The sequence below is a fragment of the Eschscholzia californica genome, unplaced genomic scaffold (genome assembly GCF_041429995.1).
Source record: "Eschscholzia californica isolate CP2 unplaced genomic scaffold, dmEscCali1.0.p SCAF_1, whole genome shotgun sequence".
In the NCBI taxonomy this organism is placed as follows: domain Eukaryota; kingdom Viridiplantae; phylum Streptophyta; class Magnoliopsida; order Ranunculales; family Papaveraceae; genus Eschscholzia; species Eschscholzia californica.
Window position 1 is genome coordinate 72,065,615 of NW_028238198.1, and position 138,659 is coordinate 72,204,273.

Genomic DNA, 138,659 nt, shown 5'->3' on the forward strand with positions numbered 1-138,659 from the left:
CATAAGCCATTGCCCGATACTCCTCTTCCGTACTACTCCGAGAGACCGTCGGTTGCTTTTTCGATGTCCAACAAATTAGATGCTTCCCAAGGTAAATACAACTACCAGTCACCGATCTCCGAGTATCTGGATCACCCGCCCAATCGGCGTCTGAGTATGCGGTTAAACTTATATCTAAATTTTCGATTGATGAAGTAGAATCATTAGAATAAAATAAGCCCCTGCCAAGAGTTCCTTTCAAATAACGTAAAATTCTCTTAACAACCCCAAAATGAACATCAGTCGGAGACTGCATGAACTGACATACTTGATTTACTGAATAAGTAATATCAGGTCTCGTTAATGATAAATATTGCAGGCCTCCGACAAGTGAACGATACAAAGTTACATCAGTAAAAGGAGTTCCATCAATCTTTGAAAGCTTCTTACCACATGGAGAAGGAGTTGTAACAGGCTTGGACAATAGCAAATCAACTTTATTCAACAAATCAATAGTATACCTTGTCTGAGTCACATGAAGGCCAGACTGATTTCTTTTGAGTTCCATACCTAGAAAATTACGAATGTCTCCCAGATTACTCATAGAGAATTGTGAATTTAAGTTCTCTATGATTGAATTTAAAAGCATTGAATCAGAACCTGTGATAAGAATATCATCTACATAAAGCAATAATATGATAATGGACGATGAAGTGCGGTATGTAAATAATGATGTATCTGATTTGGAACTAATGAATCCCAATTCTTGAAGATAAGAAGTAAACCTCGTGAACCATGCACGAGGCGCTTGTTTGAGACCATAAATAGCCTTGTGCAAACGACAAACATAATCAGGATAGGCTTTATTAATGAAACCGATTGGTTGTTCCATATAGACCTCGGTATCTAAATAGCCGTGAAGGAAAGCATTTTTTACGTCAAGTTGTTTGATCTGCCAACCTTTAGTAATAGCCACACTCAAAATTAATCTTATTGTGACTGGTTTTACTACCGGAGAAAATGTCTCGTCATAATCAAGACCATATTGCTGTGCATATCCCTTTGCTACAAGACGGGCCTTAAATCGATCAACACATCCATCACTCTTGGTTTTGACGCGATATACCCATTTACACCCGACAAGATTCATACTTGTATGTCTTGGTACCAACGACCACGTTTTATTTCGTAATAAGGCATTAAATTCATCCGTCATTGCAACACACCAGTTCTAATCTTTAATCGCTTCACTGAAACAACTTGGTTCCTTAGGTAAGCAAGGTACCGTAGATAAAAGAGCATATGAAATATTGTATTTGGAAGCTAATAATGAGGGTATTACCTTTGGCTTTACAATACCTAGCTTTGATCGAGTGACCATTGAATGAGTCGGCTGAATCGACATTGAAGAAGATGGATCAGTCACAACCGTTTCAAGAGAAGAATTAATCTCATCCGGGACAGCAGCCTCGTGATCTGTTAAAGGAGAGTGAGGGACTTCATTGTTGTTGGGTAATTGTGCTTCACTATTATGGAGTGATGAGGAAGTTGGGTTCTCTGGTGGAATGAAGTTTGGTGGCACAGAAGTATGTGGAAATGAATTTGAATTCGTGGGTTAGGAGGGAATGGGTTCAGGGATTTCTAAGAAAACCCAACTAGGCGCTTCATTGATTTTTATTTCATTTGACACATTTTGAACTGGTGTTAACGCATATGGAAATAAATACTCATCAAATAGGACATCCCTCGATACGTAAACTCGATTGATTTTCGGATCAAAACATCGATACCCCTTATGGTTATCACTGTACCCAATGAAGACACATGGTTGAGACTTATACTCCAACTTATTTTGCCTATACGGGGTTAAAAGAGGATAACATCGGCAACCAAATACCCGTAAAAAATCATAATTTGGTATTTTATGAAAAAGAGATAGAAATGGTGATTTGTTTTTCAAAATTGGACTCGGTAAACGGTTTATTAGATAAACGACAGTTTTAAATGCATCAGCCCAAAAATATTTAGGAAGGTGGCTTTGATGAAGTAATGCTAAACCTGTTTCGACCACATGACGGATTTTTCTCTCAGCCATCCCATTTTGTTGGGGAGTATGGGGACATGAAAATTGATGCAAAATTCCGTTGTGCGAAAGATAATCACGAAATGAAGTTGAGGAGAATTCTCCCCCTCCATCGCTTTGAAATATTTGAATCTTCCGTTGAAACTGGTTCTCAACAAAACATTTGAAAATTTTGAAACAATCAAAAGCATCTGATTTATTTTTCAAAAGATATAACCAGGTATATCGAGTGCATTCATCGACTAAAATTAAGAAATACCGAAAACCAAGAGAAGACATAACTGGCGAGGGACCCCACATATCTGAATGAATGACAGAAAGAGGACTTAAAGAGTGAGATTTTTAGGGTAAGTATGGTAGACGATGATGCTTAGATAAAATACAACTTTCGCACATATTGAAGTCAGACAAATTGTTTGAAGAGGAAGACACTTTATTTGACAAAATTTTATTAATGCTACGAACATGAGGATGACCAAGGCGCATGTGCCAAATGGTATCCTTTATTTTGGTTCCTAGATAACAAGAGTTCAAGGTCCTAACTGAAGTACGAAAATCACGAAGCGCCTTTCCCGAACATTGATATAAGCCTCCCTTTTTAAGGCCGTGAAGGACCAGCTTCCCCGTTTGTCGATCCTGCACGAAAAATTGAGATCGATCAAATATAACCAAGCAATCAAGATCTTTAGTAAGTTGGGAGACAGAGAGTAGATTCTTGGCAAGAGATGGAACATAAAGGACATTTTGTAATGTAAGCGAAGACGAATTAGTTTCTAGTTTTACTTTACCAACATTCTGAACAGGGAGAAGCTCACCATTACCAATAGACACATGTTCATTACCATAGTAAAGCCCACGTGTAACCATAGATGATGCATCGTTGGTCATATGATTAGATGCTCCCGAATCTGCGTAGTAGTTTGGATCAAGTGCAACATCATTTGATTGAAAGGCCGCAAGAGAGTGTGGAACATCATTCGGTTGATAATTCTGATCTTCTCGATGATAGCAATAATATGCAGTATGTCCTACTCGACCACAAATATGACAAACAACCTGATTACCTTGATGTTGTAGTGGATTTCCAAGAATAGAGTTTTGAGTATTCGAAGATCGATTCGCTGATTTGTTGGAAGCAGCCCATTGTTGTTGTTGGTGGCCATAAGATCGACCTCTACCTCGACCTCCACGACTTACCCCTCTTGGTGGGAAAGACCCACGATGATTCTGGTTTCTAAAGTTTGGAGGTTTTGGTTGACTTGGTTGTGGGTTTTGGGCAATGAGGGCTGTGGAAGAAGAAGATTGATTCAGTTGAATCATTTTCATTTCTTGAGTATATAGTAAAGGTTGAAGTTGAGTAAAAGATGGGAGATTTTCTCTAGTTTCAATGGCAGTCACAAATGCAGAATAATCTTGTCCCAATCCTCTTAAGGTGTGAAGAACTAATTCTATGTCAGGAACAGGAGCATGAGAAGCAGAAATAGCTTTTGATTTCTTTGATTTTTCCAATGTATTCTGCCATGGTTAGTTGATTCTTTTGAATAGTTTGAAGATGTAAGATCAGTTGTGATTTTCTAGCAGTGTTTTGTGCAGAAAAAGTGTCTTGGAGATAGGTGAAGAGTTCTTTGGAGGTTTGAAAATCTGGGGTTTGGCAAAGGATTGAAGGAGATAGAGTTGTATTCAACCAACTAATGATAGTTTGGTCTATTCGAGTCCACTGGAGATAGTTTGGGTTTGGAATTTCAGTGTTAGTTTCAGGATCATGAATCAAAGAAGGAGGAGGGGTGGTGGTGGATTCAACATGGCTAAAGAGGTCTTGTGATTTCATAATAGGTATTACCTGCTTCTTCCATGTTAAAAAATTGGTGTTGTCAAGCTTGATTGAAACGAGGGGAACTAGGTTAGTCAAGGATGGATAGTGGGAAGTTGGGTTGGTGTCAGGTGGGACTCATGGGGATGCTTTGTCAGAGCGTAGCACTCATGGATATGGTTAGCCGGCAATCATGAAATTGAGTACATTTTTTTTTTTGAACTAATGAAATTGAGAATATGCCTGAGATGGTATTATATATATTTATATTTATTATTATCAACACAATTTAATTATTTTTCCTCATCTAAAATTTGAACCAGTAAAAGGCAATTCTTTTCTGATATCAGGCATATCAAAACTCTTTCTAGTCTGCTGCAAGGATTCTGCTTTCTGACAATAATATAAAACAAGTGCTATTTAGATTTCCTTGATTACTTTTCTAACATCAGATGCAAAAGAAAAAACAAACAGCACCTAAGTGTCTATGTCAATGTCGAAGTATCCCGATCTTCAAAAGCACTGTCTTTGTCCTGATTTATGCTTTAAGACAAATTTGTTAATGGTAATAAAATTGATCTATGCACATGTTATTGATCACATATACTTTTTAGGGAGAAATTCAACCTTTCAAATCATTTCTACCTAGATATTCTACGCCTTTCATAGCATCAAATAGTACAGAACTTCTCTGGTATGCAATCCGGCGTGCGTCTTCTCATATCATCGTACTATTAAGCTATTCGTCATTTGGTAAGTTGTTACCTTGACTAGTTAAACTTTATTCGCCTAACACCTAATTGCACTTACTGAATTCTAACTGATTCACTTACATTCACTGAAAATTTTAATAGTGAAGTATGCACCTCAATGGGTGTGGTTAAGGGAGGAGCTTACCCGAGTTGACAGAGAGAAAACACCTTGTTCTCATGCATGTACCAATCTACAACAGGAATGAAACCCATTTCATGGAGGGAGAAAGCATGCCTATGCGTGTTGCCTTTGAGAGTTGATTTCGTCTTTGCTGGTCATTGAGAGAAAAAAATAAGAGAATAAGGGAGAGATGGTGAGAGACAGTGGGAGAGAGATAGAGAGAAGATGAAGATTAAGGGACAATGTTCGATCAACCCAATTTTTGGATTAAAAATAAAATATATCCATGAGTCAATATTTATTTACTAAATTTTTTTTATTCCCCAAAGCCGCGACCTTGATGAATGAAAGTATGAAACTAAAAAACCATAAAAAAAAAATTATTTCCAAAAATTTGTATTAGACTAATTTGAAACCAAAGAAAAATAGATTAAAAAGTGTAGAAAAATGTATCTAGATTCATGCTCCACTGGTTGTTCATCAGTATATACACACCACTAAGACTACTTGACACTCATTAAATAATTAAAGATTACTTGCTTCTTATGGGTCTTGTCTTCTTTCTAAAAAGTAAGCAATCGTATTCAAATGTCTATGTGGATGTCCAATCAGCGTGTAGGAGCATTAACTTTCACAACCTTTTGTTGATGAATGGAAGTATGAAACTAATAAATTAAAATCTCTCAAAAAATTAGTCCCCAAGAATTTGTATTAAACTAATTTGAAACCCAAAAAAGAGATTAAAAAGTGTAGAAAAAAGTATCTAGATTCATGATCGACTGGTTGTTTCGTCAGTATATACGCACTCCATTAAGAGTGCTCGACACTAATTAAATAGTGAAAGTTTACTCACTTCTTGGTCACTGTCTTCTTTCTAAAAACTAAGCAATCAATACGAATATAATATATTAAAAAAAAAAAAAAATACGAATATAATATACCTCATTTTCCTATCTTTAAGTTTTACCAAACCCTAACGATCCTAATAGCATAATAAGTCCACTATTAATACAAAATAGGCTAAAAGTCCATAAAAATACAAATTTTGAAATGTACTAAACAAATCATTTTCGCATATACCATTTTTTGTATGGCTTATTTCCTAAATAGCCCCAAACTTTATGACCGATTTCCTGCCTAGCCCCCTACTTTATCAAAAATACTTCCATTCATCAACAATGGGCCCATTTTTTAGATTCCGTTATAACACCGTTAACTAGTCACCACTTCTCTCTCATCCAACTCATCGCCACTCACTGCCACCTCATCTTCTCGCCACCTCATCATCTTCACCGACGAAGGTCGCCGGCCGACCAATTTGCCACCCGACGACCTTCAAACATTAAAAAATAAATGAAAAATTTTATCTCTCCCCTCTCTCTTTGAAAAAAAATTAATTTCCTCTCTCTCTAAACTCCGGCGAAGGGGGTTTCCCTTCGTCGGAGGTCGGGCAGACCTTGAAGGTCTGCCGGAACAGATCTTGGTTTGCTCGACCTCTGGTGAGGGGAAACCCCCTTTGCCGGAGTTTAGAGAGAGAGAGAAGAAATTAAAAAAAAATTAGAGAGAGATAATTTTTTTTTTTAATGTTTGAAGGTCGCCGGCCGGCAAATTGGCCGGCGACCTTCGCCAGTGAAGATGATGAGGTGGCAGAGAGTGGCGATGAGTTGGATGAGAGAGAAGTGATGAATAGTTAACGGTGTTATAACGGAATCTACAAAAAGGGACCATCAGGGTATTTTTGATAAAGTAGGGGGCTACACAGGAAACCGGTCATAAAGTTTGAGCTATTTGGGAATAACCCTTTTTGTATTTCCCAAAAAGACCATTTTTGCATGACATCATGACCTTATTGCATTAAACAAAATGTAAATGACCCTATACATTTTATTGTTGAACTGCACGCGTTTTAGTTTGTTTTGCGTACAAAACAAATCTATTCCTACACATATCAATACTTTCACTGACAATCAACACATCAGCGATATATTTGTGTATTCGTACCAGACAAAAACAAATATTCAAAAAAATGAACTCTTTACCTATTTTATATTAAGTTTGTACCTTAAACCCAGTTTCTTTTTTATTTTGGACATTGGGGTATTACTTTCTTCTACTTGAGATTCATTTGCTACTCACTAAATTAATGACACATTTATAAATTTAAGTAGTTTACAAAAATTAAATGAAGAAAGTAATACCAGGTGTGAATGAAATTTAACCCACATTAAGAACAAATAATCAATACGATAAGATCAACTAATCAATACCAATAGTAAGTAAAGAAGACGAAGTAGAGAAGTCAGAGTTACACAAACCCTCATTGAGGGTTTGAGGTTAAGAAAAATTTCATAAGATGGATGAAAATGGTAGATAAAACTTAAAGCACAATTTATTATTCAGTACTTCAATAGTTAGTAAAATTCATAACTTATGCTTCTTCCAAATCTACAATAAAATCCATGAATAAAATTGGATTTTTTGGTAAAAAGAAACAAAGAAGATCTTCATCAAACTGGCACAACCAGAACTCAAAACTCAAAACTCAAAACAATGTTAAATAATGAGGTTGACATGAAAGAATGATAATCAAAAGGTATTCTTTATTGATTAGAGAAGGTATAGATATAGACTTTACATGAAGAGAAATTAACATAATTAGAAATACAAGAATAGGAAATATAACTACAAAGATAGAAATATACTAATCCTAATTACAAAGAATATCTAAGTATTTTGAAAGATTGTAGCGCCAATATCTTCTTTCCAATGTTACGTCATTACCTCCCCGCAAGTTGGAGCTGGGGAAGAAATCTGAGTCAAGCCTAACTTGGAAGTCAACCGATGGAATTGGTCAGAACCAAGAGGCTTTGTGAAAATATCAGCTACCTGATCTGCAGAGCGAACATGAGATATCTGGATAAGACCACTTTCAAGTTTCTCAAGAACAAAGTGACAATCGAGTTCGATGTGTTTTGTTCGTTCGTGAAAAACTGGATTAGCAGCGATATGCATAGCTGCCTTATTGTCACAGAATACCTGAAAAGGTTCTGGAATGGAAATCTGAAGGTCCTGGAATAGGTATTTCAACCATTGGAGTTCGGCAGTAAGGAAAGCAAGAGCACGATATTCTGCCTCAGCAGATGATCGGGAGACTGTCGGTTGTTTCTTAGATTTCCAAGACAACGGACTCGCACCAAGCATTGTGAAGTAGCCGGTGGTGGAACGACGTGTAATGGGGCAGCTAGCCCAATCAGAGTCGGCAAAACCCGAAAGTGTTAGATAAATAGAAGACAAAAGGAAAATCCCATGATCGAGGGTGCCCTTCAAGTATCTTAGCACTCGAGTCGCAGCATCCATATGTGTTGAACGGGGATGTTACATAAATTGAGTTAAATAATTCACTGAAAAGGCGATATCAGGCCTCGTTACAGTGACATAGAGAAGTCGACCAATGAGACGCCGAAAAGAAATGGGATCGTCTAAAGGTGTACCATCTGTAGGTAATAATTTCAAGTGTTGTTCCATAGGAAATAAACTCGGTTTAGCTCCGAGAAGTCCAGAATCACGGATAATGTCCAAAGTGTATTTCCGTTGACAGAGGAAAATACCCTTAGGAGACCTAGATACTTTTAGGTCTAAAAAATATTGAAGTCGTCCGAGATTTTTAAGAGAAAATCGTTTCTCGAGACGTTGTCGAAGGAAGTCAATTTCCTTGTTGTCATTGCCTGTAATGATGATGTCATCTACGTAGACAAGAATATAGATAGTAGCCGGACCATTAAAATAACTGAAAAGAGAATGGTCTGACGAAGATTGAGAAAAACCCTCAACTTTTAAACCGGATGAAAATTTAGCAAACCATTGTCTAGAGGCTTGTTTCAAACCATATAATGATTTGTTCAAGCGACAAACTCTAGTGTCACCTTTGCTACTAAAACCTGGAGGAATGGTCATATAGACTTTTTCTTCCATGTCTCCTTGGAGGAAAGCATTATTGACGTCTAATTGATGCAATGACCATCCTTGGATAGAGGCAAGGGATAAAAGGACTCGAACAGTTACCAATTTGGCAACTGGAGCAAATGTATCATGATAGTCGACACCTTCAACCTGGGTATATCCTTTGGCGACGAGGCGTGCCTTATAACGTTCGATAGATCCATCCGAACGATATTTAATTTTGTAAACCCACTTACAACTAATGGGTTTCTTGCCAGGTGGCAAAGAAGTCAGAGACCAAGTATTATTATTTTCGAGAGCTGAAATCTCTTTAGTCATCGCCTCACGCCATTCTGGAGAAGCAGAAGCGATTTTGTAAGATTTTGGTTCTTCTGTGGTGATGACGGAAGTTAGAAAAACCTTATGAGAATTACTAAAACGGCCGAAACTGATATAGTCAACCAGTGGATAAGGAGTGCGCGAAGATGTCGTTTCTGAACTAGAAAGAATATAGTCAGCCAAATAAGCAGGCGGATTCCTAACACGAATGGGTCGTGTAGGATTATCAGATTCCTCGGCGGGAGAGTCGAGTGATGAAGTGCCACCGGTGGTAAAAGGCCGAGGAGAAGCGGAAGCAGAAAAGTCTGGAGAATATGCACTATCAGAAGAAGCTATAGGCACCTCTACAGGAGATGATGAAGGTATATCCTTGCTGGGATCAAAGGGAGTCAGGGGCCTACCTGAAATAGGAGGCGTCGGCTCAATAAAAGGCAAACGAGGGGAATCAACCGAAGGCGAGGGAGAAGACTCGACTAAAGGTGGAGGTGGAAAATTATTGTGTTGCAACGGAGTCTGAAAAGTGTCGGGAGAAGGCACATGGTCATCCAAAATATTCAAAGGAGTAAAAATGTGTGAGTCGGATGAAACGTCAGTAACCGATTCAAAAGGAAATTTGTTTTCAAAAAAAGTTACATTTCGAGAATCATAGAGAGTTTTAGTCTCTAGGTCATAAATGGTGTAACCCTTTTTTCCATAAGGGTACCCGATAAAAATTCCTGGTTTAGCTCGCATATCAAATTTAGTAGTAGCTTTAAAATTATGAGCAAAGCACAGACACCCGAAGACACGGAGGGTCGAGTAGTCTGGTGGAGTATCATATAAAACCTCATAAGGTGACTTAAGTGATAAAATTGGAGTTGGCATCTGATTAATTAAGTAAGTTGCCGTTTTTAAACATTCACCCCAAAAATTGAGGGGGAGATTAGCTTGAAATCGCAAGGCACGAGCGACATCCAGCAAATGTCTATGTTTGCGTTCGACGACCCCATTTTGTTGTGGAGTATGAACGCAACTGCGTTGGTGGATAATACCATTCGACTAAAACCAAGACTATAAGTCCTTAGTGAGAAATTCAGTTCCATTGTTAGAACGAAAAGTCTGAATAGGGCAGGTAGAGTTGGTTGCCGAATCAGAAGAAACAGACTTAATAGTCTTTTGATACTGTTTAATTGTGAAATTGAAGAAATATTCTAAATATTTCTTAGTCTCAGACTTGGACTGCATAAGAAATGTCCAAGTATATCTGGAATAGTCATCAACTAAGGTGAAAAAATATCGTTTATTTGTGAGCGAAGGAACAGAAAACGGTCCCCAAATGTCAGCATGAACTAACTGGAAAGGAAAAGTACTAACTGTTGTACTTTTCTGAAAAGGCAATTTAGATTGCTTAGCCATAGGGCAAATTGTACAGTCATGCGTGTAGTCGAAGTGAATAAAATGAAATCGTTGAGATAAGTGTTTGAGGCGATTCAAACTTGGATGTCCTAGTCGGCGGTGCCAAATGTCAAGCGTCTTATGTAGAGTAACTGCTTTAGAGTTACGACGTAAAATATAGAGGTCGTCAATCTCATCAGCCTGTTCAATGAGGCGGGTTGTCAAAACTTCCGTAAAGACGCAGTGGGAAGGTGAGAAAGTCGCAAGACAATTTAAAGATTTACATAACTGTCGTACAGAAATCAAATTAAACTTGAAACTTGGAATATGATAAACATTTTCTATATGTAAAGAGTCAGAAAAAACTACTTTACCGATATGTTTAACGGGAAGGGTGCTTCCATCAGGAATTTGAACGTAAAGTGATGGAGGAGCAAGTTCGTACGAACTAAAACACTGTAATGAAAAACAGACGTGGTTTGAAGCTCCACTGTCGATAATCCACGAAGTAGGGTGGATGGAAAAAATAGTTCCCGAGAAAAGTGTCGTAGCCGTAGGGCTAGGGTCACCAGTATCTATACCGGGAAAAATCGTTCTCGATGAAGGAGAAAGAATATAAATTATGGGTCGAGAAAAATTAGTTGAAAAACTCGAGAGAATAATTTTTAAAAAATTTATGATGAAATTGTAATGTACCGTAGTGGATGTCACGGTATTTGTGAAAAAGAAGTTGTGGTTGTCAAAACCAGAAAAATAAAAATGAGAGAAAAATAGTGACACCAAAAGTGATGTTGTAGTTTTGTTCGTTAGAAAATGCATTGTTGAAAACATATTGAAGGAGAAAGTACCAAAAATAGGTTGTAGAAGTGACAACTCAAGTAATGTTTTCGTTATGTTCGACAAGAATATCTTTGTCGAAAAAATGTCAAATATTGACATAATGTGCAACAACAAAAATAATGTCGTTACGTTTGAAGTTGACAAGAAAATCATTGTCACATATGATAAAGTCAGAAGTATAGTTCTGAAGTAAAGAGAAGTCATATAGACTAATAATGTCCGATCGAAAAGAAGAAAACAAAGTGATAGAGTTGTTCGCAACAGTAATACTACTGTTGGGAAAATAGTGACAGAAGTGAGTGTCACAAACGAAGTAACAAAGGCAACAGAAACTTGTGAGTAAAAGAGACTGTCACGAAAGTTTAAAATCTGGCTTCAAACCAGAAATGTCAACCGAATTAGGGTTGTATCAGAATCAAAAATGATGACTCAATCAGACCTGCAACGGTATATTGGGTATTGGAATGACCCTAAACTATGAAGTGCAGGGAAAAAATCCGGTGGATTTTGGTCCAAAAATTGATTGCTCAGAGCAAAAGAAACCGGTGATGGTTCTTGTACTTCTAGAGAGAGAAGGATTCTTTAGATCGATCTAATGTGAATTAAAACAGAAGGAAGGGTGTTGGGTCTCCTAAAGGTTCGATTGTGGCTCGTACCGACAAGGAGTAAATGATTCCGGCGAGAAAGAAACCCTAATGGTTCGATCGTCGGAGAAGAAGGATGAGAGTAGTCGGGAACCAAAGATAGAAATATGGTTCCGGTCAGGGCGATTTAAGCTATCCCGGTATTGTAGTAAATCAGGTTGGTTCGGGAACCAAAAATTAGAATCCAGTTCCAGGTTTATCAAGTTTTGGTTATCCGGTATGGGAAAGGACCGGGTTTGGGGTCAGGAACCAAATTTGGAATTTGGTTCCGGTTGTGCACGGTTTTGGTTAATTCAGTACTAGAATTGGACCAGAACAGGACAAATTGATTTCTAACCTAAATTAGGTTAAAAAAAAATTTGAAAAAGAATCACAAATAATTTCGAAAATTTTGGCAAAAATCAGAAAATGTAAATGAGTAAGAAAGTGTTACTGACCTTTGAAGATGGATGATTTATGTATAACACGAAGATGAGAATCCTAGCTTTTGAAAGTGAGATGATCGATATATAAAAAAAAATTAATCCTTAAGTAAATTGATAATCACACGATAATACTGACAGAGAAGAAATCCTTATGCTCGTGATACCATGTTAAATAATGAGTCTGACATGAAAGAATGATAATCAAAAGGTATTCTTTATTGATTAGAGAAGGTATAGATATAGACTTTACATGAAGAGACAATAACATAATTAGAAATACAAGAATAGGAAATATAATTACAAAGATAGAAATATACTAATCCTAATTACAAGGAGTATCTAAGTATTTTGGAAGATTGTAGCGCCAATATCTTCTTTCCAATGTTACGTCATTAAACAACTTCATACTATGATTTCATGATTTGATTCAATGAAAACTAGATTTTACATAAAACAAAGTTATTAAGCTAAGGTTGAATTTTGATTACTGAAATCTAAGACATAAGAAATCCACTTGTGTTATTAGGGTTTCCTTCATTTTCTTCCTCTCCTTCTTTCTTTTCTTCTGAAACGTGTCTCTTCTTCAAAACAACCAATTTCCTCAAAAATATCCTGTTGAAAACCCTCAATTTTTGGAGAAAAATATTGTGTGGAAATTATGAAATTCACCCTAGCTAGGTAAAAAAATTAGATAATCCAGACCCGATCTTGTCTCTAAGTAGGTCCGCCCCGGGTATTAGTAATACATTTGTGTGTTTGTACGAGGCAAAAATAAATACGAAAAACTACTCTAGATTATATAGGATTCTTTAAGTCAGTGTTTTTCCCACCAAGTTACAACTCACCTAGCCTCCAAAAGTTAAAACCTAAAAATTACTCAAAGTTATGAAATTTCTCAAATTCTCTTTTCCTTTGTTGAAAGCTAATTTATAAACCCCACCAAAGGTGAGTGGGTTACTGGGTTAATACAACATAAAAATTGAATTCATCTTTCTTGATTTCCCTAATCTCTTATCTCTAATCTCTTATACTCATCAACTATTGTACCCGAGATATTTGCTTATTTAAGGATTTATGTCGTTTAGGTAGTTAAATATCCGAACCGGAACCGACCAGTTGACACCCCTTAAATACCATAAATGAACATACACTGAACTTTTCCTTGGCGATTTGAGGAACATAACTTGTAAAAACTCAGAAGGGTATTTTCGCAATTAAAGCATTGAATTCAAATGTTTGAATTTAGTGGTTGAACCTTCTATCCCTAATTAGGACGAACCTAATATGGTAATGTAAGTTTCGCTGGTCGACTATGATGAACGCTTGAGATGATGCAGTGTAGATATTGACTTCGATGAAACAACGTGTTGCGACCGTTACGAAGATAGCATTTCATGATTGTGTATCTTCTGACATTAGAATGTCCTCTTGAGATATGTCTAATTGTCAAATTCATCGATATTTGAATTTGAACCAACAAAAATCAAATTTTTTATATTTTAAAATAACTAATTACTTTTTTATAAAAATAAATATACCAACCACACAAGTAAATAAAACAAATTTAAAATTTTATATTGGAGACACAAAAGAAATTAAAGACTTCTATTTTCGACGCATAAGAATTTGTGTCGATTGGAACTTGACACATAGAGCAATAGATTTTTTTGAATCTTGCCTTGAAAGATGCACTAAACTTTGTGGCATATTATTTTTTGTTGTATGTGGCATATTATTGCCTTATTGGTCCTTCGAGGTATTGCCTTATTGGTTCTTCTAGGTGTGAACAGATGTTTGGGGATGTCAAACACAACCCTTACTAGCAAGTAGCAACTATAATGGTCAATTCAAATACAGCTCCAAAGAGAAGTCCCAAAAAATTGATAACCACAAGTATGGTTACTTGGTTAGTTGAAGCTCTAGGCACAACCACAAGCTGAAAGGCCCCACAAACAACTACAAATGAATCATACACCATAAGAATTCCATGATATACAGAAACATTATCTCTAATTAATTGAGTCATTTCCTCTTGATTTTTAAATACCAACAACTTTCATCTTTTCAATCTTCTCTTATCAGACCTATAATATTCAATCTTCCTTCTTCTACTTTTATATGATTTTCATTTCACTTTTGATCTCTCTATAATGGGTTAATATCTGATTTCAAAATTTGGGTATATCTTGAAATTTCTTTCTCTTTAAGCATAAAATTTAGGGTTTTAGGCTTAAAATCATAAATTAAAAACTAGGGTTTTGCAGTTTAGGGTTTTATTAAATAAAAAAAAAGAAGAAGATGAAAATTCAGTGTGATGTGTGTGAGAAAGCTCCAGCTATTATGATATGTTGTGCTGATGAAGCAGCTTTATGTGCTAAATGTGATATTGAAGTTCATCAAGCAAACAAGCTTGCTAGCAAGCATCAAAGGCTTCTATTTGATTCTCTCTCTAATAAGCTCCCTAAATGTGATATCTGCCAAGTAAGCCCTTTCTCCTTTTCCCTTTCTTCCTTTTTTTTTTGGTATATTGTTTTATTTTATTTCTCCTGTTCTTAATTTATATTTTAATGAAAATTTTATTGATTAAAAATGAAATTTATTTGTCATGTTTATGTAGTTCAATTATTAGTTATTTGAACTTAAAATAAGGAAAGCATAAAATTTAAGACTATCTAAGCCAATCCAAAGTCTTAAATTAGCATTAGTAATACTTAATAGTTTGAAATTCTAATAAAACAAGTTTTGAACGGTTAAGTTTGTAGTCGTCCAACTCAAAACCAACTGGAGAGCATCTAGACATTATATATGCTTGGTTGCTAGATACCCCTTCTCTCATGTGGGACTATTCTCACACGAACCAGTAAGACCGCTAAGTGAAGTTATATTAGGCCACAGTTATTGATTTAGAGGGTGTTTTCCCCTGCATATGAACCTGCATCATCTGAATCTCACTCGTCGATATCTGATTTCGTCCGAGGATAAAATAGTAATTAAACTGAGTCATAGAAAATCTCTCTCAATTCATACCTAAAGTATGTCTAACTCAGTTGGATCCAAAATACTTGGGAGTTAGACGTTTTTTTCGAGTCAGAATTGAAGAAGGAAAACTAAGTGTTCGAAATATGACCCAGAGTCGCCCGAACTCAGATTTTTTTTGTTTGGTGGATAATATCTTAATAGGTATCAACTCGAGTATTTTGTTAGATTTGAACTATGTTCTGTTTCTTTTATGTTTGGTTTATAGGACAAAACAGCATTCATATTTTGTGTTGAGGACAGAGCTCTCTTCTGTAGAGATTGTGATGAAGCTGTCCATTCAGTCGGTAGTATCTCTAGCAAACATCAACGACTTTTGGCCACGGGTATTCGTGTTGCTTTGAGCTCTAATTGCACTAAAGAAACTGAGAAGATCTGCCCTGACGTACCAAATAACCAGAACTTGGAACCAGTTGCTATCAAAACGCCCGCACCACAAACTTCTTCTACCTTTGCAAACTCTCCATCATGGGCTGTTGATGATTTGCTACAGTTTTCGGATTTTGAATCTGGTGACAAGGTATGAAACTTTCAATGTCAACTTATTTTTATCATGAATAAGTTTAAACCTTCTACTAACACACAAATACGGACACACACAAGCACGTGCACACACACACGCACATGCACATATACGACTGCAAGTATTAGCTAGTTTGGCCTGGTTATCTTTTCTTGTGAACAGTTTAACCCGGATTCCATTCTCATTAGTATTTAGTCATGTTACGAACTGTTCTTCATTTGAATAGCCTTTACGAATACAAGTAGTAGCTAGTTTGTACTCGTAATGTCATGAAACCGACATTTAGTAAGACTCTCATTGTCAACAATCTGTCTTTTAAAATATGAACGGACGTTTGTCCATGAGAGTCGACGAGAGTTGTAATCCACTACCACTCCCATTAGTATCAAATTATTGATCTTCTGGAAAAAAAGACGCAACCTACCAAACACTATTGCACAAGTTTAAGGGCCAAGATGTTCATTCCAAATTGAAAGTAGTGGTGGTTGGGTAATGGATGAGGTTGCTAATCTGGCCATCTCATCTTAATAAGTTACCGACATTATTAGAAGAAAGATAATGCTTAAGCAGAAAAAATTTCGATTTAGGACTGGTTGGGGTTGCGTTGAGCCGTTGAGGTAACTTTTTGACTTATTAATCACTGTATAATTAAGTTACTTATTGCGTCCCATTGTCTTCAGAGGAAACCGATTGACTTAAGTTTCTTTTGTTTGTTTCGTTAACCAAATATTGCAGAAAAAATGTTTGGATTTCGGAGAACTTGATTGGTTTACAGACATCGGTATTTTCAACGACGGAGGACTACCTCAAGCTGCAGCAGAAGTGCCTCAACTTCCCATATCTTCATCACAACCATACAACATCAATTCTGCTACATATAGCAATGGGTTCATCAAATCCAATTACAACATGCCCAACAAGAAACCAAGAATCGAAATATCGGATGATGAAGATAACTTGTTCACTGTCCCTGATCTTGGTTAGGTTCTTATTTAAACTCATTATTACATACATAAACCAGTACTAAAAATTCTGTGTATGTGTGTTAATAAGATATAAGCTTTGTATTTGAATAAATCTCAATGACTTTTCGTTTTATTGTTTTAATGTGTAGTTAAGAGAATCTCTAGTGCAACAATCAATCTTAGACATTTTCAAGATCATGTAGTATTTTTTAGAGGTTAAGGACCATTCTTCAGTTTGGATCTATATGATGACATAAAGATAATTAGAATAGAGATCTCCAAGACGACACGTTCTGAACGATGTGATTGTAGTTGAATTCGCGATTTCAAATTGAATTGGAATATTAATTGGCTTCAACTATAAAAGTTGATCGAGACGGAGGAATCCAAAACTTCAAAAGGATTGAAGTGGGGGGACCGTGTTCCAGTCCGACTGGTTTCACCTCCTCATTTTCTAACTCCACCGGGCTATTCAAAGTCTGAGACGGCTAAACCCACTTTGTCCACTAAGTTAAACAAGCAACTCATGGACAATGAAGAAAATAGACTTAACCGACCATATGCCCCGAGCATAACATGGATCAGTCCAACTGATAGATTTGTTTAATCTGAAGCCCAAGAAGTTTCGCTGCCAAATCTTTGGACCTTTTTTCTCAAACGTGAATCACCGGTGTTCTCAACGGAGACTAATGTTAAACTCTATATCAAACCTTAAGAGGTCAGACCGTTAGAAGAAGTAAAGCAACGGGAGGTTGGCACATCTTGTTGGATGTGCAGAAACCACGAATCGCTAACATGTTGTACAAGTTATTTGTACCAGGAGTTTGAATTCTTATTTTAGTTTCTCATTAAAATATGAGACCTTTTCATTTTTCTTTTATCATAGTTTAATGGACGGAACAAAAAAGCAAATGAAGAATATTTTTTTTTTTTGTTGAGACCAAATGAATTCTTCCTACCTCAACAAAAAAAAAAAAAATGAATTCTTCCTAGGATAGAGCAAGTTAAAAAAATTGGATTGAACTTCCAAAAGTTAGAGGGATAAATGTTTTAAGGTCCTATACACATACTTCTGCACAGTCTATAAAATGCCCAATTTGAAGGTAGAGGACAAAAATACCTCTGAGGGCGCAACAAATACAAATTTGGATGCGATCGGCATAAATACTCTTGAGTGTTCATAATTATATGTTAGCGTGAATGATCAAGTCAATAGGGTAATCGTGGTATTCCTCATTCCAGAACTAGAAAAAAGAAAATTATGCAAAAAGAAAAAGTAGAAATGGAGAAAAGATCACTTAAATGTGCCCCTTCATTTTACTCGTGACCCTTTATCTCTCTTCGCTCCTAGATTGGGCAGTCCGAGGTGACTGAGATTTGGTCTAATCAGTTTTGGATTTGAACAAATAGATTATGCGCATTCCGAGGATCACAGAAATAGGGGAAGGTTGGGCAGCAGAAAGATGGGTTGCCTTTACCCAACGAGAAATTTCTTCATATTTGAATTACCAACATTCCTGCACAAGTGAGGTGTAAGTGAGTTGGAGAGAGAGAGGAGTGAGTTGGAGAGAAAGAGGGGTGAGTTGGAGAGAGAGAGGTGAGGTGGAGAGAGATGTGAGGTGTAAGTGAGGTGGAATTTCTTTTTTGTGAAATAATTTTATTTTTAAAAAATATATATAATGAGGGTACTTATGACATTTATACAAAAATAGGGGGTCATATTTGAATTTATGAAAAATAGGGGGCCATAAAGGAAGCTGATCACAAAGTAGGGGGCCAAATAGGAATTAACTCTTTGACTTAATTTATGCTAATCCATTAATCAGGGCCTCCTTCATCATCAGGATTCAGGAAAACCAAACCCATCTCTCTCTCTCTCTCTCTCTTGAAAAGTAAGAGGAAAACGACTCACCTGGGTTTCTCCAGTTTCGTATCTGAGTTCTGAGAGGTAAATTCTACTTATATTCATTCTACTCACAACTTCCCTTCTCACCACATTGTCCTTTTCTCTCCTAATTCAATACCTTTCTAGGGTTTTAGTTACTTATTGATGCTTTAAGGGGAGCGGAATATCCGTGGATTCTTCACCACCCCTAAGAAAGAAGAAGCATTTAAGTACTTGGTGTTGTCTCAGATTAGCCTCTGGCGGGTAAATGGAGGTTGCAGAATTAGATGAAGCTCTGAAGATCATTGATTCTTGCGTTTCTCAAATTAAATGGCGATTGAAAGCCGCATCAAGGCGTCGTCTTCATATAGGTAGTCACTCTTATTATTTTTCTTTTTGGCCCTAGATTTCTTATCAGTTTAATTAGCTTAAATTTAATTTCCATGAATTATTTGGTTCTTGTTTTGAAAGATTTCAATATCTGGGAGTGTTTCACATTGAAGGAATTTGATATTGTTTTGTCGAGTTTGTTATATTTATATCATGTTAACACTTCTAGCTAAACCACATGGGAATTCCAAGAACATACTTTAATTTGTTTATTTTCAAACTAAATTTCCTTGTTGTTTTACTTTGTTATTATTTCGTAAGGTTTAAAGTAGAGTCGAATGCTATGAAGTTTTGTTCTCCCCTTAGATTGTTTCCTTCTTGATGGATTGTAAAATCTGGGCGGGTGACACTTTAAACCTCTTAACCACAGTGAGCCGGTTGTGTTTGACACCATGGACTGGTGGTGAGTCCATCTGACATCGCGATCGTAAACTGTTTTTGATAGAGTAATAGTAATATGCTTACTTTTTTAATGTGGAAAAATGTGATAGGGATTTCACTCGATACGCCAGTAAGCTCAGAGAATATGCTCGCGTAGTGTTTCACACTGGCTTGTGGCGTGGCGGGTGTGTCACTCCACGGTCGTGCGGGGCCGACAAGGGCCATTGTGAAACTGCATGCTTACGGAAGAGTGTTTTTCTGTGCTAGTCTCTTGTGATTTTTGGCCGACAAGGGCCATTGTGAACCTTTTAAACTGTCACCAACATGGTGAGGACATCCAGAGGATAAGATAATAACCTGATTTTCCATACACTTATCCATGAATTTATTTCCCACCTACTTAAAAATTTATGTATCAGAATATTTGAAATTTGAATCTATGTCAACATATCTTTTATCTCTGGTTTGTGGTTTTGGACAGATATCCTTGGGTTGTGCACCGGTTTACGACCTGTAGTAATGGTGGACTATGGTGGAAAAATGCCAGAACTGCAAGAAAACCTATGCTCCATCCTACAACTTAGTCAAAAGGTTCAAATTTTGAAAATAACTGTGTTTAGTCATTTGGAAATAGAGAACATAACTAGATCTGCATGAAGTCATTTGACAAATAAGAGTTTGAGTACCCTTTTTATTCACATTATATTTTTTTCACATCTTACCTTATTCTTGAATAGAAAATTTTGGTTTACCACTTATATGAATTGTTGAGGATAACCCTTGCACTCATGCTTATTTTTACTGCAGGATTCAGCTGCTTTAAAGCCTTTAAGAGTAATGATAATCGAGGATATGATTTATTTGATACATGTCAAAGGTCTCGCTGAGTATGTTAAGTCGAGCCTAAATTCAGAAGTTCAACTACAGTTTGTGGATCTTGAAGAGGATCCTCCAAAGGTACCTTCTGATAAAATAATTTTATATTTACGAAGTCTAATAGTTTTCCCGGAACATAAACTAATGTATTTGGTCCATGGTTCCCTTTTCATTTTCTGCAGATTATAGTACACTCAGAGGAAAATTTGAAGGCTGTAGAACTTGTATCTGTTCAACGATTCTTCTCCACGGTGTTTCCTGGTGATGGAATGGGCGAGGTACTCTTACCTTCCGCAAGTAGAGATCATGTTGCAAATGATAATTCTCCAGTTGACGAGATCATCACTTCTCAATCTTCTTCTGATGTTATTGACCTCAGTAGCTGCATGCAAGATTGCCAAGTTACCATCCCAACCCTAAATGGGTAATTCCTGCCTTGACATGGCGATCAAACTTTCTCAATCACTTTACTATGTCATGTAAGCTGCTACACCAACATCCCTGTCTGACATTGGTATGAGGCGCCGGATTGACCAGTTGAAATGGCCACATATATGTATATATATATCATAGATACGGATAAAATTACTATACATGAGTATCCATGTTATTGTTGCGTATATGATTACAGCTAATAGTAGCACCGTAATTGATGGTTCCTGTCAATTACATTCTAGTTGCTTAGGATATCATATCATGCTAAATCTAAGCTAAAACAAGTTGTGATGCTAATGGTTTTGGTTTCTAGCCTTCCCAAATTTATAATACGTGGCCACGGGAACTAGGACAATGGTCGGCAGATAAAGTGGTCTGTTTTGGCGGAGCTACTACATTTGATCAGCTAGATATTATTCACTCCTAAGTATCATAGTTGGTGTAAATAGATATTGACCACCTTCTTCTTTCTAAGTTGAGATGGGACTTGAGACGTATTATTAAGAAAATAAAATGTGGCATTAAAACACACCACATATAAAGCTTCCTCGATGATAAAATGGAAAGTGCTAGTTTCCCGAGGTTTGATTCCAAATGGTTGTGGATTGATAAGTAGGTAGTTACCAACCGTTGTGGGCGGAGAATGGGCCCGTAAATTGCTTTTATAAGAACTCTAATTATAATATCAGTTAAATAAACATGCGTATTTTGTTCTATTATGTTATTATATTAAGAAATATAAGTGTGTACTCTACTTGTGTGCAGATGGCTTCTCGGATATCCAGTAGTTTACTTGTTCGGTAAGGATCATATATCAGATGCTATTTACAACCTATCGACCAAATATCTTAATCTCTTCCAGGTTTTAATCCGCAGGTTTGTTGCTTACTTACATAAACATAATTGTCAAAGTAACTCGTGCTTTCATTAAATGCCGGTACTAAGAGCATTTGAATTCAAACTTGTGCAGGAATGTTGGTACTTCGAGTAAGGGAGGTCAACAAGAGGAACTAATGAGGTGCCCTCTCCTTTTAGCTTGCCGTTTTCACTCTTCGTCTTCATTTTCTTTTCTTCTGGATATAAAATTGTTGATAGTTTGTATTAGGATTTCAGACATGACTACCTTTATAACGAAAATATCAGTCGGTTATCAGTAACGAACTCCATAATAGTCCCTTTCTAACCACTCCACTTTTAACTACAGTAATAGTAACATTAACAATAAAGACAATTAAGAGAACTGTCTCTTACCGTCATAAATGTTTCTGTCCTCTAAAAACTTTTTTTAATAATTCTAGTATCTCGTTTCAACGAATAAATTGTTATTATTGGCCATTTTTCTTCTCATAGCACCTGATTTGTAGTCTTGGAATCTGACCTCTCTCTCCATTTGGACATTTGAACAGTTTTTCAGTGCCATATAGTCTGAGCATGGGAGGGGAGAAGGAACCTTGGGCAGAGTCATTCCTAGTTACCATGTTGGCAAAGTTGGAATCATGCAAGCAAATTTGGGCATCTTTGCAAATGGAGGTTAGTGAATGCTACCCGCAAGCTATTGCCTTGTAGAAGTTGAAGTTCTTGGTAGCTTCGCGACATGTTTTGATTAACTCGATAAATCTTGTCGAAAAGTAGATTATTTTAATGTAAAACTGCATAATTTGTTCAGGGAAACAAGTTCGAAAACCATAGTGATTGTGCGATAATATAAACGTGTTGGCAGAAGCTTCAAAGGAGATTTACTTCAATTAGACATAGTTAAATAATTCACTCTGACCATGTTCTTTTTTTAGTGAACAAATTTACAATTTGAAAAAATATTTCCCTAGAAATTCTGGAAATCCTGGAGTTCAATTCATACATCTTGGATACTTCATAAAGATGAATATGTTCATAACTGTCATAAATTTTTTTCTAAAAAATCCTCGTACACCCTAGGAGGCCATATAGGCTATAGTTGTATCCTGAAGGCCATTATTTATAACCTAGTAACTTAAAATCAATAAATGATGGAATTCTACACTTACGAATTTCGACCACGTGACCTTTGGGTTTTCAGAGTGGATGCACTACGCTAGTGCAAAACCCCATATGCTATTGTACGCAACTACGCAAGTGATCTTATTTGATATCGCTAGGGTTGAGGAGAAAACCCCATATGCTATTGTATGCAAGTGATCTTTGATATCGCTAGGGTTGAGGAGAAAGTTTTGAGACTCGAACATGTCATGGACTCCCGTACTCGTTAGAGTTCATACACCTGAAACCCGAGGGCAAATCCAACCCGACCGATCCAACGAGGGAGTAAACCCATAGTTACTATGACCCGGCCCTGATTCTCACCCCTAGTTACAGCAATGTTGATAAATAAATGGCAACATGGAGAAACCGTAGTAAACAGAGAAATGGGTTCCTACACAATAGCCGTTAGAGGGACTTACTTCCCGCCAAATTCAAATTATAGTTCGAACTCAAGTAACAAAAGCTTCCATGAAGGAAACCATATCATTTATCTGATACAAAGATGTAAAAAGCTTAACCAAGTCTACCAAATTCGTGCTAAAATAATCAGAAATGGTTTCGAAGAAGACTCATTTGTACTCTTCAACCTACTCGTCTCTGCTCCAACTTCAACTCCATAGATTATGCCTCCATGATCTTCAAACAAATTGAAAACCCATATATTTATCTATACACAGCTCTCATTGATGGTCATATTTCTTCCTGTTCTTACGAAAATGGGATTCAACGTTATGTTCAAACGGTGGATGAATCAATCAAAACTGATGCTTATGTGATTGCATGTGTTAAAAGCATGATATAGAAGAATCGGTGAAAGTCAGGCCAAAAATAGTGGATGGATGAATCAATCGGAACAAGTTCGAAAACAAGTAAACTACTGGATATACGAGAAGCCATCTGAACATAAGTAGAGTACACACTTAATATTTTGAGAAAACTTAATCTTGGAAAACTTGGAGCTAAGCTTACTAAACTTACTAAAGATCAGGCTTTTACATTAGTGTTCCTGTTGAGAGACCATATAAGCCTGCTAATTACAGGTACTAGAGAGAGAGAAAGCAGTCTGCTTTGGGTAAGTTCGAAGAATCGGTGAAAGTCAGGCCAAAAATGAAAGATATCGGAATCAAGAAAGAGCCTGGTTGTAGTTCAATTGAAGTCAAGAACAAGATTCATGAGTTCTTATTGGGAGATATCAGACACCCAGAGAGGGAGAAAATTTATGATAAATTAGAGGATTTGGATCGAAGATTATGTTGCTGAAACTGAGCTTGTTTTACATGATACAGAAGAAAGGGAGAAGGAATGGGCTTTATCAATTCATAGTGAGAAACTAGCTATTTGTTATGGATTAATCTCAACTGAACCTGGAACCACAATAAGAGTTGCTAAAAATCTTAGGGTTTGCAATGATCGTCACTCCATGACCAAACAAACTGCAAAGATAACAAAAAGGAAAATTGTTGTGAGAGATGGAAATTGGTTTCATCATCTTGAGAAGGGTTCTGTTCTTGTGGGGATTTTAGGTAAACCCTAAAATGTTTGCCAATCCTTATCATTTTTGTTTCTCTTATACAAACCCTCCTTTTGCTTTGTTAAGTGACCGTTATAACAAATGTTTCTCAAACAGTTAACGACTAACATGATAAATTAATCACTTGGTAAAACAAAATCGCTTCATCTCGCCATTAATGATTAATGGAAGCTTGAGGTAGAGCTCCCTGTCACACGATATGATATTTCGCCATCAGAGTCAAGTTCAATATGATCTGGTAAATCGAGTTCACTTTCAGAGAACTCATCATCAGAACGATCTTCAGTTTGATTTTGCTCTTCATCTGTGGAGCCTCCTAACTCTGTATCTGAAGAATTCATTGAAAAACTATCAGTATTCGAACCCAAGCCTTTTCTACGTACCATTTCAGAGTTTCCAAGCAAGGCAACAGATTTCTTTGTGCTGATAGAGGAAGAAGAATCAGAATCCCGAGAAATCGGGTCACCATAAAGTGCAACATGTCTGTAATAGAGTTCTAATTCCTTTTCTGCTATGGCGATGAATCGCCTCACAGATTCAAGTGATTGTTCATACTTTGATTTTTCCAGTGCCCGTTTCTTCGACAAAGTATCCACCGGAGACATGACTTGAGGCTGAATATAATTCTTTCCTCTGTAAAAAACTATTGTGTCATCTCCGATTACATGAATTGGGGTTCCACCACTCAATCTTGCTATCTCTTCTGCATATTCATGAACTTGACCGGGTTTACAAGGCTTGCAGATAACTTTAACAGTTTCGTGTTTCTTCCAGTGTAGATGCATATTAAGAATAACACCACCAAAGACACCTCTTCTTCCTACTGGTACATAGTTCGATCCTTTCTGAGCCATCTTTTTCATGTAAAACCGTTCCTCGCCGGTTAGGTCTTCTGGTTCAGCCACTGGACCTTGAACTTTAGCAACTTCATACCTCTTGAGTCTTTCAATTAGCAAACTTTCCTTTATTTTGGCCTGCCAGTGAGGAAATAATGAACTTTAGAAACTTCATACCTCTGGTCGTGAGATTTTGTTTTTTCGAACCCTACACTTTTTGCTTCCAAATTCATCAACAAGAGTCCAGGAAACAAATACAAGGAAACAAATACACAAAATTTATGCAATTTTGTAACTTCAAATTATGGGATATCAGAATTTCTTATACCTAATAGTCAAATTCGTGAGACCTAATTTCAAATATGAAACATCTAAAAATTTTGTACCAGTTTGAGGCTATTTTGCACTCACCTTTTCAAGCTTGTCCTTGATTCTAGCTTCTGCATTGGGGAACTTTTGCTTTTTCTTTTTCCCCTTAACGCCAAGGCATCTTGGGTCTCTCTTATTAGCTGATTTCCTCTTTACTTTCTCTCTCTTCTTCTGCATCTTAAACCTTTTCTTATTCTTAAATTTCTCCTTCTTTGGAGGTTCAATTTCGTGAGTTTCAAATTTAGGCTTTCCTTGAGAAATAACAAGGTTGACAGTACCATGACTTAGATTCCTGATAACCCATGAAGGTTTCCATGGATTTAAAGGAGGAAAGGCTTGAGACAGAAAATAACTTGACTGGGAGTGACGTGAAATTGTCCTGGTTAGCAGAAGAATAATCGAAGTTACAAATCAAAACATGGGTTTAAATTAATAGAAAACTTAATTAGAAATGATAGCTAAGAAAATGGTTTGGAACAAAAGATGCTTAAGATTACTACCTGAAAGCATGAGCCTGTAAAGAGGAGAGATACAGAGTGCAGGTGAAAGAGGAAGCTCTTCGGAGGTTTCGAATGAGATGAGTCGCCATTCATTCTAAGGTACTAGATAGAACTACCTTTAAAACATAGAAAATTTATCTGGCAAGGTTTGTCTCGTCACTTTACACACAAATTTCGTTTATCCTTATACTGCATTTACACACTTAACAGACGAATGAGATCCAAATAACCTGTTTCGTGAGGCAATTTTTGGCGAAAATCTGATCTGCTCCGATAGCAATCTTTATTCCCTCTCTTTGCTTTCACCTTTTCAGGGAGTTTATTCTGCTGCCAGTTTCACAATTTTCTTCGTTCTTCTCGCTCAGTGTGAAATATTCCTAATCCACGTTTGGGAAATATCATGGGTTAAGATAATGTTTAGGATACTACCTACCAGGCAAGGAGGGTGATAGTGAGCAAGAAAAACATGACCTTGACTAACAAAAATAAGTCTTTCAGGCATTTTCTCAAACACATAGAATGCAAATCAAATATATACAGTATAAACACATGGGTAAATGATCATGTGAAAACAATGCCCTAATCTAAGAGGCAAGAAGAGATTTAGGGTTATATTGTATTTGTAAATCCTAGCGTTCATGAACCCAAAGGATTTGTAAATCAAATTTGTAGCTTGAGTTATTTATAAAGATAAAATTGACCCATTATTAGTTTATCACAAGTCTATGATTATAAATATTCAAATCCTAACAGATTGATAACAACATTTAAATCATATATATTATTAGTTGTCTCAAACTCTCAACCTAAACTTATGAATTGGAAAAACCCTACCTCAATGAGAGAGAGAGAGGAGCTTGATGAAGACTGAGAAGTGAGAGAACTGAGAACACGAGAGAAAAATAGACAACGTCGAGTTTGTGAAATTTTGAGAAATGTTCCGGGGGAGATTTGGGTTGATTTCACCGTTGGGTTTGGGGCGTAAATATCTTAAGCAGATTTGGTCTTTGATCCAAAATCTTTTTAATTTTTCAATGAGCATCTGGTTTAATTGTTTAAGCACCCAACCTGGTTGGGATTTTGGCCCAGAAACCTGGAACCATCGTCCGAGTCGAAGGGTCTGTGACCGTCCCATGCCCGAATCGGTCTGTACCCGCCCGGTTGAAAGAGCAGCGGACGGACGCGGGCACAGGTAAGCCTTACCCGGTTATCCGACCGAGTCCGCCCGCATATACAGTCCGCCCGACCGAACCCTTCTGTTTATCCTACCCGTTATACCTGCCCTCCTATACGATTGATTTTAAGCCTTTAGATCTGTATGGTTAGCTACAACAGTTATTAAGAGTAAAATATATAATCTTAGAAATCGCTTTTCTTAATCTTGTCTTCGCCTCTCTACTTCTTTAGTCTCTCCCCTCCAAAATCTTAATATCTCATCAGGAACCCTAGAATCCACAATAATCGTTTGTAACTCATAAGAAGAAGAATATAACCGGTCGTAATCCAGGAGAAATCTCAATGATTATCTTTTAATTTTGTATTCATTTACTTTTTGGAATTGTAAAGTGGGAGTTTAGAAGTTGTATTTAGCTACTAAACATATTTAATTTCGAATAAAAATTTCTTAATTTGTTTATTAGTGACCGGCACCCAACTGACCGATACCTGGTTTGCCCGACTATCAAAGCGGTCACGAACGGACACTTTGTTGGAGAAAATCCCGAAACGTCTGTCCGTTTTGTCTGGATGTCCGAGGGGACACTTAGGACATGTGCCCGTTCCGCCCGCACAGATTGAGTTAGTGTCTGTTTCCGGCCCGTTCAGACCGATTCCCACCCTTACCGACCACCACCTTTTTTCCTTCCCCTCTCATTATCACAAATTCACAACTATCCGCTCACACCTCCACCCCTTCTTACCACCACCACAGCAAGCACCACGTTCCTTCTAATTCTCTCTCATCGTCTCTTGTGCAAAATTTGTGTGCCAAAGAAGTGTTAGGATCAATGTTCATTACCCAAGTCAATCTGAGTTCTCACCAACTAAATACAATTCGATCGAGTGTGGATACTCGATAGGAGCCTTCTAATTATTTATTAATTTTCTTTAGTTTCATCCTTCTCTTCCGTTGCCCACGTGGTTTGGGGTCGATTCCGCAATAACAATGTGATAGTGTGATGGTAAACTTGTTTTGATTTTGATATAAAATCTGTTGATCTTTTATTTATGTTATTTTCTCGTGTAATCATTTTTATTTACTTTGTTTGTACGATTTTAAAAATCCTTACATGACAGATATATTTCGAATATATTAATAGATACAACATAAATTGAAAATACAGGAATACAATTTTAATTTTCTTTAAGTTAGTGATGAAGTTTTTTTTTTTTTTTTTTTTTGTTGAAAGGTGATGAAGTTGATTAATGGAAGAAAGAAAAAGATGATATTGAATTAAAAATTAAGATGTATAGTAAGGTGTTTTTGTCTTGATTAACACGTGTGATTGGCATACCCAACAATTGACGGGTTTTGTGGGGTTGTTAACCTAACATGTGAGATTGGCACACCCAAGAGTTAACTAAAAATTGACGGGTTTTGTGGGGGTGTTAACCAAAACTTAAAAACAAACGGAGGTGTAACCCTATTTTTGAGATAAAAGTGGGTCAATGTCAAAATCTATGTCAAAGTCTTAGAGCATCCTCAGTGGTTAGCACCAAATTAGTCACCAAAAAGGAATCTTCACCAAATTATTTGGTGTTTTCAAATTCTTGAACCCAAAGGCAAACACCAAAACTCCCACCAAATCACTATTCATCACACTAGATTTCATTTTTATCATTTTTAATACTCATTTTTTTAAATAAAATAAAAGGGTTATTTCCCTAATGGCCCCCTACTTTGTGACCAGCTTCCCGCCTGGCCCCCTACTTTACGAGAAATACCCATATGGACCCCTTCCGTTATAACACCGTCACTCTCTCTCCTCCATCATGTTTTCTCTCTCTGCCAACTCACGCCACATCATTTGTTACGCCACCTCATCACCTTCTCCGGCAGAGGCCGCCGGCCGGCCAAATTTCCGGCCGGCGACCTTCAAACTAATTTTTTTTTTTTTTTTCTCTCTTCCCCTCTCTCTCTAAAATTACTCGGTCTGTTCTTCAAGAACAGACCACTCCGGCGAAGGTCTCCCTTCGCCGGAGTAATTTTAGAGAGAGATAGAGGAAGAGAGAAAAAAAAAATATATTTTTAGTTTGAAGGTCGCCGGCCGAAAATTTGGCTGGCCGGCGACCTCTGCCGGAGAAGGTGATGAGGTGGCGTAACAAATGATGTGGCGTGAGTTGGCGGAGAGAGAAAACATGATGGAGGAGAGAGAGTGACGGTGTTATAACGGAAGGGGGCCATATGGGTATTTCTCGTAAAGTAGGGGGCCAGGCGGGAAGCTGGTCACAAAGTAGGGGGCCATTAGGGAAATAACCCAAAATAAAATGACAAATAATTTATTAAAATAGTAATTCGAATTATAAGATTTAAATTACAAATTAAGATCATTACGACATTTTATTGTGTTTCGGGGACTAAACATAAATATTTTATGGGACCAAGTACAAACATTAAAATAAATAAGGGGACTAAATGGGAAAGAATAATTCAAACGAGGATGATTTATATATTAAAACCCATGGGACCCACCATCTCACCATTTTGGTGAGGGGGGGGGGGACAATAACCGGCCAGATATTGTTCACAATCCTGGAGATTAATGATGATCACCATAACGCCATATATGGCGTTATGGAAGGCCATTGGGGATGCTCTTAAAAAGAGTAATGGCGTGTTGCTGGTTTTTAGTTTAGTTAAAGCATATAAGAGGTTGTTTGCTCAAATGCATTCACTTGTTTTTCTATTTTAAAATTTAATATGTAACTGATAATTCAACTACTAAAATATAAATGTCCGAAAATGAGATATTTGGTATAGTTGGACATTCTCTTGTGTTAGGTGGCTAAGAGCGTCTACAATGCAACACTCAATCTTAAAAACTCTGAGTGCTACATGAGAATTTTAGAGTTTTTGCTTGAAAACTCTCTCCAATGCAACACTCTATTTGGATCTCTAAGATGACGTGTCGAAGGTGGAATAGAGATATCTCTACTTGTCCAACTCATCAATATAACTCATCAATATTTGAATTATAGCCAATATAAATCGATTTTTCCATATAACTAATTAATTCTTTACAAAGATAACTACGACACATAACTAAATAAGAAAAGTTTAGAGTTTTGCATTGAAGACACAAAAAAGTTGAAGATCTCTATTTCCGCCACGTAAGAGCATCTCCAATGCATAACTCAAGAAAAACTCTAAAAATCTTATGTGTCAAGTGTGAAAAATGGATCTCTAAGTGGTCTCTTTCCTATTTGGCTATTTAGAGACACTCTATTAGAAAATCTTCTCCAATGCAACACTTAAGAGAAACTCTACAAACCTTTATTTTAGTATAAAATTTATTGATTTGCTTATGTGGCACTTAGAGATCCTCAAGAAGACACTCTTAAGGATCTGTAAAATAACTACCACCACCTCATTTTAGAGGTCCAAGTTAAGCGTTGCATTGGAGACGGATTTTGAAGAGAACCTCTAAAAAATCTTATGTGACATTCTGAGATTTAAAGTTTGAGTGTTGCATTGGAGATGCTCTAAGGAACTTGACACATATGAGAGATAGAGATGTTTTTGAGTTTTGCACTGGAGATGCTCTAACAAAGAGTGTTTCTCAGACCAACAAAGAGTGTTTCTCAGACCGTAAAATATGAGGGAGTGGACTGGGGAGTTGTACCAAGGAGTCCCCTGTCAAGTTCCAATAGATGTTTTATGTGCAATAAAAGAAACTTTATTTATTGGAACTCACGAAGTTTCATTTTAACAAACACTCCAAAGAAAACATAAAATAAACAAAGACAGTACTAAAGTGAAGCAACACCATCTCCCTTGCCCTAGAAAGACAGTAGTAGGGATGGATGTCTAGCTTGTTATCTAGTAGTGCGTCCCACCAGTACCAGTACCAGTTGGTGGGTGCAAGGCAGCAACAGCAGGACCAGTACTACCAACAGGACGGGTGGTTCCGTGTTGTTTGGATGCTGCGTTTTGGTTGTGTTCCATCTGTTTCTTCATCTCAGCTTCTTGAATCCTTTCTTCTTTCTTTTGGGTCGCCATTTCTTTCTCCAATGGATCACGTGTTGTCATTCTCTCTCCTTTCTCTTGCAATGTTGCTTTCGTTTTCTCCATTCCTGCTTTTGCTGAAGCAGCTACGTTCTTACCTGTCTGCATCTCTCTCTCTCTCTTACTTTTCTAATTCCTCTCCTAATTAAGGTTTTCCTTTGCTTTGCTTTGATTGTTGTTAGAAATGATCAAATATGATGATTTTGATGATGATGATAAACAAGGGTTTTAAGCTCCTTTATATAGTAGAATAGATATTGGTTATGTGTGTCTGTGACATGCCATGCAACGACACGTGTCCATTTAAAGACACGTGTTTAAATATTAGATTGATCATTCATTGATGGATCTGTCTGTCTTTGGGAAATGTATATAGACATGGATATAGTATTATCTTGCTGTACATGGAGGTTCGGAAACGAACCACACGAGTTCCGTTGGTTGGTAAAGAGTCATTTACATGATCTTGCATTTGACATGCTATACAATGAAAACAAAAATGATGCTAAATTTGGCCAATATCTATTAGTTAGGTGACTTGGACGGATCAGATGTATTGAAAGAAAGTCAAACACTATCTAAACACTATCTATTAGAGAGAAAATCGTAATGAATTGATCAAATCAAGTTTGCAAAATGCATTATTTTTAAGAACGAAAGATATCTCCTATAAAATCTCCCAATAATGAATACAACAACATTGAAAAGTCATCTTCCATTCGAGAGAGATAAATCATAACCTAATTTTTAATTTATAAAATGGTCCTCAGTTGACTATGATCAATGAGTCAAGAAAATATCGAAAGTTCGTCAGTCAATGAGCGTCACGTCAACATGCACGTTGAACTCGAAGAATGTCTGCCACTCAAGTTCTGAATGGGGGAGGTACGATCGTCGTAGGCGCCTTAAGCCTTGTCGTGACTCAAATACAACTAGGTTTGTCTTGTAGATGGAGCCTACAACTTCTTACGAGCATCGGCGGCAGCAATAGCAAAAAACTCGGTGGGAGAAATCCTAGGAACTAGGGTTACCAGTTTCGCCCCTAAATCAGCTCTCGACAGTGAGTAAACAAGGACCCGTGTTCAAGCATGGCAAAGAAGACCATTGTAGAAAAAAAAGGAAAATAAAAGGCGAACTTCATTTCAAAATGGATAATATATAAACTGTGGCCTGTTAGCGAAAGAGAAACCTAGCTACGATATAATTTTTCACCAACAACAAGAACTTCTTGAACGTTGGGAGTCATTATCTGGTGAACTTCATAAAGTTCATCATTCAACTTTTCAACGTTTCTTTGAGTTCTTCTGAATGAGTGTATCTGTCCAACAAACGGCAAAAAGTAAGAGAGGCGACATAACCAGCCAGAAAAATAACAAGAACCAATAACAAAACAAATTGATACAATGTCAAGGTAAAAGCAAAGAGCAAAAACTAAGCAAATTTAATGAAGGCATAAGGTCTGACAGCTGTTTCAATTTCATTCCCATTGACTCTTTCAAATTCATTTTTGAGGTTCTTGAGATATTGAAAGGCGAGTTTCTTTGGATAAAAACGGTCGCACATCGTTAACTAACAAACACGACCTTCAGTAATGTAGCTGTACCACTCGTCGAGGTAAGAACAAACAAGAATAGTACGACGCATGAGTAATAAATTGCATAGGACACAATCGACCATTAAGATAATAAGTTATAACAAAAAGTAGAACTCCCCATTGGGAGATTAAAACAACATTTTAATTTGTTATTGGGCTCTTTCTATAGTTAGGATGAAGCAACAAGACATCACATCCCAAAAGATACTGGAAGACATAAGAACCAGTTTCAATAGACATTCTTGAAGCTTCATTGTGGCCAGGGCCGTGCCTGAGAATTCAGAGGTCCTGTGCGAAATTTGAATGTGGGCCCTTCGTGCCATAAAGATTATGAAAAAAAAACAAAATGTAAGCTAATTTATCATCGGTAGATGAAACCATAAATGAACCCAATAATATTTTGCAAAAAGTAGTCATAGCTAGGAATAAAAATCATTCTAAAAATTATTTTTATTGAAAATCTAGTCTAAGAATTCACAATCACCAGTAAGCAAAAAGATTTATTTATTCTATCTTAAGAATTTGAATATAAGTTTATAACTATAAATGACATTGAAATTTAACGTGTGGATCTTAATGTAATATCATATTAAATATGTAGTTTGTCATTTATCAAACAGACGAGGGGCGGAACAAAGACTTTAAACAACAAAATATTTAAGAAAAAGTGTAATGGACAAAAAATAAATATTGATTTAACATTTATACTAATAAGCTCATAGAGGAGATAAAACCATCAGAAATTCCAAAATCGGAGAATAATGTCAACACTTAGGTAGTTGAAAGTGTTAGGATAAACTCCAAAACCTTAGAGATCACATTCGCAAAAGAGATAAAATTCATAGTTATTGAATTTGAGTCATTAAAGGTGTAAATACAAATAATTTTTTCCTACTTTAGGTTCTATGTTGTTGTGGTTTTAGTGCGCCAAACACAATATCTAGGGGTGTCTATAGATCACGCTGGAGGAGTCGAACCAGCGTCACCCGCAAGGCGTTCCTGGCTGCTTACCAACTCAGCTACTGGCTTGGTTTGTAATAAAAACTGGGTCTCTGCTTTATATAATAGTTTAGGGCCTTATGAAAAGTAGGCCCCTTGTGTTTTGGGGGCCCAGTGCGGGCGCCCTGCCCGCACTCCCCCAAACATGGCCCTGATTGTGGCCTTTCGACCAGGGGCGGACCCACGTTGGGACCGTGGGGTCACGTGACTAGAAGAGAAAAGAATCTTCAAAATCTAAAAGAAAACATATACTGAATTCTACTAACACCAATCTCTTTCTTACTTTTCTTTCAGGTGATTTCTAGGGTTTGATCTATTTTTTTTATTTTTTTTTGTTGAAGATGGGTTTGATCTATAATGACTGGAAAGAGAAGACAGGGAGGAGAATGGAGTGAGGAATTAGGAAAGAATTAAAATTGAGGGAAATGGTCGTGTGAAGAAACGTTTTAACAAAAATAACGGTGTTTCTGTAACGTTTTCTATCCTATTAAATTCGTTCCCGGGAAAATGTTCTAAATAACGTTCTTATACTATTATATAACTGTACAAGATATTAACGTTAAATATTGAGTTATTTGAGTCGTTAAAAGATCCAAATTCCATTATTTTCCATTTTTACCCTTTACAGATATCCCTAATTTTCTCTCTCTCTCCTAAACCCTAAAAACATTTTGGCTGTCGATTGATCTTTATCTGATTTGAGGAAAGAAAAAGAAGAAATACCCAATATTGATTCAGATGTTTCCAGAATGGAGGTTTAATGACAGTGTAAGTTTCGAAATCCTTCTATTTCTTTCATTATTTTAAGTATAGAGTTGTGAAGATTATAAATGTTCTTGAGGTGAATAGATTATTAATGACAGTTTCTGTTTTAGTACAAAGATTAAATTGATTGCAAGCTAATGGAGTAATTTCATTTGAATTAATCAGAATTGGTAAATTTGATAGAAAAGGGAGTTGATTTCAACAAATATGAAAGGGAACTGCAATCTGCAATTCAAGTACAGAATTTCTCACAAATAAGGTTTAATCAAAGCTTCTACTCTTAGTTTGGGTGATACAAGATTTTCTTTGATTCATATTCAACTCTTCAAGTAGTTATTTGTCACACTATTGTGATTAGACTAGAGTCTAGAAAAAATTCAGGTGCTTGGAATTATTTGTGCAGTAAACCACTTTGATAAGATCTTGATGGGGGAACTATTCAACCGTGCCAATTTGTTTTTAGAGCCTAGGGGATATTAGGGTCACCATAGAAGCATCAAGTTTGGGTTTACGAACTACGGTTTGAACTTTCTGTGGAATTCCTTGATTTGTCAATCAATCCAATAGTCTTAGAAGTCGGAGAAAGGAGAATATTGTGAAAAAGTAAGAAGGAAGGAAGAGTCCGTAAGTGGGCCTTTGGTCCAGTGATATGCTTTTGTGTCTTAGTCCCTGGGCTCGTGGGTTCGTGTCTTGGCGAAAGTAGATTATTCCCAGGATTTATCACATGTAATTTATAGACACTAAATAGAGTTTGTATGTCGTGCATAACATATGTAATAGTAGTTTAATGGCTTTTAGGGTAGTATATCAACATTTCATGTTGCCTCGACCTCGAGCATGTTCCATCCTTGTGATGTATCCAAGTCATTTGATGTAATGTAAGATGCACTCAGTAATGTCAAGAAAGAGAAAGACGGGAGAGGTTACATCTGAAGAAATAAAGTAGACATTGGAAAAATCGATATTAACTTTGTCTGTTCCAAAGAAAATTTTTGGCAAAGTGTGACCACATTACAACCTGACTGGCTGACTGTTTAGAAATTTTTCGACAAAATATGACGGCAGCTGTTAGGTGGAGGGGAAGAGAGGAGAGAAAGACTAGAAACGTAACTGCTTTAGGAATTTGTTTACTTTTTCTTCATTTGTTTATTTTATTTGTTTGTATTCTGTCTAATTTTCATTCAAGCCAGTGTATCACCAATCTACGAACAATTCTCTGAAGATAATGTTGAACGTGCAAACATCGTCTATTTTCATAGAGAACAAAGATAAATGCGTGCATCTTTATCCTTCTTGTGAGCATGAAGGATAAAGATGGGATTTCTCCATAGGTCTCAAGACTTGTCCGCGATGGCTCCCTATTCTCTTATCTTGGGGTATTGTGCATCATAAAATTGTGGAGTTAGTGATGCGAGATATTTTCTTGACATGCTTTCAGTTGTATGCTTTAGCATGATAGTATCGGTTACATAGTATCGCTGAAATTTGCTGCAATTGAAACTGCTGAGGTTAGCAAGGAAAACTGAAACCCTTCAGATTACCTCTTAAACTGCTACATAAAACGAAACCCTGATCATTAGTCAATGTTCCCCTCTACTCTATCTTACCTATTTTCTTGTAGTAGTAGTATTATTAAATTTGTCAGTAGTTCATTTGTTATACAAATATGACAAATATTAGGAAGCTTAATCTGGTTTTTTTGATGCTTAGTTCACAGGTAACAGTTAATTTCTTTCTTGGCTTGCAGTTGCAGAAATGTCCTCAGGTCCAAGTCGAGAACCTATACCATCTGTTGGAGTTTCAGATGATGCATTTTCAGACAGTTTAGCTCTTCTGGAGGATAAAACAAGCAACGATGAGGAACCACAATTACCAGAGATTTCTGGAGACAGGGAGGTTACATCAAATAACATGGATATAAACCTCGAACCTTATGTAGGTAAGGAGTTCAAATCTGAACAGGAAGCAAGGGCTTTTTATAATGGTTACGCCAGACATATGGGCTTTAGTATTCGGAAGGGTCCACTTTATCGTTCTTCACGTGACAGAGCTGTTACTTCTCGGATATTTGTATGTTCTAAAGAGGGTTTTAGACGCGAAACATCAGATGTAAATGAAAAGGGTAATGTCAAACGGCGTATGGCAGTCACAAGGGTGGGTTGCAAAGCACAATTGTGGGTGAAAAAGCAAGATTCTGGTGTGTGGGTGGTGAAACAATTCCAACAAGAGCATAACCATGAATTAACTCCGATGAAGCCACATCTTCTTCGATCTCATAAAAATATGCTAGATAACGTGAAAGAATACGTAGAGACTTTAAAAGGTGTAGGAGTAGACACAAGTAAGATCCAGAGTTTATTTGTAGAAGAAGCTCGGGCAATAAGCAAAATTGATAGCGGAGAGAAAGATACAGAAAGTGTAAGTATTCTTCATCATTATCTTGTGCATGGTGTGTTTGGTAACTTTTGTTAGTTGTTCTAAATGGTAACTTATGTGCATTGCACTTAGTCTCAACTGCTTAGGAAAACCTTCTAGACTTTCGTTACAATGTAGCACCTTGTCTTAAGAATTCATTAGGGCTTTGGGTTGACTCTGCGCCTAGGCTGGTCAAAGTTAAGAAGCAGTAGGAGGTCTAGGGCTTGGTGAGCCTGTATGGTGCCTAAATTGGGAATGATGTGACTGCTACTGAGACGAGTGTTACATCAATTGAACGTTTTCTTTCTTGGTTGGTTGTTAGAATCAAGCACATTTACCTTCTCTGTCAAACATAACATATACTCTTGTGTACATACCTCTATATACAGTTTTACTCATTCCACTGAAGCGACCTTCTCTCTATTTCTTTGTGCAGGAAGACAAAAAGAAGATTCATGAGCTAACAGTAGAGCTACATCGTGAAAGACGAAGATCAGCAGCATACCGAGAACAGCTTCATATGGTTTTAAAAGATATGGAGGACCATGCGAACTACTTATCTCAGCAAGTCGAGGACATAGTTGAAAACATGAAAGATATTGAATCTAGAGGCAGCAGAGAACATTCCTAGTTGTGTATCAGTTCTTTTACTAGGTGAAACAATTCATTTTGTAATGCATATACACTACTTGACCCCTTTGAATATATGCCGAAAAGTGTAAAGAAACTGGAATTCATACATGCTCAAAGTCTTCTCTTTATGAAAGAAATGGGGTGTCCAATATTGACTATTGAGATCTAAAGAAAGTGACGGAATAACGACATCTTTTTTCCTTTTGTAAGTAAACTTCATTTGTCATGTCGGATACTTACTTTTTTGTAATTAAACGTTGCGGTACAGATGGAATATTCACAACACATTGATGTTACTTATCAAAGTAGTATGGACCATGGTAAGATATGGTGTAAATATTTGTACTTGTGTCTAAAGCTCCACATTACTCCATATCTTACCATGAAGTTTCCCCTTTAATGTTTTTTTTAGTCAATTCTTTGCCCATCTCCACTTTTTGTTTAATTCTCTCTTAAATCCCACTTTCTATAAATTGAAACGCCTTTGGCAATCTCTTCATGTTCATGTGTCATCGGTTTGTGATGATCAAAATAAAAAGTGAAAATGTTGAATCGATGATGGAATTTCTTCGGTTATAAATGTTTGAGGCGTGACTGAGTGAGGGCAAGCACCACGTACATTAGTGCACATATTTTAGAGCATAATAGTCTCTCGTATTGTGAACCAATCTTGTAGTTGTGGATGACAAAGTTTAGTGTTTCATATAAGACATTAGACACTCTTTCCTAGTCACAACATATTCTAAACTACGAAATTACCAGTGTCAAAACAAACTTTCTCAATAGTAACGTGTACATCTTATCAATTGATTTCCATACTTAACAAAGTATATAGACCGTCAAATTTTCATTTCCTCTAATTGTTAGGTTATCTCCAAATTTATTTCTAGAGTACATGCACTCCTTTCAAAAAAAAAGAAAAACAAGAGAGAGTACATGCATTCCTAAATGATAAGACCCTTTTCAACAAAAAAGAAAAAAATGGTAAGACCCTAATAAGTTCAATCATGTTATAGGATGGTGCGGACCAGCCTTCCGGACTGCTAGTAATACTGTCCGCTTTGGCACACTTGGGTCTCACGGATTTAAAAGACCTCCCTAGATAAGGGTGCTTAATCTCTTAAGAGGAGGACCACACTGATGTCTGAATATTGTATAGATAAGGGGAGCTTCCAATATCCCAACAAGAAATTTCTTCATTTGGTATTGAAAATTCCCATTGTGAAACTTCAAATCCCAACCCAACTCATCAAACCCTCGTTTAAGCCCTCCAGCCTCCATCTTTCACATTCATCATCACTGACCACCAACTTGTTAGCCAACTCATCTCTCTCTTTCTCTCTCTTACTAGAAAAGAAGAGGAAAACCGAAAAAGACTTTGAGTTTCTCCAATTTCGTCTCTGAGAAGTGAAATCAAGTAAGTTCTATTTTCTCTCTCTCCTCAAAATTTCCTTCTCCATATATACATAGACACATATATCAACTTGATTGAAAATTCGAGATTAATCTTTTTTTCAGTATTCAAAATTTTCTTTTATGCTTTGAGATATAGTAGCTGATTTTGGGTTAGTCTTTGTTTTGTTGGATTTGGATTCATACCTCCAAATTTGGGGAATTTGAATGTTAGAATTGAAACCCATTCTCAACTTGTATGGTACATTCCAAGTGTTTGATAAAATGCCTAGTCGAAATAATTTCATTTGTTGTTGAAAAAGAGTGAAATATTATACTGGAGATCTAATGAGAATTAGCACTAATTCTTGTTTGACAGTGGATTTAAAAACCAGTCTTGATGATGCATTTGGAGCATTGGAATGTTCAGTAGATGGAGGAGACTTCATGGGTTGTGAGGATGATTCAGTTCTTGAGCCATACGAAGGTATGGAATTTGAGTCTGAAGATGCAGCTAAAGCATTTTATGACGATTATGCAAGGCGGGTGGGATTTATAATGCGTGTCATGTCATGCCGTCGCTCGGAGGTTGATGGGAGAATTCTTTCTCGCAGACTTGGATGCAATAAAGAAGGACAGTGTGTAAGTATTAGAGGGAAACCTGGTGTGGTTAGGAAGCAGCGAGCAAGCACACGCGAAGGTTGTAAGGCGATGATTCTGGTAAAGTTAGACAAGTCGGGGAAATGGGTTGTTACGAGATTTTTGAAGGATCATAACCATCCCCTAGAGGTTTCTGCCCGTGAATGCCGTCATACAATGGTGAGTTCTTTTCATTTACTAAATTAAAAACTTTCCAGTTATTCATTACCTTTAACCAGTCTTCCTTTATATATTGTTCTGGGTCACCGAATTTCGAATTGTCTGTACCATCTAATTATAGATTTATACGAAACAATAAAGCCTTATTGTCCTAGAATGCACGTGAAGTCACCTAAATATGGACATCTACATGAGTTTCGGTATCCAGCACCTTTAAATCCTGCTATCCGACACCAAATCACCTAGATGAGTTTAGGTATGACATGGACACAAGGTTTCGCTATCCGGCACTCTGTACACCAGTATGAAGTATCGGACAAGGCAACCTACTAACCCGATATTTTATTGACAACGAATACTATATAACAAATTAGCTAGGTATTTTGTCATGTCATAAGTTGCAATTATAAATCTCATCCGTCAAGTATCTATCATTAAGTTTTCACCACTGGATTTACTTCCACTGATTTAACAACTTCTCAAGATAACTCCCCACTTATTTGGTTAACCAACTTCTAAAAATAATTACACCTCTATTTTCTCTTTAAATCTCTTTATATTAGGTGTTTTCTGCGTGAGAGAAAGCAAGAGAGAGAGAATAAAGTCTCTATTTCGGGTTCAAATCTTCTTCTTCTCTATTTTCTCCATTCTGTCTCTACTCTATCTTTCTAAAACAGAAGTAAGTTTTTCTTTGATGTTCATAGACATCTATTTTATTGTAATATTACAGGGTAAGATTTTGTAATTTCTACTGGTCATGTTAATTCTGGAGCAATTTTATAGTGCGATCTTTTTCAATGAATGTACATGCTGATGTGAGGCAAGTTTGGGAGAATTTGACTGGGGATTGTCTTTGTTGTACGATGGTATTGTGTGTTCATTTACGTAATGTGATCAAGAAATAATGCCGTGCCGGAGGTATGGGCGATACCCTAGTTATACGCAGACATGACCCTATACAAGACTACATGTACTGTACAATATTCAAATGCTAAATCTCATCTGATTACTGAACAGAACAAGATTATCCAACTAGAATCCAAGTGTAGATGAATATATCAATTTCAGGATATCAGGATATGTAGAAAACAAAATGATATAGTCTAATATCAACAAATAAACGAAAATTAGTACATATACTTCCCACTGAATTTATTTAGGTTCTTTCATAAACTTGTGCTTTTAGTTGAATTAAATCCTTTTTGAAAGGTAAAATTTTCAGAGTAAGGGTTACATCGCTTATCCGAAAGAAAACCAGGTTGGTCAGAGTTGGACGACTATGATGAACTTGGAGTCAATTAAGAGCCATGATCTCTGTTTCCAGATATCCCTTTTTTTGGTCACTGAACTAGTGAACTGTTTTAGTTTATACACAAAGTATTCTTCCAACTTTATTGGAACCAATGGAATGTTGGTGTCAATTTATAATTATTGTCATCCTTTTATCCTGGTTGCCGTTATTGACATTCTGCGTAAAAATAATATCATTTTCCATTCTTAGAATGAGTTCATTTTCTATTTGTTTATGCTTCTAGGATGAGAAGGACAAGAAAATACAAGAACTAACAGCAGAGCTTCGGCGCAAGGAACGCCTATGTGCAGCATATCGAGAACAGCTACGTGCATTTATGAAAGACGTTGAGGAACACAATGAACAATTATCAACGAAAGTTCAGATCATAGTTAACAATATGAGAGAAGTTGAATCAGAAGATCAAGAACCTTCATAACACAATGAGCCGCACTCGTCAATAGTGTATATCTGATCTTTCTTCTTCAATGTGTCTAATCAATTCAAGTAGGTATAAAGTTTCGTTTTTTTTATTTAGATGCTCCTGACGAAAAATATTATAGGATTGTGAAATGGAGCGTAACAGAATTTTCTTCAAATAGGTACACCGAAAAGAAGAATATAATACAGTTTTTTATTATCAGCATGAAATCCCTCAACAGAGACATTATCAATCAGAAGAAGTGATTTCCGTTCAAGTTTTCGCTAAGAATTTCACATACAGATTATGGATAGTTTGAGTAGTATAGATCTATATTAGGGGAAGAATGTATTTGGCAACTAGACTAAGCAAAACAGACAAGTTACAATTAAATGAAGTTACTTGTTCTCAAATATGTGTTCTACGATGATATTCTTCTTTTTATTTGGTATTTGGACCTAATCGCACCATATCATCGTTGCAAATTCTCATGTGTGACCAAATTATCTTTATTGATGTGAAATTGTAGTTACTTCTTGCTCCTTTCTTTCGTCCCCTCGCCATTTTCAAATTCTTCATCGTCAAACTTTTTGTCTTCTCGGATTTTTTTTAGTTCTCATTATCTTCTAAGCAAACAAAAATGTATATAATTATCTTGTTATCTATATTTTGTTTTGGAAAATCTAAATGCATTTCCTATGGTAATTTTACTCTCACTTATATCATTTCTAACTTTACCAACCTCAATTCTTCCAATTGAAACTTGATCTCTAAAATGTCTGAGTGTCAATTGAATTTTTGGAGTTTTTGTTTGTTGTTGAAAGTCCTTCTCCAACTTAAGTCTCAGTTTAAACCTCAATGATGGTACATGGGCGTAGTTATTTTAGAAATCATCAAGAGAACATTATTCTGAAATTTATTCTTCATAACGTCTTTAAAATAAAAAAAAATTCTATCAAATTGTCAAGCGAGCAATGGACCAATTTCTTTCACACACTACCACGGAAGACGTATCGATATTAAATTTGTGTTTACAATGACTATTTTTTGTGTCCTTCGTACGCAATTACACATTGATATTGTGATACATTTACTTGTTTGAGGGGTATGACTACTTGCTTGATTCTGATGATAATATGATACACATTTATTACGATCCGGTGCTATTTATATTAGATATCCTCAAATGAACATTAATTTAGAATTGTCATAATCATCACATTTTGTATTTAGTTAAAAACATATTTTCTTATTAACATCTGAAAAGGTAATTTTTCTCCTTGAAATTCTCAAGCTAATTAGAGTTATTTTTATGGACTTCTATTGAAGACGTACCAAAATTTTTAAAAATGCATAAAAAAATAACGATATGAAGTGCAAAATTTATTTACACTCCCGGCACCTAAATTCAAAAGAAACTAAAAACACAGACTGTAACTTTCCAAATCTCTCACATCAGCCCCTCCCACACACCACCACCCTCAAGATCATTTTGCATAGATGAACTATCACCACCATCATTTAGTTTTCTCCAATCTCTCATTGATAAAAAATTGTTAATTAAGTTAATTGAATGATTTGATTCACAATTTAATGAAATTAAGAAAGTTTGAAGTTGTGAAAACACCCCAAAGTGTAAGATAGTATTCAACTGTACACTATTATAAGACTCTAGCTATTGAAGATGAGGAGTACACAAATAAAATGAAGCATGATAGTTTTAGGATGATTGCTACTCTTTCTATTTATATATTATGCAGGACATAGTGGACGCCTTAAGATTATTTGCATAAAGCAACGATCTAACCGTTAAAGAAAAGTTAGAAGGCTCATCCTTAAAATCAAGGTGATTCTTAGAGGTCTCTAAGCTATCTAGTAGTATTAGTTAACAACACAAAAATATGCAAGTCTCATGAAACTGGTATGAACCACCAACCATTCGAAACACCTCTTCGTCTTCCCTTTACTTGTAATTTATGCGTGATCATGCAGACATTTCCTAACGAAAAGTGTGAGTTGATCAGAATTGGACGACTATGATGAACTTGGAGTCAGTTAAGAGCCATGATCTCTAATTTCTAATTTCAGGTATCTCTTACTTTGGTCACTGACCGGTTTTAGTTATATATGAATACTTCAGACTATTCTTCCAATTTTTTTTTGAGAAATCGTCTATGATATACATTTATCATTACAAGACATTAATACATCATGAAGATGTGAAAAGAACGATAACTGCCTAAATTAAACCGATAATGAGAGGCCTAAAGCCCAACTAAACATGCCCTAAAGTTCAACAAATTTAATACATTTTTTATACCTTAATAACCCAAGTTCAATAAACCATGCCACACCATGGAATCCACCTCCTTGGAAATCAAACTAGGGACCTTCGCCTTCGGGGTTTTGGAGTTTATGTCAACACTATGGATCACGTGGCTACCAAATGTTGACATACTTCCGGCTTTATTGGAGCCAATGGAATGTGGGTGTCAATTTATAATTATTGTAATTCATCCTTTTATCTTGGTTGCCTATTCTGACATTTCGCATATACATAATAGTATCATGATATCATCATCATTTTTCATCCTCAGAATGATTTGTTTTCTATTTGTTTATGCTTCTAGAATGAGAAAGAGAAGAATATACAAGAACTAACAGCAGAGCTTCGACGCAAGAAACACCTGTGTGCAGCATATCGAGAACAGATACGTGCATTTATGAAAGACTTAGAAGAAAACAATGAACAATTGTCAGCAAAAGCTTTGATCATCATAGTTAACAATATGAGAGAAGTCGAATAAAAGATCAAGAATCTTCACAACACAATTAGATCCACAAGTAAATAGTGTAAATCTGATTTACTTCTTCTATGTACGTGTCTAATCAATTCAAGTCGGTACCAATTTTCGTGTTTTTTTTGCCATTATAACTATATGTAACTGACGAAAAATATTATAGGACTGTGAAATGGAGCTTAACAGAGTTTTCTTAAAAAAAAAGACATTATCAATCCGAAGAGGTGATAAGAGTTTCACATACCGGTTACGGATGGTTTGAGTAGTGTAGATCTATATTAGTGGAAGAATCTATTTGGCAACTCTTTCGTAATGTTGTCTTTCAATTAATAAGCGCCTTCTATCGACCAAAAGTTTTCAAACGGATAGCCCAAACTCTTCATAATTTTCAAACCCGCCACAGGTTCATTTTCCCACCATCTTCAAATCTTTAATCATCGTCAATTTTTTTTTCATATTTGAATCTTGTTTAATCATTATCTTCTGGTTCCACCTAAAAATGATATATGATTCTCTTGTTTTAGTCCATAAGAATTTCCAAATGATATATGATTCTCTTGTTTTAGTCCATAAGAATTTCCAAATGCGTTTCTTATGGTAATTTGATCATCATCTGTGTTCATTTTTAATTTTTTTAACTTCAATTCTTTCAGTAGAAACTCAATCTCTAAAACTTAGAATGTCAAATTTGATTTTTAGAATTTTTCTTATGATAGAAACTAGAGAGAAGAAGAATTTCATTAATTCTCAAAATAAAAAACTAACTAATAACATTCAACTCATTGAGCTTATACACCTTTTACAATTCGGTTAGATGAGAGAGAAAGTTAACCAATTCTGTTATAACAACCATAACTAACAAAGTTAGTTAAGACTTTTGATAGTTATGGTTCTTATTCTTATTCTTACTAAAGGCACCACCAAGATAAGTATTCTTGTACTTATGTTTGACACTCAAGTTACACCTCCTTCCTTTCATCTTTAGTTCTTCATACACCTAGGTTACACTCTAGTGTATTCACTGTCATGCCCCCTCAAGTTGATGGGTCGAGAAGAACCATCAACTTGCTTCGTAGAGAGAGAGATACAAATCCTTTGAGAGACCCTTAGTGAGCAAGTCAGCTGGTTGTTCTAAAGAGGGAATGTGTCGAATATCAAGCTGTCTATAAGCCACCAAATCTCTCACAAAGTGATACTCTACTTCAATATGTTTAGTTCTCGCATGACATATTGGATTGACAACAATATTCTTAGCACCTAAATTATCACAATACACAACCATGGAAGAAGTAATCTTCTGATTTAACTCAAGAAGAAGATAAGAAACCCAGAGCAATTCAACAGCAATGATGGACAATGCTTTGTATTCAGCTTCAGTGGAAGACTTAGCCACTGTTGGTTGCTTCTTAGAGCACCATGAAACAAGGGATTGACTAAGCACAACAGAAAACCCACTGGTTGATCTTCTGGAATCAGGACAGCCTGTCCAATCTGAGTCAGAATAACCCCTGAGCTTTGAAACATCACCTGGTGTTATAGTAATCCCACAATATATGGTCCCTTTAACATACCTTAGAATTCTTTATTAATTGAACATGAGAAGACCTAGGTTCCAGCATGAATTGAGCAGCATAGTTCACAACATAAGCAAGATAAGGTCTTGTCATTGTAAGATATTGAAGACCCCCAATTATGCTTCTATAAAAAGAAGGATAAGAGACAACTGCTCCATCAGACTTAGAGAGTCTATTACCACCAGATACAGGAGTGCTGCTTGGTTTTGAATCCAATAGATTAGCTTTCTCAAGTAAACCAAGAGCATATTTCTTTTGGGTAAGAAAAAGAGCAAATGATTCAGCTGTAGACACTTCAATACCCAAGAAAAAAATGAAGGGGACCCAATACTTTCACAGCAAACTCTTTACTTAAAGTAGAGACAAGAGTGGTCATGAGAGAATCACAACTTCCTGTTAATATGATATCATCTACATAAAGAAGTAGCACCAACATAGCAGACTTAGTTTGTTGAACAAACATGGAATGATCATGAGCACTTCTTTTGAAGCCAAGTGTGATTAAGAAAGACCCAAATATCTAAAACCAAGCCTAGGAGCCTATTTCAACCCATATAGACTGTTGTGTAGATGACAAACATAAGATGTATGAGCCTTATCAATGAAACCTTGAGGTTGAGTCATATAAACATTCTCTTGAAAAACTCCATGCAAGAAAGCATTAGAGACATCTAACTGTTGAATCTTCCACTTATTTGAAACAACCACATTTAGCACAGTCCTAATTGTAGCAACCTTTACCACTGGACTAAAGGTATCAGAGTAATCTAAACCATCTTTTTTATGATAACCCTTTGCAACTAATCTGGCTTTGTACCTTTCCACAGAGCCATCATATCTATATTTCACTTTAAACACCCACTTGCAACCTAAGAGATTCATAGCAGGATCAGATGGAACAAGTGACCAAGTCCCATTTCTCATCAAGGCTTGAAACTCCTCTTTCATAGCATTCACCCACTTGGGATTGGAAGCAGCTTCCTTAAAAGTAGTTGGTTCCTTATGATGGAGAAGTAAAGTGAGGAATGACTGAGATAAAGGATGTCTAATAGAGAAGTGAGATGTAATCATTCTATGACTTGGTTCAAGAGCAGAAACCTCATTGACTGAGGTGCTATGCTGTGGTGAATGCTCAATGATGGAGTCATCAGAGACAATTGGAGCTAGAGAAACCACATGCAATTGTAGTGTAATGGGTAGAATTTAAGAAGTTGGAGCAGATAGGCTAGAATCAGCAAAAGGGAATGTTGTTTCTTCAAAAATGACATTCCTTGAGATATAAACTTTGTGAGATTCTAAGTCTAAACACTTATAGCCCTTGTGAAAAGAACTATAACCAATAAAAGCACATTTACTAGACTTGGGACTTAGTTTATCTTGCCTAACAACACCCAAATGAGGATAACACAAGCAGCCAAAGGTCTTTAGAAGAGAATAATCAGGTGTTTTATGAAATAATACCTCATATGGTGACTTGCTTTGAAGAAGTCTGGTTGGAATTCTGTTAATATTAAATACAGCTGCAGCAAAAGCTTCAAACCAATAGGATTTGGGTGAACTTGACTGGAATAGAAGTGAATTGCCCATCTCAGTAATTTGTCTATTTCTCCTCCCAGCTCTTCCATTATGCTAAGGGGTATAAGGACATGAGCTCCTGAACAAGATGCCACATTGATCCAAGTACTGTTTAGATAGTTCTAGAGCACCATCACTCTGAAAATACTTAATGGAGGTTGAAAATAGGTTCTCATTTGTGGTTTTAAACAACTTGAAGTATTTCAAGCTATCAGACTTGAACTTCAGAGGATAGATCCACAGGAACCTACTAAAATCATCTAAAAACAAGATGAAGTATTTATCACCTGTGATGCTCTCTTGAGGAGAATGACCCCAAATGTCACAGTGTATTAAATACATAGGAGATTCAGTATAGCTTTCAAAGGTAGGAAAAGGTAAAACCTTACTCTTAGCTATTGAACAAGAATGGCATAACCTCTTAGGTGGTTTGTCTTGTACAGAAATTAGCTTATTTCTTGAAAGAAGATGAATAATGGTGTCAGGAGTATGACCTAATTGAGTGTGCCAGATGGAAAATGGAGCAGCTAATGAGACTACATAACTTTGATGAGAATCATCATCTTGGACTCCAAATACTATAGGATATAAGTGATTCCTCACTGTGCCTTCATTCAATATGTCATCAGACCATAAGTCTCTTATTTGATAACCCCAAGGTGTAAACTTCATTGAACATTGATTGTCATGTGTGAATTTTGATATAGAGAGTAAATTTCTCAAGTTTGGGAACATATAACACATTAAACATATCAAAATTGTAAGAAGAAGTATGAAGTTGAGCATTACATGTTGCTTCAATAGGAATGGACAAACCACTTCCAACCGTTACAGAGTCTGAGCCCTTATACTCCAGCTGATCCCTAAGAGCAGATTTCATGTTGGTCATATGGATAGTAGCCCCAGTATCAGCTAGCCAGACCTTCTCAATTATAGTATTATGAACCTCATTTATCCTTTGATGGTAAAATGACTACCATATTTGCTTCTTCAAAAGCAAAATCTTCTGAATTGTAGTCATAACCAGACTCATACAATTCCTCCTCAATGGGAGAACCATTTTCCATTTTATCATTTTTACATTCTTCTGTACTTTCATAGAGATGAATTCCTGCAAAGTTTCCTTTATTAGGCTTGAACTGTTGAGGAAATCTCCTATGTTGAGAATTATTCTCATTTTTACTTTGTGGATTCTTGAGAGAATCATCAGGAGCATACCTATAACGACACTTAGGTGCAAAGTGACCCCATCTCTTACATATTCCACATGGAATTGTGGAAAAATCAAACTCAGAAGCTGATTCACTGAAAATCTGATAGTTTGAAGAAGAACCTTTATAGGATTGAGAAGATGAACGACCTTGATCAATTTGAGGAGAGTTTCTGTATGATTGATATGATTGAGATGATCGATTTGGATTAAACGACCTAAAACTAGGTTTAGGAGGTAAATTCTTCACATAATAAGCTGAACTCTCATCCACTTGATGTTGAGTTTTCATCCATTGCTCATGATGGATTATACGAGTTCTTAATTCAGCAAATGATATAGCTGTTTCTCGATTTTGAATAGCAATAACAAAAGGTCGATATTCTTTACCTAAACCTTTTAGAACCATGCGACTCAACTCCTTATCAGACAATCTTTCATTAACAGCAACTAATGAATCAGAAAGAACTTTGATCTTTCGAAGATAACCAGTAGCAGATGACTCACCTCTTTTGATATTCTGAATTTGCTCACGAAGAGAAGCAATCTTAGCCTCATATTCTTCAACATAGTTTAGTTCAAGAAACCTCCAAATTTCTCTTGAAGTCTGAAGACCAAGAACATCAGAAGAAATTGAATGTGTAAATGTTGCCTTCATACATGATTTAACAAAGTTATCTGTCTTTCTCCATTGAAGATAAAGAGGATTAGGAACTTCTATATTGTTTTCGATGATGGATTTGACTGGAACCACAACAGAACCATCTACAAATCCATATAGATCAATACTAATCAATATAGCTTCAAATTGATCCTTCCAAATTAGGAAATTAGATCCATCAAGTTTCTCAAAAACAAAACTAGCTATATTAGATATAAAAGAATTTGGTTGAGAGAAATTTGGAGAAGAAACTGAGTGTGATGAAGGAGAAGCCATTATGGATTAATGAAGAAGATTTCTAGTGAGAGAAAGTGATTTTCGATGAAGATTTAAAGAAAGAAAAAAAAAATCACAAGGCTCTTATACCATGATAAAAACTAGAGAGAAGAAGAATTTCATTAATTCTCAAAATCAAAAACTAACTAATAACATTCAACTCATTGAGCTTATAAAGCTTTTACATTTCGGTTAGATGAGAGAGATAGTTAACTAATTCTGTTATAACAACCATAACTAACAAAGTTAGTTAAGACTTTTGTTAGTTATGGTTGTTATTCTTATTCTTACTAAAGGCACCACTAATATAAGTATTCTTATACTTATGTTTGACACTCAAGTTTGGCCTCCTTCTTCCTTTCATCTTTAGTTCTTCATACACCTAGGTTACACTCTAGTGTATTCACTGTCATCTTAGAAAATGTTTCTTCATAACAACTTAAAAGATGTTGCAACAAAAAAAAGTCTTCATGATTTCTTTTATGAATTCTACAATGACTATTTTACGAGTCTTAACCCCTACCTCAAAAAAACATCGTACTCCAAGACTTTCAAGAAAAGAAATGAAATGGGAATAGTGACATTCCTAAATATCAAACTTGATGTGGCACAACATGTGGTATTTCTGTCTAATTGTGTGGAACTTTGACTAAGTATTCCAAACATTTGACGTCTTAGATGAAAAGAAATTAGAAAGAACTTAAAATCTTCAAAATTTGTCTGACGCGTATGCCTCTCATGTAATAGCTTTCCGCGGTGTGGTTGGAGCTCTCAAAGTCCAATTTGTTTTGATGAACAATCACCACCACCCTTTAGTTTTCTCCAATCTCCCATTGATTAAAAATTGTTAATTAAGTTAACTGATATATTTGATTCACACTTTAATGAAATTAATAAAATTTGAAGATGTGAGAACTAGTGAACTACCCTGAAATGTAAGACAACTTGCAAACCATAGGCAATAAGACTTTAGCTATTGAACACAAAGTGTACAATCTAAAATGAATAAAAATGTAAGATAGCTAACAGTATCAATCTAACGGTTTAAGAAAAGTTTACAAGGTTCATCTTTAAAATGAAGGTGATTTCTAGAGGTCTCTCCACTATTTAGTTTCATTTTTTTCTTATATTTGTTGCAATACACTATTTTCCTCTACAACACAAACATATGAAGTCTCATGAGATATGTGTGACCACCAACCGTTCGAGCCACCTCTTCATCTTCCCTTTACTTGTAATTTGTGTGTGATCTTGTAGACATTTCGACTCGGTTGGGCTTATCCGAATAAGGAGCTCTATGTAACAGCACATTTTTCTAGTCAACTTCTTGATTCTGGGTCCAAACCAATTTCAGATTTATAACATATCCATGTTTTGGTCAACACTTGGTTTCCGATGTAGTCGCAGCGGAATTAAAAGAAAACAATAAAATAAACGAAGAACGATAAAAGAAAGATTAAATAACTCGAACTAACTACAAACTTGATTGGTTTTTCTCTTCAATATGAATCATAAACAAAGATTGGACCTCCTTTTATAGACTACTAAACTTTCCTAGATAGACACAAACTAGGCTTTCCAAAATAAAAGAAATACTTGAAATAAAGAAACTCCCTAACCCTAGATTCTTTATGAATCCTACTATAATTAGAACTTCCCTAAACTAATAGACTAGCCGACTAGGTTATAGATGTGCGGGACGACGGGCCCGGCCCGGATGCTCCTGCATCAGCTCCCCGTTCCCCAGAAGGTTCGTCCCGGACCGAATCCTGGATGATGTGTAATTCCTCTCAACCGTCCGCAATTGGTAACAAAGTCACAATCTTCTTATTCAGCCGTTCTTAAATGTACAAATTTTGGTACCCATAAATTCAAATTCAATACTACATGAGAACTACTGTGTGTGTATTACTTTTCATTTCTAAGGAATTTGGTTTGTATAATTTGAAATCTTTTCGGCATAGCCCTGGTTCTTTAATGAAGTTCTGTAATGTAGAATGTAATTGATGATTTATCTCTGTTGGTTTTCTCAGTAGCATGAGTACTTTCGATGATTGTTCCCTCTAAAGTTACTTTGAACGAGTTATCGCTTTTCCACAACTCGGAAATTCTTAATGTCTTTCTTAGCTGTGAGGATAGTCCAGTATGGGGAAAGGGTAATTTAGTAACCAAGAATATGATATCTAGGTCCTCTCCACTCATTGGTTTTAAGTCGGATTCCCGCAAACTCAATATGGTATCAGAGCTAGGCCTAAAAGTGATGGACATAAGGGCTGCACATGCTCCACCTTACCTAAAAAAAGACACATGTTAGCTCAGAGAACGCCAACTTAACACGGCTTTGAGTTGGATGGCCGCAAACTTAACCCGACTTTTAAGTGATTGAAAAGTTTGAGCTTTCTTTCTGTGAAGAAGTGGGTTACGTTGAGAGTATCTGTTTCTAATGCAATCATTTGTATCGTTTTATTATCAATCTGTATAATGTAGTTTTCGCGGAAACCTTTGTGATGTGTATCTGTTTAATATGTTGATCTGTTCTAGTTTGATGGTGTACAAGTGTAAGATGTGTAAATGTATTAGCCAGTGTCTACCCAAACTATTCTTTGGTTTCAGGCTTTCTAAATTTTTTTCTTTAATGAAGCACTCTAGCAATTTTTATGGTGGTTTCTTGTGTTGAGCTGTAGCTTGGTTTATTTTGTCATTTATTTCCTCAATTTATGGTTTCTATCTCTACTCTCTAGGTGATACATTTTTTGGTTACGGACTTGGTCTTGGACTTATGTACATGGTATCAGCTGGGAAAGCTGAAATCGAGAAGATCAACGAGGTCGTAGAAGAAACCACAAAGGTGGTTCATGACTTGAAATCTAAGCTTCGAAAGAGAAAGTTATCTCGCGATCTTCAGAATCAGGCTGAAATTAGAATTGGTGAATGCCCCAAGGAAACACTTAGCGAGAACAAACAATGGCCTGTGAAAAATTCATATCCTGAAGGAGCAAGACGGGATGTGACCGATGTCTTATGTGTCTTGTCAACTGATGGTGGGGAGAGTGCAAGCAGTGTTCTCACAGAAGAGTCAGAACTAGGAGAGTTGAAGGTCGACCAGCTTCAAGCAGAGCTTGAATCTGAACTGCTCAAACTTCCAACTGAGGTGACATTTCGTGCATATTAGTCTCCCCTGTTCTTAACCTAACATACTAGGATTCTAGCAAATGAACCATCTGCGATGTTTCAAATTAGAATCTATGTTTCAGCAATACTGTTTTGAAATATTAATAGAGCGAAGGCTAGACACACGATATTTGTAATGTTTGACAGTTTTGGGCCTCAGTCGAATGTCAATGACCCGTTCTGGTAGTTCATTCGACACAAAATGAATGGCCGACTTGAACAAGGGGATATGCAATATTAACTAATTTTCTGACTTGTAATGTGACGATTAGATGAACGATAGTGGAAAGAAAATACATCTCTGTGGTTAAAGACACTTCCATGCATGTTATCTGCTTATGTGTAATTCTTCTTGAAGTACGAAAACTATGAAGGTTGCAAATGACTATTTATAATGAGTCAATTTTTTTTTTAAAAATGTACTTACAATGATGCTTTCTCTTGTTCAAAAAGATAATGAGTTACGGTAGTGTCTCACTTCAAGCTAACATGATATGTGCGAACACCTCCATTCTATTCGATTCAGTATTTTAGATTTTGAACCATTAACGCATAAAATTTAAAATACCTTACTCGCACATAAGCATAATCCTACAAATGCCAGTATTCGAATGAAAAGAATGGGGATGGAGGTAAGATGCCCCCCACCAAAGGTGTCACATATACGATGTTGCAGACCAGAACACGAAGGTTCCCGGGGATGTTTACAAACTCAGAAGACCTATCTGCAAAAACGAAAAAAAGTACCACGCCCAGCTGATTTCCACTATAAACACTCACTTCAAGACCAAAATTATATATAACAAGGTCACTAGCTCATATTGTTATCGACTTATCGCAAATGAAAACCCTAGAAATTGGTCAAAAGACGAACTCCCCACAACTAAGAAAGAACATAAAAGAAATCTAGTATTACAAAGACTATGATCTACCTACACCTTACCCATCAATTATATCGAAAGGGAAAGACCTAAAACACTCACTTAAAGATCAAAATTAAGAATTTAACAGCTAATCTACGAAGCTCATAAAGGTAAAAAAACCCCCCAAACTCCGATCAAACAAAATCCCACTTTGGAAGCATAATCATGCAAGAAATTGTTTTTTTGACGAATCTGGTGAGTTAGCGAAGAGGACGCAGCAGATGAAGAACAGTTTAATGAATTAATACAATAGAATTAGAGAAGAACAATACATCAAAAAAATCAATCCAAAAGAAAACAAAACAAAAGGTGAATATAGATATCATAAATTGTGGAAATCAAAATCGTGAAGTGATGATAGAAGAGAAACATAATATACCTTAGTGAGAAATCTGCCGGAAGGATCGATCGACGGAGATGAGGATATGGTGGTGTTTTTGGAGGAGAAGAAGAAGGAATTGAGAGAGAAATTGGCTTGATATTCACGCCCACATTCAGCACAAACCAAACCGATTAAATACAACAAACTTGATCTCCTCCCTTCCTCCTACTTCTCTCTTGAGAGAAAGAGAAAGAGAAAGAGAGAGAGATGGTCACGCTTTTTCACGGACTTCGGTTACACTGGGCTTAGCCCAAGTTCACGCACCACACACTAGCCCGTTCATTTTGGGAATGGGATGGCTACTTTTGTAAACAAACACAATAGTACTATGGAAGGAACTATTTTAGGGCTCATATTGGATTTCTTTTTTGGGGCACATAGTGGATTTTCTATAGGGAGAATATAAATAAAAAAAGAAAAAACATGCATCCTCATTTTCATCTTCTTCACTATCTCTCTCCAATCGTTCTCAAGAAAAAAAAAAAAAAAGGTAGTGCCATATGGGTGATGAAGGGGAAAAGTATCATTAGACTCAGGTCCAACTAAGCAGGAGCGGATTCCTCTAGCTAGAAATATCAGAGGAGCAGCTGCGGAGAACTCATTTTCATCTTTACCTTATATCGGTGGGTGCTTTCGCCACGAGAGACTTCATTTTTCTCTTTTTTAACTAATACAACATGGATGATGTGAGGTAGCAATAAGTTGGGCTCTTATGAAATTTAAAATCTCTAAATTTGGGTAGTGTGCATTTCTTTATTGGTGCCTAGTGACTAAAGATTGGGCCCTCACACAAGCCTACAAGATGCCGCGTGACACCCATCGTGGGCCTGTTCCAGGCCTGGTTCATACCCACCATTTAACAATGAACTTGGAATGGTGTGATAGCCTGGCCCACTTGAGACCTGTGAAGAGATTTGAACCCGTCACGCAACTAAATACTACGTGTTTGGACATTTCAGTTACTTCCCGCGTTTTTTGGTAGGAAGTTAGTTGTAAGGTTTCCCGGTTTTATTAGTTAGGGTTACCCAGTCCCAGTTGATTCTCAGCCTCTCCTTCTTCCTCCAAGTACTCCAAAACGATTCCCACCCTCATTTCCTCTCTCTTCCTTTACTTTTTTTTTTTTTTTACTTTCTTCAATTTGCAAAGTTACAGATCTTTAAATTTAACAAAAGAGGAGGATCAAGATGAGTGTGATCGACATTCTAACCAGACTCGATTCAATCTGTACCAAGTATGAAAAATACGATGTCGATAAACAGAGGGAACTCTCTGCTTCCTCTGAAGATCCTTTCGCTCGTCTCTACTCATCCATTGATTCCGATATCGATGCTGCTCTCGAGGTCTCTCTCTCCCTATCCTGTTAACTTTCAGGGTTTCCGTTCATTTTCTTGAGTTGTTCTTTAATTATTTCCCCTGGCAGAAATCCGAAGCTGCTTCGAACGAGAGCAATAGGGCTGCTGCGGTTGCTATGAATGCCGAGGTTCGAAGGACCAAGGCTCGGTTGATGGAAGAACTCCCCAAATTGCAAAAACTAGCTGTTAAAAGGGTAATTTTCCTTTACTTCTGTTATTACTTCAATCTTGATTCATCAAGGACAAATTCCAAGATTCCTGTTTGATCTTGGAGAATCCTCAACGACGTTTTCCCGCTTAATGCTAGCACTTGGAGTTAGACCCATAATCTCATTGAATCTCCCCATTCAACTTTTATCCCAATTAATTTTTCGAATTCATCGGTATGGAACTAGTTTTGCATGTAAAATTAGCGAGACTTCTCTATCTGATCACAGGTAAAAGGTGTATCTAAGGAGGAATTAGAAGCCCGTTGCGATTTGGTTATGGGTTTGTCAGAGAGGATTCAAGCAATTCCAGATGCTGGAGTAAAACAAACTGGAGGTTGGGGATCTTCAGCCCCTAAAAAAGGCATTGTGTTTGATGCAACATCAGGTTATCTATTCATCCTTTCAAAAGGGCTCTCATCTCTTATCATTCCAAATTTTCCGTTTTCACATTCTTATGTGGGAAATTTTAACAATAGTCTATATTTTGTAAAGATGCTAGACTCGGCGATGGGTTCTTTGACCAAACCGAAGAGTCAAATCAATTTAAGCAAGAATATGAAATGCGAAAAATAAAGCAGGCAAGTGTTTACTTGTTTTATATATACTACTACTTAGTACTTTCGATGTTTATAGTTGCAACTTGCTAGATACTTATCCGAACTAATTTGTGTTTCATGACAGGATGAAGGACTAGATGTAATATCGCATGGGTTAAGTACACTGAAGAATATGGCTCATGACATGAATGAGGTTAGTCGTCCTTGCGCTTAGTGTTAACAAGCTATGGCACATAGAATGTGTTCGATATTTCTCTCATTAAGTCATAATATGTGCAGGAGCTGGATAGGCAAGTTCCTTTGATGGATGAAATTGATACCAAGGTATGAACCGTATCCTGTTCTTTACGACTTTACATCCTGCTACTCTTTTCGACAATATTAGAAAGGCCCAATCCGAACAATTTTACTGCATACTAATGAGAAATTTTTTGGTATTATGATAGGTGGACAAGGCAACTTCTGACCTTAGGCATACTAATGTCAGGCTCAAGCAAACTATTCACCAGGTAATTGAGTTAATCCTAATACTTTTAACGCATTTCATTTCTCGCCTCGCTTTATGATTACTTAAATTTTAACGAATGGAGTATTGCGTTTCTTCCAGATGAGATCTAGTCGGAATATGTGTATTGATATTATTCTTGTGTGCGTTATTTTGGGCATTGCTTCATATTTATACAAGTAAGTTCCCTCTGAAATCTAGGTTACACGGATCATCATTTCAATATCACAAGCATCGACATGGCAAGAGTGCAAGACCACTCGAAATCTAGGATGAGAGCTTCCCGGGCCAAGACCGCAACCTAAGACCTCGATAGGAATATGTTATGTAAAAGCATTCAAGTAGTCTTGAGTTTTAATACTCTTAGAGTCTTAGCGTTGAACTATAATTCGCTTACACTAAATGAAACTTCAAAAGCTTTCTTATTTATTTACTTATTATTTTTGTTGCTGCAGTATATTGAAGTGAAACTATCGATAGTATCAATTGATTCTGCTCAACGGGAAGCCACTTTATTTTTCTTCATTGAAGGTCTTATATATATACTTTGGTTTCCAACCTCTTCAATTCTCTCGGCATTCTTTTGCTCTTGTTCAGGGACGGAACCAGAGTTTTGGTTAAGAGGGGGCCGAAACGTTCTAGTTATAAATTAATTTGGGAAGCAATTTCATTCAAAATTAACAGCTACAAATAACAATTAAGCGGAGATTAAACACAAATAATAAAAATAACACAGAACTACTATGATAGTTCGTTCTCTCTTTATGCATCTAAAATAAGAGTTTTGGTAATATAAGATGAAACTTCTTCTGTTTCTGCAATATTTTTTTTTAAAGTTGATCGATCATAGGAAACTGTAATTAAGAAAATTCATACAAATGCTACACATTAATTAGTTGTTAAAGCATTGAATTTAGAATTTTGGGGATGTAGATTAGGGTAATTTAGAAGTGTTGGAAAGTTGGAATTTTGGGCAGTGGAAGACTTGTTAAGTGGGTTGAGGTAATTTAGGCCTTGCAACAAAAAGAGGTAATTTTTCATTAGGTGGGTTAATGAGTGGAAATAGGTGTTGGGCTTTGATTGGTATGGATTGGTTAGGGGTCCAATTAACTTCAAGTTAAAAGCTTTTAACCTTTTTCTATGGGAGCAGTGAGAAAAAATTGAGGGTGAGGGGGGCCAGGGCCCCTCCTGGCCCTCACCTACATACGTCCCTGCTCTTGTTCAAACTTGAAAATTCCTTTTCAGCTTTTGGTATTAATTTTCGAGTTCCTAATAATGTAAATGTTTCTTTTATTTTCATGTAAGTATCAAATTCACTTATTTTTCTTTTTTTTGAATTGGTAAGCGTGTGCTTCGAACCCTTCATTTTGTTTTTTTTTTTTTTGAGGTCGCCTGCCGGAAAATTTTCCGGTCGGCGACCTTAATCGGAGAAGATGAAGGTGAGTTGGAGAGAGAGAGGAGTGAGTTGGAGAGAGAGAGAGGTGAGTTGGAAAGAGAGATGAGGTGGAGAGAGAGAGGGGTGAGGTGGAAATAACTTTTTTTTTAAATGTTTTAAATTTAGAATTAAGAAGGGTAGTAATGACATTTACTTGAAAACAGGGGGCCATATTTGAATTTACGAAAAAAAAAGGGGGCCATAAAAGAAGCTGGTCACAAAGTAGGGGGCTATATAGGAATTAACTCTTTATTATACCTTTTACTTAGTTATAATTTTCATAGCTATATGTTAAATAATTCAGTTTTACATCTTTTCTTTCTTTACGTATGAAAATGCTGATTGACTGACAAAAAGTGGCATGAATGGCCCAAACAGGGCAAACCTGTGCAAAATTTGCCTTGTCCGGCCTTTCAGACTACTTTTATCAAGTCAAGTAGCCTTGTTGTTAGGCATGGTCTAGCAATTTGACCTTAACAGTGTAATCGAGCAAAATTATGTGTTTTATATTAACATATTTTTTTCCATTGGAACTCCTTGAATTAGATTTAATTAATAATTTTGGGGAGAAATTTTTTTATCTAAATACTTAATTTTGATGACATGACTTGAATGGTCGAGTCAAATTTCTTTCGAGTTTCCTTGTTAATAGTTTTTTTTTCTTGAAATTCCTTATTTTGACTTGAATGGTCGAGTCAAAATAAGTGAATTGCCAACAACCCTTGACTCAAGTGGTAAGAGGTAAGTCTTCCAACTTAGAGGTCAAGGGTTCGAAGCACACGCTTACCAATTCAAAAAAAAGAAAAATAAGTGAATTTGATACTTACATGAAAATAAAAGAAACATTTACATTATTAGGAACTCGAAAATTAATACCAAAAGCTGAAAAGGAATTTTCAAGTTTGAACAAGAGCAGGGACGTATGTAGGTGAGGGCCAGGAGGGGCCCTGGCCCCCCTCACCCTCAATTTTTTCTCACTGCTCCCATAGAAAAAGGTTAAAAGCTTTTAACTTGAAGTTAATTGGACCCCTAACCAATCCATACCAATCAAAGCCCAACACCTATTTCCACTCATTAACCCACCTAATGAAAAATTACCTCTTTTTGTTGCAAGGCCTAAATTACCTCAACCCACTTAACAAGTCTTCCACTGCCCAAAATTCCAACTTTCCAACACTTCTAAATTACCCTAATCTACATCCCCAAAATTCTAAATTCAATGCTTTAACAACTAATTAATGTGTAGCATTTGTATGAATTTTCTTAATTACAGTTTCCTATGATCGATCAACTTTAAAAAAAAATATTGCAGAAACAGAAGAAGTTTCATCTTATATTACCAAAACTCTTATTTTAGATGCATAAAGAGAGAACGAACTATCATAGTAGTTCTGTGTTATTTTTATTATTTGTGTTTAATCTCCGCTTAATTGTTATTTGTAGCTGTTAATTTTGAATGAAATTGCTTCCCAAATTAATTTATAACTAGAACGTTTCGACCCCCTCTTAACCAAAACTCTGGTTCCGTCCCTGAACAAGAGCAAAAGAATGCCGAGAGAATTGAAGAGGTTGGAAACCAAAGTATATATATAAGACCTTCAATGAAGAAAAATAAAGTGGCTTCCCGTTGAGCAGAATCAATTGATACTATCGATAGTTTCACTTCAATATACTGCAGCAACAAAAATAATAAGTAAATAAATAAGAAAGCTTTTGAAGTTTCATTTAGTGTAAGCGAATTATAGTTCAACGCTAAGACTCTAAGAGTATTAAAACTCAAGACTACTTGAATGCTTTTACATAACATATTCCTATCGAGGTCTTAGGTTGCGGTCTTGGCCCGGGAAGCTCTCATCCTAGATTTCGAGTGGTCTTGCACTCTTGCCATGTCGATGCTTGTGATATTGAAATGATGATCCGTGTAACCTAGATTTCAGAGGGAACTTACTTGTATAAATATGAAGCAATGCCCAAAATAACGCACACAAGAATAATATCAATACACATATTCCGACTAGATCTCATCTGGAAGAAACGCAATACTCCATTCGTTAAAATTTAAGTAATCATAAAGCGAGGCGAGAAATGAAATGCGTTAAAAGTATTAGGATTAACTCAATTACCTGGTGAATAGTTTGCTTGAGCCTGACATTAGTATGCCTAAGGTCAGAAGTTGCCTTGTCCACCTATCATAATACCAAAAAATTTCTCATTAGTATGCAGTAAAATTGTTCGGATTGGGCCTTTCTAATATTGTCGAAAAGAGTAGCAGGATGTAAAGTCGTAAAGAACAGGATACGGTTCATACCTTGGTATCAATTTCATCCATCAAAGGAACTTGCCTATCCAGCTCCTGCACATATTATGACTTAATGAGAGAAATATCGAACACATTCTATGTGCAATAGCTTGTTAACACTAAGCGCAAGGACGACTAACCTCATTCATGTCATGAGCCATATTCTTCAGTGTACTTAACCCATGCGATATTACATCTAGTCCTTCATCCTGTCATGAAACACAAATTAGTTCGGATAAGTATCTAGCAAGTTGCAACTATAAACATCGAAAGTACTAAGTAGTAGTATATATAAAACAAGTAAACACTTGCCTGCTTTATTTTTCGCATTTCATATTCTTGCTTAAATTGATTTGACTCTTCGGTTTGGTCAAAGAACCCATCGCCGAGTCTAGCATCTTTACAAAATATAGACTATTGTTAAAATTTCCCACATAAGAATGTGAAAACGGAAAATTTGGAATGATAAGAGATGAGAGCCCTTTTGAAAGGATGAATAGATAACCTGATGTTGCATCAAACACAATGCCTTTTTTAGGGGCTGAAGATCCCCAACCTCCAGTTTGTTTTACTCCAGCATCTGGAATTGCTTGAATCCTCTCTGACAAACCCATAACCAAATCGCAACGGGCTTCTTATTCCTCCTTAGATACACCTTTTACCTGTGATCAGATAGATTAGTCTCGCTAATTTTACATGCAAAACTAGTTCCATACCGATGAATTCGAAAAATTAATTGGGATAAAAGTTGAATGGGGAGATTCAATGAGATTATGGGTCTAACTCCAAGTGCTAGCATTAAGCGGGAAAACGTCGTTGAGGATTCTCCAAGATCAAACAGGAATCTTGGAATTTGTCCTTGATGAATCAAGATTGAAGTAATAACAGAAGTAAAGGAAAATTACCCTTTTAACAGCTAGTTTTTGCAATTTGGGGAGTTCTTCCATCAACCGAGCCTTGGTCCTTCGAACCTCGGCATTCATAGCAACCGCAGCAGCCCTATTGCTCTCGTTCGAAGCAGCTTCGGATTTCTGCCAGGGGAAATAATTAAAGAACAACTCAAGAAAATGAACGGAAACCCTGAAAGTTAACAGGATAGGGAGAGAGAGACCTCGAGAGCAGCATCGATATCGGAATCAATGGATGAGTAGAGACGAGCGAAAGGATCTTCAGAGGAAGCAGAGAGTTCCCTCTGTTTATCGACATCGTATTTTTCATACTTGGTACAGATTGAATCGAGTCTGGTTAGAATGTCGATCACACTCATCTTGATCCTCCTCTTTTGTTAAATTTAAAGATCTGTAACTTTGCAAATTGAAGAAAGTAAAAAAAAAAAAAAAGTAAAGGAAGAGAGAGAAAATGAGGGTGGGAATCGTTTTGGAGTACTTGGAGGAAGAAGGAGAGGCTGAGAATCAACTGGGACTGGGTAACCCTAACTAATAAAACCGGGAAACCTTACAACTAACTTCCTACCAAAAAACGCGGGAAGTAACTGAAATGTCCAAACACGTAGTATTTAGTTGCGTGACGGGTTCAAATCTCTTCACAGGTCTCAAGTGGGCCAGGCTATCACACCATTCCAAGTTCATTGTTAAATGGTGGGTATGAACCAGGCCTGGAACAGGCCCACGATGGGTGTCACGCGGCATCTTGTAGGCTTGTGTGAGGGCCCAATCTTTAGTCACTAGGCACCAATAAAGAAATGCACACTACCCAAATTTAGAGATTTTAAATTTCATAAGAGCCCAACTTATTGCTACCTCACATCATCCATGTTGTATTAGTTAAAAAAGAGAAAAATGAAGTCTCTCGTGGCGAAAGCACCCACCGATATAAGGTAAAGATGAAAATGAGTTCTCCGCAGCTGCTCCTCTGATATTTCTAGCTAGAGGAATCCGCTCCTGCTTAGTTGGACCTGAGTCTAATGATACTTTTCCCCTTCATCACCCATATGGCACTACCTTTTTTTTTTTTTTTCTTGAGAACGATTGGAGAGAGATAGTGAAGAAGATGAAAATGAGGATGCATGTTTTTTCTTTTTTTATTTATATTCTCCCTATAGAAAATCCACTATGTGCCCCAAAAAAGAAATCCAATATGAGCCCTAAAATAGTTCCTTCCATAGTACTATTGTGTTTGTTTACAAAAGTAGCCATCCCATTCCCAAAATGAACGGGCTAGTGTGTGGTGCGTGAACTTGGGCTAAGCCCAGTGTAACCGAAGTCCGTGAAAAAGCGTGACCATCTCTCTCTCTTTCTCTTTCTCTTTCTCTCAAGAGAGAAGTAGGAGGAAGGGAGGAGATCAAGTTTGTTGTATTTAATCGGTTTGGTTTGTGCTGAATGTGGGCGTGAATATCAAGCCAATTTCTCTCTCAATTCCTTCTTCTTCTCCTCCAAAAACACCACCATATCCTCATCTCCGTCGATCGATCCTTCCGGCAGATTTCTCACTAAGGTATATTATGTTTCTCTTCTATCATCACTTCACGATTTTGATTTCCACAATTTATGATATCTATATTCACCTTTTGTTTTGTTTTCTTTTGGATTGATTTTTTTGATGTATTGTTCTTCTCTAATTCTATTGTATTAATTCATTAAACTGTTCTTCATCTGCTGCGTCCTCTTCGCTAACTCACCAGATTCGTCAAAAAAACAATTTCTTGCATGATTATGCTTCCAAAGTGGGATTTTGTTTGATCGGAGTTTGGGGGGTTTTTTTACCTTTATGAGCTTCGTAGATTAGCTGTTAAATTCTTAATTTTGATCTTTAAGTGAGTGTTTTAGGTCTTTCCCTTTCGATATAATTGATGGGTAAGGTGTAGGTAGATCATAGTCTTTGTAATACTAGATTTCTTTTATGTTCTTTCTTAGTTGTGGGGAGTTCGTCTTTTGACCAATTTCTAGGGTTTTCATTTGCGATAAGTAGATAACAATATGAGCTAGTGACCTTGTTATATATAATTTTAGAAAATGGTTGTTTAGGTCTAAAAAATTATTATAATAACTAAAAAAGCCTAGACTTTTTTCTATTAGGTAGAAGTTACCACAATATTAAGTGTAATAATAGGTGAAGTTTAAAATAATATTGATAATTATTATTAAGGTCATTTTTTTTCTTTATCATTCCCACAATACCCTTACTTAATAAAACTCTCCCTCTCTCTCTCTAAAAACACATTTAGGTTTTTTTTCTTTCTACTCGTTCTTCTTCTTCTACCTGTTCTTCTTCTTCTTCAAATCATCTTATTCTTCTTCGAATCATCTTCTTCTTCTTAGAATCATCTTCTTCTTGACTCGATCTAAGTTTGAGGTTTCTGCTCTTCATCTTCTTCATCCAAAGATGATGAGTTTGATGTTCCATATGGTGGTCCTCTTGGATCAAACTATGGTGGTAAGAAGAAGAGAAATTTGATAATTATAATTGTAGCTGGTGTTTTGGGTGTTGTTGTTTCATTGTTGTTAGGGTTTGCTATTTGGTGGTGGTTCTTCTTAAGAACTGGTCAATTTGATAATCAATTAGAACAAGGGCATCAATCAATTCTCACTTTGCTTTCTTTATATAAGTCAATCTTTATACCTCCAAATCTCTTACTTGCTTTCACACAGACTCTTCCTACTTTCATAATGTGATCAATATATGAACCAAGCCAACAGATATACGAGAGATATTTTACCCAATTCAAAGGTATGAACTATGAAGCCTCAAAAGTGAAAACAACTCAGTTTGCATTGTCGCACATGCAAACACATGTTTGCAAAATCGCAAATGCAAACACTTGTTTGCAATATCGCAAATGCAAACACTTGTTTGCAAACGTTTGTTTGCAGAACAGATTGTGCAAACACGTGTTTGCAGAAAAACGTAAGCGAAAAAACACCGTATTTTTCTGGTTTTTTTTTTTGAAAAAAAAAGTATTGAAAGTGGATCTTGTTAGAAAGCTAATGAAAAATCATTTCTAAATACATAAATTTTATTGAAATCCGACATCTCAAACAAAAGTTATATCGATTTAAAGTTTAAAGAAAAATAAAAGAATTTAGTTACACAAAAAGACAAAAAAGGATAATTTAGTCTTTGTATACTTTTTGACCTGAATAATAATTTTCAAATGTTTTGTGCTTTTTTACTCATTTTCAATATTATTTTGACCTTTCTAGTTATTACCCCTTTTGGTAGGAAGTTAGTTGTAAGGTTTCCCGGTTTTATTAGTTAGGGTTACCCAGTCCCAGTTGATTCTCAGCCTCTCCTTCTTCCTCCAAGTACTCCAAAACGATTCCCACCCTCATTTCCTCTCTCTTCCTTTACTTTTTTTTTTTTTTTTACTTTCTTCAATTTGCAAAGTTACAGATCTTTAAATTTAACAAAAGAGGAGGATCAAGATGAGTGTGATCGACATTCTAACCAGACTCGATTCAATCTGTACCAAGTATGAAAAATACGATGTCGATAAACAGAGGGAACTCTCTGCTTCCTCTGAAGATCCTTTCGCTCGTCTCTACTCATCCATTGATTCCGATATCGATGCTGCTCTCGAGGTCTCTCTCTCCCTATCCTGTTAACTTTCAGGGTTTCCGTTCATTTTCTTGAGTTGTTCTTTAATTATTTCCCCTGGCAGAAATCCGAAGCTGCTTCGAACGAGAGCAATAGGGCTGCTGCGGTTGCTATGAATGCCGAGGTTCGAAGGACCAAGGCTCGGTTGATGGAAGAACTCCCCAAATTGCAAAAACTAGCTGTTAAAAGGGTAATTTTCCTTTACTTCTGTTATTACTTCAATCTTGATTCATCAAGGACAAATTCCAAGATTCCTGTTTGATCTTGGAGAATCCTCAACGACGTTTTCCCGCTTAATGCTAGCACTTGGAGTTAGACCCATAATCTCATTGAATCTCCCCATTCAACTTTTATCCCAATTAATTTTTCGAATTCATCGGTATGGAACTAGTTTTGCATGTAAAATTAGCGAGACTAATCTATCTGATCACAGGTAAAAGGTGTATCTAAGGAGGAATTAGAAGCCCGTTGCGATTTGGTTATGGGTTTGTCAGAGAGGATTCAAGCAATTCCAGATGCTGGAGTAAAACAAACTGGAGGTTGGGGATCTTCAGCCCCTAAAAAAGGCATTGTGTTTGATGCAACATCAGGTTATCTATTCATCCTTTCAAAAGGGCTCTCATCTCTTATCATTCCAAATTTTCCGTTTTCACATTCTTATGTGGGAAATTTTAACAATAGTCTATATTTTGTAAAGATGCTAGACTCGGCGATGGGTTCTTTGACCAAACCGAAGAGTCAAATCAATTTAAGCAAGAATATGAAATGCGAAAAATAAAGCAGGCAAGTGTTTACTTGTTTTATATATACTACTACTTAGTACTTTCGATGTTTATAGTTGCAACTTGCTAGATACTTATCCGAACTAATTTGTGTTTCATGACAGGATGAAGGACTAGATGTAATATCGCATGGGTTAAGTACACTGAAGAATATGGCTCATGACATGAATGAGGTTAGTCGTCCTTGCGCTTAGTGTTAACAAGCTATGGCACATAGAATGTGTTCGATATTTCTCTCATTAAGTCATAATATGTGCAGGAGCTGGATAGGCAAGTTCCTTTGATGGATGAAATTGATACCAAGGTATGAACCGTATCCTGTTCTTTACGACTTTACATCCTGCTACTCTTTTCGACAATATTAGAAAGGCCCAATCCGAACAATTTTACTGCATACTAATGAGAAATTTTTTGGTATTATGATAGGTGGACAAGGCAACTTCTGACCTTAGGCATACTAATGTCAGGCTCAAGCAAACTATTCACCAGGTAATTGAGTTAATCCTAATACTTTTAACGCATTTCATTTCTCGCCTCGCTTTATGATTACTTAAATTTTAACGAATGGAGTATTGCGTTTCTTCCAGATGAGATCTAGTCGGAATATGTGTATTGATATTATTCTTGTGTGCGTTATTTTGGGCATTGCTTCATATTTATACAAGTAAGTTCCCTCTGAAATCTAGGTTACACGGATCATCATTTCAATATCACAAGCATCGACATGGCAAGAGTGCAAGACCACTCGAAATCTAGGATGAGAGCTTCCCGGGCCAAGACCGCAACCTAAGACCTCGATAGGAATATGTTATGTAAAAGCATTCAAGTAGTCTTGAGTTTTAATACTCTTAGAGTCTTAGCGTTGAACTATAATTCGCTTACACTAAATGAAACTTCAAAAGCTTTCTTATTTATTTACTTATTATTTTTGTTGCTGCAGTATATTGAAGTGAAACTATCGATAGTATCAATTGATTCTGCTCAACGGGAAGCCACTTTATTTTTCTTCATTGAAGGTCTTATATATATACTTTGGTTTCCAACCTCTTCAATTCTCTCGGCATTCTTTTGCTCTTGTTCAGGGACGGAACCAGAGTTTTGGTTAAGAGGGGGCCGAAACGTTCTAGTTATAAATTAATTTGGGAAGCAATTTCATTCAAAATTAACAGCTACAAATAACAATTAAGCGGAGATTAAACACAAATAATAAAAATAACACAGAACTACTATGATAGTTCGTTCTCTCTTTATGCATCTAAAATAAGAGTTTTGGTAATATAAGATGAAACTTCTTCTGTTTCTGCAATATTTTTTTTTAAAGTTGATCGATCATAGGAAACTGTAATTAAGAAAATTCATACAAATGCTACACATTAATTAGTTGTTAAAGCATTGAATTTAGAATTTTGGGGATGTAGATTAGGGTAATTTAGAAGTGTTGGAAAGTTGGAATTTTGGGCAGTGGAAGACTTGTTAAGTGGGTTGAGGTAATTTAGGCCTTGCAACAAAAAGAGGTAATTTTTCATTAGGTGGGTTAATGAGTGGAAATAGGTGTTGGGCTTTGATTGATATGAATTGGTTAGGGGTCCAATTAACTTCAAGTTAAAAGCTTTTAACCTTTTTCTATGGGAGCAGTGAGAAAAAATTGAGGGTGAGGGGGGCCAGGGCCCCTCCTGGCCCTCACCTACATACGTCCCTGCTCTTGTTCAAACTTGAAAATTCCTTTTCAGCTTTTGGTATTAATTTTCGAGTTCCTAATAATGTAAATGTTTCTTTTATTTTCATGTAAGTATCAAATTCACTTATTTTTCTTTTTTTTGAATTGGTAAGCGTGTGCTTCGAACCCTTCATTTTGTTTTTTTTTTTTTGAGGTCGCCTGCCGGAAAATTTTCCGGTCGGCGACCTTAATCGGAGAAGATGAAGGTGAGTTGGAGAGAGAGAGGAGTGAGTTGGAGAGAGAGAGAGGTGAGTTGGAAAGAGAGATGAGGTGGAGAGAGAGAGGGGTGAGGTGGAAATAACTTTTTTTTTAAATGTTTTAAATTTAGAATTAAGAAGGGTAGTAATGACATTTACTTGAAAACAGGGGGCCATATTTGAATTTACGAAAAAAAGGGGGCCATAAAAGAAGCTGGTCACAAAGTAGGGGGCTATATAGGAATTAACTCTTTATTATACCTTTTACTTAGTTATAATTTTCATAGCTATATGTTAAATAATTCAGTTTTACATCTTTTCTTTCTTTACGTATGAAAATGCTGATTGACTGACAAAAAGTGGCATGAATGGCCCAAACAGGGCAAACCTGTGCAAAATTTGCCTTGTCCGGCCTTTCAGACTACTTTTATCAAGTCAAGTAGCCTTGTTGTTAGGCATGGTCTAGCAATTTGACCTTAATAGTGTAATCGAGCAAAATTATGTGTTTTATATTAACATATTTTTTTCCATTGGAACTCCTTGAATTAGATTTAATTAATAATTTTGGGGAGAAATTTTTTTATCTAAATACTTAATTTTGATGACATGACTTGAATGGTCGAGTCAAATTTCTTTCGAGTTTCCTTGTTAATAGTTTTTTTTTCTTGAAATTCCTTATTAATAGTTGAAAATATCTATTCAACACTATTCAAGATTTCCAATCTATTTTGAAAGCATTTGCAAGTTAAATTATTAGGTTTCAATCTAACTTGCGATTAGAAATGCAAACTTTAAAATCTTATTGTAAATTACAATTTTTAAATGCTAATTAGCATAAAAATATAGATTTGGGTAACAAAGTCACAATCTTCTTGTCCGTTTGGATGTTGTGAACTCTATGGAACCATATTTCGTTATGGAAATGTTGATTCAGCCGTTCTTAAATGTACAATTGAAATAGGTTTACTTATACAATTCAAAAATCTGAAGTTCCAATCTTTTCTTAAACTGATGACCTAGAAGAATTGGTGAAGGAAAAGAAAATCTTACTTCTCATCTTTGACAGCGAGATTCAGGAGAGCTGGTAATTAAGATGTTTATGCCGAAATCGGACAATAGCTTGAGTTGTAACGGTGTTTATGCCGGAATCCATGATGGAAATGAACCTCTCTGACGTCATCGTCTCTTCTTCTTCTTAAGAACTTCTTGTCATTTACATTGATACATCATCAATTGAAACAGATTTACTTGATTTCTTAGAATCAATCCTAAATGCTGATGAGAAGAAACCATTTTGTTTAGAGAGATAAACCTAAGGTTGGTGAGAAGAAAAGCAAATAGTCCTGACTTCTAATGTGGGCGTTTAGAAGCAACCTTAACCCAAATAAGTTGTCACCTTTTAGTTTTCTCCAACTTCTCATGGATTATTTTGATGTAAATACCTAAAGCAACATAAACCTACTTAAATATCGCTAATTAAGTTAACTGATATACTTTACTCACTCGTGAAATGAAGTAAATGTGAAGGTCTAAAAACTACCTTAAATTGTAAGATAGTTTGCAAACAATACACTATTATGTCTTAGCTGTTGAAGACGAATAATAGACAAATGAAATAAAGCAAGACATATATTATGAAGCAAGATATATATTAGTAGGATGATTAATATCTAATGGCCAAAGAGAAGTTCACCCGGCTAATCTTTGAAATTCAAGGTAGTTTTTAGATCACTTCACACTATTTACTCTCCACTATCGGTTAGCAACACGATAATATGTAAGTGTCATGAAATACGTGTAACCACTACCTATCCCAAACACAACAAGGCTACACAACCGGTCTTATGGGCCTCCCACTTAAACTGTTGAACTGCATGTGAAAGAAACAAGATTTTCTTTCTCCACGTGACTGGACATGTGAGAGGAAAGAGAAACAAAAGTTTCTCTCACATGCGGTTCAAGTGGGAGTCCCACGAAGTGGGTTGAGTATACTTTTTGTTCCAAACACCTTCACATCTTCCCTTTAGTAGTAATTTGTGGGTTAATTACATATGCATGCAACACATGCTGAAATCCAGTAAAAAACAAAAGGAAAATAAAAATCGAGAATGAATAGTAAAGTGAACAAGTAACTTATCTTCTTCCAGTGCTTTGTTATAAACTAGTAAGAGAATCACCTGATGCAATAGATGAAGAAACAATGATGGTGGAATGGAGACACGAGTTTGACTCAATGTCCTGAATGCTACCAGAGAAAATAACTGCATCTAGTTTCCACTTAAATTATTTAGGTTCTTTCATAAACTTGTGATGTTAGCAGGGGCGGAGCTTAGTGTAGACTAACCCTGGCTTGAGCCAGGGTCAAAATTTGTAATTTGTTCATTAGAGTAGGGATAGTTTGGTAGTATGCCAGGGTAAGAATTTGTAATTTTTTATTTAAAATAGGGATAGTTTGGTAATTAAGGTGACCATTACTTAATTGTCAAAAACAAGTCGAAGAGAGAGAAAGAGACTTTGTGAAGACTGAAGAACACAGCTGGGAGTTGGAGTTTGGTAATTAAGGTGATGTTTCTGGATCTCTTCTTGCCTTAAACTTCTATGAGATGACTGTACTCACATTATTAAGAGTTTTGGATGATTAAAAATTCAGAATAGAGAAGTAGAGAACACTACAACAAATTTGGGAATATTCTTTTTAGTTTTCTAGGGTTTTTGATTTTGGTTATTGGTTCAACTCAAAACGACTTCTTGGATTTCAAGAGTAGAAATCTTCTAACAATCACCACATTACTAAAAAGATAAAATTCAATAGTTGGTACGTAAATTTCCATTGATATCTACTTTGAGAAGGTTTTCACTCTTATTTAGCTATTTACTTATTTAGGTTACTGATAAAAAAAAATTGTTGATCATGGTTATAAATATTGTTGGTATGTCCTAAACTTTGATATTTGTTGATTTGTGTTGTCATAATAACCATTGTTTGATTAACCCAATTTTGTTATTTTTTTTTTGTTGAAAGAACCCAATTTTGTTATTGTTTAATACTTTAGATGTACAAACCAATTCGGTTGACTATTTATTTGATTGTGTTAGACAAAATAGTGGGTTTGTGTCACAGATTATTCTATGTATTGACATATTTTGATGCTATATTTTGTTATTGCATGATGATACAAATTGAAAGAGAACTTGCTGAAAAAATTGATTCAGATTCGATATTTGAAGACTTCTATTCTTTGAAGGATGGCACACCTCAAGTAGTATTTTTATATATGGTGTTCTTTTGATGGTTGAATGATATTTTGATTTTTTTGTACGCAGTTATACCATCTCTTTTGTCTATGAATGTGGTAGAGAACAACACCGTTTTTAATGGAATTTTACTTGGATCTTATTTATTCTTATTTTGAGTTTTTAATACTTATTTGTATATCGTAGGTAGAAATTTAGTTTATAGTAAATTTAGACTAGCGCAGGTCAGCTTAAAATCCTGGCTACGCCCCTGGATGTTAGTGGAATTAACTATTTCTTTTGATAGGTAAGATTCTCAGAGTAAGGGTTACTCGCTTTTTCGAAAGAAAGCGGGGTTAATCAGAGTCGGATGACTATGATGAACTTGGAGTCGAGTTGTGATCTCTGTTTTCAGATATCTCTTGTTTTGGTCAATGAACCGGTTTAGTTATACACGAGTACTTCAAAGTATTCTTCCAACTTAATGGAAATCAATAGAATGTGGATGTCGATATATAATTCTTGAAATTAATCCTTTTTATCCTGGTTGCAAATACTGACATTTTGATTATAACTAATATGCTTCTTTTGAAAGGTAAAATTCTCAGAGTAAGGGTTACATCGCTTATCCAAAAGAAAACCAGGTTGATCAGAGTTGGACGACTATGATGAACTTGGAGCCGATTAAGAGCCATGATCTCTGTTTTCAAATATCCCACTGAACTGTTTTAATTTATAAACAAAGTATTCTTCGAACTTTATTGGAATCAATGGAATGTTGGTGTCAATTCATAATTATTGTCATCCTTTTATCCTGGTTGCCGATACTGCCATTCTGCGTAAAAATAATATCATCATCATTTTCCATTCTTAGAATGATTTCATTTTTCTATTTGTGTATGCTTCTAGGATGAGAAGGATACAAGAACTAGCAGCAGAGCTTCGACGCAAGAAACGCCTATGTGCAGCATATCGAGAACAGCTAGGTGCATTTATGAAAGAAGTTGAGGAACACAATGAACAATTATCAACAAAAGTTCAGATCATAGCTAACAATATGAGAGAAGTCGAATCAGAAGATCAAGAACCTTATTAACACAATGAGCCCCACTCGTCAATAGTGCATATCTGATCTTTCTTATATTCAATGTGTCTAATCAATTCAAGTAGGTATAAAGTTTCGCGTTCTTTTTTTTTGCTTTAGATGATCCTGCCGATAGATACATCGAAAAGAAGAATATAATACAGTTGTCATCTATTATCAGCATGAAATCAAACCCCAACAGAGACAATATCAATCATAAGAAGTGATTTTCGTTCTAGTTCTTTGCTAAGAGTTTCACATTCTGATTACGAATAGTTTGAGTAGTGTACATTTATATTAGGGAAAGAATGTATTTTGCAACTAGACTAAGCAAAACAGACAAGTTACAATTAAATGAAGTTACTTGTTCTCAAATATGTGTTCTACGAGGAGATTCTCCTTTTTATTTGGTATTTAAACCTTATCGTACCATATTACCTTTATTGATGTGAAATTGTAGTTACTTCTTGCCTCTTTCTTTCGTCCCCTCACCATTTTCAAATTCTTCATCGTCAAACTTTTTTGCTTCTTGGATTTTTTAGTCCTCATTATCTACTCTGTAAATATATATGTATAAAATTCTCTCTTATCTCTATTTTGGAAAATCTAAATGCATTTCTTATGGTAATTTGACTCTCACTTATATCATTTCTAACTTTACCAACCTCAACTTTTCCAATTGAAACATATATAATATCTAAAATGTAGAGTGTCAATTGGATTTTTAGAATTGTCATAATCATCACATTTCGTATTTAGTTAAAAATAATTTTCTTATTAACATCTGAAAAGGTAAATTTTTTTCCCTCGAAATTGTCAAGCTAACTACGGCTATTTATTTTTGTAGACTTCTATTGAAGACGTACCAAATCTCTCACACCAGCCCCTGTCATACACAATCACGCTCAAGATCATTTTGCATAGATGAACTTTCACCACCACCATTTAGTTTTCTCCAATATCTCATTGATTAAAAATTGTTAATTAAGTTAACTGAATTATTGGATTCACAATTTAATGAAATTAAGAAAATTTAAAGTTGTGAGAACTACCCAAAGTGTAAGATAGTTTTCAACAGTACACTATTATAAGACTCTAGCTATTGAAGAGGAAGAGTACACAAATAAAATGAAACATTACAGTTTGAGGATGATTGCTACTCTTTTTATTTATGTAATATGCAGGAAATAATGGATGCCTTAAGATTATTTGCATAAAGCAACAATTTAACAGTTAAAGAAAAGTATAAAGGCTCATCTTTAAAGTCAAGGTGGTTTCTAGAGGTCTCTAAGCTATCTAGTAGTATCAGTTAACAACACAAAAATATGAAGTCTCATGAAACTGGTATGACCACCAACCATTCGAAACACCTCTTCGTCTTCCCTTTACTTGTAATTTATGAGTGATCATGCAGACATTTCCTAACGAAAAGTGTGAGTTGATCAGAATTGGACGACTATGATGAACTTGGAGTCAGTTAAGAGCCATGATCACTATTTTCAGGTATCTCTTACTTTGGTCACTAACCGGTTTTAGTTGTTGGATAAATGGCTTCTAAAGCCGTTAAGTCCGATAGTCCCACTTGAGGAGGATAGTCGGTGTGATCAAGTCGGGTCGGGTCAAGTTTGTGAGTTCTGGAGTTTGGGGGAATTTAGAATAAAATAAATACTTTTCGGTATTTATTATTTCTAAAACTCTATTATTTGTTTCCTTGTAGAACAACTAACGTATATCCTCAAATCCCACAACTTCCTTATTCTTCTCTACGTCTTCTAGAAAACTCTAATAGGGTTTACTTGGTCTATAAATAAGACCTAAACCATAATAGAGACACGAACAACTACTAAGAGGGATTCATCTTCTACTAAATATTGAACCCGATTTTCTGCTTCTCCAATATCATCTTCTTCAGTGCAGTGGAAGATGATAGATGTGGTAAATCCTTGGGAAGTGTTCGGAATCATACAATTTGCACCGAGGTTGTACCGAAATCACTTTCAAGACAGTGGCCTCCATACCATGACACATCAAACTCCATTCTTGGTTTCTTCTGAGTGATAATACTTTTCATTGATCCAACCCTATATTTCCAACATTAGTTATATACGAATACTTCAAAGTATTTTTCCAACTTTTTTTATTTGAGAAATCGTCTACGACATACGTTAGTCATTACAAAGCATTGATACATCATGAAGATAGGAAAAGTACGATAACTGCCTACGTTAAACCGATAATGAAAGAGGCATTGATACATCATGAATATGTGAAAAGCACGATAACTGCCTAAGTTAAACCGATAATGAAAGAGGCCTAAAGTCCAACTAAACATGGCCTAAAGTCCGACAAATTTAATACACTTATAAACCATGCCACCATGTAATCTACCTCCTCGGGAATCAAACCAGAGACCTTGAGGGTTTTGGAGTTTATGTCAATACATCATGAAGATGTGAAAAGTACGATAACTGCCTAAGTTAGACCGATAATGAAAGAGGCATTGATACATCATGAAGATGTGAAAAGCACGATAACTGCCTAAGTTAAACCGATAATGAAAGAGGCCTAAAGTCCAATTAAACATGACCTAAAGTCCGACAAATTTAATACACTTATAAACCATGCCACCATGTAATCCACCTCCTTGGGAATCAAACCAGAGACCTCGAGGGTTTTGGAGTTTATGTCAATACATCATGAAGATGTGAAGAGTACGATAACTGCCTAAGTTAAACCGATAACGAAAGAGGCATTGATACATCATGAAGATGTGAAAAGCACGATAACTGCCTAAGTTAAACCGATAATGAAAGAGTCCTAAAGTCTAACTAAACATGGCCTAAAGTCCGACAAATTTAATACATTTATAAACCATGCCACCATGTAATCCACCTCCTCGAGAATCAAACCAGAGACCTTGAGGGTTTTGGAGTTTATGTCAACATTATCGGCCACTTGGCCACCAAATGTTGACATTCTGCCCACTTTATTGGAATCAATGGAATGTGAGTGTCAATTTATAATTATTGATTCATCCTTTTATCTTGGTTGGCTATTCTGACATTGTGCATATACCTAATTACTAATAGTATCATCATCATTTTCCATTCTTAAAATGATTTTCTTTTCTATTTGTTTATGCTTCTAGAAAGGGAAAGACAAGAAAAATACAAGAACTAACAACATAGCTTCGACGCAAGAAGATGCACATATGTGCATCATATGGAGAATAGCTATGTGCATTTGTGAGAGACTTTGAGGAACACAATGAACAATTATTAATAGAAGTTTCCGTCATAGTTAACAATATGAGAGAAGTCGAATCAAAAGATCAAGAACCTTCACAACAGAATTAGATCCACAAGAAAATAGTGTAAATTCTGATTTTCTTCTTATGTCTAATCAATTCAAGTTGGAACAAATTTTCGTGTTTTTTTTGCTTTATATGACTATATGTAACTGATGGAAAATATTATAGGACTGTGAAATGGAGCTTAACCGAGTTTTCTTCAAATAGAAGACCCTGAAAAGAAGAAAATAATACAATTGTTATTTGTTGTCATCATGCAAGCAAACCTGAACACAGACATTATCAATCCGAAGAGGTGATTTGCGATCAAGTTCTTCGCTAAGTGTTTCACATACCGATTACGGATAGTTTGAGTAGTAGATCTATATTAGTGGAAGAATCTATTTGCAACTCTTTGTAATGTGCTCTTTCAATTAACAAGCCAACCAAAAATTTCCAAACGGATAATGTAAACTCTTCATAATTTTCAAACCTGCCACAGGCCAGAGGTCCATTTTTGACAGAGAAAAAAGGTTGAAAGTGTTCTCATAGAGATCATAGAGTAACAAATAAGTTACAAATTCTCATGCATTACCAAATTATTTTTGCTTCTTGTTCTTCTCTTTCATTTTTCCACCATCTTCAAATCTTTATTCATAGTCAATTTATGCATTCTAGTATTACATAAAGCTGAACCGGAAATTCTAGGCCTTAGAAGCAGTGGTGGATTCAGAAATTTTGGGAGGCTAAAACTAAAAAGGCTTAAAATCAATTTTGATTCATTTTAAACCTATAAACTACGTTACGCTGTAAACTAACATTTATTTGTAGAGACGAAAGAAAAATCACATACCTGTTAATGACGTTTTATGACCCTTTTTTTTTATGATAACGTTCTATGACTCTATTGTAGCTAAAGTATTTTCAAACATATATATCATAATTATGTTTGTTCTTAATTGAGACTCATATGGGTGGTGATATCAAATTTCACTTAAAATTGTACTTGTATGAGCTTATTTTCAGTAATTTTATATATAATTTTTTTTTATGATGATCTAGTCTTACTCGACGTATCGTTCATACAAAATAAAAAAAAAAAATTAAAGACAATGAGGAGAACTGAACTAAGCTAATTGGATACAGTTGAACAATATATATTTTCTTAAAAAATATGATAGAGTTTATTTGTTAAGGCACTCATTTTGAGTAAATATAGTTACTTAGAAATTACTATGAAACACGATAAATAAAAAGAAAAATTAGTAGGATTTGGGTTCAAACTTGATTTACGGCTTACACCATTTAACTAAACCAATTTATTTGCTCATTATTGTAGTGAAGGGGGATTATTTACTTAAAAACCTTTGGGTCGTGACTAGACCGTAGGTAGATCACCCTCTGTATAGAAGCAAGATTAAGGTGTTGTTTGTTTTTTTATTTTTTCAGATCTGAAATCTGAATTGAGTTTCAATTCAGATTTCAGATGTTTGTTTCTGAATTTAAGAAAATCTGAAATTTTTGCTGAATCATGCTAAAGTCTGAATTGGCTGAAAATGAGCCCACATATTTCAGACTTCAAAACAAGTCTGAAAAAGTGGATAAATTTCTGAAATACATCAAAAGACGATTTTGTCCCTATATTTTAGAAAAATTTGTCTAACACCACCGGCAGACCAAAACACCACCGGCAGGCCAAAACACCACCGGCAAACCAAACCGCCACCACCACCACCATCGACAGACAAAACCACCACCCCCACTGACAGACCAAACCACCACAACTCATAGATCAAACCACTACCACAGAGCACATCACCACCACCACCACAGAGCAGATCACCACCACCACCACCACCAAAGGCTCATCACCAGACCGAAACATCACCATAGCATAACACCATAGTCCACATGTTGTATTTTCTTCGAAGGAGATTTATGAACCCTCGCCGGATCTGGCGAGGGTTATCTTCTTCGAACCCTCGTCAGATCTGGCGAGGTCATCTACCTTTTTTCTTCAAAACCCTCGCCGGATCTGGCGAGGATTGAGCTTTCAACCCTTTACTGAAAGAGAGATAGAGAGAAAGGGAGAGAGAGATCAGACTAGAGTCGATGAGAACTTTCGATTGGTTTGAGAAAGAAAGAGAGGGTCTACAAGACCTACCAATCGTTCAGAGAAAGAGATCCGGCAAGTGCTTTCCAGAGTTCCGGCTAGAGAGTTCCCGCAGAGAGAGAGAGAGGGAGAGGGAAACTGATATGTTACTGTTTGAGAAGGAAATATGAAAACCCTAGGTTTCCTAACATTTTTATTTGGGCAAAAAAAATCTAGGGTCTGTTTGGTGAAACATATAAATGAGGGGCATAATTGTCAAATTTTGATTCAGACTCAATGATTAAGATGTTAGAAAACAAACATCGAAGTACCAAAATATTTCAACCAATCCAGATTCAGTCAATTCAGTTCAGAGAATTCAGATTCAGCCATTTCGGATTCAGACACATTTAAAAAAACAAACAACACCTAACTATTAACCCAAATCAACTGTCACCATTTAGTTTTCTCCAACCTCTCATGGTTTATTATTTCGATATAAATATCTAAAGCAAGATAAACTTAATTAAATATCGTTAATTACGCTAACTGATATACTTGACTCTCTCGTGAAATAAAGAGAATGTGAAGGTGTAAAAACTACCTTAAATTGTAAGATTGTTTACAAACAATAAACTATATGTCTTCGGTTGTTGAAGACAAATAGTAGACAAATAAAATAAAGCAAGATATTTGTAGAATGATTAACCTCAAATTGCCAAAGAGAAGTTCACCGGGCTCATCTTTAAAATTCAAGGTGGTTTTAGAGGACTTCACACTATTTACTCGCTACTATCGGTTAGCAACACAATAATATGTAAGTGTCATGAAATACGTGTGACCACCACCTTCGAGTTGCGCATCGGATTTCCATCTTGTTTCCTTTTGCAATTCTCTTTGTAAGTTCATCACTAGATTACTAGCTAATAGAATCCACATTTATTTGAAGGAAACCATTACGTGGGACTCAAAATGTCTTCGTTCCTAAACACCAGACTATGGATAATATAGTCATTATTTAGGAGTTCTTACACTCCCTGAAGAAATCTAAGGCCAAAGGAACGTTTGTCCTTAAAATAGACATGACCAAGGCCTATGATAGAGTCGACTTGTCGTTTCTTGAGACTGTTTTGAAGGCAGTAGGTTTGCCTCTGAGGATTATTAGTCTCAATCATGTCTTGTGTGTCCATCCCTAGATTTAGTATTAAACTTAATGGTAACCTTTGTGGGCACTTTGGGGCCACTAGAGGTCTAAGGCAAGGGCGTCCGTTATGACCCTACCTTTTCATTCTCACCTCCCAATTACTCTCCCTACTTATTTCTCATTATGAACAGTTAGGTACTTATACAGGTTATAAGATAGAAAGAAATATGTTTAGGGGTTAGAAGATAGAAGGAGAAGTGGCTTAGAAATTAGAGAAGGAAGCCTTTTGAGAGGGATTTTAAGTCTAGAGAGAAATGAAAGAGGTAGAGATTTATTTATAAATGGGTTGATGGCTAGGGTTTTAGGAGTTAATTGGGAGAAAATGGGAGATCGAGGGTTAAAATAGGAAGTTATGGTTGCTTTCTACTCAAGAAATGATTTCTTATTGGTTGAACATAAAGTGAGACAAAAAGGAGGGGCATAAAAATAATTTCCGGAGGGCTTAAAAGGAGAAAAGAGGGGACCACGGTACTGTCCGTTTTGTGCAGTCAGGGCGTGCCACGTCACCTGGTTGTGTCCCACCAGCCAGAATGGTGCCCAACGGTGTCCCACTGGTCCACTTCCTTTGACTCCAACTTTGACTTAGCATTTTTCACTCATCCGGACTCCGAATTGACTTCCGTTTTCTCCTACGAGTTCGTCTCGGACTCTACTTCTTACCCATGCACTGATATTGGCCAAATTTACCATAATACCCTTGTGTCCAAAAGACCAAAATGACCTTCAAGTAACTTCCTCCCGTTTTTAACCGATTTTCACACATAACTCCACAAAAGAGACCTAATCAAGAAAACCAACCATTTTATTATAATGAAGACTCGAAAAGTACTAACTCAGCCTCAGATGGGATATTTTCATGACCCATCAGTCACCTAAATATGGACCTACTTATCAGTCCTCCCTTTGAAATCTTTCTCATGGATTTAGAAATTCAAATTTACACATTCAATCAAATACAATATTTTTACATGAGTTTCGGGATCCGGAACCTGCACAAGTTTTGCTATCCGGCACCCTGTCCACCAATACGAGGTATCGGGTAAGGCAACCTAAAAGAATCACAAATTTCGTAGACAATGAAATATGCACAATGACATGACCCTATAATGGCATTTTATGGACGGAACACGAGTTTATACAAGACTATAAGTACAATATCCAAATGCGAAATCACATCAAATTATACCTACTGAAATGAATAAGATTTTCCAACTAGTACCCCAAGTGGTTAGTTCAACAAAAAAAAAGTATCCCAAGTGGTAATTCAATACATTATTTTCAGGATATGTAAAAACCAAAATGGTATAGTTCAATATCAACAAATAAATGAAAATTACTACAATAGTTTCCACTGAAATTATTTAGGTTCTTTCATAAAAGTGTGCTTTTAGTCGAACTAAATCCTTTCTTTTGAAAGGTAAAACTCCAGGAGTAAAGGTTACATCGCTTTTCCGAAGGAATACTAGGTTCATCACAGTTGGACGGCTACGTTGGACTTGGACTCTTAGTGTCTATCAAGAGCCATGATCTCTTTTTACAGATATCTCTTGTTTTGGTAACTGAACCGTTTTAGTTATACACGAGTACTACAAAGTATTTTTTCCAACTCTATTGAAATGAATAGTATGTGGACGTTGATTTATAATTCTTCCAATTCATCCTTTTATATTGGTTGCAGATACTGACATTCTGATTTATGCACATAACTAATATGCTTATAGGATGAGAAGGACGAGACAATACAAGAATTAACAATAGAGCTTCGACGTAAGAAACGCCTATGTGCAGCATATCATGAACAGGTGGGTGCATTTATGGAAGACGTTGAGGAACATAAAGAACTTTCTTCTAAAATGTGTCTAATTAATTCAAGTCGGTATAAAAAAAATTCTTTGCTTAGATATTCTCGTGGAAAGTATTATTACTAAAACCCCCACCTTTCATTTATAATTACTAAAACCCCCACCTTTTTTAAAATTTCCGTCAGATTTAACAGCGTGGGACCGTTAGTGATGAGCAATTACTAAAATGCCCATTTGTTAAACAATCCCACCCTTTATGAATGCAAAAATCTGGGCGCCTTCAAGCAAAACACGTGGGCGCAAATAACGCCCACTCTATCTTCTCCCACCAAGCACGGGAATCGGCCAAAACCAGAAGACCAAGCAGCTCACCAAACAAAAGGTACTCTCTCTCTCTCTCTCTCTCTTCTCTTGTAATCCACCCAAACTTACTCTATATATCTTTCTCTCTCTCTATTCTAATCCATTGAAGCTACTCAAATCGAGCAAAACCGAAAGGGAAAGGGAAACTCAAACCGAGCAAAAATCGGCCAAACTGAGTTAATCAGGTGCTCCACCTATCTCTCTCTCTCTCTCTCTCTCTCTCTCTTGTAGCCCATTCAAGGTACTCAAACCCCCTGAAATTGATGTGTATTATGATTTAGGTTAGATGATTAGTTTGAAATTGATGTAAATTGAAATTAGGGTTTATGCAAACTAGGGTTTAATACTCTCTCTCTCTTGTAATCCATTGAAGCTACTCAAACCCTATGAAATTGATGTTTATTATGATTTTGGCTCACTTTTTTTGGCACACTATCACTGTAGACTTCCAAGGAACGATGGTGATAGGAGAAAGTGTGTTTGTATTGGAAAACTCAAACCTAATCATGATGTTCATGAAGTTAATGATGTCAAACTTTGTCCATGGTATATGTATGCGTCTGAAGTTCAAGGTACAAAGACAGTGAAAGTCAAGAGGGTACCTAATGAGCATACATGTGGAAAAAGGATTGGGTTGAAAAATAGTAGTGTCTCTTATGTGTTTTGTGCAGATGCCGTAGAAAAACATGCAAGGAAGAACCTGTCTGGTTTTAGTTCGGTAGATGTCCAAAACTATATATGGAGGCATTACAAAGTCAAAATAGATTACATGAAAAGTTATAGAGCTTGGTGTCTTCTTAAAGATAGGATTTTTTGAAGTTTTGAACAGTCATTTGCTATGATACCAGTATTGTGTGAAAAAATTCTAGAAACAAATTCTGGTAATGTTGCACAATATGGTATAGATATGGTAAATAGGCAGTTCAGGTATTGTTGCGTTGCATACCAATCTTCACTGAATGGATTCAGGAACTTTTGCAGACCTATAATAGGTCTAGACAGATGTTTTCTGAAAGGTAGGTATGGTGGGACTTTGTTGGCAGCCACCGCATTAGATGTAATGGGGGGTTTGTACCCGTTGGCGATTATGGTTTGTGATGCAGAGAATGAAGCCAACTGGACTTCTTTTCTTGAAATACTGAAGCCGCATTTGATGTTGTCGGGAAAAAGGATTACATTTATGAGCGACAAAGGAAAAAGGCCTTATATCAGCAGTTGAGAAAGTGTTTCCTGAAGCTTGCTCTAGATTTTGCTTACGACATTTCTTTGCAAACTTTAGGAAGTATTTTAAGGATTCTTCCGTGCAGAGTCTTATGTGGAGGGTCGGAGTAGCACACAAAGAGGTAAATTTCGAAAAGTACATTACTAAGATTCGAGAGTTGAACGAAAAAACATATGACTACTTGATGAAGGAATCAAAGTATGCTTGGGCTCGAGCATTCTATGACAAAGATTCAGAGTCAGAGCATACAACAAATGGTATGAGCGAGTCCTTTAATAGTTGGGTGAAACTTTTAAGGGACAAACCAATATGTGTGTTATTCATCAAACATAACCAAATGTTTAGGGTTATAAATACACATAGGAGAGAAAAAAGTAGCAACTGGATCAATGATTGGTTGGTCCCGAGGATGCAAAAGGAAGTGGAGTTAGAGGAATCTGCAGTTAGCCTGTACACTGTTGATTGCGCTAACTTGAATAAGCCTGAAGTGAAATTGACTAACTCTGAAAAGTGTTTGACAGTCAATTTTGTCGACATAACTTGCACTTGTGGACATTGGCAACTGAGAAAGTTTGTTTGTGTTCATGCTATATGTGCTACAATGGATATTGGTGATGCAGTATATGAAAAGTATGATTTCCTACTTACTTATTTATACTTTTGTTTATCCTTTATGTAGATGTAGATTTATTCTCACATTTGTTTATCTTTTATGTAGCATGTGTAGTGCACTATTTGGATGTGGGACATATAAAAATTCATATGAAGGAAGTATACATCTAATTGGTGATTCTACTGAGTGGGTAAAGGTATGGTTTGATTTTAAATGTGTTTTTTTTTATATTTGCTTGTTGTTTTCAAAGACTTTTGTTGTTTTCAATGACTTCTGTTGTTTTATGTGGGGACTCTTTTATGTGAATGACCTTGTATTGTGATGTTTATTACGTTATGTCATTAGGTTTTTTTCCTTTATAAAGAGGTTAGGGTTTCTAGTTCCTTATGCTATCCTATTTTGAATATGCAGCTTACCATTGAAACAGTCAATGCACCTCCATTGAGGAGACAACCGGTTAGACTAAAGGTGAATAGATATAGGTCTGCCGGATAACCTAATCAAACGCCAACAAGCAAACTCAGGAAGTGTTTAAGATGCAAGGAGACTGGTCATAATGTTAGGAGCTGTAAAGGGGGTGCTGTCGAAAGTAACTCAAAAAAGAGTACAGCATCCGTAATAGGGAATCCTTCACAAGTTGGAGAGTCTGCAACCCCAACTCAATCTGCAGATCATGCTTCACAATCACGGGAAACAGGTACTCCTAGAGCATCAGCACGACCACGTTCTCTTAATGAATTAGCATCACTACGGGCGTCAGCAGCAGTAGCAGCATCACGGGCATCTAACAAGGATAAAGGTAAGGCAAAAGTGTCCCTCAAGTGTCTGTTACATAGACAACAGGAGATGCAGGGGTCATCAGCAACAACAACTTTACATTTATCTTTTAGTTTTTGTGAATTTTTATGGTAGTTTTCTGTTGAATCGGTGTTAATTTTTTATCGGATGGATGTTTGTGAAATGGATGGATGTTAGATTTTAAAGAAATGGATGGATGTTAGATTTTTATGGTAGTTTAATGATTGGAATGGTATGTACTCTTTTTTATGAATATCATCTTTTTTAATAAGAACACACATACAAATAAGAACTACAACTACTAAAAAAAATAAAATGGAATTACAAGTAGACATTAAAACTTAAATTTAAAACCTAAAAGACATAAAATGAAATACCAAGTAGACATTAAAACTTAAATTTAAAACCTAAAAGACATAAAATAAAATTACAAGTAGACATTAAAACTTAAATTTAAAACCTAAAAGACATAACTACCACAATAGACATTAAAACCTAAATTTAAGTTTTTGTGCAACTCCTTCGCATATATCATCTAATGTGATATCTAATTTTGACTTGTTTTTCTTCGATATAACATCGGACAACCAGAGAAATTTGTCACATTCTAAACATTTAAAAAATGGAATACCAACGTTGGGAACTTTCTGTGAAATCAACAACTTCATCTTACCTTTACATCCGTTTTTCTCACATGGATATAAATTTCAAGGACAATTCTTGAGAAAGTGGTTTTGTTCTCCACAACCATGACAACCACTTTGAAATATCGTATTTTTTTGACGAAGACGACGAAGTAACTTTTTTGAGTTCATTCTTGAACCACCAAAATCGACCGCATTCGGGAAATTGGCAAGTAAGAATTTTTTTACCAAATGAATTAGGTTTGCCGGATACCATCATTTTCCTAATTCCATTGCAATTCCCGTTTATGCATCTAGAATACATCCATGAACAATCTAACACCGAATGTCCGTGTTGATCGCAAAGTTGACAAATAACCTAAACATAGTGAATGTTGAAAAATCAGTAATTATATAAATCAATCAAAAGAACTAAAGTAAAAAAAAAACTACCTCTTGTTGTGATCTTGCATTTTGATACACATTTGATGAACCTGAAGAAGCCATTAAATAACTAAAGTAAAACTTGTTGATGGAAGAGGTGAAGTTTATATGGTGGTTTCAAACTTGGGTTTAAATAGAAAAAAATTGCATAAAAAAGAGCAAAAAGCAGTCAAAAGGTGGTCAAAAGGTGGGGGTTCTAGTAAGTTTATTCGGAAAGGTGGGGGTTTCAGTAAGAGGCCAAGTCTGCTTAGAAAAGGTGGGGTTTCAGTAAGTGTATTAGAAAAGGTGGGGGTTTTAGTAAATTTATTATGAAAAGGTGGGGGTTTTAGTAAAAGGGGTAACAAAGTAATATTTAAAATAAAAAGTTAAATCTGACGGAATTTTCAAAAAGGTGGGGGGCTTAGTAATTATAAATGAAAGGTGGGGGTTTCAGTAATCTGCATTATGAAAAGGTGGGGTTTTCAGTAATTGCCCCATAGGAAATTGACTACAAAACGGAGCTCAACAAAGTTTCCTCTACACAGTGAACTTGAAGCTTTCAAATTGAGGATCGATTTAGACTAATTTAGGGTTGGAAGGATATATATTGGAAGGAGATTCGATTACCATTGTTGGATAATTGACGAACGGTTTGGATGTAATTCCTTGGCGACTATTAGATGAAATCTCTAAGTTACGTGTACGGTTACACAAGGACACGCGTCTGAAATCTCTAAGTTACGTGTACGGTTACAACAAGGACACGCGTCTGTGAAGTTTTGCCACGAAACGTGTAATTCGTTGGCACACACGTTGGCCTCATCATCGGATCCATATAACTAGCAAGATGCAACTTATAGTCTTTAGTTAAATTCTATTATTTTTCGGTCCTTATTTTAACTTTTTCAGACGGTTTATAGTAATCTTCTATTTTATGGATGAAAGGTTTTATTCCAAAAAAAATCAAGTAATTATCGAGGGCTACGCACACACTGTTATGCAATCAATTTACAACTAATCGTCAGATTATCTCATTACAAATTATTCTTACTGTCACCGATGTCAACCTTCAAAACAATTTATTCGAGTCGGTTTTTTTCGTCATTGTTAGTTAAAATTTAAATCACCGCCAACCTTCTAACTAATCGTCAGATTATCTCATTACAAATTATACTTACTGTCAGCCATGTCAACTTTCAAAACAATTTATTTCAGTCGGTCTTTTTTTCGTCATTGTTAATTAAATTTTAAAGTTTTTGCAAATTTTGATCGATCCCACCACAATTTTGTAACTCATGTTCCTAGTGAGACTAATTAGTGAAGTTTATCTTTTGAAGAAAAAAAAATAAGAGCTTACAAAATTGATCATTTCTTCCATAAATTTTCCCCTCTAATTTATTGTTTTCTTCTCTGTTTTGTTAAATAAGTTCTGGAAAATGGAGAAATCTTGTCTTCCTCTCATACAAATCATCTTACTATTACATTTCTTCCAATCTCTCGCCGTAATTTCAGCAATCAGGTATTAGGTTTTCCTTTCCCCCAAACCTTGTTATCTCTCTATCTGATTTGATTTCATCGACCAGTTCCATATAATCTTAAAAAGATTGAATCTTTAGGTCTAATTTGGGATTTCTAACTTGGGCTTTAAACCTTTGTTCAAGATTTGATTAATATAATCTTGTAAATGTACCTGAATAATGTTGGAATCCATGGAACTCTTAAAGTTCTTAGCTTTCTTCAAATATTAGGTTTATCAATTTAATTTCATTGGAACATCTGTATAAATTCATGAGTTCTTGAAAGTAAACTTGTTCATGTCAGAGAAAAATCTGACTATTGTTATTTCCCATCTTTGATTTGTTATAAAAGCTCTAGCTGTGAAATTGGAAAATAAACATTGGGTTTTTTCCTTATAATGGTTAGGATTTAGCAATCTACTTTTTTGTCTTAAAATTAGTTGAATGAAGTTTGTCGAATTTATTTGTGCAGAATGGATATTGGTATTCAGGAGAAAATGATGTGCAGAAATACAGTTCAGGGAAGATATTTACTATCTGATGATAATGGTATATGAGTACTATTTCACTAGGTTTTGTTTTTCCTCTTTATTATTCGCACTTTATGAATGCCTGAAAGTTTCGAATTATCTCGTATCGAGTCAAAAGACATAGGTAGGTAAAGATTGGTTGTCTAGATTTTACGCCCGGATGACTGTCATTTGACTTTTTAGTTTTTACGTTGTATTGTAGGCCATGTATGTAATGCTCTATCGGTGAATCCGTGGTCTCGTTGCTGCCCCGAAACAGGAAACAAATTCTCTTGTCAGTGAGTTTTTCTCTTAAATATGAGTTCTTTTAAACTCTTAATTCGAATAGAAATAGGAGGTGAACTAAAAACGTTCTTTATCTTTCTTGTAGTGGATGCAACCTTGTTAAGCAGTGCTGCAATACGTATGAGTTTTGTGTTTCCTGCTGCTTAAATCCAACTCGGGTATTTCTTGGAGTTTGATTCATATAATAGTATAATCCGAGATATTGATAAAGGAAGCGAATTTGATGAAGTTGTTGGATTTCTTTTTCAGACCCAAAAGGAGCTTGCACTGCAGGTGAAGATAGCCAAGCCGGTAACTGCGGGTAATTTTTACTTTGGACTTTATGAAAATTTTCGTATCCTCGAGAGTTTTAAAGGTTAAATTTTTTCTCCTATATGATTCTTGTCAAGAGTTTTAACGCCTTACTATTAATTTGAAGACTATTATTTGTTAATTCCAGTTTGGGTAAGGTTTTGTACCAAGGAATAGTTATGATGTTTCTACGATTCTCTTTTTCAGGGACTTATTCAAGTGTTTTTGACTTCTGTGCCGGGAGGTGTCGCCATAACTCCGAGAGTGTGGTATGTGTATTCATTCAGTACGTCTTCATTTAGATTACTTGTTATATCGTCCTTTTTGTTGCATTAGCATGACAGTGTGTTGTTATGATACAAGTTGCTCCTTATATCTGTTCACGATGAAAATGTGTTTGAACATTCCAGGTTCATGAGAATGCTTATGTTAGCGATTTCCATCACTGCTTTTCTCTCTCTTCAAATTCTTCTGGTGAGTAATATCAGACACCAGTATGATATGTTGGTGAGTCGACAAATGGCTATTTCGAGATGTACTTTTACGTCAACCGTTTCTACATCATATAAAATAATTTGTAATAATACTTATCGGTCTTTACACAATCTGCTCAAGTGCAACAAGGTGTACATATAAACTCTCACGTTCTACCATTGAAATGGTTGTGATTCTTCCAACAAGAGTCTCCGAGTACCTGACTCGGCGGAAAATACTATAAATGAGATAGCAACACAGCTTATTCCCTCTAAGTTTGAATTTTCATCATAAAAAAGAAAAGGTTTTATCTATTTGTTGGAAAAAAATTGTTAAGATATGGTTCAAGTAAGTAGAGAGCTTTTGGGTATCAAAATGATAATGTAAAACAAAGCATTCGGACAGCATAAGTTAAAGGTTTGAGACGTGCAACATTATGTCCAATAAAACATGATAGGTTGATAGTCATGACATTTTTTAGTTTTAGTAACTTTCATGGAACTTCCTTTTTGTGATGTAATTCTTGAGTTTTACACATTTTCACAGGTTCCACGGGCATTAATGCAGAAGCAAGATTGGCTGGAATAAATGTCATTGTTGGAAGGTGAGTGTTAGTGTTCATTAATTTTCGTTTATCGATTTAATTTTTCATCTTTGCTGAATCCTATTTTTGTTTGATTCGTCTGAAATGGGTGCATAGGCAAGGAGAGACTTGCAATTCTGTTTGCCAGACAAAGGGGCTATCATGTGTTCCCAGCAAGCTAGCTGTGCTTAATAAATGTGAAAAGTAAGTTTGCTTATCGCGGAATTATCCGACCTTTTTGAAACACTCGTGTAGTCCTTTTCTACTTTTCAAACACAATTCGGAACTTAAGCATCTTGGGCTTCCTGATTACTGAAAAAATTTAAGTTGCTCTATTATACTTTGAGATTTGGGAATGGAAACATAGTTTTTTTGGCATCTCATCACTGATTTAATTGTCGATATAGTCCAATAGTATCCTCGATATATCATCCTTGTCGTTATTGCCTCTTGGCTGATATTGGTCTGGTTTTCAATAAAGACCACATAGCCCTCCGAGTTTAGAACTTACTTCCACTTTAACCCTAATTTGCTTTCCATTATCTGCTCTTGTTTATGTTCTTATACAGCATGCAGAAATATTTTAGCTGCAAAGGCTCTTGCTTGGCTAGCATTGGATCTGATCAGCCTGCGGAAGTTGTGGAGGATGCCCCTAGTAATTTGGTGCGATTTTTTGATCTTTTTCTGTCATTCATCGCTATTCGTGCTTTAGAACAAACAATTAATAAATTGAAAATGTATTTTGTTATAACTTGGTCGTAAAAGCGTAGGTAGATTGGAGTTTCAAATGCTAGCATTTAGTTATGAACTACTAGCAATAAGCACTAAGCACATCCGCATATCAAAACAATCAAATCTTGAGCAATTTTTACTTGCCTTTCGTTTTCAGAATCCAGGAGCCTGTTTGTTCACTCGAACACTGGGCATGCTCTCGTGCAACGGTTCTCATCGACATACCAGGAGACTCTGCCCGTGTGCATAACTAACCCAATTACTTATATTGTAAGATCTCTCTCTCTCTCTCTCATATATATAATTTTTGCCGAAATGATGTGGCAAGATTCTTTTCAAAGTTTGACTGAATCTAGACCGTTCTCTTTATGAGCCGTTCATCTTTTAACAGCCAGGATTCAGTCAAACTTTCAAAAGGGAGTTACCACATCATTTCGGGAAAACTTTTATCAATTTTTTTTGTGAACTTAGCATTTCCGTATATATTGAGAGGGATATGTGAGAATAGTCTCACGTGTGAGAATAGCCCATTGGTTTTGAGTTTGATGACCACAAATTTAACAGAACATTGGTGTTTGTACTTATTTCTTACATTTGCATGTGTTAATATCCAGGAAACTCCACTGAAGTTGGAAATGACCCAACGTGGCGGATTTTTTCTGTAATATTTATGATTCATATTTGAATGATTATTTTAGGAATAGAAAGAGAATTTTAACACCTTGTAAACTAACCAAGTACTGTAGTAATAAAAGTTTCTTACTATCTGAGACTCAGAGCCCACATTTATCTATCTCTTCTCACTGAATATAGAGCTGTAGGTTATCAACCATTCCGACGTGTTATCTCTCGCAAGGCACAAGTTTAGCCTCTGCATATTTTCTGCACTGGGCTCAAGCTTTTAGATAGAAAGAAAATCTAAATGAAGAATACTAACCTGCATCAGCCCTAATGGGATGGGTAACCATCCATAAGGTAATGGATAGAAACTGATATGATGGTTGTCCACATAACAATGAAAGTAGGATGGTTGTCCACGTAAGAATTTTGGTTGTACACCCAACATCAGTTGTCCACATAGAAATTTGGGTTGTCCATATATTGGTCACCTGGTCCAATTAGTCCGTCTATTCTCATAATGATAGTGTTGTACTGCTACCTGGTCCGAATTTTAGAACCGATTACGATCATAATGATAGTGTTATACTGCTACTTGGTCCGAATTTTAGAACCGATTACGATCATAATGGTGACGTGGTTGACTCCAACTAGTCCGTCTATAATGTGAACTGACCAATTAAAATCGGTTATGTCACCGTCAAGACCGTGGTCGACCTAAAAATCGGACCAAATTGCATTTTAATTGTGATGTTATGCCTGACATCAGTCTTGGCCGAATTTAGGTGGACTGACATGTCCGGCTAGGTTTCTCTCTCTAGATCATGGCCCGACACGTCAGTATGCGGGATTGGTGTTGGGGTGCCGGGCATTGCGTTATTTTCCATTTGAATTTTAACAATCAAAAGGGAACTCAAGTTTAGGGCAATTAGTGTTGCGTAAGCTGTAATAGAAAACGTGGCAGTTAAGAGGAACATATTCTTGCCACTTATCATTCAGAAAGGACACATACTCATGGATCCTGCCACCATTTTGTACATTCATAACTATATGTGTAAACCGATATATATATATATACCCAACAAATGCATAAAGAAAGAATCAGGAAGAGAAAGAAAATCATTGTTATTAGAGAGAGAGAGAATTATATATATAGAGAGAGATGGCAACTAGTAAGGATGATATCAAGTATGGTACAGCACAAGCCAAATTATCAGAAGATGAAACATTGAGAGTGGCTTATAAATCAGGTCAACCAATTGAAGGTGGTAAAATTGCTGAATCTGAACCGGTCGATCTATTCTCAGCTGGTCATAGAATCGCTCAGTCACAATCTCAACCACCACCACCAAAACCCGATTCTTCTTCCTCACCTCATAGTGGGAGTGAACTTTCAGATGATTCAAAAACTTAAACTCGTTTGCCTGAGTTGTAGTATTATGTATGCTCTTTGACCGATACTATAAATTATAATAATAAATGGAGCATAACTTTTGTGACTATATTATGATGATTAATTCGACTGGTCAATTGGTGTTTGATTTTGTTGAAAGAAAGAAAATTTCTTATTCCTCTTGTTATGTGTTAGAATTATGATAGGTATAGTAGATCGTAGTATTGTTTTAGGATGATGCGGAAAACCCATGGTGGGCTGCTAGTAATACTCTGTCTGAGCCTAGAGGTTTTAAATGTCTCGCTACGGAATGGTCTACATTCCGTCTCTGCACCAAGTTACACTAACGTGGGATCGTTTTACAACAAAATATTATTTTCGTTTACTTTTCATTGTAAAATGGATATTTTGATCCACATCTATCATACTTGAAAGTTATATGTGATTTAATGTTTTCGGTCTAACGATGGAATGTAAACTCTAACATGGTACGGTTTCGCAACATATTCTAATGTATCCAGTATCTTCTACGACTGAAGTCAATGACTTACGAGAATGACTTACGAGAAACGAGGTTTGCCACTCAAATCCAAGACCGGGGTCGACACGATTGTCCTAGTCGTCTGAAGTTCTGTCCTGACTTAAATACAACTAGGTTTGTTTAGGATTTACGAGAAGGCTAGAGAAGTCCACGTAAATAAGGTAAGGTATAAATGTGTCTCACGTTTATGGTCAATACTTTAAGCTCGAAATATGGGAGGTGTTCCTCACGCTTACCGTTTTAATTCCGAATCTAATCAAAGATCTCAAACAGTAAGGGTCTCCAGCATTTAACTACTTTGGACTTCAAGAGTCTCTAAAGGCATTTTTTTGGTCCACCGCGTGATAGAACCGAAAATCAAAGTAAAAGAAGGGACTATTATTCCCGGTCTGAGAATATTCAAAGTTTGATGCCTAATAACCCATAAGTAGTTCGAACTGTACACGAATGATAATCCATAATTTTGTTCCCAAGCGTTTGATACAGTTTCCCTCTGGGAATCTCATTGGACAAGTTCTTAAGACTATTTCCTTCATACGTCGAAGGGGACTAAGTTAAACAATAGATCTATTAGAGAATCATATGCTAACACAACCCGTCTTTCTACCAACAGTAGGTGTCGGAGGCCATGATTCTCTACTGGCGGGTTCGTCAGTCAGGGTTCAGTCTTTTGCAGCGATAAATGGTGGAAGAGCTAGCTTACGATAGGATCCGCTCTACGTCTGATAAGTTCTCAAATCTGACAATTACTCATCAAAAATGTACACCCTCTGAAACCCACACATCTTTCACAAATTTCCTAAAGACGTCCATGTTCCAATAACTAAAAGATAAAGTTAACGTTAAGGTCAAAGGAAAAGTATAGTCATTAGTATTTGGGTCACAGACTAATGGTTGTTAACGCGTCTCTAGTCAGCTGAGTTAACGGTTAGTCTGTGATTGAGACCCAATAACGGACGAACTCTTGACCCCAAATACTAATGTCGATGCTTTTCTTTGACCATAACGCTAAACGTCTCAACCTTTTAGTGTCGGAATCAATCCGGGTAACACACTTTGTTCTCACCCAAACCGAGTCCATTGTATCAAATTGGTTTATTCGGTTGGGATACTAAATATACACCCCTAGCCTTAGCCCCACCCCCACCTAGGGGTGAGATTTTGGCCCGGAAATCCGGGACCCGCCCACGACCGTCTGAGTCCGAAGGGTCCGTGACCGTTCGATGCCCGAGTCGGTCCGTACCCGTCCGACCAAAAGAGTATAAGCGGATGGACGCAGACATAGGTCCTTACCCGGTGATCCGACCGAGTTCGCCCGCTTATATAGCCCGCACGACCGAACCCGTGCGTTTATCCTACCCGTTATACCCGCCTGCCTATATGATTGATTTTAAGCCTTTAGATCTCTAGGGTTAGCTACAACGATAGATTTCAAGAGTAAAAATATATAACTTTAGAAATCACTTTTCTTAATTTTGTCTTCGCCTCTCTACTTTTCAAGTCTTTCTCTCCTCTAAAATCTCAATATCTCGTCATTAACTTTAGAAATCCACAATACACCGATCGTAATCCATGTGAAGAAGAATAAAACCGATTGTAATCCATGAGAATATCAATGGTTATCTTTTGATTTTGTTACTTTTTGGAATTGTAAAGATGGCGTTTAGAAAGTTCTATTTAGCTACTAAAGAGTTTTAATTTCGAATAAATATTTCTTTATTTGTTCATTAGTGACCGGCGCCCGACCGACCGATACCCGGTTTGTCCGACTATCAAAACGGTCACGGGCGGGCACTTCGTTGGAGAAAATCCAAAATGTCCGCCCGTTTTGTCTGGATGTCCGAGTGGACACTTAGGACTTGTGCCCGTTCCGCGCGGACCGGTTGAGTTCGTGTCCGTTTTCCGACCGTCCGGACGGATTCCCACCCCTACCCCTACCCTTAGGTGCCAGAACCGCCGTGACCCGCCCAGCCCCCTCTTCTTCTCAGCCGAAAGGTTAGTGACTAGGGTTTCTTCAAGAGTTCGGAGACATTCAAAGTTAGAGCTACTCTCCTTCTTCCCTTCAGCTTCAATTTCGAGTTCAGGTACGAATTTCTCTCTCTTTCTTCTCTCTACGGTCTCCGGAGGCCAAGCTAGAACTTTTTTTCTAAACGAGTTGGATAGTGGGGTCGTTTTTGCATTAGAAAACAGAAGAAGAAATCAGGGGATTTCTTCAACTCTAAAGAAGGGTTCTTTTTCTTTTGGTGAGTTTTCTTATATTTAGGTTTTCTATTGAAATTGTTCAAGAATGGTTGATTGTTATCTAATAACCATTTTTTACCCACTATCTTAGTTACAGTGAGAAGAAACCATGGCAGATGAAAACAAAGTGGATGTTGATTTTCCTTTGTTCTCGAAAAAGTATACTCCAAAACCTTCCAAGAAAACCTCTTCAATCATTGAAAAACCTCAACTTGCACAGCCCTTACAATTGGAAAAATCATCCAACCCTGAATCATATTCTCTTAGTTTTTCCGATCTCGGCCTTTCTGACTGGGCAATTCAGACTTGCAAGGAGCTTGGAATGAAGAAACCCACTCCAGTTCAACATCACTGTATTCCTAGAATTCTATCTGGCGAAGATGTTTTAGGGTTAGCTCAGACAGGTAGTGGCAAAACAGCTGCTTTTGCATTACCTATTTTGCATCAGCTTGCTGAAGACCCGTATGGTGTGTTCTCTTTGGTACTAACTCCTACTAGGGAGCTGGCATACCAGTTGGCGGAGCAGTTCAGAGCACTTGGATCATGCTTGAACATAAGATGTGCTGTTGTTGTTGGAGGGATGGATAAGATTACTCAATCACAAGCTCTGATGCAGCGTCCTCACGTTGTGATCGCGACCCCAGGGAGGGTAAAGGTCCTCATCGAAGAGAATCCAGATATTCCTGCTGTATTCTCCAAGACTAAGGTAATGCTGTTATCTTGTTCAATTTCAATTAGTACACTTATAAGTTATAACGTAGTCTTCAAAATGTCGTGGCTTAGAACCCAATTGGTTCTTATGTAACTTTTTTGTGAAGTGATTTTTTGTTTATTTGATTGATTGGTCAAACCTTTGCAGTTTCTGGTTTTGGATGAGGCTGATAGGGTTTTGGATGTTGGTTTTGAGGAGGATTTAAGAGTTATATTTCAATGCTTGCCTAAGAAACGCCAGACTCTTTTGTTTTCTGCAACAATGACAGACAACCTAAAAACCTTGCTTGAGCTTTCTGCAAACAAGGCATACTTTTATGAAGCATATGAGGGATTTAGAACAGTTGAATCTCTCAAACAACAGTATATTTTTGTTCCGAAAAATGTGAAAGATGTTTATCTCGCACACATATTATCAAAAATGAAGGACATGGATATCCGCTCTGCCATCATATTTGTCTCTACATGCAGGTAAGTTCAATTTTTTTTAGGCCTCCATGTTTTACACTTCGGCAGCTGGTTGGTATTTATCTGTAAAGAAAGCAGGTTCATCTTTTTGGTTGTTCTGATGACTGACCTTTCATCTTAAATATGTGCTCATGTAATGATCTAGTTCACAGATACACAATCTTTTGCTCATAAGTTCATAATGTAATATCTCAGGACTTGTCACCTTTTGAGTCTATTACTGGAAGAGCTTGATCAACCAGCCGTGGGGTTACACTCATACAAATCCCAGTCTCTAAGACTTTCTGCATTACATAAATTCAAAGCCGCCCAGGTTCCAGTGTTGCTAGCAACAGATGTGGCTAGTCGTGGTTTAGACATACCGACTGTTGATCTTGTTATCAACTATGATCTTCCGAGGTTATATTTATTCAAAAACTTACCGGTGTTCAAAATTTCTGTATTTCATAATTTTGTGTTCCAAATTGCGAAGATGTATGTTCTTGACAGAGTTTCCAACTTGTCGCAGGTATCCAAGAGACTATGTTCATCGTGTTGGGCGTACTGCAAGAGCTGGAAGAGAAGGGCTTGCTATTAGCTTTGTTACTGAGGTTAGTTCTGTAATGTTGGATTTAGACTGAAGCACTAAATTTTGTTCAGAATTCCTGGTATTGCTATTCTGGCTCTATTGGCGCCTAAATCAGCTGTCGAGATCATTTTAAAGTTGTTATTTGTTTGTTGTTATACTATTCCGAACAAACATCTAAATTTCTGATCTTTGTTCTCTGCGTGCTAATTATTATTAAGCCTTGGGATTTTAGACAGGAGTCTAACATTTTCATGTGATCATGTCTAATTTTCTTTTTGAAAGATTAGATTGAATATATAGAAGAAGAAAGAATATACAACGAGAAAGTAGAGTTGAAAACTTGGGGAACTTGTTACATTACCCAAGTATCCCAGTTAACAACCATATCAAAAAAAGAAACATCCTTGAATTCTATAGCAATCCTAGACCAAGCGAAAATAGTTCCTTTGATATCTTCTATGTCGACTTTGCTTGTCAAATGACTCAAATTAGCTTCCTTGAAGATTTGTTGTTTCTATCCTTCCAAATATTCCAAATTATAGCCGCCGGAATTAGAAGCCAAATACGGCTCCTAGACTTTTTCACTTTCATGCCCGACCATTGTTCCATTAGCTGGTCCGATAATTAGATACATGTGTCGTCCAGTTGAATACTGAGTACAGACCTGCCAGTCTTCGTGTTCGATAGATATGGAGAAGTTGCACCACCATAGTCTAGATAGTCATATACATTATATTTGATTTTTCTAGCTCATTCATATACTTTCAAGCTCTTAGCATGGCATTTATGAATCTCATCAAGAACAACTACGTGAAATATAGCCCTTGAGAAGTTTGGCGTAAAGAAGTGGAACTTCAGCAATAAAGAATAGATAAGAACTGTTTTCTTTTTAAGTCTCTTAAGGTGCGCCCTGGTTTTCGCAGAACGACGTAGATCTTGTTCATGAAATAGAGGCTGATATTGGACAAGAGTTGGAGAAGTTTGATTGCAAAGAAAAGGAGGTGCTTTCTGATATCACACAGGTATGACCGTTACTGAACAATCGGGTTTTCTGTCTTTTATTAGTATATTTTCGGGTTTGGGCTTGAGGACTTTTCTTTCTTCTTTTATCTGGTGGGTGATATTTACCCTTGTTGATGTGGTAACTATGAAGATAGCATTCCGTCATTTAACTATTTAAGAGGACCTCAATCCAGTTCCACTATAGCAAACTAAGAAAAGAAAAAATAGATACGCGATAAGAAGTTGTATACCCAATACTGAAACATGATACTTCGTTGATTTGTTCAGCCATGTATAAGATGTGTGGGTGGAACTATTAGGGTCAGCCTATTATTGATTCGCTTTTAGAGAAGCGTAACAGTTGCCGTATTTCAGGTTTATCCGTTGTATGTAAATATACTAGTTCACCCTGGTAGGTGATCAACTCATATCTAATCTTATGATGTTTAACTATCTAATACCCAAAAGCTATATGTTCGTGGTTCAGCTCACACCTCACATGTGGGTCAAAACAGTAGTAGACTCAGCTGGATATCTACAATTGTTGAAGTTCAGCAAATCTGTGTGTACAGAGGCTTAAGTTGAAACGTGAAGTTACCAGCATAAAAGTAGCACTGCTTTCTCTTCTAGAGACACTATTGTGGTCTTCTGGGTCTGGCATATGTTGTTCATTGTCTATCTTTTATCATAATTTTGAACATAAAACAGACAGAATATTCTAACTTGGAACATAATTGTCCTGTTATGAATTTTATAGGTTTACAAGGCTAAACGTGTGGCGACTATGAAGATGATAGACGACGGCTTTGAAGATCAAGTGAAAGCCCGAAAAGAACAGAAGCTAAAAACGTTAGGAGAGGAAGGATTGTTGAAGAAAAATAATAGGAAAAGAAAGAGAAATAGAACAAAGACATCTACCGAAGCTTCATAGTAGAGTCCGTGCTAGATAAAGAAAAGGAGAATGAGAAGCACAAGAAGTTATGAAGTTCGGCGAGGTAACAATCTAAACCCTCTAAAGAAAGTCGAGAAAGTTAGCGCGTCAGTTTGGGTTTTGCGAGACTAACGCCAAACAGGAGATGGGCGACTACCCAACCCGTCAGTGTTCTTTTTTTACTTCAGTGTGTCGGACCAGTTTAGCCTTCAGGATCTAGTAATGACGTGGTTATTTGCAGCAGAAAGGGTAGTAGAAGTAGTAAAATAATTTAGAAAAGAATTTCAAATTTTGTATTATTTGAATTATCATCAAGTTCTTGGCATATCTATCTATCTATCTATCTTGTAGTAAAACATTTCAGTATTCATCATTTTGTGTTTGCTGATTATGATCTGAAGTTTTTGTTTATTTCTTCTCGTTAAAAGATGTTGAAATTGGCTCTCGTCCTCAGAAACTTTTATTTTAGCACAGTTCTAGTCCTATCTCCATTTAACTCTCTGCTACATTAGTAGATTTGCCTGAAAACGCAGGGTGTGGTGATGTCCTTCCCTGATTTTATCGTGTTAGTGGAAGCTTCAACAGAAGTTTACTGAGTAGTAACGATTCTATTGCTAAAATGCCCAGGCACAATGTGCAGATAACTTCGAGCAATACAATCTATTAGGGACCAAATGGGAATAGGCATGAAGAAAAATCATAAAAAAGATGAGATGCACTGAAAACCATAAAAAAGAAAGATCATCCAAAAGAAGTATAAAAGAAATAAAAACTTCATAACCTTACCTTTCAATTCACAAAATGAAATGAATAGAATACATAAGGACACCATACCCATAACCCTTTTTAAAATTGAAGGGGTAGTTTCAAACTAAAGTGAAAAAAAGGGTCTAAAATTGGACATGAACTCTATCACAAAAGACTAAGTTTTATCACTCAAGTTTATCTCCTACACATCACATAATAAATATCCTCATAAGTTGCTCATCTTTATTAGATCATTATTAGATCATTAAAATACCTTCGACGCTCATGCTTGGCCCATTTAGGCAGAGTTGGATTAGTAGGCAACGATCGACTGCCTTTTGGGTCCACCGATGATCATGCGCCGTATTGTCTGCAAAGAGATGAAACCACTAACGAATCACGCATCCCACATAACATTTATGGGTTGTCTAAGATGAGATTAATGCACGGTTTCGTATTCCATAAACTTTGGCTAATATTCAGAGTCCAAGTTATAAGCTTTAAGATTCTCTTTTTAATCGGTTTACACGATACTGAATGAAGCCTATGTTGCATAGCAAGGTGCAACATGTTGTGTGCTAGTGTGTGCACGCATATATACATAAACATGGTGTATAAAATTCATCCAATGAAGCAAAACAATTTATATTAGAGATAACAAAAGAGAAGAGGTAAAAGATAGGAGAAACAACTTACAAGTAGTTCTCTTCTCGCCAACAAATCGAGGAAGTTTGAATCAAAATGACCTTTCCGAGCTTTTCTTCCCAAGAATGGCTTCCCAAACTAATGAAGAGAAAGGTCCGTTCTTGTTTAGATGCTCTCTCACAGCCTTGTCATTAACAAAGAAACCTTTCTCCTTTAATCTCCCAATCAAACTTGTAGCTTCTTCTACCCCTTTCTCACTCACAAAACCATCAACTAAACCAACAAATGACTTCACATTAGGTGAATGACCAGCCTCCAACATCTCCACAAAAAATTCTAGAGCATCCTCAAGTCTTCTCTTCCCACCTACCCCTTCTCCACCACCGCCACCACCACCACCTCCTCTACTTCCTCCTCGATACTTGTTAGTGTAGTTAGTACCCAAAAGTCCTTGGATCAAAACTGTATAACTAAAAGCATTAGGAGAAATCCCATTATTCTGCATTTTCCTGAAAATTCTCTTAGCATCATCAAGCTTCTGAGCTTTACAGAATCCTTCAACTACGGCCGTGTATATAACAACTTCAGGGATAGAACCTTTCTCACGCATTAAACCAAACAGTTTCATGGCTTCTTGTACCAACCCATCTTTACAAAGACCATCAAGCATAGCAACAGCATTTGGGATTAGTCCTGTTTCTTTCATTTTCTTGAAAATTTCATCTGCATCTTCAGGAGCTACCACTTGTTCTTGTTCTTCTTCTCTTTCTCCTCCTCCAACTAGTAGAGAAGAAGATGATCCAAGTGGGATTTGTGGGGAAGAATTAGTATGGGTATATTTGCTTTCAAAGATATTGTTTTTCTTATTATCAACATCAACATTTAGGTTGAATTTATCAAGGAAACTAGAAACAGATTGATCATCTATTTTTTCTTCTTTTCTCATTTCTGGCTTACTATTGAGAAATGAAACTGGAGAAGAAGGATTCATATCTTTCTTCTGGTTACTTTCGATTCTGGTTTTGCTACTACTGAAGAAATCATCATCATCATCATCATCATCATCATCCTCTGTTAATGGGTTTCCTGTGGTTCTTCTCTCCCCTCTTCCCAAAGATTGTTTCAAACCTATGTTCTTTTTGTCATTGATGTTATTCTCAAATCTATGGTCTACCCTTTGTCTTTCTCCTCTCAAAGGTCTATTAGGGATAGGGTCTGGTGGTGATGGTGGTTCTTGTTGTTGGTGGTGGTGGAACAGATTTTCTGAAGTTGAATCATCTTCTCTTCTTCTTGAAGAAGGGGAAGAAGAAGAATTGCTAAAACTATGAAATGAAGATATAGTTTTTGACAGAGAAGGGTTTGAACGTTTATAAGAAAACAGAAACTTGGAAATCATAAGTTCAGAAATCCTACCTGTTCTTCCTGCCATTAATCTCCTCTTTTCTTCTTCTTTGGGGGGGGCGGAGAAAGTAATCAGAATTTAGCTTGAAGAAAGGGGTTTAGGGTTTTATGTCATAATAAAATTAAATCAGGGTAATTTTGGTAAAAATAGTGATGGCAAACTCGTAATTTTGAGATAGATAGGAAACTCTAAACGGATAGTGGCGCTTCTTCTTTTCACAGTCTTTCAGATAAGGCCTTGGGGTTGTGGGTTGTTTCCTGAATCAGAAAACAGAGGAAGAAGAATTGAGGGAATTCCTTCAAAACCCTAAAAAGTTCATTTGGTTTGGTGAGTGTTCTTATAACTTGGTTTTCAATATTTTTGTTTATATTTCTAATGAAAGTTAGTACTAGTAAAGTTCTTCCATGAATTGTTTAAGTTAGATATTCATGTTTATGAAAAATGCACCTAAAATGTTTGCTATTTGTTCTCATAAACTAAGTCTAACATGACATTTATATCAACCACCTCTAAATTTCATGTTTTTTGTTTATCTTTGAAATGGGTTTGTGATTCTACTCTTATAATGGTTTCAGGAAGGATGGAAATTGGAAAATCTTCTAATGGTAGCATAATTGGGTTCTTCAAGGAAAAGGGTTTCGACGATAAGAGTATTAAGGACATTTTAAACAAATGCAAGCGTTTGGAAGGTGCTGAGAGAGAACGAGCATCCGAGAACTGGGATTACTTGAAAAGCATTGGTATTCAAGAGAGGAAGCTTCCTGCTGTTGTTTCCAAGTGCCCGAAGATTCTTACTTTAGGTCTGAATGAGAAACTTGTGCCTATGGTCCAGTGTCTATCGACCTTAGGAACAAAACCAAGTGAGGTTACTTTGGCTATAACGAAATTCCCTCACATACTCTCTCACAACATTGAGGAGAAGCTTTGCCCGTTACTAGCTTTCTTCGAATCCTTGGGGATCCGAGAAAAACAGTTGGGTAAGTTGTTGTTGCTCAACCCAAGGCTTGTCAGCTACAGCATCGACTCAAAACTGAAGAGTGTCGTGGATTTCCTTGCTAATCTTGGCCTGAGCAAGGAGGAGATGATTGGAAAAGTCCTAGTGAAGAATCCATTTATAATGGGTTATAGTGTAGAGAAAAGGCTCTATCCTACTTGCGAGTTTTTAAAGTCAGTTGGTCTGACACAACTGGATCTCCAAAGGGTTGCAATGAATTTCCCTGAAGTTTTATGTAGAGACGTTGAAAAGATTTTGAGACCCAATCTTTCTTTTCTCAAGAGAAGTGGATTTGGAGATGGACAGATAGCTGTTCTAATTACTGGGTATCCGCCTGTTTTGATTAAAAGTGTCAAGAACTCTTTGGAACCGAGAATCAAGTTCTTGGTGCAAGTGATGGGAAGAAAAATCGATGAAGTAGTAGATTATCCAGATTTCTTTCGGCATGGTCTGAAGAAAACATTGGAGATGAGGCAGAGGTTTCTGACAAAGAGGAATATAGAATGTACCCTAAGTGAAATGCTCGAATGCAATGGAAAGAAGTTCATCCTCAAGTATGGTGTGACTAACAACATAATCACATGATGTAATCTTGTAATCTATTGTCCATTTTGTGATATTTCATTTTGTCTGAACTCATTATTGCAGCTAGGTAGAGTTGTTCGTTTTTTTGGATGGTAAAAACTGGAGCTTAATGTATGTTTTCTTGTTGAAACAACGCGGATTATTGCAATGAAAACTAACATTTTTTCAATAAATCTCTGTATTCCTGATTTTCCTTGGTCTTCTCCAGCAAGCTGAACTAGTGAATATTGGAAGGTTATGCTAAATTTCAGATTATGCTTCATCTTCCTGCCACCCGGAGCAATATTTGTCTAGTACCTTAAGCAGATGGAGATCACATTAAATCTTTGTTATCAAAGTTATCATTTCTCCAAGGGCATTTCAACTCAACGAAGAAACCGTGATATGGGTAACATAGTATGCTTTCATTTGCTGCATTTGTTAATTGAAATATTGAATTGAGTCATATAGCCATACCTTCAAAACATAAAGTCTTCATAATGTTTACTGCTAAATTAAGTACTTTGTTTTTATCGTTATCTTTGGCTAGCTGAAAGCTTAACCCAACACCTTGCCGACCTAGAAACGGCGGCAGGGTCAAACGGCTGTGGCAGGGCTTACTTTCTGAATCACCACTCTATTAAGACAGAGCCCATTAGGAAACGGGTTGTGGAGTAGTATATTATAGTCTTAGCAGTTTGCAAAATTATGTTAGAATAAACAGAAGACGATACATTCAAATCTCACATTCCCATCGAAGTGGCTTCTAGTATCCGACAAGAGTCTTTGACTATCCCACACAAGTATCCAGACGACAAAGAACGACAACAATGATTAGCCATGATATATAGTTCAAAAAAGAAATCCATGGTCCATGGATGGGCTTAGAACTTGCCATTTCTCTGCTTAAATTTCTAATGCTAGTTTTCCATTTGACTGTGGTCGCTGATGTTCTTGTTATGTTGCTTCCATATGGCATATTCTCTACTATTTTTGTATTACTTCAAGCATTCTGAATATGCAGTCTTGACTTATAAGAACTCGTATCTAGTGTAAGTTCATCTTTTGGTCTGGTGAAACCGGAAGTGTTACTAACGAATCAAAACAACCCCGAAAAATCTTTCGCGAGCTCATGAAAGCTCTTTGATTTTTTTTCTATTCCTTGGTGATCTTCTCTCCCTTTGCTCCATGGGCATTTCCCCCTCCTAACAGATATCTGTTTGCTAGTTGTTCCTTTTAAAAAGACATGTTATTTTGTTTTCTGTTTCTATTACATTTTCCTTAGAAGGAACACGATTGAATCAGTAAAAAGACGGCTAGACTGTGCAAAATATAACAATATCAGTAAAAAGACGGCACTTTGAACTGGTTTAACAGCTGGAGATGGTTTTGTTTGGGAAATAGCATTTAATATTCAAATGGGTGTTCCTCAACCCATGACTGAAGGAGCTACTTACTCAGAAATCAGTGCTGGAGATAACCATTTATGTGGTCTAAGAAAACTTGATGGTCTAAGAAAACTCGACAATCGTAGATTGAGTCGAAACACTTCTGTTATTGATTGTTGGGGTTATAATATGACTGCTAATTATGTGTTTGATGGTATCTTCAAGTCTATCACAGCTGGTTCAGTTTTCAACTGTGGGTTGTTTCCCGAAAACAGAACAGTATTTTGTTGGGGAGACCAGACTGGGAGTGGTGACATTATCGGTTTGATTCCAAGCAATAAAGTGTTCGAGAAGATATCAGTGGGAGGTTATCATGTTTGTGGACTTATAGAAGGTTATTTTTCGGTCTTTTGTTGGGGAAGGAGTATGAATTCAGAGAAAGAAATCTCAATTGCTGCTAATTTAGTTCAAACAAGCGTCGTCGATTTAGTTCCTCCCGACCCTATGATTGTTGTTGTAGGAGGTAGATTTCATGCCTGTGGGATCAAATTATCTGACCATGGTGTTATTTGTTGGGGTTTTCGGACCGAGAAAAGTACTCCAACTCCTAATGGGGTTAAGTTTTATCAGATTGCTGCAGGAGATTATTTTACGTGCGGTGTTGTTGAGATATCTCTACAACTCGTGTGTTGAGGCCTTTGTTTTCCTTCTTCTCTCCCTACAGCTGTTTCACCCGGATCCTGTGTTCCAAATCCTTGTAGTGAAGGTTTTTATGAATTTAGCCATGGAGATCAAACTTGTAAGAACCCCGACTCCAGAGTTTGCTTGCCTTGTAGTAATGGCTGCCCTTCTGAAATGTATCAAACCAATCACTGCATAACAAAATCTGATCGACAGTGTGAGTATAACTGTTCTAGTTGTTTCTCTCACGAGTGCTTGTCAAATTGTTGTTCTTCTTCTTCTCTTGTTGCGAAGGAAGTGAAAAAGAATTGGAAGGTCTGGTCCGTTCAGATGCCAATCTTTGTTGCGGGACTAATCTTCGCAGTGTTTTTGGTAAGTGCAGTAACTTTAACTTCTTGTTACTATGTACGGTACAAACTGCAAAACTGTCAGTGTTCAGCAAGAAACTCGAAAACCATGGGGAGCAGTAGAAACTCTCCCACAAGAAACAACGACAAAAACAAAGTCCGGCCTGATCTAGATGACCTCAAATGTGGAGGGCTTAAGTGTTCAGTTACGAGGAGCTGGAGAGAGCCACTGGTGGGTTTAAAGAAAAATCTCAAGTAGGAAAAAGAAGCTTTTCTTGTGTGTGTAGAGGCGTATTAAAGGACAAATCTGTGGTTGCTGTCAAAAGAGCGGTAATGTCAACTGATTTACAAAAGAATTCGAAGGAATTCCATACTGAACTTGATTTGCTCTCTAGATTAAACCATGCCCATTTGCTTAATCTATTGGGTTATTGTGAAGAGGGAAGAGAAAGGCTTCTGGTTTATGAGTTCATGGCTCATGGGTCACTACACCAACATTTACATGGGAAGAACAAAAATCTGGTCCAATTAGACCAAGGAATAAAATGTCTGACATATTTCGGTCGAAATGACCGAAACATGTCCTAAATTCACATCACCGAAACGAAATTTCCACCGAAATCTGACACGAAATTTCGAAACAGAGATTTAGATTTAGGGTTTCGAAAGATTCTAAAATCATAACTCATATAATACCTTAGTCGTTTATCTTCTACCTTTCTGTTAATTTGTTCCATCTTTCTTGACTACTTCTTCTCAAATCTTTTGTTCTTCAAAAGATTCTTCTCTTCTTTAGGTGATCTTTAACTTCAGATTCCGATTTGAGAGAGAGAGAGAGAGGAAGAGGGAACAGTCGGTTTCGGCTGAGAAGTCTTAGAAATAGGGATTTAAGGGTTGTATTTAAGGAGAAAACAATTTTTACTACAAAACAAGAATGTTATGTTTTATTTCTGGTTAGCCCCTAACTATTACTATTATAGCAGATTGGACCCCTAAACTAACTGTTTTAGGTTTACATCTGATAAATAATTCAATGTACCCCCTAAACTAACTGTTTAATTGCAGATAAACACTTAACTTAACTGTTTTAGTACTAATAGAGTTAAATAACTCAATTTATCCCCTAAACTAATTGTTTTATTGCAGATTAATACCGAACTTAATTGTTTTAGAACTGTTTTATCATTCCGCAAATTTGTAAAATTTGCACACAGACCGAAACGTTTCCACGAAACGTGTCCACTTTTGGATCGACCGAAATTTCCATCGAAACCGAAATTTCATTCCTTGAATTAGACTGGATCAAAAGAGTCACTATTGTTGTTCAAGCAGCTAGAGGAATCGAATACTGACATGGGTATCTTGCCCACCTGTCATTCACCGTGACATTAAATCTTCAAAGATACTCATCGATCAAGAACATAATGCTCGTGTTGTCGATTTTGGTTTTTCTTTGTTGGGTCCTGCAGATAGTAGCTCACCTTTAGCTGAACTACCATCTGGAACCTTAGGCTATCTCGACCCCGAATACTATAGACTTCATTATCTCACAACCAAGTCTGATGTTTATAGTTTTGGTGTCTTGCTCTTGGAAATTCTAAGTGGTAGAAAAGCCATCGAAGAACAATTCGAAGATGATGGGAATATAGTTGAATGGGCAGTTCCATAAATTAGAAATGGTGATATATCTGCAATTTTAGACCCAGTATTGAAACCTCCTCCAGATGTTGAAGCTCTTATTAGGATCGTGAATATCACTTGTAAATGTGTTCAAATGAGAGGAAAAGAGCGGCCATCGATGGATAAGGTAACAACAGCATTAGAACAGTTAGGGCAAAGCCAGTGTGGGGCTCGGGCTCCCAATTTTGGGAAATGAGGTGAGTTGGAGAGAGATATGAGTGAGTTGGAGAGAGAGAGGGGTGAGTTGGAAAGAGAGGTGAGGTGGAGAGAGAGGGAGGTGACGTGGAGAGAGATGTGTGGTGGAGAGGGAAATGAGGTGGAACTAAGGTTTTACTTTTTATTTTATTTTGAAAATATATTTAAAGGAAGGACAGTTAGGGCAAAGCCAGTGTGGGGCTCGGGCTCCCAATTTTGGGAGCCCCTGAATTTTGGGAGCCCCGGGGCTTTGTCTCAATTCCAACGTGGGGCTCCCAAATCCAAAAAATGTGAATGTGTGGTGTACGCGTGTGAGATTTGTGTTTTAATTTTCACCCATTACATTATTATAATTAAAATCATTAAAATTTAATAAATAATTAAAATTCATACATAATTAAAAAGATCTAATTAGAATAACTAAAATGCACCCCCATTCTCCTTTTTCCAATTTGAGATCAATATCCTATGAAGAACAAGTTGTTCGGGAGCCATGTTCGAAGTATCTTTGCCCACCAAGTCTATACCCATTTGCATCACTTTAGCGTTTAATTTTCTTTCTTCCATGACTAATTCTTTTTCTTTCATTTCTAATTGTTTGTTTTGAAGTAGTCGACTTTCTTTTTCCGAATTAATGGCGTCATTGAGAAGTTTATCTCTACTCTCCTGATTCGCATTTCTCTCTTTCCAAAACTCAATCGTTGTAGAAGTTTATGTACTTCTGGATTTATCTCTAGCCTCCTTGCTTGCTTTTCTTCCAAGTGGTCTTTGTTGGATTTTGGAGGGAGATCCTTTGTCTTGGTCTAAAGAAGTTTTTCTTTTGTTTGACGAAGCTTGAGATAAGTTTGATGACCATTTGGGATGGTCTTTCAAAATTTTATAACAATGTTCGAACTTAAAATCTTTGTTCCCGTTGTTTTGTTTAAACAATAGTTTTGCGGAGTTTAACTGCAAAAATAAAAATTTTAATTTCAAATTTGTGTAAAAAAAAAATCTTAATGTTGGCAAAATGTAATAATAGTAATTACCCGATCATCATCATTTTCTCCGCTTTTTGGGTTCCTTTGCAACCCACAAAACTTCGCGCATTGCTTGTTAATTTCGCTCCAACGACATTTAAGACCCTTTGCTACACGATTTTGATTTGTACGCTCGTTGAAGTGTTCGGTAATCTTGTTCCAAAAAGTACCCGCTCTTTGATCATTGTCAATAATCGCATCGGAAGCAATAAGTAAATAAGCATTAACGAGCACACTATCATCTACTTGAGTATAACGCTCTACCGACGACGTTGGCGTTTCATTACAATCAAAATTTTCTTCGACCACATCATTCGATAAATTAACTTCATCATAATTGAAATTGGAGTTTAACATTTTTTACATAGCCAAAATTATTGAAATCGGGATTTGGACTACCCATTGAAGAAATTGAGAGAGAAAGATGAAAAATTGGAGTTTAACTTGGAAGAAATTGAGAGAGAAAGATGAAAAAATGAGAGAGAAAGAAGAAAAAAAGAGAGAGAGGTGAGATTTAGTATTGGGGTGGATCCCCTTTAATAGGGGATCCACCCCAATACAGCCGTTGGGGATTTCCAACGGTAAACTTTTGGGGCTGGGAGCCCCCCAGCCCGGGCTCCCGGGTTGGACAGCCAACGGGTTGGGCTGGGGCTTCCAAAATTCAAATTGGGAGCCCCAGCCCATGCACGTTGGCTTTGCCCTTAGGACATTTACATCAAAAAAGGGGGTCATATTTGAATTTACAAAAAGTATGGGGTCATAAAAGAAGCTGGTCACAAAGTAGGGGGCCAAATAAGAATTAACTCTATTTTATTTATGTATTTATGCATGATGTATCCTTACTGATGATGTTTAAAAATGATTTTAAGGTATCACTCAGATAATGATGAATCAACGAACCAGATAATGAACTGTTCCTTGTAAATTAAAAAAAATTAGACTTTGCAAAAAAATTCAAAAATCTCTCCGACACTCAAGTCAGTACGGTGTTTTTGTAAACAGTTGAATTCAAAGTCTGATTTTAGAAGTTGAATCTTCGATGATTTACTAGAGCGAACTTGATATGTTTATATAGGTTCGGTTGACCGACTACGACGACTGTGAGATGATGCGGTGATGAAGCACTGATTTAGATGAAACCACGCTTTGATGGTCGTCAAAAGGAAAACTTTCCATGTTTGTTTATCTTTCGGATTTGATAAATCCTCCATGGCGATTTGCAGATCGTATATAAAAAGTTGGTTTTGACATATTTTAGTCCATGTTACCTAGATTTATTCAAGCTTTCCCTAAAGCTGGGGATCGTGTTTGTTTCGTTGATCGTTCTTTCTCTTTTTCATAACTCATGTTAGATCAGAGTTTTGGTTGGGTAAACAGAGAAGCGAATTCATCTCCTCATGTTGTTCGGCAAAACGGACTTAAGACGCCGATTGGTTTCCGCAAATCTCTCTTACTGTTCCTAAAGCCAGAGTAAAGCCTTAACTAGGGTTGACCTGGTTTGTTTTAGAATCAAGGCGTGACTTAAGACGCCTAAGAAAGTCCTACCGAACTCTTAGTTCTGACTGTTCGGGCTTGGGTGGCCGAGCTCTTTCGGATTCGTGTCATCAATGACTCGGATATAGATTGACCCGTTCATTTTTTTTTGTCATTGCGTTGACTTCTAGACAGGATCGTGCATGGGCCAGTGCGGGTTGGGCGACTGCACTGGGGGCCCCACCACAAGGTCTCATTTAGTTCTTTAGATACTGCCTAGTCGAACGTATTTAGGAAAGACGAGTAAGTTATTTGGTGCGTGCATAGTAGGTCCTGAGTTCAACTCCCATTAAGAGCGTTTTTTCAATTTTTTGTAACTTAGTAACACCCAACTCTCTCGTTCTCACTCTCTCATTCTCACTTTCTCTCTCTTTAGACTTCTCCCACTTTCAAAGAAAAGCTCTAATTTTTGTAAAACTCTATACAAATTAGGAGACTTTTATTTGGTTCAACAAACATGGAGCAACACCAATATTCATTTGGGTCTATCAATGACTTATTATAACATTTTATATGTAATTATTTGTATAAAAGGGCCCGACTGAAATTTGGCATTAGGTCCCAAAATTGTCAGCCACGACCCTGAAGGATATGTCCTTTCGGTATGAAGGAATGTCCTTCTAAAGGAGTGTCCTTCGACCAAGATGACAATGCGTGCAATTTGTCGAATAGGATAACAAAATCCGAAAGATCATCTAGTCCGCTCGAGTTAGGGATTGTAATGCTTAGCTAGAAGCCAAATACGATCGTCCGATCACTTAGGTAATCCTCGATTAACATAGACCGAATCCTACAACGGGTTACACCAAAGAGTGGTGGCTTGAACGGAGAGAATTGACTAGAGAGGATTTGGCAAATAGATGGATTAGATCCAACTAAACATGCCCAAACAGGTTCGGAAGAGTCCGGACAAAGATAGAAAGAATCAGACCCGAAAGGGAAGGCCCAGGACAAGAAAAGAGGTTAGTCATGTGATGGTCGGCTGGAGCATTGGGCCGACCAGGCCAAGCCCACTAAAGGGGTTGATCTAGCCGACCATAAGAAAAGGGAAACCCTAGATGGAAATCCCTTCCATCTAGGTATCCCAGTCAGAAAGAGTTTCTGACTTTATCTTTTCTGTGGTCCATATTGAATACTAGTTTGAATATGATTCTGACTCTAGGGTTTCTATATATGGACTAATTAGAGAACAGAAAAGGTGTGGAATTTTCTCAAGAGAAAATCAATCTCTCAGACATCAAAAGATAGAGGGATTTTAGAGAAAAAAAATCTCATCTAATCTATCTAGTCAAGAAGAAAGGAGTTATTCTTCTCAACCTTCAATAAGGTCCTAGTTGGCATTAAGAAGGGAGTTCAAGTCAACCTACTCGGTGTCTCAAGTAGAGGAACTACACTTTGAAGCTATTTATCTTTCGAAAAGGCGTCAGAATCTAAGTTCGAGGGAGGTTATTAAGGTAATTTTCTTCCCATTCTAATTCATCTTTAGTTCTTGCATGTGATCCTGGAAACTAGTGTAAGACATATTAGATGTCTGAGATTCCGCTAACAACACTCGGTGACACCAAACCCCAAAAGACCGTGCTTCTTGACTTGGTCAAAATTGACCATTATTTGGCTCAGTCATACCATATTATTTATTCATGATACTTTCATAACATATTAAATGTAATGACTCTTGGAGTCCACGTAGAAAAGAAAAATTCAATGACCAATATTTAAAATAAAGAATAAACAATAATAACTACAGTTATGTAACAACTTCGTCAATGTTATTTAAATAATATTAAAAATATTGTAATTGGAAAACAAGGAAAGAAAGATAAAATAAGAACGGAAAAACAACTATAGAAAAATATTTGCGGTCACGCAGAATCGAACCGCGGACCTTCAGTTCACAAGACTGACGTTCTCCCACTTAGCTATAAGGACAATTATGAAGAATTTTCTCTTATTCTCTAACGAAATCCTTCCATTGTTCTATACAATCACTGATCATTATATCCTCTCAAGCTTCTTCTATTTGATATGTTATCATCACCAATAATATAATATTTAGGTCTTGACTCGTTGTCGAAATTTGAATTAGATAACCAGAAAATTAATGTGTTATATGGACAGACCAACACACAGGCGACCCTACATAGGGGCCATGAGGGCACGTTCCCCCACAGACTCCGAGCTAGAGATGTTCGAGTAGGTTTAAAACTGAAATGTTTCTAATAATGTATTGTTACATATACAATTGAACACATACATTTGACAAAGACAATGTTTGGGCTAGTAGTTAGAAGGAGAATATACTTGCCTTGTTAGATAGAAGTTTGAGTCTGCCAATTTTTTTGTTCTTTATTTTATTTTTGCCTGTATTTTCTAATCAATTCTCTTTTGGCCTGTTTTTTTATATAATATGAGTTTGACCTCTTCTTTAATCAACCTTCCATCTTTTGAGTTACTTCTTTGTTTCTGTATTACTTTTATGTCTTTTTTTTTGTCTTTCATTTTGCTAATACATATTTTATGACGATAATTTTTCTGAATTTAATCTTCTCACACTCATATCCCTTGTTACAATAATTTTTCTGAAATCAATCTTCTTTCTCTCATATCTTTAATTGACTCTTTAAAGAACATAAATTATGAGGATTTTGTTTCAGATAAGAAGGAATCTCATCATTTTTCACATAATTTACGTATTCTTTTTATGTAATTTAAATATGTATATGATTAATTAGTTATATTAACAGCAATGTCCATCATCTAAAACTTAGAAGTAGCACGTTTTCTTTTAAAATTGGGTTTTTGTGATAAAATAATAAAATACTAAAACAAATGATAAAGATGAACTCAAATTGGGGAAGATGACCTAAGGTATTAGAATATGTTTTAACAAGTATTAATGACGACCCAATCATTCATATCTTTTTTATCACTCAAGTTTTGGTAACCGAATGTACCAAACCCCGGAAAATATTCGAATTAAAGCTGAATAATCCTAAAGTCATAACTCAAAGTATCGAAATATCGAACTCGCAACTATTAACTATCAATCTATAAGCACACACCATCAAATGACGTAACCTAAGTATGATGTGTCAAACTAAAAGTATAGCTAATGAAGAAATATTCGTCCATCGAAACTAAGAATTCTTTTATAAAAATCAAAACACTTCAAGATATTAGAACATGAAAGGAATATCATCAAAAATAATATGTTAGAACTTCATCATAAACCCTAGTCAGAGAGTTTTAGCTATCCATGAAACAAGATTAAACTAAACATGAAATATAAGAGAGAAAATGGAAGAAGGATAAAGTTTTTCTCACTGATTTAACCAAACGCGCCCTAAGGGAGCCGTTTTCTCATCTTCTCGAAAGCATTTTCTCTCTGGGAAAATTATTTTCCCAGCAATTTTCTCGTCTCCCTCAAAACTGTTTTCTCTTTCACTTTCTGTAGTCTCTCTCTCTTTACTGTTTTTCACTTTCTTCTAATATTTCTCTCACTAAAATTATTAGACAGAGAAGGAAAATACAGTAATATTATGAATCATTAATGGATTAAACTTCTGATTTCTTAATACAAATCTTTCTCACTGCAAGTCACTCTTTCTCTCTCTGTTTTACTCTCTTGATCTCTCTCTATTCTATTCTGTTGACTTTCTCTCACAAAAAGAACAGCATAGGAAATAAAGAAAAGAAAATGAAGACACCACAGACTCTCCCTCTAAATTTCTCTGTTCTTCTTCTCTCTCTAAAATATGTTGTTGAAGCCCAGAGAGAAGAAGAAACAGAGCTCCAATAACTCCCTGTTCCCACACAAAAGATGAGATGATAAAACCCTAAAAATCTTTGTCTGTTCTTAGCCGTCCAGTCCTCCCTTTTTCCTCCGTTCTTTCTGTTTGTATGGAGAGTCAGAAGAATCAATCACCAGCTTTCTCTGTTATCTCCATCTATAGAAATATCCAGCTCTTCTTTTTCTGTTTATTCTTTCTTCTAAGAACAGCAACCCAATCTTCAAAGATCTCCAGCTATCCCTCTCTCTAATTAATCTCGATCATCTCATCCTCTTAATATTAATCCAGCCAAGCTTTAATTCCTTCTCTGTTTATTCTTTCCTTTCATCTATTTAGAAATCTCAGAGTTTCTTTTTTTTCAGCAAAATTAAAAAGATCTCTTGCTCTGTTTTGTATCTCATCCTTTCTCTACTGGTTATTTGAAGAAGATATTAATGAGGGAAAGAGAGAAAGATACGTTGATGAGAGTAAATCAGCCAGTTGGTTCTTTCCAATTGGGTTTCAATTTCCCAAAAGGAATCCACGTGAGATTTGGAGATATGACTGGAGAGGCATACGATTCAGTGGTGAAGGCTTACCTATTTAAAGTGCCTCACAATAATTATGACCGTTAGATGAAAGATGATAGAGCCTCTTACGTCTCGGATCTTCATGGGTTATCTTTTATCTTGTATTGCGTCACATGCAATCATAATCTAGAAGGGGTCCCGAATAGCACCACCGTGTGACCACCAGTATACCGAAAACTTACCTCGTAACCGTCAGATTTGAGCCACGTATTCAATAGCTGATCTAGTCAACTTATTTTTACTCTAATCTTTCACTTAGCATAACTTTCCACTCCGGACTCCGATTTAACTTCCGTTTTCACCTTTGGGTTCCCCTCGACTCTTTAGCGGGGCATTAAAAATTTCAGAATACCCTAACCTCCAAATGACCAAAATGTCCTCAGGTATGTCTTTGTCCCGATTTTATTCGTTTTCGTATCGAACTCCGTAAATGAGACCTAAGAAAGAAAATCAAACAAATCATCAGAGTAACCGCTCGAACTGGACTAACTAACCCGAGTTAAGAGATTCAGATGGGACATTTTTCATGTCTCATCAATGTTTCCTACATATAGTGAGGAATTCAAAGTTCCTTACTCTAGGAATTCAGGAAAGAAATTAGGGTCTTATGGACTGGATCGCCCACCAGTAGCATTACTAGACAACGTTGAAAATTCTGAATTTAGTGAAAATGAAAATATTGAATTACCAAATTATTCAATTAATGCTAATTTTGGAGACTTGCTTAATAGTCTTTGCCGTTGGAGAGGTTTAAAACCCCAAACAAAAGCAATATCGACGGCCAGAATTCCGAGGGAATTAAATTATATTGAAGGGGACCAATATCATAAAGGTGAAACTTCACAAGTCAAGTCAACAACAATTCCACAGGAAGACAGAGCCAAGAAACACTGCAAAAGGACGGCAAGACAAATGCCATCGGAAGCATCTATTGAAGGGGTACCGACAACCCAAATGCCGGGGTCATCATGAGTATACTAGCGTGGAACTGTCGGGGATTTGGGAACACACCGACAAGAGAAACTTTACATCAGTTCCTAGGAGCGACAAAACCATTGCTGGTTTTTCTTTTCGAAACTCGTATTTCTAATTATGTGACGTTATATATGTTTAATACATTTAATCTTAGTAGTTACTATTTTGTGCCTTCTAATGGCAGAAGTGGGGGATTAATTATCCACTGGAATCCTACAATAGATGTGAATGTTAATTCAGCATCCCCCAATCTTATTCATTTGACTATTAAGTCTTCTTTATCAACGGACCCTTGGGATATCTTTTGCATCTACGGACCTCCTCGGGTCCAAGATAGACAGCCATTTTGGGATGACATTTTATCCCGGATTAATGGACTGACTAACCCTTATTGTTTCATCTGAGACTTAAACGCCATTTCCTCTACCTCAGAAAAATGGGGAGGCAGTACTAATATTCCTTTTCTATCTAATTTTCAGAATTTTATCAGATCAACCAACCTTTTGGACATCGGTTTTAATGGACCAGCATATACGTGGACAAATAACAAATCGATCCACCACTTGACCAAAGAACGGTTAGATAAAGTACTATGTAATTCAAATTGGTTATTAAATTTTCCGGAGGCCGGAGTATTTCACTTACCGCGTTATAACAGCGACCACGCTCCTATTTTGCTCAAACTACAAGTTCAAGGCCACACTTTGAAGACAATTACGAAATTCGAGGTATTTTGGACGCATCACAAAGAATATAAACAAATTTTCAAAGAAAATTGGGACCATTATGAAAGGTCATTTCCTGGACAAATTAGACAAATCAAAAGAGACTATCAAAATTTGGAGCAAAAAAGCATTTGGTGTAATTAAGAACAGATTGGTTACTCTAAGAAAACGATTACTGGATATACAGTCTATTACTCCTTCAGGGGAAATTCAGGAGGTTGAAAGCACCATTAAATAGAAGATTCAGTTTTTAGAAAACATTGAACGAACAAAAGCGGAGCAAAAAGCTAAATCAAAATGGGTGGAAAACGGAAATAGAAATACTAAAGCATACCATGTGGCAATGTCTATGAGAAGGCAGAAAATTAAAATAAATCAGTTACAACTCAGCACTGGAGAAATGACTCGAAATGAGGATGAAATAATAAATGAGTTGGTTAGGCATTTTCAACTTATTCAGAGGTAAGACAGTAAGTACACCTCCGCCCGAAATCTTAAATACATATAAGGTTTTTACTCCCGAATAAATAGGCTACGTCTCGAGGGTTCCTTCACCAGAGGAAATAAAGGTTGTCGTTATGGAGATGGGATCAACAAAGAGCCCGGGTCCCGATGGATTGCCATGCTTTTTCTTCCAACATAACTGGGAGGTAATAAAGACAGATCTCATTTCTTATATTCAGTCAACTTTCATCTCAGGTAATATCGATCCATCCCTCAACTTAACCATTGTCGCCTTAATTCCAAAGGTTAGAGATCCGAGTATGGCCACAGAGTTCAGGCCTATTGCCTTATGCAACTCGGTCTATAAATTCATCGCCAATAGAATTCGACCTCACTTGGAGGACTGTATAATGTGGACCCAAAATGCTTTCGTCCCAAAAAGGCAAATCATGGACAATATAGTGATCACCCGGGAACTTTTACATTTTATGAATAAATCGAAAACAAAAAAAGTGTTTTTTTCACGTAAAATGGACATGGCAAAGGCCTATGACCGAGTCAACTGGATTTTTTTAGAAATTGTCCTTACAGCTTCTGGTTTTCAAGGTACGATACTTAGTCTTATCATGTCATGCATTAAGTCGGCCAGATTTAAAATTCAGATAAATGGTAAGCTAGAGGAGACTTTACGACCTCTAGAGGCCTTCGTCAGGGGTGCCCCCTCTCACCTTATCTGTTTATCCTAACCTCACAGTCACTCTCGCTCTTAATTTCTCATTATGTGAATCAAGGTCTTTACACAGGTTACAAACTAAATCGATCTAGCCCAAGCATTTCTCACTTGCTTTTTGCCGACGATCTGATTTTGTATGAAGAAGCTACAAATACAAATTTAAATACAATTTTACTTCTAACGGAAAATTATGAAAGCTTTTCAGGATAGCAGGTCAACTTCTCCAAATCATCTCTCTTCTTTAGTAAAGGAGTTCCGGCGATAATCAAGACAGAGTTCATCAACAAACTCAATGCTCCAACTATGACAAATGAGGCGAAATACCTTGGAGCTCTCATCCTCAAGCAAGGTAACCGTATCCAAAGCCATACATGGTTAGTAGACAAATTTAAAAATTTCTTGTCAGGATGGAAAAATAAAATAGTAACACAAGCAGGTCGATCTGTATTAATTAAATCCATTCTAGCTTCATTTTGTACCTACCCATGTAGTTATCAATTGCTTCCTATACATGTTATAAACCAGTTGGAAAGAATAGAAAGAGACTTTTGGTGGGGTCATAACCACGAGGATAGGAAACTACATTTTATTCGATGGAATATTATTACCAGACCTAAGCACAAGGGAGGATTAGGTATTCGATCAATACGTGAAGTGAATGAGTCTCTTATAGCTAAGATGACTTGGAGGCTACTAAAATCTAAGTATGTTCCAACCGATGACTTTTGGTCGAATGATATTATACAAAAAAAGTCATCATTTTGGAAAGAAATTAATCAAACCAAACAAACAATGCAACAAAATGTATTGTGGATAATTGGTGATGGGACTTCTGTAAAAATTAAGTCCGACCCTTGGATTCCTGATATTACTACTCATGTTCCTAACATAATAGGTGAACTTCCACCAAATATATTTTAGGTTTCTGATTTAATTTTGCAGGATACTAAAAGTTGGAATGTTGATATTATATCTGCATACTTCGATGATAATACTAAACTTGCAACATATAACATTCCTATACCTCACTATAATCAGAAGGACAAACTGATATGGAAGCCAACACCAACAGGAAGATTTACCACTAAATCATACTACAAGGAAATAAAATCAAACCCAGTTCTTACGGATCAAGCACACACTTTTCCTTGGAAAAGATTTTGGAAAAAAACACAGATGATACCTCAGGTTCAGAACTTTATATGAAAAATGATCCATGATGGCATACCAACATTAGGGAAAATAGATTCTATTCTACATCATTTACCTCAATACTGTTTAATGTGTGAGAGGATGAGATAGAAACAACAATCCATCTGTTCTCCAGCTGCAAAAAATATAAAAAATTGGTTGCCCTAACTGGATTAATAGATCTGCAACATCAAGCCATAGATCCAGTAAGTTATTTGAAGTAGATTCTTACACAAGAGGAGAATAATGACAAGTTATGGTATAATGTTACTCAACTTATGTGGGAATGGTGGAAACAACGCAATGAATTTCATTTCCATAACAAAAAGCTGGATCTACCATGATGTTGGTGGACAACGAAACAGAATCTAAGGTACGCCACTCTTCCTTTTATTAACTCGAACTCTAATGAAGCTTTTCAGGTTGAACAGTGGTGTCCACCACCAATGAGTTCGGTAAAAATAAACTTTGATGGAGCTTTCAAGATCGATAAGGCATCATGCGCAGCTCTTGCAAGAGATTCAGAAGGTAACATTTTGGGATCTAAAAGGAAAAGATTAAACCCTAAGTCGGCTTTACACAGTGAGATGATGGGATTTAGAGAAGGAGTCGAGTTGGCGGGTGTGTTAGGGTTTCACTCTTATTATATAGAGAGAGACGCAAAAGTAATCCTAGAACTTATCTCCTCCGTCGATCTGGAAGTCCCATGGAGAATCTCAAATGAAATCAACGACCTTCAGCGACTCACGTGTCATGCTAATATCATCTTCAACTTTTGCCCTAGAGAATGCAATATCGAGGCACATAACCTCGCTGCTTTGGCGTTAATCCAAGATTAAAATGCCTTTAGCTTTTAACCCTTAATCTGTTAAATTTGTTACAATATAGTCTTTTTTTTTGTATTCTGATCTGTCTGAGTACTAAGAGTACTAAAATTTGTAACCTGTTTGTATTAATGATATGTTTCTCTAAAAAAAATATAGTTATATTGAGATTGTAAATAACACGTTGCAAGTTACTCGTGAGCAATTCTTTGATAGTGTCGACGTAACATATAAGGATTACTTGTCTGAACATCACATAAGTTGTTGGACAATTTACTTATAAAATAATAATTTATATGATATAGACAGAGATTGGTAATGTTATATGGGTCTGACACTGAACCAACACATGATAGGATAAATATGTGCTCCACGTCTCTGAGATTCGAATCTGGAACTTCTAAGATTTTCTGGAGTTTATGTCAACACCGTGGAACCACTTGGGCTACCAACTGTTGACAAAGATTATTTTTATCATTTACAAATTGTAACAACAATAATTTTATTTGGATCTAATCTAAATTTTCACAACAAGGACACAAACAAATACGGAAATACCACCTTGGTCCAGCCCAGTGGACCGAGTCAAAGACGGTGTCTGCCTATAACGTGATTAACGTCCCAAATCCTATCCCCAGTACGAAACCCTAATTTCAACTCTATAAAAACTCTCCTTCTCTGTCAATTTAATTATCCCAAATCCTGTATTCTTCTCTGATGAGCCTCTCTTTAATTTCATTACTTTCTTCATAAATTGTTTAAATTTCTTTTATAAACTATGATGATTTGTAATCAGCAAGTCAGCTTCTTGTTTGAATCATGAATAATATTTAACGATTCAAACAATTATACCTCTTTGTAGGAACTTGCAAAATCAATTTCCAGTATCACTCGCCTGATTTTGAGTTTCTTCTCTGATTCTTCAGGCCCTTTAAATACTGGTACACTTCTTTTTATAAGATTTGGATTATCAAATTAGGTTTATCAGATTTGGATTCTTTAAGCCCTTTTAAGGGTTTTAACCAATAATACTGCAAACGCACTCTGTCCCCAAACCGATATAAAAATTTTACATTTTTATTCGAATGTTTCGAGGCAATTTCTTCGTTTGCAATAGGAATTGGGGTTTTAATCTCATTTTCCGTTCATGTTATATACCAATGAGATTTCTTTCTTTCTTGTTGATTACATGATGGAAAACATTTTCGATCACAATATGAGTTTAACCGGAGTCATGCTAATTGATTAGGGTTTCGATTTCAGTTCTTATTAAGTGTCCCCACTCTCTCTTAGTCTGGAATTCTTGAAAAACTTTCATTTGTTTATTGAATTGTTGTATTATTTCTTAAATTTTTTTGTGACTTTAATCTGGACTGCGAACTTGTTAGTGAAATAAATCAACCGTCTGGATAAAATTTAGAAAGACCCAAATTTATTGATCTAGTTCTTCTTATATTATAAAGAATAATATTTTGAAGAGAAATTTTACTAATAAATTTATTAATAAAAATTCTCTTTAAATACTATTCTCGGTAATTAAAGAAATACTTAGGCTGGTTGATTTGACTAAGTGGATCCTTAAAATAAGGGACAATAAACCATTGCTTCATAAGGTACATAATTGACATATTTGATTTAAAATTTGTGAAGCAACCCAAGTAAGAAGTGACAATTTACGGTGCCATCTAGCAATTTTGAAAAACTTGAAGTTTTAGGAAAAACCCAAGTTTGGCTACAATGGCAAGCTCATAAGCAAAATAAATTTTATAGCTTATGTGGATCAATGAAAAATTTAAAATTGACAATAAGTTTATATGAGGACATCTCAATTATATTTCACTCAAGTCTGGTAAAAATCAGAGGTTTTTACTCTTTTTAAGTCCTCATCTTTTTGTTCTATAAACCTTAGCGGTATCTTCTTCTTCATTAACAACACTTAAATTTGTAGAGAGAAATTATAAAGAGATTCTTGATCGTGGCAAGACCAAAAAAATTCAAACTATATCTTTATTTCAACAAAAATTAAGAGATTTTTTTCTTCAAACTTGTTTGGGGTTTGTTTAAACTTGTTTTAAAAATTGTTTGTTGAACAAAATCAGGTCACTTCATAGCAGATCTTGTCCCAGGAAACAGTAGATGCCAGGGGCATTCCCACTAAACAAAAAGTCAATAGGGTTGGACCGGGTTGGACCATTTAAAAAAAATTAGACCTACACATTAACTTTGTAGGCATCGACGACGTCTTTAGGCTTTAACTTGTTTAACAAGAAATGAAACAGTTGGTTTGATCTCTAGGACTAGACAAACTTGCTTGGAGAGAAAAATTGTCTGACTCTTTGTAGAAAGATTTACAGCATCTAAGGTTTGTCGTTGATGTGTAGAGTTAGGCAACCCTTGTGAGGTCTATTGTTGAGGATAAAGTGGAAGGTCTTGTTTATCGAAGCCGTCAACCTTGTATGTATGAGGATAACGAATCATCGTCGTAAAATACTAAAGTAAATCACGTGACAATTGTTCCCAGAAAGCCTGATCCTTTCTATGAGAGAGAAAATCTAGGCCTTTACTACAATAAGTATCAGAGATATAGTGTCCCTTTGTGAGAGTGGTAACGCCTACCATGGGCATATTAATGATTGATCATGGAAATGTCTCATTTAAGTCGTTTAACTTAGGCTTTCGAGGCTTTATTATACAAAATGAATGGTCGATCATTAGGAGTCAAGTGCGAAAAACGTATAAAAACAAGAGGACGATATTCGAAGCACATGTCGATCATTAGGAGTCAAGGGTATTCTGGAAAATTTGACCAAAATCAGTACATGGAGGATGATGTAATTTAGTTTCACTACACTAGGCTCCAACATAGCTGGCTTGATATAGACCCGATTTAGTGTAGCGCGGTATCACCGAGTTTCTGTGCTTTCGAGATCAGATGGTTTATGTTCTTGTTGGAACCTTGATTTCTTGCAACCGAGTACACATTTGCCCGCGATAGCCACCGGACGTCTTTAATGCTTCAATTTTAGGGTTCTATACTTTTTAAACCTTATAATTATGTAATTGCCCCCATTTGGTCCATCAATGATTCTATAGCCAACAAGTGTCTTTATTCCAAAAACAACCCAAAATTTCACTTTTCTCGTTAAATCCTAACCAACCCAAAACCCTTTCATTCTTATGTTTTCCATTTTTTTTACGGATCTCTTCTAAACCCTTTTATTTCTTCTTAAACATTTTTGAGAAAACTTTCATTATCTTCTAACCCTAAATTTTATATATATTTCTCTCGATTTCTTCATCTAAACTTCTAATTTCTCTATAACTCTCCCTCCCTAAAATCTCTTCTTCTGTCATTTTTTTAATTTTTTTTTAAAAAAACATCTTATCTTCTAAAAAGGTTATCACTTGGATTTGGAGCATAATTTGGAAGTTATTTGGAGCAAGGATTTTGGATTTCTTTAGTGACTTCTCTTTCTTTGTCTCTTGTATTTCCACGTATCTTATTCAATCAGAGAATGTCTCTAAATTAAATGAGTTCCTAATTTTATCTAATGTTGTAGATGAAACCTATTCTCGATCCTTTTGAGACATGTATAGATTAATTAAATCTTTTTATTAGACTTTAATGTCTATTAATTGTATTTTCAAATAAAATGGTTTTATCAAGAATATCTTTTGAAATTTAAATAGTTTATTATAATAAACTCGAGATTTAATATAATGAACTATTTAATTTTCGGAAGATATTCTTAATAAACCATTTTATTTGAAAAGACAAGTACAGTAATAGATATTAAAGCACAATCAAAATATTTAGTTAATCAATACATGTCTCAAAAAGATGTAAAAAAAGTTTTAATTTATAACTGTAGATGAAATTAGCTACTTATTGAATTTAGAGGCATATTCATTGATTGAACAAGATTCAAAGAAATAAAATAGATAAAGAAAGAGAAGTCACCAAAACAATCCAAAATTCCTGCCCCAAGTACGCTCTAAATGACCTCCAAATTATGCTCCAAATCCAAGCGGTAGTCTTTGAAAAGATGAAAGAAAATGGATTTAGAAAAGAAAATGAAGAAGGGAAGAAATTGTGAGAAGATAAGAAAAGAATTAGAAGGATAAATGAGAAAGAAATTGGAAAAGAAATTAAGGTAGAAGGAGGAATAAAAGAGAAGAGCGGATGTTAGAGTTTTTGTTGTTAGATCCAAAAGAAGAGAGAAATGTAAAAATGAGAGGGATTTTTGTCTCAGTATTGATAGAAAATAAAAAAAAAATAAGAAAAAAAAAGTAGAATTTTGGATTGCTTTTAGAGTAAAACAATGACACTTTTTTTCTGTTGAAAGGAAATACGTTAACATAAAGAGTCTATTACAACAACCAAGTACAAAAACAAAATTACAATACATAAAGTAGTAAAACAAAATATCAGAGCTGAAGAAGTGCAAAATAGAACTTTGATTTGTATAACATTCTTCATTCTGTAACTTGCGAGCCTGGCATCTCTTCTTGAGCATGATAAAATATTTGATCTTGAGGGTCCGTCTGGTTGAATTAAAGATAAAACTCGTACCTAACTTCTTGTAACACTTAAAATGGATTAAACATACACCCACAGTTTCAAGAAAAAACAAGGGTGTCTGCAAGATGGAATCACAGGATGATTCCAGGGTATTCCGCCAGTATTCTCCATATACAGAGACCATATCTGATCGAATTCTACAAAGTAGAAACAGGTTAGACACCTGGAAATTGGGATCGCCGTTATAGCCCGAGTATAAATACTCCGCTAATCCGACAAATGCTCGCAATAAAATTGCGAAAAGGGGTGGAAGTGAAAATGTTACAGAAATAGTATTTAGAGTTAAATCTATAAGGTCACCATAGTCCAATGCTATCAACAAAAAGTGAGTTGGAGGATAAGCAACATAAACTGCACGATGAGGATTGAGATTAATATTCGAAGTCTTGTGTCGGCCGGGGTCAAAGGGAAAGTTGAGCTGAATGCTTTTTATTCCTTGTCTGATTGATAGGCATAAGTGTCCAAGAAATGGACGATTAGTGTTCCTAAACTTAGCTCGGTGCAAGAGTGGTGAAACTAGCATGGATAGCCGATCGACTCGATCGTAAGTAGTCTGACAACATGGATACACTCTATAACTGGGAAAAGATATATGATGGAAGTAGTCATAGATGTACAACATGACAAGTAGACTGATAAAAATGAGATCATGATATACAATAGGTGTGCAAGACCCTACCCTAAAGGTCAATTAAGATCGAAAAGGACAATTAAAATTAGGGTTTGTTCATTGATGGATAGGAGTTGGAGGAAAAAAAAACCTCATTTGATGAGCTAAAGCTCGGCCACTGGTATATGAAATCTTAGTAATCCAGACTAGTGAAGCAAAAGGTGGAAATCAACAGTAAATCGGGCATGCAATGGGTGTACTACCCTATAAGATTGATTCACCGACTATTGGTGAGAAAAGAAAAAAATACTACTTGATAAAATAAAATACTAAGCTGCTAGAAAAGTATGATGAGATTATAAAGACAATAAACACTAAATGAGTTAAGATTAGATAGTGTCCCCTCTGGCTGATATACGTAGATCCGAAGAGGTTCGCAAGGCGATTTGATTCAGTGATTCTTTACTTCGACTCCAGGTCTTTCCATACTTAACATCTTCTCTAGTAGTTGAGGTTAGTCTTTGCTGATTTGCACATAGGATTACTGGAAAAGGAGAGATGAACAACCCTAGATGATGTGATTAGTATCTTCAGAAAAGTATCCTCAATATTTTCTTATGATGACTTCCTATTAATTTGTGGGTAAGTGATTTTATCTGTTCACTTTGTTGGATATGAGAGGAAGTAGTTGATGGAGGCTAGATCTACACTGGTTGAAGGGAAAGGGGGGTTTAGGGTTCGCGAGAAAAAGGAGAGGGAAAATTGCCTTTACTGACGTCAGCCGGCTATTTCTCTCTCCTCAAAAATCGCTATCTCCGCTCTCCGTCGTTTTTCAAAGATGAGGGTTTAGTAAAAAATGACACTTATTGGCAAAATCATTGAGGGACGAAATGGGGGAGGGTGATTTTTTTTTTGTTGTTGAAAGGGCAGGGGTGATTAAATAATTGTAAAAAATATAAAACCCTAAAATTAAAGCATTAAAGAAATTTAGCTGTTAAAACATTAAATCGCAGGTTAATATGTACCCGGTTGCAAGAAATCAAGGGTTTCAACGATTGAAATGCAATTTGATATCAATTATCTAAGAGTTTTGGATAACGCTACTCAGACTCCCAAAGTACAGACAAAGTGAAGAATGTAAGCATTTTGAGGGTGTGGGTTTTATTCACCTTTACCAAAATAAAAATGATTTACAAATCTTTAACCAAATAATCCTACTTTCTTAACTTTGTCCGTACTTTGGGAGTCTGAGTAGCATTATCCAAGAGTTTTAGGGTTTAAGCAATTAATGCAAACGCAACTCTATACTAAATCTCATTTCCTGTTCATGTGTTTATGCCAATGACATTTCATTCGGTCTTGTTGATTACATGATGGAAAACATTTTTGATGTTTTGATTTTATCATCTTTGTGAAAGGATTGAGTTTAGTCGGGGTCATACTGATTGATTATGGTCTTTGTTCATATTAAATGTGACTGTCCCAAGAGTTATATATCAAAGACACGAACGTAATGACATGGCATACAAACAGTTGAATGGTGGCATTAGGGAAAAATGGTTGTTTAGGTCAATATATTATTAATAATAACTAAAAAAGCATGTAACAGTTTGTATTAACTGAAAGTTATCAAAATAATATGAGTATTGATACATAAGGTTTAAAATAATATGAATAAGTATTATTAAGGTAATTTTCTATTTTATTCATTCCCTAAATACCCTTACCCATTTAAATCTATCTTCTCTGTAGAAAACTCATAAACTTTAGGGTTTTTTCTTCTTCTTCTTCTTCTTCTCCCATTCATTCTTCTTCTTCTTCTTCTTCTTCGGTTCTTCTTCTTCTTCATCTTCGATTCCTCTCTTTAAATGTCTCTGTACTTTCTCTCTCTTCTCCTTTGTTCAAGTTTTCCACCACCACCACCATAGAACTGTTCGGGTTTTCATCTCTTTATCTCTTTAACACCACCACCAGAGATCTAAGAGCAGCTCGGGTTTTCAAACTCAGTTTGCATTGTCGCACATGCAAACGCAGTTTGCAATATCGTAAAAGCAAACACATGCAATATTGCAGGTTGTTGCAAACACGTTTGCAGAACAGGTCGTTGCAAACACGTTTGCAGAACAGGTCGTTGCAAACGCGTTTGCAGAACAGGTCGTTGCAAACGCGTTTGCAGAACAGGTCGTTGCAAACGCGTTTGCAGAACAGGTCGTTGCAACCATGTTTGCAGAAAAACGTAAATGAAAAAAATATCATTTTTTCTGAGTTTTTTTTTTTTTTAAAAAGTATTGAAAGTGGATCTTGTTAGAAAGCTAATAAAAAATCATTTCTGAATATATAAATTTTATAGAAATCCGACATCTCAAACAAAAGATATATCGATTTAAAGTTTAAATAAAAATAAAATAATTTAGTTACACAAAATGACAAAAAATGGTATTTTAGTATTTGCACACTTTTTGACCTAAATAATAATTTTCACATGTTGTATGCTTTTTCACTTATTTTCTATATTATTTTGACCTATACAGAAATTACCCCTTAAGTAAAATGCTAACTAATTTGTATTAAACGTTAGAGCTTACAACTTGCTATATAGGGGGTAGACCTAACCAGTATGCCCAGTCCTTCTCGATTCTGGAATATGTCGCATAACTTCTTAAATTTCTCAAATGAAAAAAAATCAACAGTCTGAATCATCTCAAATTCAGGAAAGCTCTCAAATCTTTTGTTCTTTTCTTTGGTATTAATTCCTCTTGAATTATAAAGGGTAATATTGGAAGAGAAATTTTATTAATAAAATCGTTAATAAAATTTCCCTTTAAATAATATTCTTAGTAATCCAAGAGGAACTTGGTTGGTTGTTTCGACAAAGTTGATCAGCGAACCAAGGGATATTCAACTGTTTAGATTTGAAATTTGGGTTAGTTTTTGCAGTTCTTGTGTCCTCTAGGTGAAAGAGGCTGGACATTCACTCCTTGCCTTATATAGCACTTATGGAAAACTTAAAGGCCACTTAAGCTGAGATCTTTCTCCATTTCAATACCCAAATATCTTTTCATATTGAAGCTACTGAGTTATACCCGTACAAGCCAATCTTACATGTTACATGATTGCTACGAAGAAATGACGTTCTGACTTTAGAATTTGTCAACCTCATGATTAAGTCTTTCAACTCGTGTTTTGAATATGTAAGGTTGGCTACAATCAGACGACCATATGCGAAAATAATCGGCCTTGCAATAAAAACAGAGTGGATCTCTTAGTTTGAGATCTCCATGTTGAAAAGAGATGCTTGGGAATTGGTCATGAGTAGAGCTCGCACATTAGTGTTAATGTAAATATGTAATGCTGGATCAAATTGCATCAATTCTATCTAGTGTAGAACTTTAGAAATGTTCAACTTAAAACCCATCTTAAAGTGAACAATGATAGGAGTACACTTTCATGCACACCTTTGTGTTATTTCAAACGTTGTACAATGATGTGTTGGAATCGAAGCTGTTTATAGATCTATGTAACCCATCAAGCTTTAAAATGGTACATGTCAATGCGTTTGTCCCGTTGAGTTCGTCAGTTTAGAGCTAAGAATCACTTAAATCTGATTCTTGATAAATGAAATATTTAAGTTTATGGGACCAATATATGAACACTCAAATATTTTATGTGGACAAATGAAAAAATTATAAATCTTATTTACACAACAATTTTATGTAATATACTTCACTCATGTCTACTAGCTAATAGTTAGAGTTTTTTTTTTCCTTTAAGCCATCTCCTTCTTCCATAAATCTTAGCATCATCTTCTTCTTCTTCATTACCAACAACATCTAAATTTGTAAAGAGAGAAATTGTAGAAAGGTTGTTGATCATGGTAAGACAAAGAAAATTAAAGAATATTCTATTCCAACATGCTCACCAACTTATATTTGAGATTTTTTTCATCAAATTTGTCAGGATTTTGTTTAAATCTGTTCCAAAAGTTGTTTGTTGAACAAAACCAAGCACATTCATGACACATCTAGTAGTGTTTATGAACCCTAGAACCCCTAAAAACCATAGAAATTGAGACACCATTGAAAACCATCGAAACATGAGCATGTAACTGCTATTGTTTCGCATTTCCACAAAAATTCCCACAAAACCTATGGTTTTATTTCTTCGATGGGTGCTTCTAAAGGCACCGGGCCAAAAGACTGTTAGCATCCGGAAATTTTATTGACTCAGGTCAATGGAGTTCTCTATAAGCACCGGTTTATAATGTGGGTAACGTTTACCTTTGTTTGCTTCTTCCATCTTTTTCTTCTTCCAAAAAACGTAAAGAACTGCAGAACCCTAAATTTTACAAGGCCTATATGAAGCAGTTGCAGCTAATGATTCAAATCTGTTTGAAGATTACAAGCTTACCTACTTCAAAACATACTACTTGTTAAACTAGAGGAATTAATTATTCGTATAGTTCATAATCGATGAAAACCCTAATTTTAATTCTAACACTAACACGGTCAAATTAAGATATGGAGTCACTTCACAATTAGAATAACAGAACAATCTATAGATTGTCACTTAGATAACTCAAGCTGAACAGAATAAACAAATCGTTAAACATAAACACAAAAACACAGATTACCTCTTGCCTTTGTTCTTCCTCTTCTCTTACTGTCAAAGAGAAAATGCCTTAACTGTATAAAGAGAGACAAAGAGAGAGAGAGAGAGAGAGATTGACTTTGTATCAATGAGAATATTAAGATAAATTAGGGTTTTGCCTCGGCTTGGAGAAGAAGAAGAGGAGGAAAAAGAAGCTCTTGCTGGCTAATTAAATCACGACAGAGAAAGTCTAAATGGAGGAAGAGAGATTGACATTTAAGAATTTTGCATCTCTGTTTTCTGTGGATTGAAATATTCACGGATTGACCAATTCGTGAGTATGTGAAGAGAAACGGATTAGCCAATCCGTGAGTATGTGAAGAGTAACCGATTGGCTAATCCGTGACTTAATGGAAACGGACGGACTGGTCGAGTACGTCTAGTATGTCTTAGGGCATCATATGTGGTGAATTTCATGGTTTATTGAAATTGAGTTATAAAGACATGAATGACGTAGTTGGACTTTAAACTCTTTTTGTAATAGTTCAAATTTAACAGTTATCGTGTGATTTCGTGTCTATGACATCTTTAATGTATCACCGTCATCGATTGTGGCGACTATTATAACTCCTAGTCACTTCATTACAAAAAAAAAGGTCTCGCCAAATCACGAAAAGGTTCTGCTCCATTAAAATCAGGTAAAGTAAAATGGCCACCCACTTCCTTGCTTTGCCCTCACGGCCTCACCTAATCGTTTTTCCGTTGAAATGCCTCTCACCTAATTAATACGTGCCATATTTCATCTCCGCACAGATTAACGCGTGATAACCGTTGAGAATATCCAACGGTCATTTAACACCGACCGTTTTTTTAATTTGATTCAGCGCGTTTTCTTCAACGCCGTTTTCTCCATAGATCCGTTATCAACGGCTCAATTCAATAATCAAATTAACTAATCTACTCATCACAAACATCTCTGTAAAGTAATCCTTCACGCGTTTTTTCTGTTAAAAGGTCATTATTTGATTTGAACCAAGTATAATAAAACCCTAGCTAACTTCATTGATTCAGACGTTCTTTTAGGATATAACCCTAATTTTGTAAATGTCCTTATATAAGCAATCTTATAACCCTAGAAATTCTCAACAAACCTAACAAACACCATATTCTTTAGCCCTTCAATGCAAACCGTTTTCTTAAGGATTTCAATCCTTTTTAACCTTCTAAACTCATTTTTCCTCTATTTTTTCCCCCACAAGCTTAAATCATTCCTTCCCTCATCTTGGCTCCATATCAAACCTATTAGTACTATTTCTAGTACTATAATTCCTCCTCCTATACTGTCTTCTTCTTTGTCTTCGTCTTCGTGTGTCCGCCACGGAGATATGGATCCTGCCGAGCTAAAGCGGGTATTTCAAATGTTTGATCGAAATGGTGACGGTAGAATAACGAAAAAAGAATTAAGCGATTCGTTAGAGAATCTGGGTATTTTTATTCCGGATAAAGATTTGATTCAAATGATTGAAAAAATAGATGTCAATGGAGACGGATGTGTAGATATAGATGAATTCGGAGCTTTATATCAAACGATAATGGACGAAAAAGACGAAGAAGAAGATATGAGAGAGGCATTCAACGTATTTGATCAAAACGGTGACGGTTTTATAACCGTGGAGGAATTAAGATCCGTCTTATCATCATTGGGGCTAAAACAAGGAAGGACAGTAGAAGATTGCAGGAGGATGATAAGAAAAGTTGATGTTGATGGAGATGGAATGGTTAATTACAAAGAATTCAAGCAAATGATGAGAGGAGGAGGATTTGCAGCTTTGAGTTGAAATGGGTGAAAGTAGGAATGTAAATAGTTTTGGGAGGGGAAAAAAAAGGAAGGGAAGAATTTGAAATGAAATTTTAAGAGGGGTTACCCCTTTTGTATTTTGTTAAAGAAGTTGTCAATCCCCAAAATATGGCTTGGGGATATGAAATGTTTGAAAGGATAAAAAATGGACATTTTGATTTGTTGGTATCCTCTATTTTGAGTTATTATTTTAGTCATACTTATTGTTTTAGTGGGTTTTGATTTTTGTAAGTTGTTATTGTTTAAGCCTCCCAAAATGATTCTCTGCAATTCATCACTTTGATGGTGATAATTTAGAGAGGAAAACCCATCAGAGTTCAGAGTTCTTAAGCCTGTACTAGATATCCTGTGTGACAGAACTATAAGTGGAATATTCTAGTATATTCGGTAAAAAGAATGACGTTTAGTTCGTGATCAAATTGTGATGTTGTTAAACTAGTCCTCACTAAACCATAACGCATAGTGAGAGAGTAGTACAAGTTCATTCTCTTAGAGAATCAATTTGTCAAGGAATGGAAATTTGCAAATTTAGGGGTTTCAAATGTTTCTAAAATGGAATGGCAACCTAGTCGGTCTTCTCCTTGGGAGAATCGAATTTTCCATTCCCCACACTGTAAGGAGATGGAACCTAAGTTGCTCTCTATATATAACTGAGAAATATCATGGTTACACTCTTAACTACGTAAATCTTGCAAAAGAAGAAGAAGAAAACACCGTAAATCTAGTGACCTATAATTTCGGTCAAATTAAAATAGTTATAGTGGTCACTTTTGTACGAGAGTTAAAGTTATTGGCTAAACCTAGGTGAGCATTTTGAGTACCATCACTACTTACATATATCTTGCTTGTAGCTATAAGAATGCAAATGTGAATGCAAATGTGACTTGTTGGGACAGGTTTTTGTGCATCACTTTTTAGAAAGGTAATATAGCATTTGTTGCCGATTGTCTCGAGTAGTTCTCTAAGGAAAGGAAGGATTGGGCATTCGAATGAGTTGGCTAAATTACTGGTTGAAGTGCTACAACCACGTAGATAGTGTTTTTGTTGTTCTTATTGGTCGGATCTCGCTCGTCTAAGTTTCAGTTATTTGAATCTATATCATCAAAGTCTAACCTAATTCAGTCAAAGATTTATTCAAATTTGGACACCGGAAAAAATTTCTGATCTCAATGCATGGAAACCATATTAGAGGCACTAGTTACTAATCCGAAAGAAAAACAAGCATTCAGATACCTGACTTGACTTCTGACCAAGAATCCCACTCCAGAGTCTAGACATGAATCAAACATAACAAATGTTCTTGAGACTTTTCCTATGATCTTATTGAAGTGTTGATGACCCATATGTTCTTTTGACTTCTTATCAGTGAGATTTTCAAATACTAATTGATGAAAGTATGTTGGGAGAGTCTCCAAAAAATTGTCATAGCACCACCTTTTTTGTTAGTGCCTTTCGCGAGGGCAGTTCGAACAGGATAATCCAAGGGCACTTAGACAGGGCCTAATTCGTGCTAGTTTGAACCGCCCGAATTCGGACCAGTCCAAGTGTCCTCAGATTGCCCCGTCTGTGTGCCTCAGATTAAGCGGTCCAAAGCCCACCAGGAGTGTGCTTAGTCTGAGGTTCACGAAGAGTGCTAAGAGAGAAACGGCCTTATGACAAATTGGAAGTAAAAAAAAGAAGGGTGCTTCTAAAGGCACCGGGCCAAAAAGCTGTTACCATCCAACTCTATTAGCACCAGACTCAACTGGTCCTTTCTCTGTTAGCACCGTCCAACTATGTAGGCACCGGACAAAGTTCAAATTGTCTCAGGTTTTCTTCTCCAACCTCAACCTCCTCAAATGGTTGATTCCTCCAGAGCCATTGAAACTAAAAGAGAAGAAACAGTCAAGGTAAGAATCATAAATAGTATAGTCAGTTCGATTTTACTACCAGATTTACATATTTCAACTTTCCTTGTCAAGTAGTGTTGTTTAGATCGACTTTGAAAACTCTGATTTTAGTTAAGTAACCTACATTTTGGTCAAGATTTAAATTCTACCTTTTATTAAAAAAACGGTTAATAAAAGGTCAAGGTCGGTGCCTGGTTGTGAACGTCAGTACGTCACCCACATTAAAAACAGGTGCTTATAGAGAACGCGGGTCAACGGCTGTTGACCCGAGTCACCAGGTGCCTTTAGAGGCACCCAAAAAAGAATACTGTATCTTGTTCCTTTTAATGAAGAATCGTCCCAGCAGAACCAACGGTACTGATCGATTGGAACGACGAGTCCTATATCAAGTCTCTCTTTCCTCTCTCTAAAAACAAGGAGATGAGATCTCTCATCTCTCTCTCTAGTTAGTTGTTTTGTTACAATTTAACCATTCTTCTATGAAGCAAAAACACAGAATGAGTATTCTCTACCTTGTCTTGTTTTTCTTTTCAGTAATACCCTTTTCTGTTATCTCTGATACCTCTCAAAATCATGATAGAATTGAAGTAAAAGAACCCAATTCAAGAAATGTTATAGATTTAAAAGGAGGACCAGATTCGGTAATCTGGGTAGTTCAGTTATCTGATCTTCATTTCAGTGTTTTTCACCCTGAAAGAGCTCTTGATTTTAAAGATATAGTTGGTCCAGCTCTTGCTATGATTAATCCATCTCTTGTTCTCATAACTGGTGATCTTACAGGTATTTTAATATACTTGTTCTTCATGTGTTTCTTTTTTGTGGGTATATCTGAATTTCATGTTTCTATTATTGTAGTTGATCAATTAGCACAATCAATGATCAAATCAATCATGGGTTTTGGTCAAAATCCAAAATTGTTCCATTAGCTTGAAGATTCTAAGACTTGGGTGAGATTTCTGAGAGTAATTTGTAGAAATAGTGATGGAAATGCGTTAAGTTGTTGTTAAAGATCATATGAACAAGTTTTGTTAATCTGGGTATAGTAACACTGGACTTACCATTAGGTAGATTTAATGAAGCCATTGGCAGACTCCCTTATCGAAAATTGGCTTATTAGAGCTTGCCTTGGCTAGCAAGAATAGGGTGCATAAGTGTAGTAATCCCACATTGCTCGCAAGAGTGTCCAGAGACTGGGCTATAGGTGTACGCTCAAGCTTAGTAAGTACCGAGGCCTTTTGGGTGGGCTTGTGGTGCCTTCGCCAAGAACAAAACCCCGTACCTGTGTGAGGTGGTTAAAGCGGGGACAATATCGATAACTGCTAAGGCTTGAGGCGTTACAATAAGGAACCCTAAATCTACTGCAAAACCGATACTTGCATTGAATTATTGTCGAATATAATATTCCACCATGTTTACAAAGTTGACTTCTAGAGAGGCCTAGCCTTGATAATTCTTGTCACGAAACTGGACTAACTTACCTACATTGGTTTCAACTAAACTACTCCAAAACTTTATATCACTGCATCTTATTATAGCTTATAAGTCGGCCCTTTCGTTCGTGACATGGCGGTCGTGGAAGTCTAGCAATAGGCCTCTTGGCTATTTACAAAACTTCCGTAAAAGACTGGCTTAACGGAGAAGGGAAAGCAGAAGAGCATGAACCAACGACCATTCCCGTGCTCATTGTGAGATTAGCAGTGGATTATAAAACCTGGGTTTTGTGTGATTTGTCATTTATGCATGTCTTAGTTGTTCCTATTTGTAATAAGGACATGGGATTCAAATATATACTGAAGGGGAATACATAAGTGAAGCAAACCTCTTGCTCATTTAATTGTAGGTATTTGATTTAATTGGAGTTGATCACGTCATACTAGCAAGTAGCAACTGCCATTATTCCCTATCAATTTGTTTCACGATAATGCTATTATGTCCAATACAATGAAGCTATGCGTGTTTTGTGTATTTAAATATGGATGAAGAAAAAACCTTGTTTGGGCAGTTTAACTTGCTATTTTGAGATATATTCATCTTCCCTCTTCATTTCTTTTTTATCAGATGGCAAGAGCAAGGACCTATTAACTATGAAACAGAATGAGGAAGAGTGGAAGGAGTACAAAGACGTAATGGAAGAAGTTGTTAACAGGAGTGGTCTTGAAAAGAAAATGTTTTATGATCTGAGAGGTAATCATGATAATTTTGGTGTACCGTATGTTGGTGGCTCATTCGATTTCTTCTCAAAATATGGCATCAATGGAGGATTAGGAAGAAAAGGAAATGTACATAGTGTCACAATAAAGGTAAGGGTTTTCCTCAGGATAGTTTCAGCTAAACGTACCAAATAAAAAATACTCTTCCTTATCGTATTTGTACTTACTTGGATATTCAATTTAAACATGATTAAGTCTATTGATCAGCACACTCACATGCAGAGACAAGTAGGTCAGTTACTCTTGCAGCTGCAAGTGTAGGGATATGGTCAAGGAATATCGCCACCCGAAAATTCCAGAACATAGCAAGAGAAGACCCCACATTCTACTTTTTACTTTTCAATTCATAAGTTTCAAGTAGCTCTTCAAATTGATACCTTAGGACTCTTTAAGCATAAGATAACCAAAAGATATATTACTTCCTAAATCTTGTCCTAAGCAACTATGACAATTAATGAAACATAGAAATTAGTCCGAATCTACCTTGCCAAACAAGTTTCTTATTAGAAATAGAAATCCTTATGTAATTAACTAAACAACCTAATCAAACTTGGTACATGAACTAAAGTTTAAAAATATAAGGTAGGAAATGGTGTTCTCTCGGTGAGATTTGGGATACAAATATCCGTTGGCTAGATCTTAATGTTTGGTTTCTTACTTCTCAGATTGTACTAATTTCCTGTTGTAGTCCTTAATAGTTTAAGAACAGAATCAGTGGTAATTGCTTTCAAGTTGGAGTTTTCACCTTTATCTGGAATCTGCAAGACAAACTTTTATCTTATTCCTTTTGCACCCCTCATGTATAACTCAGCAACAACAGTAGTCAAATTTAGATTTCAGACATTAATTTAAGATTTAAAACACCTAAGCACCCGAGTCTACTAAATCTGTGTTTGGTCTTAAGTATCCAATAGATCACTTTCATATGTTATGATAATCGTTACTTAAACGTGCATATTATCTTAAAAAGTTTAGAACGCAGATTAGTTGTGCTTCAATTTTCAGACCACATCTATCTGATTTCGTCTGTTTTTCTTAACTCCTATCATGTAAATTCAACTTATTTTGAACTTTCCCCTTTGTCACTTGATTCTTGTAGAAATACTTAAATACCAAATTTGTGGAAAATTTCGTCTGCTTATCTACCGTTTTTTAAGGAAAATTTTATACTAAATTTTAATATATTCTGTAATATGTAGAGTGGTGGAAGGAGGCATCTTTTTGTTGGATTAGATAGTACATCGGCAGTCGGATTGCGAGGCCCAACAAATCTTTTTGGGCATCCAACTGATAAACTTCTAGATGATTTAGATGATGAGCTCTCTCAGTGGGATTTGCAATCTGCTGAACCAGTTACTAAGATATCCTTTGGGCACTTCCCTCTCTCATTCTCAGCAGCCACTGATTCTGGGAAAACTTTGAAAGATGTATTCCTAAAGCATTCTTTGTCAGCCTACTTATGTGGCCATCTCCATACAAAGTTCGGTAAGAATTTGAAGAGGCATCATAAGTGGGGACATAATTTCTTATCGTCGGAGAAGTATTTTCAGTCAAACGTCCACCAGAATCCTTATGAAGTCAGTTCTGACAGCATGAACTGCTCGACTGGAGCTCAACCTGAGAAGGAATTCTGGGAATGGGAGATGGGAGATTGGAGGAAGAGTAGATTTATGCGAGTTTTGGCCATTGATTCAGGTCTCGTCTCATTTGTAGATGTGAACTTTGAATCGGAACCTAAGAAAACCATCATACTTCCCACTTTTCCTCTTGACTCACGCTTCATGCTAACAAGTTCATATCTCCGCGATTATAATTGTCACTCTAAGGATCCGTCATTTTATGAATCTGTGAGGACTTTAGTTTTCTCGAAATCTATAATTGTTTCGGTTATTGCAAGGATTTATGATTCAGTTCCTGGAGAGCTTCATTTAGTATTGGAGTCAAATATGAGAAAGCTTGAGGGTAATTCCACTAGGGGCAATCTATATGCCGTCCCATGGAATTGGAAAGCTTTCGAGGACCCATCTCCTGATCGGTTCTGGCTACAAATAGAAGCAGTTGACATCAGGGGCAGATCAGTTCTTAGTGAAATGAGGCCATTTTCCATTAATGGTGTCACTGCAAAGATAAATTGGACGTGGAAGGAGTTTCTAGTAATGGGTTGTCAATGGGCTTCTTTGTATTACCCAATTCTATCATCCGTTCTACTCTTTCTCTTTTCGGTACTTCTTAGTTCAAAAGTTCTCGTCACATGTTCAAAGAAGCATTACACATATAAGAATTTCAGTATCGAGAAAAGATTCTCAAGTGGTTTATTATGGCTTCTATCAGAGCTATCTAGAATCGCATCATTGTGGTTTGGTATGTTAGGATATTTGTTTTATTTGGTATTCTTGCCTTGGTTTTCTGGTAAGGTCTTCACTGCAGATGGAGATAGGGGAACTATGACCTTCCAAGGATGGACAGTTAATAGACAAGCCAATATTGGGTTCCCAGACATCATGGTGGTTGTTCTTCCTCACCTCTCTTTTGTTGTCTTGCCGGCTATATTGGCTACATGGGCATTAGCTGCAGAAAGAGCGGTATATCGAGAGCATTATCTGTCTCTATCAGGTAAGAAAGAAGATGATTATGGTAGAGAGAGAAAGCGACACATACAAAATGACCATCGAGGGAGTAAAAGATCAAAATTTCTTCATAGTAGGCGTTGGGTGAGGAAAATTCTCCTGGTGATTTGTTTGCTTGTTTGTTTGAAACATTGGAAGGTAGATACCACCCATCTCTCTCTCTCTCTCTCTCTCACACTCAAAGCTTGTTATGTTCACCTCTAGTATACTGATCTCACTCTTTCGGTCATAATCATTTTTGTTACAGAGTTGCAGAGCTATGTTAAAGGCTTATGAAATGAACCCATTTCTTCATTTTCCTGGATATTGCTTTGGAGTTCCAATATTATTGGCTTATGCTATCTACAAAACCAAGGGAGTTTAAATGAAGTTCTAATTAGATTTTCCTCGGGAGGTAAGATTTATCATATTCTCTTCTGTTGAACATGCTCAAAGTAATTTATGAAACATCTAGACAAAGAATATAGATTGAATGAAGAAAACAAGAAAGTAGAATTGAAAGCTGAGATCTTGTAGAATGGGTTCAAATTTCTGAACAAGGTTAGCAAATGGAGAAGCAAAGAAGACATGATTTTTCAAAAAACTTGTCATTTTAAAATCTTTGATTATGTACTGATCTGAAATGGCTGGTAAAAAAACTTTAAGTTCAAACTGCCTCACTTTCATTTTTTTTCTTCTGCATCTCTAGGCCTGTCAATGATTAATCGGGATCCCGAACTCAATTGGAAGACATATCTGAAATATTCAAAAAGAAATTGGTCCTGATATTAGAGCTTATTGGGGGTATAGAGCCACAAATTGATATATCCCATCCGACAAGGATTTATTGATATATAAATTTGATATGAACAGAATAAATATTGCTTATATGTATTTCTTCCTCTTGCTAACAAAGTGAAATAGGGGATCTAAGTGGTGTCTAGACTATGTTAGTAACAAGTAAGTACTTGATATGTTGTAAATAAGCTTACTTTAGTGAACGGGCGAAACACAAGCTCTGAGGCGTAATTGATTAAGAGCTGAATTCTTTGCAATGGTCGTTCTGGAAATTTGCATTCAGTTAATCTTTTCTTGCACAGAATTTCTTCCTGATGAATGAACATTTTTGGATTTACAAGCTTGTTATAGGTAATCTGCTTATTTAATCGAATTTCTGCTATTCAGCAATTTATTTAGATTTATATACCCCGATATTTAGTCGAAGTGGAGTTTGGATGTTGCCAATTTACTGCAACTCTTAAGTAGAGAAGCTTGCAGTAACTGTATATGAAGCTAAGCAAATTTAACAAGAATAAACTAAACTGGCCAGGGGAAAGTGTAGGACTAAATTATAGGGTTGCAGTCTTGTACAGTGTAAATGTTGATCTAGCTCCTGCTCCTATATACTTACAACCTTCTGCAATGGAGAGGAGAATAGTTGTAACAATAATGTTAAAGAAGGAAATCATATCAATTGTAGACCTTTTAGTGTTAGTTTAAGGCGGGTGCTTTGGGGAAATAAGAAAATATTTCGGGGTGCAAAATTCTGAAGTAAACAAAACACTTCTACTTCCTCCGTGTATCCTTCTCTCTCCATTCCTCATTCTCCTCTTCTCTCTCTCTCTCTATCTAATCCGGCGAAGGGAAAATACCCAAATCAGATCGGCAACTGGTTCGGGAATCTCCCAAACCGGTGTCGTTTTCCGGCAATATGTTCTTCGTACGACTAAAGAGAGAAGAGTCGGGGGGGAGAGTACGGCTAGAGAGAGAAGAGTCGGGGTAGAGAGAGGGGGAGGAGAAGAGAGAGGGTGAGGAAGGAAAAGAGAAAAGCAATGGTGGTGGTGGACGAACGACAGGAAAGATTGTAAAAAAATTGAAGGTTGTTGGAAATGGTCATTTGCGGGCGACCATTACCGGAGTTGATGAAAAGTGGAGTTATGGAGAGCAAAAAGGAAAAGAGAAAAATATTTCGCTCAAAATTGTTTCCCTCAAACAATTAGAGAAAAAATTAGTCAACTAAAAATTGACAAAGTCTTTGCACTCTGAAAATTTTCTTTGTTTTCCTAAAGAGCCGACTCTGGTTCAAAATTCATTTTTCAAAAAATCTCATTTTTCTTGGCGAGTGACAAACTCTTCACATATTCATAGTTATTAAGACCTGAGTTTTACATCTCGGTTAGGTCTTTTAGGCAGGTGTTTGTCACGTATGTTGCTCTGATAGTAAGGTGGGAAAGCCTGATGTAGTCCACAGCAAACCCATACAGAGGGAAAAAGGAAACCTTGCACCACTTAGGACTAGGTTGAGGAAGCAGGCCGGCTTGCTAATGCTTATACCAGAGACCATGTAACTAGTTTTGAGACGGTTTGGACATTTTTCGAAGTAATCGAATTCTTAGTAAATAAGTGTGTTAAGTCTAGTATATACAAATGCAACAATTCAATACATAACAAGA

General features: G+C 36.2%; 14 protein-coding genes, 1 long non-coding RNA gene and 3 pseudogenes across 40 annotated transcripts; 13 read left to right on the forward strand and 5 right to left on the reverse strand.

Annotated features, from left to right (window-relative positions):
* Window positions 1-14,100: 14,100 nt before the first annotated feature.
* Window positions 14,101-16,963, forward strand: LOC147568878 (B-box zinc finger protein 25-like). Its single transcript, XM_086655301.1, has 3 exons — window positions 14,101-14,787; window positions 15,551-15,862; window positions 16,601-16,963. The coding sequence occupies exons 1-3, from the start codon at window positions 14,605-14,607 to the stop codon at window positions 16,847-16,849; spliced, it is 744 nt and encodes a 247-aa protein (XP_086511427.1). The 5' UTR covers window positions 14,101-14,604; the 3' UTR covers window positions 16,850-16,963.
* A 1,692-nt stretch (window positions 16,964-18,655) lies between these two features.
* On the forward strand, window positions 18,656-22,527 carry LOC147568879 (uncharacterized). 3 transcript variants are annotated; one of them, XM_086655298.1, is made up of 8 exons: window positions 18,656-18,778; window positions 18,863-19,086; window positions 19,968-20,077; window positions 20,294-20,443; window positions 20,545-20,786; window positions 21,563-21,673; window positions 21,768-21,815; window positions 22,204-22,527. In XM_086655298.1, the coding sequence occupies exons 2-8, from the start codon at window positions 18,984-18,986 to the stop codon at window positions 22,361-22,363; spliced, it is 924 nt and encodes a 307-aa protein (XP_086511424.1). In that variant the 5' UTR covers window positions 18,656-18,778; window positions 18,863-18,983; the 3' UTR covers window positions 22,364-22,527. The 3 variants fall into 3 exon arrangements, with proteins under 3 accessions (XP_086511424.1, XP_086511426.1, XP_086511425.1); XM_086655300.1 differs by having other exon boundaries at window positions 18,665-18,778; window positions 18,965-19,086; XM_086655299.1 differs by having other exon boundaries at window positions 18,666-18,778; window positions 18,871-19,086.
* Window positions 22,528-23,208: 681 nt separating this feature from the next.
* Window positions 23,209-27,072, reverse strand: LOC147568880 (RNA-binding CRS1 / YhbY (CRM) domain protein). Of its 2 annotated transcripts, XR_015231133.1 has the most exons (5): window positions 26,887-27,072; window positions 26,053-26,429; window positions 25,595-25,931; window positions 24,390-25,321; window positions 23,209-24,249 (listed from the first exon to the last, which is right to left on the reverse strand). XR_015231133.1 is itself a non-coding variant. In XM_086655297.1 (4 exons), the coding sequence occupies exons 2-4, from the start codon at window positions 26,139-26,141 to the stop codon at window positions 24,509-24,511; spliced, it is 1,239 nt and encodes a 412-aa protein (XP_086511423.1). In that variant the 5' UTR covers window positions 26,142-26,429; window positions 26,887-27,072; the 3' UTR covers window positions 24,277-24,508. The 2 variants fall into 2 exon arrangements, 1 of the variants encoding a protein (XP_086511423.1); XM_086655297.1 differs by lacking the exon at window positions 23,209-24,249 and having other exon boundaries at window positions 24,277-25,321.
* Window positions 27,073-34,179: 7,107 nt separating this feature from the next.
* On the forward strand, window positions 34,180-37,819 carry LOC147568881 (protein FAR1-RELATED SEQUENCE 5-like). Of its 3 annotated transcripts, none has more exons than XM_086655315.1 (4): window positions 34,180-34,637; window positions 34,800-34,893; window positions 36,382-37,052; window positions 37,486-37,819. In XM_086655315.1, exons 3-4 carry the CDS (start codon window positions 36,390-36,392, stop codon window positions 37,678-37,680), a joined length of 858 nt encoding a protein of 285 aa, XP_086511441.1. In that variant the 5' UTR covers window positions 34,180-34,637; window positions 34,800-34,893; window positions 36,382-36,389; the 3' UTR covers window positions 37,681-37,819. The 3 variants fall into 3 exon arrangements, with proteins under 3 accessions (XP_086511441.1, XP_086511443.1, XP_086511442.1); XM_086655316.1 differs by having other exon boundaries at window positions 34,487-34,637; window positions 34,818-34,893; XM_086655317.1 differs by lacking the exon at window positions 34,800-34,893 and having other exon boundaries at window positions 34,251-34,637.
* Window positions 37,820-38,679: 860 nt separating this feature from the next.
* On the forward strand, window positions 38,680-42,018 carry LOC147568882 (protein FAR1-RELATED SEQUENCE 5-like). 4 transcript variants are annotated; one of them, XR_015231137.1, is made up of 4 exons: window positions 38,836-39,099; window positions 39,454-39,893; window positions 41,429-41,695; window positions 41,787-42,018. XR_015231137.1 is itself a non-coding variant. In XM_086655318.1 (3 exons), coding segments are annotated over exons 1-3 (636 nt in total). In that variant the 5' UTR covers window positions 38,680-39,098; the 3' UTR covers window positions 41,624-41,830. The 4 variants fall into 4 exon arrangements, 2 of the variants coding, with proteins under 2 accessions (XP_086511444.1, XP_086511445.1); XR_015231136.1 differs by having other exon boundaries at window positions 41,429-41,691; XM_086655318.1 differs by having other exon boundaries at window positions 38,680-39,099; window positions 41,429-41,830.
* A 3,448-nt stretch (window positions 42,019-45,466) lies between these two features.
* LOC147568883 (uncharacterized) lies at window positions 45,467-49,702 on the reverse strand. Its single transcript, XM_086661207.1, has 6 exons — window positions 48,533-49,702; window positions 48,345-48,477; window positions 47,843-48,163; window positions 46,589-47,143; window positions 45,978-46,273; window positions 45,467-45,919 (listed from the first exon to the last, which is right to left on the reverse strand). Exons 1-6 carry the CDS (start codon window positions 49,700-49,702, stop codon window positions 45,467-45,469), a joined length of 2,928 nt encoding a protein of 975 aa, XP_086517333.1.
* Window positions 49,703-50,659: 957 nt separating this feature from the next.
* LOC147568884 (uncharacterized) lies at window positions 50,660-54,464 on the reverse strand. The gene is made up of 2 exons (XR_015231134.1): window positions 54,176-54,464; window positions 50,660-53,598 (listed from the first exon to the last, which is right to left on the reverse strand). It is a non-coding gene; the product is annotated as an uncharacterized LOC147568884 (long non-coding RNA).
* An 821-nt stretch (window positions 54,465-55,285) lies between these two features.
* LOC147568885 (syntaxin-71-like) lies at window positions 55,286-57,622 on the forward strand. 3 transcript variants are annotated; one of them, XM_086655302.1, is made up of 9 exons: window positions 55,289-55,518; window positions 55,599-55,724; window positions 55,968-56,124; window positions 56,232-56,317; window positions 56,421-56,489; window positions 56,576-56,620; window positions 56,743-56,805; window positions 56,904-56,980; window positions 57,257-57,622. In XM_086655302.1, the coding sequence occupies exons 1-9, from the start codon at window positions 55,363-55,365 to the stop codon at window positions 57,267-57,269; spliced, it is 792 nt and encodes a 263-aa protein (XP_086511428.1). In that variant the 5' UTR covers window positions 55,289-55,362; the 3' UTR covers window positions 57,270-57,622. The 3 variants fall into 3 exon arrangements, with proteins under 3 accessions (XP_086511430.1, XP_086511429.1, XP_086511428.1); XM_086655304.1 differs by lacking the exons at window positions 56,904-56,980; window positions 57,257-57,622 and adding an exon at window positions 57,003-57,230 and having other exon boundaries at window positions 55,286-55,518; XM_086655303.1 differs by lacking the exon at window positions 57,257-57,622 and having other exon boundaries at window positions 55,288-55,518; window positions 56,904-57,017.
* A 2,312-nt stretch (window positions 57,623-59,934) lies between these two features.
* LOC147568886 (syntaxin-72-like) lies at window positions 59,935-61,861 on the reverse strand (annotated as a pseudogene). Its single transcript, XR_015231135.1, has 8 exons — window positions 61,647-61,861; window positions 61,441-61,566; window positions 61,041-61,197; window positions 60,848-60,933; window positions 60,676-60,744; window positions 60,545-60,589; window positions 60,360-60,422; window positions 59,935-60,261 (listed from the first exon to the last, which is right to left on the reverse strand). The product of XR_015231135.1 is annotated as a syntaxin-72-like (transcript).
* Window positions 61,862-62,667: 806 nt separating this feature from the next.
* LOC147568887 (syntaxin-71-like) lies at window positions 62,668-67,119 on the forward strand. Of its 10 annotated transcripts, none has more exons than XM_086655306.1 (11): window positions 62,706-62,989; window positions 64,144-64,222; window positions 64,886-65,073; window positions 65,154-65,279; window positions 65,523-65,679; window positions 65,787-65,872; window positions 65,976-66,044; window positions 66,131-66,175; window positions 66,298-66,360; window positions 66,459-66,535; window positions 66,812-67,119. In XM_086655306.1, the coding sequence occupies exons 3-11, from the start codon at window positions 64,918-64,920 to the stop codon at window positions 66,822-66,824; spliced, it is 792 nt and encodes a 263-aa protein (XP_086511432.1). In that variant the 5' UTR covers window positions 62,706-62,989; window positions 64,144-64,222; window positions 64,886-64,917; the 3' UTR covers window positions 66,825-67,119. The 10 variants fall into 10 exon arrangements, with proteins under 10 accessions (XP_086511431.1, XP_086511440.1, XP_086511435.1 ...); XM_086655308.1 differs by having other exon boundaries at window positions 62,828-62,989; window positions 64,880-65,073; XM_086655305.1 differs by lacking the exon at window positions 64,144-64,222 and having other exon boundaries at window positions 62,668-62,989.
* An 18,648-nt stretch (window positions 67,120-85,767) lies between these two features.
* On the forward strand, window positions 85,768-89,711 carry LOC147568888 (glycosyltransferase family protein). Its single transcript, XM_086655320.1, has 12 exons — window positions 85,768-86,051; window positions 86,522-86,598; window positions 86,782-86,857; window positions 86,950-87,022; window positions 87,114-87,165; window positions 87,363-87,424; window positions 87,566-87,629; window positions 88,176-88,233; window positions 88,330-88,416; window positions 88,782-88,875; window positions 89,102-89,214; window positions 89,559-89,711. Exons 1-11 carry the CDS (start codon window positions 85,969-85,971, stop codon window positions 89,192-89,194), a joined length of 819 nt encoding a protein of 272 aa, XP_086511446.1. The 5' UTR covers window positions 85,768-85,968; the 3' UTR covers window positions 89,195-89,214; window positions 89,559-89,711.
* A 995-nt stretch (window positions 89,712-90,706) lies between these two features.
* Window positions 90,707-91,064, forward strand: SMP1 (seed maturation protein). The gene has a single exon (XM_086671492.1). The coding sequence runs from the start codon at window positions 90,725-90,727 to the stop codon at window positions 90,974-90,976; it is 252 nt and encodes an 83-aa protein (XP_086527618.1). The 5' UTR covers window positions 90,707-90,724; the 3' UTR covers window positions 90,977-91,064.
* A 2,270-nt stretch (window positions 91,065-93,334) lies between these two features.
* Window positions 93,335-97,808, forward strand: LOC147568890 (DEAD-box ATP-dependent RNA helicase 36-like). 5 transcript variants are annotated; one of them, XM_086655324.1, is made up of 7 exons: window positions 93,335-93,580; window positions 93,835-94,443; window positions 94,597-94,919; window positions 95,112-95,315; window positions 95,425-95,506; window positions 96,408-96,506; window positions 97,244-97,808. In XM_086655324.1, the coding sequence occupies exons 2-7, from the start codon at window positions 93,847-93,849 to the stop codon at window positions 97,415-97,417; spliced, it is 1,479 nt and encodes a 492-aa protein (XP_086511450.1). In that variant the 5' UTR covers window positions 93,335-93,580; window positions 93,835-93,846; the 3' UTR covers window positions 97,418-97,808. The 5 variants fall into 5 exon arrangements, 4 of the variants coding, with proteins under 4 accessions (XP_086511450.1, XP_086511449.1, XP_086511447.1 ...); XM_086655323.1 differs by having other exon boundaries at window positions 93,446-93,739; XM_086655321.1 differs by having other exon boundaries at window positions 93,452-93,739; window positions 93,829-94,443.
* A 366-nt stretch (window positions 97,809-98,174) lies between these two features.
* On the reverse strand, window positions 98,175-100,265 carry LOC147568891 (Pentatricopeptide repeat (PPR) superfamily protein). The gene is made up of 2 exons (XM_086655325.1): window positions 98,861-100,265; window positions 98,175-98,534 (listed from the first exon to the last, which is right to left on the reverse strand). The coding sequence occupies exon 1, from the start codon at window positions 100,236-100,238 to the stop codon at window positions 98,901-98,903; it is 1,338 nt and encodes a 445-aa protein (XP_086511451.1). The 5' UTR covers window positions 100,239-100,265; the 3' UTR covers window positions 98,175-98,534; window positions 98,861-98,900.
* On the forward strand, window positions 98,704-101,963 carry PDE191 (Mitochondrial transcription termination factor family protein). The gene is made up of 2 exons (XM_086655327.1): window positions 98,704-100,538; window positions 100,787-101,963. The coding sequence occupies exon 2, from the start codon at window positions 100,792-100,794 to the stop codon at window positions 101,788-101,790; it is 999 nt and encodes a 332-aa protein (XP_086511453.1). The 5' UTR covers window positions 98,704-100,538; window positions 100,787-100,791; the 3' UTR covers window positions 101,791-101,963.
* Window positions 101,964-102,096: 133 nt separating this feature from the next.
* Window positions 102,097-106,061, forward strand: LOC147568893 (serine/threonine-protein kinase-like protein ACR4; annotated as a pseudogene).
* A 22,711-nt stretch (window positions 106,062-128,772) lies between these two features.
* On the forward strand, window positions 128,773-129,669 carry LOC147568894 (calmodulin-like protein 3 pseudogene; annotated as a pseudogene).
* A 1,097-nt stretch (window positions 129,670-130,766) lies between these two features.
* LOC147568895 (Calcineurin-like metallo-phosphoesterase superfamily protein) lies at window positions 130,767-137,261 on the forward strand. 2 transcript variants are annotated; one of them, XM_086655328.1, is made up of 6 exons: window positions 131,009-131,167; window positions 131,694-132,170; window positions 133,449-133,690; window positions 134,800-136,365; window positions 136,475-136,621; window positions 136,916-137,261. In XM_086655328.1, exons 2-5 carry the CDS (start codon window positions 131,870-131,872, stop codon window positions 136,589-136,591), a joined length of 2,226 nt encoding a protein of 741 aa, XP_086511454.1. In that variant the 5' UTR covers window positions 131,009-131,167; window positions 131,694-131,869; the 3' UTR covers window positions 136,592-136,621; window positions 136,916-137,261. The 2 variants fall into 2 exon arrangements, with proteins under 2 accessions (XP_086511455.1, XP_086511454.1); XM_086655329.1 differs by lacking the exon at window positions 136,916-137,261 and having other exon boundaries at window positions 130,767-131,167; window positions 136,475-136,878.
* Window positions 137,262-138,659: the final 1,398 nt, after the last annotated feature.

Coding starts and splice junctions, on each gene's coding strand:
- LOC147568878 (XM_086655301.1), top strand. CDS start 14,605: ATGAAAATTCAGTGTGATGTGTGTGAGAAAGCTCCAGCTATTATGATA. Junction 14,788..15,550: donor CTAAATGTGATATCTGCCAA/GTAAGCCCTTTC, acceptor TTTGGTTTATAG/GACAAAACAGCATTCATATT. Junction 15,863..16,600: donor ATTTTGAATCTGGTGACAAG/GTATGAAACTTT, acceptor CAAATATTGCAG/AAAAAATGTTTGGATTTCGG.
- LOC147568879 (XM_086655298.1), top strand. CDS start 18,984: ATGGAGGTTGCAGAATTAGATGAAGCTCTGAAGATCATTGATTCTTGC. Junction 19,087..19,967: donor AAGGCGTCGTCTTCATATAG/GTAGTCACTCTT, acceptor GGTTTTGGACAG/ATATCCTTGGGTTGTGCACC. Junction 21,816..22,203: donor CAACAAGAGGAACTAATGAG/GTGCCCTCTCCT, acceptor ACATTTGAACAG/TTTTTCAGTGCCATATAGTC.
- LOC147568880 (XM_086655297.1), bottom strand. CDS start 26,141: ATGGCGACTCATCTCATTCGAAACCTCCGAAGAGCTTCCTCTTTCACC. Junction 25,932..26,052: donor TTACAGGCTCATGCTTTCAG/GTAGTAATCTTA, acceptor TCTGCTAACCAG/GACAATTTCACGTCACTCCC. Junction 25,322..25,594: donor TCAAGGACAAGCTTGAAAAG/GTGAGTGCAAAA, acceptor CCTCACTGGCAG/GCCAAAATAAAGGAAAGTTT.
- LOC147568881 (XM_086655315.1), top strand. CDS start 36,390: ATGTCCTCAGGTCCAAGTCGAGAACCTATACCATCTGTTGGAGTTTCA. Junction 37,053..37,485: donor GAGAGAAAGATACAGAAAGT/GTAAGTATTCTT, acceptor TTCTTTGTGCAG/GAAGACAAAAAGAAGATTCA.
- LOC147568882 (XM_086655318.1), top strand. Junction 39,894..41,428: donor GTGAATGCCGTCATACAATG/GTGAGTTCTTTT, acceptor TTATGCTTCTAG/GATGAGAAGGACAAGAAAAT.
- LOC147568883 (XM_086661207.1), bottom strand. CDS start 49,702: ATGGCTTCTCCTTCATCACACTCAGTTTCTTCTCCAAATTTCTCTCAA. Junction 48,164..48,344: donor CATTCCTATTGAAGCAACAT/GTAATGCTCAAC, acceptor TATTGAATGAAG/GCACAGTGAGGAATCACTTA. Junction 46,274..46,588: donor TTATATGACTCAACCTCAAG/GTTTCATTGATA, acceptor TGGGTATTGAAG/TGTCTACAGCTGAATCATTT.
- LOC147568885 (XM_086655302.1), top strand. CDS start 55,363: ATGAGTGTGATCGACATTCTAACCAGACTCGATTCAATCTGTACCAAG. Junction 56,125..56,231: donor TGTGTTTGATGCAACATCAG/GTTATCTATTCA, acceptor TATTTTGTAAAG/ATGCTAGACTCGGCGATGGG. Junction 56,490..56,575: donor TGGCTCATGACATGAATGAG/GTTAGTCGTCCT, acceptor TAATATGTGCAG/GAGCTGGATAGGCAAGTTCC.
- LOC147568887 (XM_086655305.1), top strand. CDS start 64,918: ATGAGTGTGATCGACATTCTAACCAGACTCGATTCAATCTGTACCAAG. Junction 65,074..65,153: donor ATATCGATGCTGCTCTCGAG/GTCTCTCTCTCC, acceptor TTCCCCTGGCAG/AAATCCGAAGCTGCTTCGAA. Junction 65,280..65,522: donor AAAAACTAGCTGTTAAAAGG/GTAATTTTCCTT, acceptor ATCTGATCACAG/GTAAAAGGTGTATCTAAGGA.
- LOC147568888 (XM_086655320.1), top strand. CDS start 85,969: ATGGAGAAATCTTGTCTTCCTCTCATACAAATCATCTTACTATTACAT. Junction 88,234..88,329: donor ATAAATGTCATTGTTGGAAG/GTGAGTGTTAGT, acceptor ATGGGTGCATAG/GCAAGGAGAGACTTGCAATT. Junction 88,417..88,781: donor GTGCTTAATAAATGTGAAAA/GTAAGTTTGCTT, acceptor GTTCTTATACAG/CATGCAGAAATATTTTAGCT.
- SMP1 (XM_086671492.1), top strand. CDS start 90,725: ATGGCAACTAGTAAGGATGATATCAAGTATGGTACAGCACAAGCCAAA.
- LOC147568890 (XM_086655324.1), top strand. CDS start 93,847: ATGGCAGATGAAAACAAAGTGGATGTTGATTTTCCTTTGTTCTCGAAA. Junction 94,920..95,111: donor ATATTTGTCTCTACATGCAG/GTAAGTTCAATT, acceptor GTAATATCTCAG/GACTTGTCACCTTTTGAGTC. Junction 95,507..96,407: donor CTATTAGCTTTGTTACTGAG/GTTAGTTCTGTA, acceptor TGGTTTTCGCAG/AACGACGTAGATCTTGTTCA.
- LOC147568891 (XM_086655325.1), bottom strand. CDS start 100,238: ATGGCAGGAAGAACAGGTAGGATTTCTGAACTTATGATTTCCAAGTTT.
- PDE191 (XM_086655327.1), top strand. CDS start 100,792: ATGGAAATTGGAAAATCTTCTAATGGTAGCATAATTGGGTTCTTCAAG.
- LOC147568895 (XM_086655329.1), top strand. CDS start 131,870: ATGAAGCAAAAACACAGAATGAGTATTCTCTACCTTGTCTTGTTTTTC. Junction 133,691..134,799: donor TACATAGTGTCACAATAAAG/GTAAGGGTTTTC, acceptor TGTAATATGTAG/AGTGGTGGAAGGAGGCATCT. Junction 136,366..136,474: donor TTTGTTTGAAACATTGGAAG/GTAGATACCACC, acceptor TTTTTGTTACAG/AGTTGCAGAGCTATGTTAAA.